Source organism: Festucalex cinctus, chromosome 6, assembly GCF_051991245.1.
Source record: "Festucalex cinctus isolate MCC-2025b chromosome 6, RoL_Fcin_1.0, whole genome shotgun sequence".
Taxonomy (NCBI): Eukaryota; Metazoa; Chordata; class Actinopteri; order Syngnathiformes; family Syngnathidae; genus Festucalex; species Festucalex cinctus.
Genome location: NC_135416.1, coordinates 19,756,173 through 19,900,351, shown reverse-complemented (window position 1 = coordinate 19,900,351; position 144,179 = coordinate 19,756,173). Strand labels below are relative to the sequence as shown.

Below are 144,179 nucleotides of genomic sequence, written 5' to 3'. Positions count from 1 at the left end.
TCTCTCGTTTCATTTCAAAGCAGCACGAAAGTCAAAATTGCAATAGAAGTGTATGAAAATAAGCAATTATTAGACAGAATGCTATTCTCCGGGTGCTCCGGTCTCCTCCCACATTCCAAAGACATGCATGGCAGGTTAATTGGGCGCTCCGAATTGTCCCTAGGTGTGCTTGTGAGTGTGGATAGTTGTTCGTCTCTGTGTGCCCTGCGATTGGCTGGCAACTAGTCCAGGGTGTCCCCCGCCTACTGCCCAGAGCCAGCTGAGATAGGCGCCAGCACCCCCCGCGACCCTTGTGAGGAATAAATAAGCGGTCAAGAAAATGGATGGATGGATAGACAGAACGCATTTTAGCATAGGTGCTAGCTAGGGCCGCATCTTGCGCAACTGCTCAAAAACAACCCGAATTTCCTAGCCTCAAACGTAATTCACAAATAATTAATATAATTGTTGTGAGGATAAGCGGATCTGCTAATGGATGGAGGGATCCAGCAACCACAAAACAAACAAACAAACAAATAAAAATGTTCATTTTCTTCTTGTGACCAAAAGCATTTGATACATCACATCCATGATAAGTTATCAATAAAGTACTTATCACAGGCCACATCAAATGGCAAATAATCTTTTAATTGACGCAAAATTATTAAATCAAATTTCCCACTGTGGTAATATGACCTAATTTTATGCAAGAAAATACCACAAAGAGCAACAATAAAATAACCAAACTTCGGCTGATGCCTCAGAAGATGAATTGTAAGCTGAATGTGATCTTCAAAGTTGAGGCTGGTTTCATCTCTTGAGAGGTCAAACTTCCAAATCATTTAAATGGTTCAAATCTCGGACGGACCTTGCCTGCTATTGGAATTGACTTTCCATTGATATTTTAACAGTTCCTGAAAGTTTCAGGTTCATATCTTTTTCCTATGGTACTAGTTGTTATGGACATTTGAATGATACAAGTACCAAAACTTTAAACCCCTAAACTAGGGATTTCAACCTTCCAACATTAACAGTGCTGTAACTGTCAATTTTTGAGGTATGTCCACATATTATATATCATTTTAAAGGGAATTAAGTGCAGAATTTAAATATGTCAATATCTCAATTTTAAATTTTTTGGCAGATGAGGACCCAGAGTCGGCCACATATAGTATATATTCAGAAAAACAGGCAGGATGGGAAATTATTCAGAAAAAAATAATAATAATAATGATTTAAAAAAAAAAAACGGGAGAAGGAAAAAAATACTCAAACATACACAAAAAATATTCAGAAAAACAGGAAAAAATATATTTAAAAAAAACTGAAAAAATACTTAAAAAAAATAAAAAACAGAAAAAAATATTCAATAAAAATATGTTATATTTTTTTCAAGTGAATGAAATACGCGTCTGTATTCTTAAGAGTTGAAGTTATGTTTGAATGTATAAATGCCCAATTGTGACTTGTATTCAGGCTAAGATTATCACAAAACAAACGCTGCCTGTACAAGCATGGCAGACATCCAGAACACTGTACAAGAAAAGATTACAAGCGTCAGTTCCACAACATGCGTCGTTATCTGAAAGCCTGACAAGAACATTTGCACTCAGTAGGCCCGCATTCTTGATATTATGGTAAAAATAGCATGGACATTTCAGCTTTCCCATTGCTGTTTGGCAAGTAACATTTTCTCTGAAGCATCAAACCACTCTAGTGTTGATGCCGCCACAGCAATTATTTAACCCACTGCTGACCACACTATTCCCACCCCGGGGGATGCAGAGCCATTACGAAGAGGGCAGAGTGCAAGTGCTCTGCCCCTTCAAGCATGGCCTGCTGGTGGAAAAACTAAATTGGACTCATTCAAAATCATACTGTAAACCTTGAAGAAACAATAAAATGCTACTCTGTTAGAAGATTTAATTTGTAGATTGGCTGCTATAGATTTGGAATGGTTGTCCAAGTGGCATTGTTTAGCTTGAAATTCACCAGACACTTCATTAGGTTATATTGCATTTAATTACATCCAATAGAGGGGCTGTGTCAATAAAGTGTCAATAATTCCTATTTTGATATTGAGGGCATTTTGAATGTTTTGAAATTTAGTTGAATGTGTAACAGTGATATATTCCACTAAATGTATATAGAAATCGTAGTTATGACTTATGTTCATTATAAATAGGATGTTAGGTAGACTCCAGGTTTACAGCGGGAATTAATCTATACTTATAAGTGAGATCTAAATACATCAATAGTGAGAAGTAGAATCTTAGCCTGGGGTTGAGGAAGCGGCACAAGTGTTGGAAAAATAAAATAAAATAAAAAAAATCATACAGTGATGCATCTTTAAATGCCAATAGCTGATACAATCGCTGCTAGCTCAATCTTCCTTCACTGCTTGTCCAGTTTCTTGTTCACCTGTGCCACAATCAATTTTGTTTTGTTCTCTATGAATAAATCTTCAATTCTAAGTGTCTTCAAACATCCTATATACATATGTATATACTGTCCAGTTTCTTCCCACATCCCAAAGTCAGTGGCGAAATGGCCGCCCAGTGAGATGGATAAAAACGAGTAGATTTTGCTGCTTTATTCGTGTTCCACTTAGGAGTGTGACGATTTATCGATATTGCAATAAATCGTGATACTTTGTCTCCCAATAGATTATCGATACACCTATGCAAGTATCGCGATATTTGTAGTTCATATACAGCCACTATAACGGCTCCATTGTTCATGACTTATTGAGCAATTACTTGGCGGGCCACTAGGGGGAGCGCCTCGTAAGAGTGGCGGGGAAATGGATGCAAGTCGTCAGGCGAAGAAGACTCAGCAGCTCAGTTATTATTATTATTATTATTATTATTACTACTATTATTATTATACATTATTTATTTTTTATTTATATTTTATTACATTACGTATTTATATTATATTTATATTTTTATTACATTATGTATTTATATTTTTATTATATTATGAATTATAATTGTTTTATTTACATCATCATTATTATTATTATTATTATTATTATTATATTTTATCATTATTATTATTATTATTTTATTTTTTTTATGATTAGTTTTATCGTAGATTATCGTGGATTTATTACCTGGGCAACATATCGATAATCGTGAGATAATCGTTATCATGAGCCTTGTATCGTATGTTGTATGGTATCGTGAAGTAGCCATAGGTTCGCACCCCTAGTTCCACTGATGCAATGTTAATCAGAATACAGTGTTTAGACTAGAGGGGCTGCATATTGCAGTTTCTTCCATTGTTTGTGTGAACAAGGATCATTTTGACGTGAAACAAAAAAAAAAAATCACAAGGGTTCACACTTGTTAACTGTTTGTTAACATTTCTTTTACCATTGAATTTGTGACGCAAACCATCTAATATAGTGCTCCCAATTATTCAGACTATTTTTTTCCACTTGAAAATCTTCTCAACCAAATAAAGACTATTCTCAAAAACCTTGCAAACATCAACAAAGAATGGGCTGCTTCAACATGTTTTTCTTCTAAAATCAGACTTCCAGCTAAATCTCAGATAATCAGCTCAAAGTGAAGTAACTGCACAAGATAAATTGGCATCAACATCAACAATCTTTGACATGTTTGATGTGTTTCTGTTATTCTAATGAGGTTCTGCAAAGCATCCCGCTGTAGCCTTTAAAAGGTCGCCGCTATTTTTGTGCTTTCGAGACAAGTGACCTCTCACTAATCTTTTCTACCAGAGTGCACTAGGATCAGCTGGTCATTTTGGCGTGATCAGGACTGACCAGAGTTGAGTCTGTGCTTCAAACGCTTTGACATGATGGCGCGTTACGTGTCCTTGACATAATGCACATCAGGGAGAGCTAGCCAGTAAACTGCACAGGCCACTTTTTCCCGAGGGCCTCATTGTGTGACATCACTTGCCAAAATAATGCGTAATGTGTTGATAGTCCACATTTCAGAGCAACAAAGTGGAAAAATATTATTACATAATAACTTGAAATGCCATGGTATAAATAGTACACAATTTGGCAAGTTGATTTTGTTGGAAAGTCAAGGCAAACACAAAAATCTAGTACATCTTCAACCTGATGTATTGTTTGGACATGCGAATCATTCTTCTGTTCGAAATTTGATTCCTGCATTTTCGTATCAGTCACTCGGTAGAAGTTAGCCCTGCGTCTTGACATGGCAACATCCGTCCTATAACATCCAACCAGCTTGTTTCCAATGTGATAAGTCAGTGTGTTTTTAGTTACATGGCCTGTTTCCCTCTTGGTCTTCTTGTCACTGTGTGCATTTAGTCTGTGCCCGTTCTCTTTGTCTAGGGGGACCGGGGCTAGTTGTATCACTTTTTATACTTTTAAATTCCTTGGAATCAATAGATTATATAGAAACAAAACGTATACCAGAGGAAAGACTAAAGTCTTGTTTACATTTTTTGTATTCGTGCCATTTTCATACTTTGTGTCAGTGCAGTTATAAGTCATCAAATAGAGGGAGTGAACAGGTGACATGTTGCTCCACCAATGGGTAAGATGTCACATTGGATTTCACAACTAATAAACAAGGACAAAATTATCCTTGTTCTTCTGTTTTGTTTTGTTTTTACAGCCAGAGAAATTGTTTGTCATTATGCTTGACAGTATACAATAATTATTGAGCAAACTTTAACATAACATATTGTGAAATAGATTAAAGTACTTAGGTCATAGCGCTCAGACTCAAATTCCTGATTTGCTTCCCTTAAACTGGAAATTTGAGATTAAATTGAATTTAAAAAAAAAACTAAAGCATTTCGGTTAATGGATGGATGGTTCATCATGAAACTTAAACCAGTCCTGATGTGAGCATACTGTCGTTCCAACAACTGGAAAATCCATTTTTAAACAATGAAATGAAAACTGGCAAACTAATTTCCTCACTCTTCAGACTCGCCATCGGAAGAACAATTCTGGCATATGTAAACAGTTGCCAGAGGTGCATTTTTTCATTGGCCCATGTTTTGCATATGTGACAACAAACCCCAAAATGACTGAGACAAGTTGCCCCAAACGACCATGTTGGCTAAAACTTGCTCTAGTTCAAAGTTAGCTTAAAACAGAGCAGTGACTGAGGCATAACAAGATGCCTGAATCTCTCCTATAACGTGTCAACATGATTTGCTGCTAGAATTTGTCTACGTACGACACCTTTTTCAAAATATATGAGGGTGAAAATTTTTGCTTTGGGTTGTGCAAAACAGATAATGTGCTATTCTCTTCTCAGACAGTACACAACCCCTGACAATTTATATGAAGAAAACTAGTATTCCATTTTTTCGTTGCACCCTCTGATGGAGAAGAAAACTACAATGTGACAACTTACCCGTGACACAACTAGCCCGCTCTCCCTACTGCTTGCTCCAAGTCAAGCTGGCTTGATGTGTTTTCAAACTTTGCTTTTGGATGTTGCATCCATTACTTTTTCCCACTTTACCTGCTTCCTCCACCACATGAACCTCGACATGTGTGGGTAGATAAACGTTAAAAAAAAATAAAAAAAAAACAACGAAAGGGCTTCAGATCGTTCTCCATTATTCAGAATTTACTTGGCGTTTAGAGAAAGAAACTTGAAAATCTCATTGTTTCCACCACCGCAAGCACATAAAGTGATTTACTGGCTTCACTTTTGACTCCTGTGATAAAATTACACACGGCTGACACTTCTTGCCTTGTGCTGCATCAAATGATTGTACATCCATCTCGCAGCTATGGATCCTGAAATACATTCAGATGTTTGTGTGCGGCTTGACTCAAAGCTGGCGCCTGAGGCAGAAGGAGGTGGCAGTGAATCAAAACGGCTCCTATTGCCCATAATTTCAGCCCTCATTTGAAGTGGATATTGATAGGCAATGATGTATGTCAATTTTGGCCCAAGCTAGGTAATGGTATCGCGTGACATGATCGAGAGGCATCCAGAGATCAACGTTGGTTGATGTTGGGGGTGGGGATGGCTGGGAATATTGACATATTAAAGTCAGATATGCAGGAGAAAATGATGGGGTCGACATATTGGAAATAAACAAGAATAAGAGAAGGATGTTGTGGGGAAGAGATAACTGAGGGGAAGGAACGATGGATTAGTGAGTCTCTTCCTGTTTGTGTCAAGGTCAGTCTTAAACCGCCGGGGCCAGGTAAGAGCCGCTAGAGCTTAAGTGTGGCAAACCACTTACTGGTCACCGCACTTATGTTGCTTGCAGTGAGTAGAGATAAAGCCACACAGCTGTTCATTAACGTTCGCACCTATAACGCTCAGCGAGGCTTGCTTCTATAAGCATACTGTTACATTCTGAAGTTGGATCCCAAAAAATGCAGACACAGATAAGATTTTAACTCTTTATTCGCAGAACAACTAGACGCAAAGCTAACTTGGGCTGTGGAGGTTCTCCGGGGAAATGGAGGGATAATCCGACAAACACACACTTCTCGGTTTGGCTTAATTAGACAGGGAATCGATCGGATTGGGTGTGGCTACACGTGGGTAACAGGATTGACATGGAATTATTTGATTGGCTGTTGACCAGGTAAAGAGATTAAAGATTCTTGACATCACATAGCTCCTGACATCACATAGCTTAAAACCAGTTGAAACTAGATCCCGGTTACATCAGTTCAAAACAGACACTTGACCTCACGGTCATGACCCAAACATGAACCTTGCATGACCCAAACTTAACCTTGGCATGACCCAGGTGACGATATGTAATTGCTATGAGTTAGAAGTTCAGCAAGCGCTGGTAGCTTTTTATTTTTTTAACAATACCAAAATGAGTTATTTTTTTCTACCAACGTGTGGCGCCATGGAATCTGTTTTGCATATGAAAATCCTCACGGTATTTAAAAAAAAAAAATCATAAAAAGTATTACTGCTATCAAACGATCACTTTTTAAAAACTAATTAATCGTACAATTTCCCACATTTAATCGCGATTAATCTCAATCAAAATATTTTACTTCTGCTTTTACGGTTTTCTTCACTAACAGATATTTACTTAAAGGTACACTCAGTATTATACAGTGGCATCTAGTGGTGAAATAATAAATCATTCGGAAAAAAAAAACAATTGTTTGTGTTAGTAGTATGTAAAAAGATATGTTGTATCGCATAAACGTACTTTTTTAAAATATAACGGTTAGTCTAGAAATCGCAAATTATCTTACATGTCCGCGCCTCGCCTGCTAGTGTCTGCCATGTTTCGCCGCCATCTTTCTGCTACGGGTGCCGTCAAAGACAAATTTCAGCGCTCCATTTCTTAACGCGTTTTTGGAACGCACTTCCGGTTTGTATGGCGACCGCATGTCCACGAAGAAGAAGAGTTTCCGGTCCCCGAAGAGAGCATTATCAAGCATCACACTTACTTTGGGAATTTATTTTATTTCAGCGCGACAAAACAAGAGTTTATATTGTAGCCGCATTTGCCAGATGGAGAGAAATGAGGAACAGACTAGGTTTGGGACGTGCCGGTGCCTTCGACTGCTTTCTACTTGACCGGTAAGTAAGAGTACATTTGTGTTTACGTTTTGAGAGCGAGAGAAAAAGTATACTCCGTACTAATTAATACGATGTTCGTACCTTTGTTTTACGATCACTGTATCTGTTGATTAGCAACTCCGCACCACTCGAACGATTTCGTTATGTAGCTACTTGCTTTGAAAAAAAAAAAGATTCCCGCTGGCACGTTATATTTAGAGTAAATGCGCGTTATTGTGTAATGTAATGTAACTGTGATTTCGGAGGTATATTTGCCCATAACTTCAATAGAGAATCTAAAGCATACTGTATTAGTGGAGGAGTTGAAAATTATTTTCGTTGTGGTTGGTGAAAATAGGGTTCTCGAAATTAATTTTCGGCAGGGAATAACTTTCTGGACTTAAATGCTGGCTGTACCGTAAGCACTGCTAGAGTCTGAACTCTCTCACTCAAGTGTGTACTGGTCCATTGTGTAATTGGGTGCACAAGAATTTACAGGCTGCCACGTTTTCCACGGAAATTCGACAAGCAAGCAGCCTTTGCATATTCTATGCAGTATGCAGTCAAGTTACTTTTATCTAGCTAATACAATGTTTTGGGCCCAAAAACTAAAGATCTTACCTCTATTTTGGGGGCTTTGTTGGAAAGTTGGTGACATATAGTAGTATCATCAATTATTCTATTTTATTTTATAATTGTGTTTTTGTTTGTGTCACACTAGATCAACAGCCAAACTTGAGGGGTTCCAGAACCATATTCTGATGTATACAAGCATTCATGCACCGTTTAAATACATCACCGACCTGCAAGAAAAAAAAAATATCAAGGGGAGAGTCAGCAGCCATATTGGAATGCCCCAAATGAGGACACTTGAATGGAGGACCCCAGAAGGCTTCGGTGTTGTACCACCAGTATCTCCACCTACCATATCTGAGCTGCAACAAACTGAAGTCAGCCGACGTCTTGGTATGTCATTTACATATGGACGGCATTGCACACTACATGAACTTTTTGTGTGAAGCAATACGGAATGGTCACATGTACAAGCACCACTTGTTTTACACAGGACCTGCTGACCAGGTGTCTGAACCCATGGAGTGACTCCTCCCTCACTTTCCTCAGCAAGCCTTTGAAGAATATGATATCATCGTTGGTGGGAACATGCCCTCACTCCATAACATGTACTTGTGCAGTCAAGGAGCATGTCAAACTTAATAAAACCAGCAAACATTGAAGTGACTTCATTTTTACTGCAGTCTGTTCACACAATCAATGGACAAGCCTTCCTTAATTTTGCCCCAATAACATCATAGAGTAGGCGAAAAGTAGTGTTACAGATCATACTGTGTTCGGGAGAGTTTGAGGAATGTTGCAATGTTAATGGGGGGCAATGTCAGCACACACACACACACACACACACAAAAAAAACCATCATGGTATTGAGTTAATCAGATATTTTAGCTGTGTACAACACATACCTGCTCTGTAACACTACTTTTGGCCCAAACCTGTATGTCTATTTTCCATATTTTGAAATGCACAGCGTATTGGTAAAATTCTGGAACAACTGCAATTCATGTAGCTCATTATATTCTAACAGCATTTTTTTTTTTTTTTAGTTAATATGTTCATTTCATGTAGACTTTTATTTTACTTTATTTTATTCATTCATTTTCATGTACTGTACCTTACATTCATTGGCCAATGAAGAATTCCTTGTCATTGCAAGCATTTATAATAATTCTCCAGGCTTTTGATGTTTTACATTTCTGGTCATGTAAAATAGTGTTAGGTTAGGTGTCGAATGAACACTGCATGTTGACGCCAAAGGAAATAGTATTTTTTTAGTTATTCAAAATGTACAAATTAACACACAACAATATACAAGTTATACAAACTACAACAAGTGTCAGGCATGGACTAATTATATGCCAGGTAAAAAACCTTTGTATTGTCCTCAAGGATCTGGGAAAGTGTCACTTATTTGCTACAAGTCCACCAAGGTGCTGCAGTCTGGGATCCAGGTACAGGAAATCATGGTGGTGCTGATGTGGGATCCAGGTACAGGAAATCATGGTGGTGCTGATGTGGGATCCAGGTACAGGAAATCATGGTGGTGCTGATGTGTCAAAAAGTATTTCTTGGTGTCAGTCTATCAGCTGGACTTGGATATCTTCATGTTCCTCCATGGTCATTTCCTGTACGAGTCTCTGCAAGAAGGTAACAATTGTATGTCAGATGAGGTACCAAACAATGAACTGAAAGTCACTGAGCCAATGAAGTACATTATTACATGAGCAAGACTATTTGTGAAAGCCATGTAAATTCCTGCACATCGAAGTACAAGGAAGCTGTTGTATCTTCAATCAAAACTAATTAAGTTGCTTAGTGATATTTATTAGGTAAAATTGTTCAACATGGTGACAAATCGATATCTGAGTAAAGGGTTTCAAATGTTTTTGTAAGCAGCACTTTTCTGAGTGGTTAGTAGCAACAAGACACGGGGGGGTTACGAGTCTGAGTTGCAGATGTGTCGTTCAGTTAACACCATTATTTTTGCACGATATACTAAACATATCAGCAAACTATGTAATCTAAATACCACATATTCCAAGCAAAGGTATGTTTTGAGCCATTCACATGCATGCTCGAATGGAATTATTTTTCCATGATGACATAATTGTACGTTACGAGGCACCGCGTTCTCTTCCTCGTCGTCTCTCTCGCCCCCTTTGAGATGGTCCACATGTCTATAAAACGTATAACATAACTGTGTGTTCTCTGTTGCATGGTTTAGTTACACTAACAAATATGAACATAGATAGCCATTATCATTAGCTGACGTACAGTATTTCCAAACAATGCCGACAAAAATATTAATTCTGAAATTAAATGACTAAATCACAATTATTAGGGATCTGTACAGTATGTCTAACAAATGCAATTCACTTACGTCATCACTCGAGGGAATACCAGAAGTTGTTTGCGTTCTGTTCCGGTGAAATTGGTGGTAGGCTGTTGAAGTAGGGTCTCTCTGGGACGCCGTAGTTCGTGTGCTTAAAATCATTGCATTATCTTGTTTGACCGATAGATGGCGGTCGTGAGCTACACACTGGGGCTTTAAGTAAAATCTTGGAATGAATGTAAAAATCATTTCTATGTACTAATGTACATATATTTCTTTGATCCTTAAATGGAATACTTCTCCTGTAAAATAAAACTATTTCCAGGGGTGTCAAACGTATGGTCCGTGGGCTGGATTAGGTCCGCAGAAGGGTTTAATCCGGCCCGTGCGACGATCATTTAAAGTAAAACAAAAAAAATAAATTAAAAGAGTAATGTCTGACCAATTAATCAGACGGCCAAAATCAAAACATATAAATTCGTAATTTGTAGCAATTCTCAGATGAGCATTGCAACTTGTGCACAGAATTAACATGGATGTCATTATTTTACACACAACCGAAAGCATAAATCATAAAACAAACATTATCGTGCTGGATATGACACACGTTCAGCTACTGGTACACAAACATAAATGACGTGGTTTAACGTCCTATAACTTCAATAACTCCTCCACACAATGCATTCTGGGAATAATATACCGGTATATGCAAAACAGGTTGATATAACATGCTCAGAATTTATACGGGCAAAGTGTTCCTGCGTTCCATTTGCATTTGTGTTATTGTTTGGAACAATATATTTACAGTTGAGCCCCACTATTTAGGGCTGGCTTGCGAATAGTGAAAATCTGTGTATAACTGACGCCAATTTTTTTTTTAGTTTTCCCATGATTTTACGGGTCCGGCCCACTTGGTAATATATTTTCCTTCATGTGGGCCCTGAGCTAATATGAGTTTGACACTCCTGTTTTAATTAATTAAACAAAACGATCAAAATGGACCCCAAAATTCTCAGAACTTCTTCTGTACTTATCAGAGTGAAGTCCTCTATATTTTGTTTCTCTTCTCGGTTCCAGCATTGTTGTGACATTTCAGTTTTGAAGCTGATGTTGGTCAGTGGTGGGAGGTGCATGCTGAGAGACGAACGGCCCAAGGTAGGATGTCTGTAATTACATATTGATTTCTATGGTGCTGGTGGTATTAAGCCAGCTCCGTAAAAGTGTGAAATAAATCACTCTACATCTATGATGGCCAAGTATTTATTCGTTTTAATTCTATTTATTGGGAACTTGATTCATGCCCGTACAAGCCTGGTCACGCTTCAGTGTGGTTGACCCCTCCATGATGAAGTCAAGGTCTGCATGTGTGTCAAGTCGTGTTTGCTTTTTGTAAGACTGAGAGTGTGCCTACACTTGCTAAAGTATAAAAATAAAAAATAAAAGATTAAAAAAATAAATAAATAACCAACGGAGTGAAACAGATAAAGGTTGATGATGAATTTCTACTTTTGAGTTGTTGAATTTTCTGTCCGCTTGAGACCTTCATCATCAATACTCGCCATCATGCTTTTTGTGGTATTATTTTTGTGTACCTGACAAGTGGGCGCAGAGAGTGACGGATGTTTCTGAATGTGTATTGCTCTGAATGTCATTTATGCATTATTCATAAAACTTTTCTGTATTTCCAATAATACTTTAAATATTGTTATATTCTTCTATTTAAGCGGCTCTTGAAGTGAGCCTAACACCCGTCTCATTGAATTGGCACTTAGAGTAATACACTGCTGACAAATGCGTATGGAGCAACGCACTTGTCATTGCAATTTGCACTTATGATTTTTTATTCACTGACGTCTCAGAGTGCTCTATGGCCAGGGCATTATTTCCCAACGAGAATTCGATCAAGATGAAGGTACAATAAGAGGTTCCATTAATAGGCTATAGTATAGTTTTTGCATCAGCAGTTGCTATGGCAGCCTGACATTCAATATTCTACGTGAATGTTGCTGTTCTTAACCTTTATTGAGTCACGGCACCCATTTTATATTACACAAAAGCACAGCGCTGTCAGGTTCGGTGGGGGGTGTTGGGGACCCAAATGCAGGAAGCTGTGAGGTGAGGCAGGATTAAGGATGTAAGGAACAAAAAGCAGTTCTTATTTCCAAAGACAAAGAGGCAAATAAGGGACAAGGAGTAAATCGTCAGTAACAAAAGACCAAAACTCAGATGCAAAGTAAACAAAACATACTAGAACTTAGACTAACTCGAGATGAATGACAAAGACTCAGTGACACAAACCAATGATGCAACAAAGAGTGGAGGGAAGGAGGGAACTAAATAGGAGCAGACTAATTAGACAATGACAAACACCTGGAAATGACCACCAAACAAAAAAGGCCAAAAAAAAAAAAAAAGACTGAATATTGCTAATCTTGCCTCAATGTATTCACAAAATTACTTCCCAAGTTAGTTTGAAATCTGGCCTTGTTTAATTGAACACAATGCTGACATATTCACGGGAAGCCATAACTAATTGGGTTATTTGCAGCAGGTGAATACACAGGTATACCTTCTGCCATCATTTGGAAGAGCATTTAATTGTTTTGCCTGTCTTGATGACAATATATGTCACTGACATTGTTAAATAAACAAAAATATGCAAAAAATATATGATGATTTATTAATTACAAAGTAAGCGAAATTGGATGACCTCTAATAACACTGGGGAATAGGGGTGTTAAAAAAAATCGATTCGGCGATATATCGCGATACTACATCGCGCGATTCTCGAATCGATTCAGTAATTGGCAGAATCGATTTTTTTTTATTTTTTTTTTTTAGGATTCACACCTTGAGCATGGAAGAATGTTATATGAACGGCACATTAAGCCTTAATATTTTTATTTTAATGCTGTTCAAATGTGAAACAGATTGCAAACTGTTTGTGTACAGTGGCTCACGGTTATAAGCCTCAAGTTTTAGATAAATATATTCATACAAATCTTACAGTGTACATGTACAAATTTACTGATAGTATTTTCTAAATTTGAATGGAAAAAAATCGCAACAATCGACTTATAAATTCGTATCGGGATTAATCGGTATCGAATCATGACCATTCGTATCGGGATTAATCGGTATCGAATCGAATCGTGACCTGTGAATCTTGATACGAATCGAATCGTCAGGTACTAGGCAATTCACACCCCTACTGGGGAACATTTTTTAATCCATAAAGTTGGATTTTTATGTTGATTAAATAACAATAATCATAATAATAATAATAAATGTAAATTGTAATACACTTTACATTTAAAAGAAATCTCAAAGTGCTACAGATGAGAGTTAAATCAAAGTACAGTGAATAAAACAGTTAAAAAATTAAAAGCTAACGTTTTTTTTAAAGAAAAGACTATAGTAGACCTTTTTTTAATTGGTAAAATTTCATGATTGACTTTATACATTATTTTAATGCGGTTAAACTCCATCAATTCATTTAATTTTAAAGTTTTTAGTTATATAAATATTGGATTATAGTGGTCTCTGTATCCACATCCAAACATGACACGAATAACACGTTTCTGTAAAAAAAAAAAAAGGTTACGGCTACCTTAGATTTGATGTGTTCTATATGCGCTTCCATGTTAAATGTTTATCAATAATAATACCTAGAAACTTTGTTTCATTAGTCTTTTCTATTTCTACACGTTGCATTATATATATTTTGCCCGGCATAAAATAAAGTGGTGTCGTCTGCAAACAAAATACATTTTAATTTCGAAACATTTGTAATATCGTTCACATAAAGAGAACAAGTACTGGTCCCAGAATTGATCTCTGGGGCACCCCACCAGTTGCATAACTGTGTTTTGATTGTCGATTATTGAATTCAACATATTGTTTTCTATTTTTTTAAGGAACTGGTAACCCATTAATGTGCTTGTTTACCATATGTAAGCAATTTATGCAATAATATTTCATTGTTTGTTTGTTTATTGAACATATAAACCAGCAACAGAAATACAGATTTTTTTCTCTAATCTCTTTTATTGAATGCCTTCATATGACTAAATTTGTAAATGTTCTCTTTTATTGATTGTATTTGTATTTCCTATTAATTTTGGAACTCCTATGACTCTATATGTAACAATCAACAGTGAGGCACCGCGCCACCGGGTGGTGCTTCTTTATTTTTGTGTAAAAGTAGTTTTCTTTTTCCTTTTGGGGAGGAATATTTTTTGTTTGGTATGTAGTGAACGGCAATTGTAACGCGCGGTGGCGTCGAGCCTGCTTTCTCTTTTTTTGTTGTTTCTTTAAAATAAAAGTTGACTTGTGGACTTGGGTTGCTCTCCCTTTTTATTTTGCTGTCCCGCTGCAAATCAACCTTCGCGCATTACAAGTCACAAGAGTGCCAAAATTAATAGGAATAAATGTTCTTTTTTTATTGAATGTCATTGTATGTCTGCATTAGTAAATATTCTCTTTTATTGCATGTCTTTATAGAGCTGCATTTGTAAATGTTCTTTTTTATTGATTGATTTTCTCTTTTATTATGTTTGTATTTCCTATTCATTTTGGCACTCCTGTGACTCCATGTGAATTAGTCCTTGTTGTAATGCATTTCATTATTATAGTACATATCACATGCCCATCTAACCTTAACCCCTTATCATACGAGCAATTTTGCCGAAAATGCTTTAAAAAAAAGTTGCATTCAAAGTAAGTTTGAAGCTGTTCCTGAACCATTTAGAGTATCGGCATAGTTTTTATATTTTTTTTTAAGAATGTTTGCCGCCACAGACCATCTGAATTTTAGGGGGTTTTAAGCCATCTTTTGCTGGGAGTTTCTTCCCCCCCTACGGGCAGCTGGAGAAACTCTGCTGCAGGATATCCTTTTTTAATTTATAATTTTTTTTTTTTTACATTTTTTGCTTTGGTCACCAGGCATCAGTTTAGCTGGCAGTCGGACCGTAGCGCTGACGGCGTATCCGTCATACAGCACAATGCTGTCTCATCCCTCACTGCGCGTTAGCTCACCCCACCTCACGCCCCCTCGCAGATTACACATTCGATCCACTTCAGATCCCTCTATTCGTCATGTGTGATATGTTGAGCTGCGCCGGGTTGTAGAGACGCAGCTGATAAACACTAATGTCTGCTCTGCCTAATCTCACCTTGGTGAAAAGATAAAGAGCAAGAAAGCAGCCAGACATGACTGGATCCTCACCTTGACTTTGATGGGTCACAGCGGGGGCAGAGGCGCAATGAAAATGAGAGGGAAAAAAAAACAGTAAAAGTGAGAGTTTGAAGGATGACTTGGGCAGATATTGTACTCAATGACAGCTTGGCCCAATTAAATGTTTGTTGTTTTTTCCCCCCAGGCACAAGTCTTTTTGTCCATATAACTACTGAACCGTGGTGGAGCGAGGGAACAAGTAGTGTTTCGGCAGGTTATTGAATTGATGTGCAAATGAAGGCAGTTCATATTTGAGTGCAGTGCTTTTAGCTGCTGTGCGACTGTGTCAAATGAAGTGTGTTACACAAGCACCTCATCCTCGAGAGCACAGTAATGCTTTTCCTGGGATTTTGCATGTGTGTGCGTGCTTTTGGGTATACATCTATGTGTGTTTACATACAGTATATCTAAAGTACACAGCATGCGCATGTATGTTAATATATTCTACATTAGCACAGATTCACAACCAAAGTGGTGAGAGATTACACTATAGGGAACACTTTTTTTTTTTTTTTAAATCTGAATGCTGTTTTTAACTAATTTTTGGACCTAACTGATATATATATATATTTTTTTTCATGTCAAGTTTTTGAGCTACAGTTAATTTTGCTTATCTGGTCGGTAAACTGTGGGAAAAAAAACTTGACATACTAAAAAAAAAAACTGATTGCAATTTTGGAATTAGAAACCTTCAAAACTTTTTTCTTTTAACATGCAAATCAAATAAAATTAAAGAAAAAAGGGGGGGACGTGAGCACAAATGAAGAGGGACAAATGTTTTTTTTTTCCAAACAAAAAGAACGATGTATTTCAACTCGAGGTGTCAGTTTGTGGAACAATCCGGATTATAAAACCAAATCGTCTCAGTCCATTTGTATTTTTATTTTTTATTTTTTTAATGTATAAAAGCTGTTGAATCATTTTGTTTAATTCATTGTTACCATGAAAGCATCTTGACTGCTTACTGTCATTTATTTTGTGTTGATAATGATGATGATGAATTGTTATTATTATTATTATTATTAGTAGTAGTAGTAGTAGTAGTAGTAGTAGTATTTATTATTATTATTATTATTATTATTATTATTATTATTATTTTTATCAGGGTTTCACTTCTTTCTGTCCCGTTTCATTTCTTTTTTAAATAATGAAAAAAACAAAATTTGAATTGAATTGCCTGTGTCAAATTTGAATGAAGCTAGAAAAACATTTTCAGTCCAGAAAATCCTCACATTGGCCAAGTCAAGACGTGGAAGGTAATACATATATAAAGAAACTCATCTGAAGATATGAAACATTAGTGTTTTTTGATTGGGTAATCTGACGTCTCACTCTTGGGTGGCACAATGATACATAATAGCATCGTGTGGCAACTAACCCATGTAATGTTGTTTGAAGTAATGAAACATGATATAAAAGAGATGCTGCATTGATTTACTGATATTCACACCCAGTAATACTGCAAATAATTCAAACATCTGAGGGGCCTGATAATCACACTAAATTGCTATTTCGTCTTGCGTCATTAATTCCAACCCAATATTGTTTTCACGCAAGAATGTCTTGTTGGAAGGAGGGATTCATTTTTTGTTTTGTTTTCTCAAAAACAATCAGGAGTGGGGACATTCCGCATGGTGTCATTTTCAATAGACATGGACACTACACTGATAGGAAAAGTGAACATAGCCTTTTGTTTCCGAGATGTATATTGATTTAAATATTTGCTGTTCATTTGACTTTCACTATTCACTTACAGCCACAACGTGAAGTCCACTTGCAACGTAATCACATCTAATTATATATATATATATATATATATATATATATTAGGGGTGTGAATTGCCTCGTACCTGACGATTCGATTCGTATCACGATTCACAGGTCACGATTCGATTCGATACCGATTAATCCCGATACGAATTTATAAGTCGATTGTTGCGATTTTTTTTCATTCAAATTTAGAAAATACTAATCAGTAAGCTTGTAGAGTGTAAGATTTATATGAAAATGTATTATTTATTTATCTGAAATTTCAGTCTTATAGAGGTTGTAATCTGTTTCATGTTTAAACAGCATTAAAATAAAATATTAAGGCTTAATGTTCCGTTCATATAACATTCTTCCATGCTTAAGGTGTGAATCCTAAAAAAAAAAAAAAAAAAAAAATCGATTTTGCCTATTATTGAATCGATTCGAGAATCGCGCGATGTAGTATCGCGATATATCGCCGAATCGATTTTTTTAACACCCCTAATATATATATATATATATATATATATATATATATATATATATATATATATATATAAATCACTATTGTGGCAGTCACCAAACACAATCACAACAAACAAACCTATTAAATGAATACATCAGACAATTTCAGCAGAAGTGAGCATTGTAAAGGAAAAATATGATGATCTCCATTATTGGATGTCATCAGAATGTGATAATTACTTTATACAGTAATGTTTGCCTCATGAATATTTTTAGGTTGACTTTTTTTTTTCCCCACCAAAAAATGCCCTAAGCCTGACTCAGTTTAGCTTATCACACTTTCACCTTTTCCTCACTCTTCTTCAGTTTCAGCTTGAAAGAAAAAGCCTCCGTTTCGCAGACCATTTCTAATTCAAAATATTCATTTTCCTCCCCTCCACATTCATATGTGAATCCTTATTATCTGGAGAGATGATGTTCCGGACAAATAAAGATTAGTGGGGTGGGAGGAGAAAAAGTTCATTATAATCAGGACAAGACAATAAGGAAGCCATTTCTCATGAGCTTAGATTAAGAAGCATGTGGAAACAGTTGAAGTGTCCGATTAATGTCAAATCGAGCTCAGTTTTATTGAGTTTGGAGGAAAAACCTGACCAAAATGAGCCTGTATGTAGTTCTTATTTTCTGTCTCTGAGGATGTCAAAGTGATGTAACTTGAAAGGGATATTTTTTTTTTCATTGTATTGCAAGGATTACACAGCATAGACAACAGACACTAAACACATCCAGTCAGCTTTATCTGCAGTACATGCCATGAAGAGCATATTGTCTAGCAAGCAGTGCACAGTCAGACAATGATCAACTGTAACTGTTAAGCATCTCTATGCCCTACCACGAAACATTCAAAAACATGGAGGAAATGTGACTAACATGCTGTGTGGTGAAACAGTATAATTTACCCAAAAAGTTGGACAACATCATTTGGGGGCAGAGAAAAGAGAGAGAGAGGCACTTCCTGGTTTCGTCACAGCTTCATGTCGCCTACGCTCATTCAACGTGAGGTGAGATGGGAGGTGATGATTGGTTAGTATGCCCATGGAAATGTTGTCAGTGAATAATTGTAACACTAGTGTCGGCCACTGCTTACCCAGCTGAGGCCTGCAGGTGATCATCGGTGAGTCCCGTGATTCGGCTCCCGTCGCTTGTCAGAGCTTTTTTTTTTTTTTTTAACTAGCTTCTTCCACTAGTCACTGTTAATCGTCAGTCACTCCAGCCTATGGCTCCGATGAACTCCCACTAAACGCTCCTGTTGCTCCGGCTAAATCCAATCATTCAATCATGCATAATAAGAATAGGTGGGTTTCTTGTGATGTCACGACAAGCTCCCAATCTCAGATGGGGGGCAGAAAGTAATTTCCCCATAGGAAAGAGCTGAGAAAATGCCGAAGTTTTGTGCTGTTTATGGCTGAACCAACTGATCTAATTGAAAAAAATAAAATAAAAGCTACTTTCGCGGCCCGAAAGTAGTAACCCATAAAGGTGATTTAAAAAAAATAAAAATACAGAAAGAAGATGGCAGACCTGGATTAAAAACATTCGTCTGAAATCCAGAGACGCAAAAGTTGGACAACACTCGCATATGCAGTGATCACTTCGTAAAAGGTAACGATACAGTAATGAAACTACTTACGTAGCTGAATAAAACTCTCAACAGGCCGGTGTGATATTACCGGAAACATAGCTAACCGTGATAATACTATGTGGAGTTTGTTTCACAGCTTGTGCATCCATGCTAGGTGGCTGTGTCTTTTTTTTTTTTTTTTTAATCAGTGCTATCTACGTTAGCTATCACAATGAGTGGTTCTTAAATTGAGGTCCTTCTTCCAGGAAGGCCACAACATACGTTAGCCAGCTAGCTTGCAGCCTGATGCCAGTGGTATCTTTGTGTACATTTGAGTTGAAAAGAGAATGATCCTGAATTACATTTACTCACCCGAACAAAACAAGACGGCAGTCATTTAATGCTTCTTTTGATCCGAGTTCGCTGACCCAACCACACACGAAGTAGTTTTAAGCCTCCAGGCTTTTATACGCCTTCATTTGGCTAACGGTGTAATACGATGTCTGGAGGACGAGGTAGTTTGCGATGTCGATTGCCTCCACACCAGGCAACTCCGACACGAGTTCATAAAAATCTCTTTTCCTCAGAGTGTTCCCTACTTCCTGACCCCAGTTGAATTTTGCATTCAATCACGTGATTGCAACCCACCTATTGGTGGTAGGCTTGTGTGGTCTCTCTGAGCCACCGTAGTCTGCATGCTTCGAAATGGGTGCATTTCAGCTGCATATAGTGACATCTAGTGGTCAACTAAAACACACTGTCACTTTAAAAAATATGTATTTTCACTGAAGTTGTGTGACAATGGGGTTTGTCGCCCTTTTCTTTAATGCTGTTTTTTTTTTCCCCCCCCAATTAAAATTTTTCCTTGCAAAGCATTTCCTCCTCAGCCAACAACTTTATTTACATCACCTCTTGCTCCCTGAGAATAAAACCCACAGCTCGGCCACACTTTTACGTGCCTGTTTTTATGCATGCTTTTGTTCAGGTAGTTTGAGGTGAATTCCAAATATTCTAAACCAAGTCCCCGGGGGAAGCTTCAGAGGTGCAGCAGTGTCTGTTCTTGATGATGATTTAGCACAAAAAAAAAAAAAAAAGAAAAGAAAAGAAACGGCAGAGTTCTGTGTGTCTTGTCCCTCACCCCCAGCTCAGGGTGAATACGTCCCCAAAGCACTACGAGAGTTTTACAATTAGTTGATCGAACGTGCCTCCAGTGAGCTATCTGCCTGGTCACACGGTGGAACTGATGTCCTCACCTGCCCGAGGCAATTAACTCTAAATACGACTCATGCCTCGCAATCCTCCTCCCAGCTGAGAATAAAAAGACGGAAGTACGCTGAAATTGAAGAGCGGGCGGGAACCCTCGCTCGTGGCCTCCAGACGGCGACGGATAATTACTTCTGTCACGTTTATATTGGCACTCACGCAGAATGCCGGACGACTGCCGCGGACTCTTATTGGCTGAGGGGGCAGATAAAGGCTTGGTTCAACCTGAGAGGAAGGCTGGGATTGAGAAAAAGGGACGTAAAAGCGAAGGTTAGGTAATTAATTCGACGAACAGCTCAGGGTCATCTTCTATTGTTGGGGTGATAGGTCAAATGAGTTTGTCACCTGATGCATACGTGTCCTTGGTTGAAATTCAGAGTGCTGAGGAAAGGAATCGGAATGAAAAAGACAACATTCCCATCTTCGGAGTCTCTGTCTTTGGACTGACATTTCAATTAAATTGTCATAAGCTCCAGCAGCATTGTTGACTTCATATCTCAAATAGGTTTTGTTTTGTGTTTTTCCTTTGGAGGATTTTGTGTTACTTGAGAATGTGTGAGAAATCTCGCTAACACAGCCGAAGTGCCACTGACAGCAAAATGATGTCAGCCATTAAAGATGAATATTTCAACGGGTATAAAAGGCTTGAGGTACATATTGGCTGATTGTCCATTCATAGAAGAATATATACAGTCGTAAAAATGAAAGCCATTCGCCTTTTCCACTCGACATCTCGACATTTGGATCAGTAGCTTTTTATCTGTGGGATGCCGTGAATGTCACTGCGGCTCCATTCTCCGGCTCGGCCATTAAAGTCGCCCCGGAACATGATGGATCTCTCAAGCCGCGCCCCGCAATTCCTAGAAATGTTTTTCCATTTGCAGCCTAATATGACCACAACTTTGCAAAGTTACATTACTGACACTGTCATTCTGCATCTCTCCTCATATGCTGGACAGTATTTCACAAACATCACTCCACTGTGTGCTCAATGAAGGGAAACGGTGGAGGGCCTGATATTGTTTGGCAGATCATTGATAATGGCAGCAAGCTATCACTCTTCGAAAGGGAAGGCCTACTTTACTAGGATGTATTCGAAAGTTTTGTCCTTGACATGAATAACATGCAGAGGTGACCTGTCAAAGTTAAAGCATTAACTAATTAATTAATCACGCATTAATCATGTATTAATCTGATATTAAAAATGTAATCGTTTGACAGCTCTAATTTAAGCATGAAATTTTTCACGTATGCACATGAATCCACTTTCTTCAACATTACTGCTTCACTGTAACATGTGATAATCTTCACTGCTGCAGCTAATTAACACTATTTCTCATTTTCTCCTGCAACTTTTTCACAGCAGCGTGAATAAAATGCTATTCCCTCCTTCTTATCAACACTTCCACGTTGGCGTAAAAGGCACAAGAAAGAGCAGCTATGTCAATCCTCATTAATTCCCCTGTGAATTAAAGCCAAACGTAGATGATAGGAAATTAATGTCGGCAAGGAGATACCTAAATTATTCAACAGTAACAGGGTAATGATGGAGAATCTCTGAGCTGGTTTCCTACTCTCCAATCTTCAGTAGCTTATATTGAGTGCTCACAAAACCCTGCTTGATATGGTGCTACTATAACCACTATAATCCAAGCATGTGAATTTGGCATTCATCTAATATGTTCTGTAAACAATGTATGTTTACATTTCAACTATTTAACGCTATTTAACGCTGTGGTGCATAGTTTTTGCATGACAACAGGGCCATCACTTTGAAATGGCAGAAAGAAATTATGGCTTGACCCGCCTCCCCATTCCACAAGGTTTTTATTCTGTTTTGAAGGAAGGCTGCTGATGTGGGGGGGGGGGGGGGGGGGGGGGGTTACATCAGTTACATCAGTCAGCTTTTCATTAGGGATGTAACGATAATGGGAATATTGTGATATCGCGATATTTAAACTGCCACAATATTTATATAAAAAGTCACACATCTGTTAAAAAAAAAAAAAAAAAAAAAAGTCAGGTTGATTTCCAGTTGTGCAGTTCTAGCACCCTCTGGTGGCTTTTTTTTTTTTTGTACAATTTAATTTTTATAAGGGATGTTTTGGCCCTTCTATGTTTAAAATTCACGCTAATTGTCAGATAAAGGGGAACATAATTTGCTTGTGAACCGAGTCAATATGTGGAGGAACTCAATATGTGCGTGCATTAGCAAGTAAGTGCCTCAATATTAAGAGCTATTAGAGATTGTAGGTTGTTTATATGCATTGCTGTTATGTACAAAACCACAATATTGTCTGTATTTTTATTTTATTTTTTTACCATATCGTGACCTTTATCTAACATCGCCAACCTGCCCACATTATCGTAATACATCTCTATTTTTCATATGAGTAACATGTTTGGAGAACATTGGAGAAGACAACAATTTGGTGTACTAATTCATTGACATCTTAAGATTCATCACTGCAAATGAATTATACTGCGGCAACGGCATCTATGTTACCTTTGTCTTGTGGATGGATAAAATAAATTTTGACTCAACAATAGCAAAACGGTGAGGTTGAATTCTGTAACAAAACAATCAATCCCATGTTGTCACTTTTGTTTTCACTTTCACCTCCTTTGACTTGAGCTTTGAAGAATTGGGGTATGTTGAGGGAATTACCAGAAGCAGACGCCAGTGGTAACGGGCTGCGCTTTCATGGTTCTTCAGGGGAAAACAGTTATTCAGAGTATGAGCACATCCAAAGAAACATGCACTTCAAATAAACAAGTACCTGTATAGCACACCATTTCTGGGTTTAATCAGATTTTTAGTTCATGATGAGAGCTATTTTGATGTGTTGACAAATGGCAGGCCGTTGATCTTTTGTTTATGCTTTTCCATGATTTCACCATAAACAAGAGTATCTGCCAGCTTTTGTAGCTTTCCTAACCAGGTACAAAGAAATGAGATCATTCTGACAAGGATTCACAAGGGAGGTTGTATAACCACTTTGGTCTCACAGGAGACAAGAAGGTGTAGCCTATTTAATATATTAATTATTGTATAATCATTTTATCATGATATTAGTGCTGAGACAATATCGTGTCATTCTCTTTTATTACTGTCCATGCATTGGGTACTAACATTATGAAAGGTCTACTACACACCCCTGTATAAATACCAGGTTTGTGATCATAAAGCAATATGTATATGAGCACTTGCCCTATGCCTATAGCAACACAGTGGACCTTAAACAATTAAGCAATAGCAAAGAATGAAGGAAACAGAGAGGAGCAAACACAAATCTTGCATTGCACAAATAAAAAACAAAAATAGGGAACCTTATTACAGTGATAATGAGTATGAGTATATGACTAATTAAAAAAAACAACATTGCTGTCTTTTCTTTTGAAATTGTGCACCTGATAGCTTTGCCCTTTTTCTCTCCATATTCATCATAGTGTAAGTAAATTTCCTATCATTCCCTAACAGGGTGAAAATTCCACATACAAATGCCAATTATGGAAACGTCATTGATGATGTCATTACACAATAGAAAAACATTTATCGTCTAACAAGCTCCCACACCACCACCACCACAAGAAGCAGTGCCTCTCTGCAAATAAAGTATAGTGGACCCTAGAAGATGGGAATTGTGAAAATCAGTGTATAATTGGCAATTGTATAATTGCATTTGGGGGAAATAAATAAATATATAAATCAATAAATAAATAAATAAATAAATAGGTATAAAAATAAATAAAATAAACAAAAACAATTCAACATTCATATTGTTTAATATACAATATAATTTTTGCTTAAAAATGTGGGTGGGATGAGGTGGACCAAAACAACAACAAAAAATATAGATATATATTTTGGGGGGAATATATAGATTTTTGAATTTTTGAATATTGAATTTTTTTTTTTAATTTTTACATTTTAAAATCTGTGACTATGCAAATCAGTTTGTGAAGGTGGTCCACTCCATTGAACATGCCAGAAAACCACCACTGCAGGAAATGGATGTCACATGTGCAACACATTCTATGCTGAGGGGTGGGGTAGATCAGTGGTATGGTGGTTGTCTCCCAATCCACAGGTTGTGGGTTCGTTCCCATGCCATTGTGACCACGTCGAAGTATCCTTGAGCAAGATACTGAACCCCCAATTGCTCCTGATGCTGTGTCATCAGTAGATGAATGGGTAGTCAAAAATGTAAAGCGTTTTGAGGGCCTTGTGAGGTAGAAAAGCGCTATATAAATGAAGTGCCATTTACCATAAATTCATGGAGCTTCTTTAATGCTAAAGGCTATTTGCAACCCCATGACAAGTTTTCACTTTATCTTTTCATCTATTCTTGAGGGATACAGTATATGTCACTGGGCATTAGGGGTGTTAAAAAAAAAAATCGATTCGGCGATATATCGCGATACTACATCGCGCGATTCTCGAATCGATCCAATAATCGGCAGAATCGATTTTTTTTTTTTTTTTTTTTTTTTTTAGGATTCACACCTTGAGCATGGAAGAATGTTATATGAACGGAACATTAAGCCTTAATATTTTATTTTAATGCTGTTCAAACATGAAACAGATTACAACCTCTATAAGACTGAAATTTCAGATAAATAAATAATACATTTTCATATAAATCTTACACTCTACAAGCTTACTGATTAGTATTTTCTAAATTTGAATGAAAAAAATCGCAACAATCGACTTATAAATTCGTATCGGGATTAATCGGTATCGAATCGAATCGTGACCTGTGAATCGTGATACGAATCGAATCGTCAGGTACTAGGCAATTCACACCCCTACTGGGCATATTGTATTAACTGTTGCCATTTTTAAAATTAATTAATTAATTAATTAATTAAACTTAGGTTCTTAGACTGGGTTGGGCTGAAAATGGATCAACAGTTTATTTATTTAAAAAAACAAAAACAAAAAAAAACTTTTTTCATGAATCCTGCCTCACTGATGATTTAAACAACCAGGCCTTGCCTCATTTCCATATCCACAACATCGGTCCAGCCTGCTGTAGATAACCTTATGTCCTCTCATTAGTAGGACAGCTGTGTCTCCCTTGGCCTCATTGACACAGCAGCACATAGCAACATACGCTTGCCCCCCTGAGACTATGGCCAGCCATCACTGTCATAAATCCACAGGGTGCAAAAGGCTGGCAGCCAGCACCGGGCAACTAATCACCCAGACAAGTAGTGCTGGGCATAGAGGTGACCCAAAACGACTGACTGGGGAAACACAGAGATACGCTCAGAGATAGAGGCAGTGCAATGCAAATATTTGTACTCATACCTAACCAATTTATGATACAAAAGTCGTAAGTTGAATGAATGCCTCCTATCTCTGGTTATATTTGATTACTTTTTTGAAATGTAATGGAGATGAGTCAAGGGGGTCGGGTGCATAGAGACGTTACATTATGCACAAGATGCCACCCAGTCAGCATTGTGTATGTTGCTGCCATATTTAGGTGCATAAAAAGGAAAAATGGACAAATGTAACTTATACATGGAATAAATTGCAAAAAAATAAATGCTGTCCGCTTTACTGTTGATAAGACTAAATGCTGGTGAGGCAAGAAGAAGCTACACCGAAATACAATGACTTGATATGTTTACAACGAAGCAGGTTCCCCCTGTGAACTCAAAGAGAAAATGTAGAGAGAATAAATTGGTTTAAGGTGAACTTTCACCCATTCTTTCTTCAACACTCTCTGGATATTTTAAGATAAAAATGTGTTTGTTTGTGAGCAACTGACTTGATGAGCAGACGGAGTGAGCCAGCAAGCCTCAGCGCACGCCGCACGCACACGCACACACACTGAGACAGTATCAAGGGGAGCCAGGTATGAAACCAAGTAAAATATCCAGAGCCAGCTCAATACTTCCATCCAATTTCTAGAAACATGTCACAAATGCGATATTTACTTACATTCTTCAAACAAGCAGTCCAAAAAGATCAACGGCATGCATCATAGCTAATATTACAGTGTTTACCAACCTTTATTGAGCCAAGGCCCATAATATAAAATACAAAAATGGCACGACACACCATCACCAAAAAAATAAAATAGAGTTGGTTAGGATACGCTCTTATTGTGCATCTGTAGAAGTTATATTGAGCAGTTAAGAGGGAATTACAGTAGTTACGGCAGTTACCCCGGGTTTTCACCGGATGCGGTTGCGGTGCGGTTGCGGTGCGGTCCGGCGACGCAAGCAATTAGATTCCATTCATTCGAATGGTGCAGTTTACACCGCTTGCGGGTGCGTTGCGTGTCGACTGCGTCTCAGCTGCGGCGTGCCGCAGGCCTTCCGCAAGGATAGACCTATTTTCTATTTTTGCCGGACGCCGCAGCGGTAGGCCTCCGGCAAATGGCAAGTTAGCACAAAACACATCGAGCGGGACAGGAAGACCGACGCAGTTTCAAAATAAATTTCCGGTTACCTTTCAGAATAAAACACTCGCCAGCTCCTATTTCGCAAGCTTTTCAGCAAAACGTGACGTGGGCGTCGCCGGGCCATGTGCTCATTCACGGTTTAGACACCAGCGAACATGGACGAGGAGAGGTTTATATTGGAGGTGGAAAACCACAAAATAATATATGACACGGCACATCCTTTTTTAAGGACAACCAAAAAAGGATGCTGCATGGAATCTCATAGCAGAAGAAGAAGAAAAGGTTAAATCAAAAGAAGTCCACCTCTCTTTCTGCTTCTCTGTTGAGCACATGCAGACTTTCTGTATGTTTGTCGTTGTGAAATGCCACATGATCGCGCGCGCGCGGTCCCGCGAGACACGTTGGGAAGTGGGCGGCGACGGAGCTGCCGGACCGCAGCTGTGCGGAGCCGGTGTGGATTGACAAAAAAATTGACCCGTCCGGAGCACGCAGTCAAGACGCACCGCACCGCAACCACACCGCAACCGCATCCGAGGAAAACCCGGGGTTAGGGTTTCAAGGACAATTTGACATGATCACAAGGGCTGAACCCACATTCTTCGGGTTGGGAGATGGGCGCTCTACCACCTGAGCCATGCCGCCCCATCTATCCATACTTATATACTGTACTACTTATCCTCATTGGACTCATTGGTGAGCCAGAGCCTAGGCCAGGTGACATTGCAAAAGGTTAGGTACACCCTGGGCTGGTCGCCAGCCAATCGCAGGGCACAAACATTCACACTCATATTAAAGGGGAATTCAACCCAAAAAATCATTCTTGACAATATGTTCTATGAATCCCCACTAGCTTAAAAAAAAGAAGGTATTTTGGTTAATATTGTGTTAGTGGAATATGAGTTAAGCAGCAAAATCCAGCAGTTTTGTATCAATATCAGAAGGCGGCCATTTAGACATTTGCTGTCGAGTGAAAATGACATCACAGTTGCTCAGGTTATAACCAATCACAGCTCAGCTTCAGGAAACAGGTGAGCTGTGATTGGTTGTCGCCTGAGCCCAGAGCAACTGAGATGGATAAAAACGGCTAGATTTTACTGCATAACTCATATTCCATAAATGTAATATTAATCAGAATGTCATGTTGAGACTAGTGAGGTCACATATGATATATTATTGTCAGGAAATGTTTATGAAGGTTGACTTGTCCTTTAACACTGATGGACAATTTAGTGTATTCATTGTAATGAATGTGCATTTTTTAAGAAAACTGAGGACTGAGGCTATAATCAGTGCATCAAGATCCACTGTGAATAAAGTTATGAAAGAATGCGTGTGTAGTGTTGAATCAATGATGCAGATTCTAATCTGGACAAGGAGTAGAGTCAAGTTAAGTCATATTTCTTTATATAGCTTGAAATCAAGAGTACATTTTCCACAGTCAGGACAGGGGTCACTGATTTTTCTGAAGGCCAAAGTCAGCATATATGTTCACTAGGAAATGCTTAAAAGCACTTAATGCTTTCTTACTGACAAGCTTGATAAATATGCTACTCTCATGTACCAGCAATTTGGTTCTTGTAGGGACATGAAGTGTGTTGTCATCGATACTGCAACCAATCATCTCTTCGGGGTGACAAAAATGGACAGACGCTCGCATGTTGTCCATCTTTGGTTGGTTGATTCAGAGACAAACCATTTCCTTTGAGCCATTGCTAGTATCACATCAATAATTGTCTGTGGAAACTTCCGTCTTGAAAGTGTTGTATAATTGATAGGATTAGACTGCGGGCATTTGTTTACACATTGTTGGCGACATTTTAATGATTCCATTCGAAACCAAAAATATCTATACTTAGTAACACCATCAGAAATGACACTGTTGTTACTTGGCTCCTCCAACGTTTTAGCATATAAATATCATCTAAATTTTAAAGCATCAGGAATGTACAAAAATCGCGAATATAAATTTAATGTTCTGAGGTTGGATCCCAAAAGCGCAGACACAAACAAGAGTTTAACACTTTATTCGCATAACATCGAGAGGCGTGGAACAAACTTGACTAGACAAGAAACAACGAGAATGTATCAAGAATCACGAGACGCTAAGCTAACTTGGGCTGTGGTTGTGCACATAGGAACAGAAGTAATAATCCAACAAAAACACACCGTCCTCAGACAGGCTTATATAGACAGCGAATCAATCTGATTGGTTGTGGCTAGACATGTGGGTAACAGGACTGACATGGAATTATCTGATTGGCTGTTGACCAGATAGAGAGCTTAAAGATTCCTGACATCACAGCGTCTGACATCACATAGCGTCTTACCAGTTGAAACTAGATGCTGGTTACATCAGTTCAAAACAGACAGTTGACCTAACGGTCATGACCCAAATATAACCCTTGCATGACCCTAGTCATGAAAGTAAACATAACCCTTTCATGACCCTAGTCATGACAGTAAACATAACCCTTTCATGACCCTAGACATGACAGGAAGCATAACCCTTACATTACCCTAGTCATGACAGTAAACATAACCCTTGCATGACCCTAGTCATGACAGTAAACATAACCCTTGCATGACCCTAGTCATGACAGTAAACATAACCCTTGCATGACCCTAGTCATGACAGTAAACATAACCCTTGCATGACCCTAGTCATGACAGTAAACATAACCCTTGCATGACCCTAGTCATGACAGTAAACATAACCCTTGCATGACCCTAGTCATGACAGTAAACATAACCCTTGCATGATCCTAGTCATGACAGTAAACATAACCCTTGCACGGCCCTAGTCACAACAGTAAACATAACCCTTACATGACCGTAGTCATGACAATAAAAAATGAATCAGAAAATTCACTGAGTTATTCTTAAACACAATCTGACAGCTCAGGTTGCATTATTCAATGTTATAGTAGACTAGTACGTTTTAGTGCAGGCCGGTGCTTTTATTGAGAGGGATCCAGAACGCAAACTGTTCCTGATTCATTTATAAGCAGGTGAATATATTAAACGACTCCGGTTTCCATTAGCCATGTTGCACCAAATTGTTTATCGACCCATATCTCAGCACTGACACTCCCTGATGAATGATCTTATTAGAGTGGGAGGAGCAGCGTGAGGGGGAAAGATGACAGCCCATTTCAAAAACACCAGTATCCATTAACATGCATTACTTCTTCAAAGAAGTCACAGCTGCCGTCCCAGATCATGCATGCCTACATGCAGTGTGTTTAATCTAGCATATTATAATGCATTGGGAAAGTGGGGATAAGGAAGTGAACATATAAAGATGCAGGAATATTTTATGTCCTACGGTAATTGAAAGGCAAGTCATGCTAGACATGCTGACTGTGAGCAAAAGAAACTGCTAGCTTGGTCCAAGACTTCAAAGCACTGCTAGCATCACAGTCTGTTTGATTCCAATTCCCTTGCTGTCATGTAGTCTCTGACACAAACATAAATCTTCACAAAACCAAAACCGACACTAAACGTGCTTAAGTGTTAATATGGTGAGTGTTCATAACAATAGCAAATTGTAGCTTTTATGCTCTTCTGCCATGATATTGGTGGCCCTATGGTAGTGCCTCTGCCTGCTGTTGTTGCTTGAAAACATTTGCGGTGAAGCCATTGCACACCCTGTAATCAGAGTTGGCCCGCTGGTTGCTTTCCTCAAACACTGACTGTGAGGCCACTGGAGGTCGAGGTGACCTATGTGATGCGACACCTGTCTCATTCTCATCTGCTTGCGACTCGCCCAGCCCAGCCGTTGACTTGAGTATGTGCTCATATGTCAATGTGAGAGAGAGAGAGAGAGAGAGAGAGAGAGAGAGAGAGAGAGAGAGAGAGAGAGAGAGAGAGAGAGAGAGAGAGAGAGAGAGAGAGAGAGAGAGAGAGAGAGAGAGAGAGAGAGAGAGAGAGAGAGAATTCACGCCTCACCACACAAACGACCGATCATTCAGAAGTAGGAGAAAAATTAACTAATCAGCCTCTCCAGTGGTGGACTCTCACCCAATTTATTTTCCAGCTAACAGGCGCTGGTTAATGAGCTGAAGCAAAGCATCTCCCCTCTTCCCTCTCTCTTTTCTCTTCCTGTCCTCCTGTTGTTCCACCGGTGATTCTTCAGTCTAAACCAATTACTTGTGAGCGCATCTGCTCGTGTGCACAAATCATTGTTGTGCGTCCGCTCAGACACGTTCATAGCTCAGCTCACATTGAAACAACCCGAAGAAGAAAAACTTTGCGTAGGCCAGGATACAGCTGGCGATTGATGTGTGCATTTCATTTACTTTTGTACAGTGGTTATGAAAGAATTACAGGGGGTCCCTGGTTTATGATGCAGTTCTGTTTCTACATAACCTGAATTTCTACATTAGTCATAATCGCTAACCTATGCTAACGTTTGTAATAGCCATAATTTTGGTAAATAGTTGTATAAAACTCTCATAGGCTATTAATATAAAACAATAAGCTGATGGTCTGCTGTCCTGTAAAAGTTGCAAGTGGTGCAGGTAAAATTCCAACCATTTTTGTACGAGATGAAAGACACGCAGTGAATCATATTTACCGACAGGGGTGACAGCAGTATTGTCAGGTTTATCTGTTTGACATTTATTAAAAACAACAAAAAAAAGGAGAGAAGACACTCAGTTCAAAGCTCGCGATGAGAGGAACTGACTGATACAATTCACTACTGCACTCTCTGAAAAGATCCCCTCCTCACCCTCTCTTTTTATTTGGTTTCCACGCCCCTAGTTACATAGGTGTTGCATCCATCCATCCATCCATCCTCTTGACCGCTTATTCCTCACAAGGGTCGTGGGGGGTGCTGGAGCCTATCTCAGCTGGCTTTGGGCAGGGGACATCCTGGACTGGTTGCCAGCCAATCACAGGGCACACAGAGACGAACAACCATCCACACTCACAAGCACACCTAGGGACAATTCGGAGCACCCAAATAACCTGCCATGCATGTCTTTGGAATATGGGAGGAGACCGGAGCACCCGGAGAAGACTCACGCAGGCACGGGGAGAACATGCAAACTCCACCCAGGAAGGCCGGAGCTTGGACTCGAACCCGAGTCCTCAGAACTGGGAGGCGGACTTGCTAACCACTCAGCTACCATGCCGCCCTAGTTATATGACATCTTTAAGTAAATTTTGTCAATCATTTATGTACATTTTTGAAAATCCAAATATAGTCACCTTAGCCTAAAGACATTGCTGTAAAACAAATTTTCTTGACCTCTGTTCCTTAAGTGGATTTATAATGTAGGTCAAGTTTAGCAGCTCTATGCCATAAGCTTAACCAGTTCCAATGTTCCCCATATTGACCATCACTAGTATTGAATGCTGTAGGTCCAAACCACAACACATGTAACAATGTTTGGCTAAGGTGACCTTTAGGAGAGATGCTGTTAAAACCTTCTTGTTCAGTTCTCAGAGCAGCAGTGCAGAACATATTGAGAAATGCACATCTTTATCTATGGCTATAAGTAGGGGAAATTGAAAGATAAAGCACAGTATATCGTTTGTGTACCTTATAATATCTCATATTTTCCAGTGCTGCATAGTGTAGAATAATCCTGTTAATATGCCGTGGTCATTTAATTAAAGTGGAATTATTAAATTAGGGAATGTCTGGTCAGCATAGGACTTAAGAAGGGTGACTGAGTGATATTGAATATTAATGCACAAATAAAAATGAAGTATAGTTGGAAAACATTTTTAAATAAAAAATTGTAACTAATTATATGTATATTTCCAAAAGTAATAAAATCTAGTGACAAATACTGCGATTGGCTGAAAACCAGTCCAGGGTGTACCCCGCCTACTGCCCGAAGACAGCTGATAGGCTCCAGCACCCCTCGCGACCCTTGTGAGGAATAAGTGGTCAAGAGGATGGATGGATGGATGGATGGATGGATGGATGGATGGATGGATAGTGACAAATATGCAGCAAACATATGGAGGCAAACATACCATAAGTGCAAAGAAATTGATGTGTTAACTCACATAAATCAGTAGAACATTTGACAGGCTGCTGCTGCTGCAAAAAAAAAAATGCATTTCTATTTTTATGCAAATAAGATGACTTTCAGTAAATTCATCATTGTCTCTCCTCCATTTGCCTCATTTTACTGTATGTCACCAAAGAGTAAACCACTTTAAACGGAATTACATGTTTTCAAATTCATGCTTACTTCCTATTTCTGAACTCTCCATAGCTCAGACACTTCTTATTTGCACATTTGTAACACAATCATGATGGAAAAGGTCACACGCGGAAGCCCAGAGGTAAAAACAACAATCACTCATTTATTCCTGCTTATGTAAGAGACATGTAATGTCTAAATGCTAAATGGTTTGGAAAATGGATGGATGATGGTTTTACTCAACTAAGAAATTATGTGATGAAATATCACAATATTAAATTTAGAAAAGCTTTATTTTTTTTCCTGCATGGGCCTGTGTGCTGTTTGTCCACAAACTTTATCCATGCATTCTTTTCTTAGAGGCAAAATGGAAAAAAAACAGTTTCCCAAAATCCCCCAGTTCTCTGGGAGCTAATGACATGATATTTATGACTTCCAGAGTTTTATAATAATCATTGTCCCAAAGAACCAAATAAGTGTGTATCCTGTCCAGTGTGTCCAGATGAAAAGAAGAGATCATAGCACCCCGTTAACATCAGAGTCAGAATGTAATCCCCGCTGGATTGTTAACTATGACTGAAAACAACAACAGACAAACTTCGCAAGGCAACATTGTGAGATTCTAAATTATATAATAGGGCTTTCAAAATACCACCAGATGAATACAATTCAGATGTTGACCAAATTTGTATTTGTTGTTTGTTAATAAATTGAAACAAACTTCTCGGAATGACAGATGCCATTACAAGCAGACAAAAAAGATAAGATCTTCCTGTGATATTTCTTGAAAGAGGACATTATAAATTGATTTCATCATCTCCGCCACAGTTGATGTTTACAGTACAAGCCGCACACCTCATTCAAAGTGAACAAAACAGACGAGCACACTCAACCGCATCAGGATGGACTCCTATCAATTTGTCTCCCACTTCCAGGCCTTCTCAAGAAATATGATGCAAGGCTACTTGGTGGGAAGCGCCCATTTATTTCCCTGGTGTCTGTCTTGTGGGAGAAATCAATACAAGTGTCCATGCTGGATTCATCTATATTCTACTGTGTGAACAGAATGCCCTCACGGTGGGGGGAGGAAGATGAGTGGGTGGATTGAGGGGAAGGGGTGAGGCAAATTCACAGGCACGGTGGCGTACAGAAGGGGAAAAGTAAGTTAAAAACAGAAAGGTCAAAGAGTTAGGAACTTTCATGTGCACTCACACAAGTTGGAGAAACTATCTGCTTTGAGTGCCTTTCAGGGAGTGACTTTGTGCTGAACTGTTGAATGTTTTCAAAGTAGGCAGTCAGAATTTTCCTTAGAAACAAATAAAGACGACAAACGGTGTCGATTAGATTCATTTCATCGCACGTGAAGTTGCATGCGCTTGGACGCGCACACGCAACATAACAAGCACATTACCTGTCACTGAGAGGCTCATTCATCTGACAGGCGTTGGCCTCTCAGGGCAGGCCTCCACGTCGGTGCCCTCTCGCTCCTGTCATGGCGTGATGGATCTCTCCAACACTGGCCTGCCAAGCTGCCATTCAAGCCGACCTCCCTGTGGGCGTCCGTCAGGAAACACTTGCTAAGCATACTGTTGGTCTTATTTGCAAATAGTCACCATGAAGTTTCCATGTGCACACTTTGGTCTTGAGTGATTTAGCATGTGTGCACCTGTTTGCATGTAACTAGTTTGGTGCCCTTTGGGTGCACCTGCAACTTTCTGGTCATCTTACTTCCTAATTATACGATTGATTATCATACTGTTAGGATCTGGGTTTGGCTTGGGTTTTTTTGGTCATGTTTTCCTTGTTTCTCCTTTTCTGTCTGCCTTGTCAAGTCTTATCAGGTCTTCCTGTGCTCGTTTTCCCGTTCCCTTGTGTTATCCAATTAGCTCCCCAAGCCACTTGTGTCCTGTCCAGGTGTATCTTGTTCTCTCATTATGTGTATTTAGTTCCCTCTTTCGTTCAGTCTTTGTCGTCGTAACATCCTGTTTACTGTGCCTCTTAAGTTCTGCCTGTTTAGGTTGCTACTAGTAAGTTTATTTCCCAGCATTTGTTTTGCACTTTGTATTTTGTGTCGTATTTTGTTTGTTTTGAGTTTGAATTAAAACATGTTTAAGAGCACGCCTGCCACGCCTCCCTCCACTTGGGTCCACAATCCCTCGCCAACCCTGACAGAAAGACTCGACCACCCATGGACCCGGAGGGGGCAATAGCAAGACTCGTTTTCCCGTTTCTTTGGGTCCACAATCCCCCGCAAACCCTGACACATACACTTTTTTTTTTTTTTGTGGCTAGGATCTGGATAAGGACAAAGACTTAATATGTTGTATGTGCCCCCACTAGTTTAAACATGACATTCGGATTCATATTTTGTTTGTGGAATATGAGTTAAGCAGCCAATTCCACACAGTTTCATCCATCCGTCTCAGTGGGCGGCCATTTTGCCACAAGTGTTTGCTATCAACTAAAAATGACATCACAGTTGCTTGGGGCTCACAACCAATCACGGCTCAGCTTTAGAAAACAGGTGAGCTGTGATTCGTTGTTACCTGAGCCCTGAGCTACTATGATGTAATTTTCAGTTGACAGCAAGTGGCAAAATGGCCGCCCCCTGAGATGGATAAAAATGGGCGGATTTTGCTGCTTAATTCATAATCTACAAACGCAATATTAATTCGAATGCCGTGTCTAGAGGAGAACGTAAATAAAATAACCTAAAATGTAACGGATAAAAGCAATAAGTATTGTAAAAAATAAATACTCAGGAAAGTACAAAATACTGGGAAAAAAATACTCATGTACAGTTATGAAGTATCTGTACTCCGTTACTTCCCATCACTGCTTAGCCGAAGGTTAATCTTGGTTACAAACAGCGCACAATTAACTACTTTGTGCCCCTTCCAGTGCCAGCGAACCCCAAAACGTAAAAATTAGTCTTTCATAGATAGATAGATAGATAGATTGCTAGCTAGATTGATTGCTAGGTATCCTAGATAGATAGCTAGCGGAAATCTAGCATGTCCTAGATAAAGCTTTGTTATTTTTGTAGGGTCACTCAGCTTAAGCAGCAGTTAAAAAAACAAACAGTTTGCGTCATCGTGGGCGTGAACACAGTCAACATGATTCACAGCCAATGGAAGCGGCTACTCTCATTTCCTTTGCAATAAACGTGAGAGGCACGCAGTCCTTGACATGGCGGAAGCAGAAATTGATTTGCTGGAGTCTATGCAGAAGGTCAAACACGTAAAGTAGGTTTATGAGGAACTCAAAGCAAACCTACATGGGTAAATGATGTAAAGTTTGGCAGAGAGTCTGTGCTGTGATGGGTGCACTTGGAAGCTGTCTTCCAAAGCAATAGCATGTGTCCATGTGTGACCCTGGACCAACTCCCCGCTCCGCCATGTGCCGTGACAAGGGGTGACAAGGGTTCCCTTAAGTGAAAGCACATCGGCATTGTCACTTTTGGAGGAAACAATCTCAGACACCGGACTCCTCCATTACTTGATCGCTTCACCTAACATCAGCCTGCATCTCTCCTCATGTTGGTATCAACAACCGCCAGCTGGCGGCAGGCTGTGCCATGCATGTCTTTCCAGTGGAGCCATTTTGACAGCCAGTGTAGCTCATACAGCCCCGGCCAGCTTGTACCAATTTAATGGTGCCTGCTCTCATATGTAAGTCGCAGTCATGACCCAGTGACATGGACGCTAGCGAGTAGGCAGCTGTTCATAGCTTGGTGGACATTGGGAATGAGATTATCAATTTGACACTGACTCATTTGTTGCTGTAATGATGTCATTTTTTTCAGGTGGAGCCTCTGCTAAGACAAAGCAAAATAGGAATTACTTGAGAACATGATGAAGAGGAAATTAAAAAGATGAAAAGTCAAGTCATCTTTATTTATAAATATATAGCGCTTTCAAACAGCCTTAGCTGTCACAAAGCGCTTTACAGAAACACAACAAAACAAACATAACATAAATCATGAACAGCAATCACAACAATTTAACATTTTGTCAAAGTGAAAGAAACTTTTAGCGGCGTGACGTACCTCACAGTGAGACACTCGTGATTAGCTCACCTCCAAGCCAGAGGAGGGAAATCAGCACAATCACCTGCTGTTATGTTGGAACAAAATGCTGCATAAACATGATTTTAGCGGCTTGCCGACTGCTGAGGTGAACAATACTGTATTTTGTTTGATTGCCTCAAATTTTGGCAACCAAGCACTTCAGAACATCAAAAATACCAATTGAAAAACAAAGACTTACAGTATAGGTTGAAGGTTGGCCAAACCTGTTATGAAAATCCACTCTTTTAGTTTTTGTTTTGTTTTTTCGGAAAATGGATGATTGACATTCCTTGATATGTTTCTTCACCAAAGTACACATTAACTGCATCGCTACGTCATCTATTCACATTACATACCGATAGGTCTTCATTGACATATCCCTAATAACCAAAAGATATTCAAAATGTTTTTTTTTGTTTTTTTGGTGACTATTGATTCACTAAGCCTGAATTGATAAAGACAGTTGAATGTTAACATTCAAATCTCACCTTCTACTTGGAAGCTTTTTCTCAAGAGTCCCAGCTTTGGTCCTCCATGGGAATGACTTTGCTCAAAGACTTTCACAACTCCAAATAATTGATTTTCCCAGTATTTCCAGACCCTTTTTTTGGTCTGCTCACCACGTCTTACTCCTCCCCGCACTTTTTGTCAGGCTCCATTGACCATACAGATGATAGTGTAGACTCCGGCTTCAGTGTATCGGAACTAAGAGCTGAGGTGAGCAGCAGGCGCAGTGACAGGAGCTGTAAGATAATACCAGACGGATATGTACAAAGTGGGTCTAAGGCCTGTCAGCATTTTTATCACCAGGATGTCAAAACAAAAATCTTTTAAAGCCAAAAGGTCACCGGATGCGGAGACCTTGCTGAATGGCAAGTAGGCATATGCCAGCTTCCGCAATCAAACAAGTCAGGTTTTAGGTTTAAAGGCTGAGAAAGATGGATTGAGGAGATATATCCTTGTGGAGTCTTTATGGTATAGGGAGGGCAAGCGGTGGACAAATTGGGGCAGACTCTAGTTGAGGGGATCAGACACACTTGGAAAGAGGAGCTTATACTGTATTAGTAACAGTAGTTCTTATCCTGGGTTCGATCAAACGCCAGGGGATTGGTGAGTTTGCTTACATTGCTTGGCCGAGCTGTGCTGCAGGGAATTTGTTGCGCTCAGTAGTCGACCTGTGGCTGTTGTGATGGTACGTCGTGTGATTTCTTTATTGTGATTCCTTCATACTAACTAGACTAAGTGCAATGTCTAAGAAATTGCGTGGGAATGCTGAAAGCTGAATACTAATAGCTGAATGCTCATGAAGTAAATTGAAGGATAACTTCAGTGAAAATTACAAAGTAATTAACTAGTAATTACTAATAGTAGTAGTAGTAGTACTAATAGTAGTATTACTAGTAACTAGTAATTCTTCTTATTATTATTATTAGTAGTAGCTGCTGTAGTAGTACTACTAGTAGCTAGTTATTACTAATAATAGTAGTGAATGTGTCATTGAAGATTGAACATTGGAAAAGTTGATCTTTAACGTTAAATTATGCGAGTACTGTAAGTTATATGGAATCAGACGATATATTCCCTTTTTTTTTTTTTTTTTTTTAAAGAAAAAAAAAAAAAAAAAAGACGATATATTCCCAAGAAGGCGTGAATTTTTTTAACAAGTTGAAATTTGAACGGTGTAAATCGGAACTATATGTGGGAGTAGTCTGATGCCAAAAATGTAAGGAGAATAAAATGCAATAATAATAATAAGACTAAGTCCAATTTCTGGAGAAATTGTGTGGGAATGCTGAAAGCAAATTGAGAGATAAATTATGAAATTATAACCTCCTGGTTACTGGACAATGCGCTTTACCAACCGTGCCACAGAGCAGTATCAAACACCTGGTAATGATGATAAGTTATATATATGGAAGTGGGCGTGGAAAGTGATACTTGGAAAAAGTTCAATGACTGTCCCATTGAAAATGAATGGGGAAAAGTTGATATTGAATGTTAAATTGTTCAAATACTGTAAGTAATGTGGAATCAGAGGATATATGCCCCGGGAAGGGTGAATTTTTGAAGCTAGTTGAAATGTGAACAATGTAAATTGGAAGTATTATGTGGGAGTTGTTAGGTGGCAAAAAAGTGTGGAGAATAAAAATCACAATAACATATGTGGGAAGGCTTCAGCATTCCAACAATAATAAAGGTTAGAATCAACATAAGCATTCCCACAATAACTATGTCGTGCAAAAAAAAAGAAAAAAAAAAAGAAAGTGGTCATACAAATATGTGCAATACAAATTCACATGAATAACAGAACATATGGTGTCCCTCAGGGTTCAATTCTGGGGCCTCTGCTGTTTTTCAATGTATCTGAGAGTTAAGTCTGTTTCAAAAGCATATCGCTAGCCATGACGTCTGCTAGCCAGATGCTGAGGTGCAATGTGTTTGTTTGCAAAGCAGTATACTTCCTGACCATTACCCATTGTATCCTATGTGGGTACTGAATGTTCCTGACTGAAAATCAGAATCTGAATACCTGCTCCATTACACTTCCATCCCATTTGACGGGGCACAGCCACCTCAGCTATAATCACATATGGCATACAGTAAGTGGGCATTAGGTTTCACAAAGGGGTGACATGACACTCCTTGGACTGATATGAACTGGCAATGAGAGTCTGCCTGGGTCATGTCTCCGCACACTTGGATTTGAGTGGCCACAAAAGCTGCCAGTAGATTGTGTTACACATCAGCCTTACCACTACCCATCTTGTCATCATCCCTCATGAATATTTCATCCCGCTACCCTTTTTTTGGCCTTCTCATCATAATTTGCTGCACAATATACACCGCTGTGTTCAAACTTGACTTGAGCTTTTATTTATTTATTTATTTCAACACGTCATCACGATAGAAGAGTGTAGGTCGATGTGGACGTTAGCATTGCAATAATGTAAATGCATTAAATTTATTCATGTTGAAAAACAACAACAAAAATAATAATACAGACTAGGTTTATTTAAGATATACCTTTAAAAACAACAAACAAAGCACAATAAAACTTCTCATGTACTTATCCGTTTATCTAAAATAAAAATAAACATTTTAATAGACAGTACTTTTATTTTTTTTAAGAATTTATTTTTGCAACGCAAGATTCGTGGTCCAGTGGATTTTCACAGTGTTTACAAATGCAGTTGTGCAGATTGGACAGGTTATTATTTTGTCCTGTGACTGAGGCAATAAAAATTTGAAACAAATGTTGACGCTATTAGACACAGCCAGGTGTGGACAGTGAATGGATACTGTGTGTATTAATCTGATATTGTCCTCCAGAGTAATATCCTCAGCAGCTAACCTTGCAATATTAAGACTTATTTTTGAGGCCATCATCCAGTGTCCTCCAAACTTCTCCACTATATTCATACTTACTCATTACACTCTTGGCTGTGTGACATTTAAACTATGCAGTGGCGATACAGTACAAAAAAAAAAAGAAAAAAAAAAAAGTCCAGTCCAGTCAAAGTCCTTGAGACATGTCGTGCAGATAATTTGCTTTTCATATTTACACTTCCCCTTCACATAGGACAATGACTCAACAAAGTATGATTATAGCCTTCTACGAGTATATTCATGTCCTAGTTGAACCGAAAAGCCAATCATCTTTTAAAAAGGAGTGTTCAAAGTAAACCTGGTTATGGCCATGTTTTATCACCCACATGGGGAGAACTATGTAGGATTACATTGCCCCCTGGAGGCCACAACATACGACAGCCAAGTCAATTTTCGGCCAGTTCAATTTAATATAAAAACAAAGACTGGATGACAATTTCGCCTCATCTATCATATTTCAACCTTCAGCCCAACCAAATCATCAGAAATGTAATTATTCACAATTGGTATAATTTCAAGTGGTTTTGTCTGGTAGCGAATATCAACAGAAGGGTGACTTTTCACAGGTAAAATAAACATCAAATTCAGTCTTTTTTTTATTCAACTTTATCACCAGCTCTCTGAATAATTTACTGTTGAGGGTTCTCAACCTCCCATTTCTAATCAAGTAGCTTACACACACACACACACACAAGCATAGAACACACACATTTAATCAGTCATGTTAATAAATTAAAATCTGTGCCACTTAATTACCAGCACACTCACCACCCAAAAAAAGTAACACTAACAAAACAAAACAAAAAATCCAGAGAGAATCAAAATCAAAATGTACATTGAAAACTGAATTTTCATTATCAAAAAAAAAAAAAAAAAAAAAAAAAAAAAATCTTTAAATCACCTGACAGTCAAACAGAATCAACACAAGAATGTTTCTGTGAAGCTGTAACGTCTATTAGTGATGAACCGGAGGCACTGGACAAGTTTCATCAACATATTAATTTTCCAATTGCCACTCAGTAGGCTTGCAAATTTCCAGGAAGTTTCAAAGTTGGAAACTTTCCATGTGAATAAATGGTAACTTGATACTTTACAGAACTAACCTGAACAGATGCAGCATTATCTACATTACTGTGGTATATGTAGTTAATCAATTGCATTAAAATTTAACACGGGTGGGGAATCAGTAGTATTTCAATGCAGTGAGCGTATGAATACACAAAATTGTCATTACCGGTATTCTGTTTCTATATTGTCACTGGCGGGTGGAACCATACATCCAAATTTAACATTTTGTTTCACAAATCAAAACTTTAGGCTAGTCCCCATGTGGGTTAGTTATTTTTTATTTTACAAATTAATGACCAATCTCATGTGTTGAAAATCGCTCGCCCTGATTGACATTGTAGTGGTAATGTTTTTGAAGAGTGTCCAACAGCAGCTATATGCTAGTTTTGAGGAAGGCAGGACACATATTTCCATGATTTAAAAAAAAAAAAAAACAACAACAAAAACATACACATTTCAATTTTGCTTTCACGAAAAGTGTAGACTTAAATTTCTCACGGAAAGTTTTCTAAAAATTCCTTTTTGGAAGCCTACCACTTGCTGAAGAGTTACAGTATTTTATGGCTTGTATTAAGAATTAGAGTAACAAAATCTCACATACACCCCATGTTAATATAACTTTTTTTTTTTTTAAATAAATGTTGTGGCCTAAGATTTCACATGACATGCTGAAGTTCTCAAGAAACTTACTGACCCCAATTCAGACAATACCTTAATCAAGTGTTTTTAAATGGCAACAAATAGATTTAAGTTGACCTACATTAATAATACGTACATCACCAATGCTGTGAAAAAATAATAATAATTCCAGTGAATTTAAGAAACTGAACTTTTTTTTTCTTTTGGCGCAAAACATTACGCTAGATAATTCGCTAACCTATCGTAAAGTTGCATGCATTGATGACAACTTGCGATTGATGCAACGGTGAAGTGGCCATGAGAACTAGTGAACTATTCAAAGGTGCTGGGGGTTCTGTCTCATGTCCGTCGGGCCTTCTGCCTCTTGGCCTGACGTTTGGCTTCGTCCAAGGCGGCCGTCTCGCTACTAGTCTGGGCCATGTTCCTGACACCTTGAATACGATTCATCAGCTGCAGGAGGAAGGGGATGACCTAAAAGACAAGCCGGGATAACAGTAAACTGGTGCAGTTGAACATGTGGTTGCTCACATGGCGCTTAGATACCTTTTCATGGTTGTATGCTGCTAACAGAAGTAGCAGAGTAAGGGGTAGAGCAACGTAGGAGCCCTGGGCAACATCTTGGTCAGGCACTTTGCGCTGTAGGAAAACGCACAGATTAAGACAAAAAACAAAAAAGGCATCACAATTATTGGAGGGGAAAAAAAGTCCTGTCACATATCGCTTACAGTTGGGTTGAAGGTGAGGGTGATATGCTTGTGGTAACCAGTGGAAGTAAAGGAGACCTGAGGTAGAGTGAAGTCATACTGTGTGCGGGACAGTGTGGAGTACAGCATCAGAATGTAGCCCTGAACAGAACAATAGAACATCACATCATCATCGTCACATCAGGAATTACAGTCAAGGGGTTCAAGCTGGCAAAAGTACAGCACAATCTGACCCACCAGAAAGCATGTGGGGAAAAAAAATGTAGATGGGAGATTTTTTGGCTCATAAGATCTCCTTTTTACTGGTATATAAACACAGTGTGAACGTGCTCCAAATAAAACTGTGGTTGCTGTATAAATGTCCAATCAGTTCCTATACTTACTGCTTAACCTCATCAGGGTCACTGGTGAGCTGCAGCCGATTCCAGACAATTTTGGAGGAGAAAAGGCTAGACGTGGGTGTCATTTTAACAAATGACTAACCGATCTCAAATGTTGAAAATGGCTTTGTGCTCTGATGATGCAACGTTAATGGCCGAACAAACATGCCCTTTTTAGGCTCTCCTGAATAGTGACGATTTTGAAAGTACAAGGTTTTGGCCCGATGCCATCGATATGTTAAAACTGTTCTGATAGAAGCCAAAAATGTATTGTAATTGGGCCGGATGGCAGAGAATGAATCGTAATGCTGCTCTGGACAAGTCTCTATCATTCATATTTGAGCATCCCAATACACTTGGGGACAGAAATGAAAGATGATACCTCTCCATCTCGGTCCAGTGGGGGGAAATGGAAGAAGAAGGATTGGCCCAGTGAAACACTGTGGAGCGGGTTGTCCAAGTTGTCACTCCTGTATAGCTTTACCTAAGCAGAGGTGAGTGGGAGGAAAAAAATAAAAAATTGTTACACCTCGATGATCTCATACTTTTTTTTTTCCACATTAATAACATCAGACATTTAGATAACATTAATTTAAAAATCAGTTTACCGATAAAGTGGCCAGATGTTCTGGAGACGTAATGACGTTCCCACTCAGGTCAAACTGATTGATTTGTCGGAAGGCGATTATGTTGACTCCCTCGATGTCATTGCTGCCGACCTGAATAGGAGAGAAGATGGTGCAGAAGGTGCAGATGCAGCTTGGACTCCAACGACAGATAAAGCTACAAGCGAGTCACACGGTGTGAGAGAATAACAGACTTAACAAGAATTAAGGCCCTTTCAGCCTGGCAAAAGAGATTAGGAGGGCTGCACTTCTCAAAAGAGGACAAATTAGAACGTGAAAGGTTTCCAACTTGCAATGGGATTATCCATGCTTTTGTTTCGGTGTTCAGAAAGGAGCCATGAGATACGTCACACTCCATGTTCCCACACTAACGATTCCAATAATTTCTTTGTCAGAAATGTTGCAGTGAATAGCACCCAGAAAACCTTTCTATGATAATATGAAAATTATTTTCTTATATAAGAACTCAAACTTGACTGTGAGTGGCATCTTTGGTAGAAACCACAGTAATTTCATATGTACATTTACGGTAGATGAAATAAGTGAACCTTGAGGTCACAAAAATTTGGGAGCCATTCACACGTAGCCTGATCAATTCATGTGAATGGGTCCATTCAGTTGAATGAAAGCGAATCCCATCTTTCAATAATTCCATTTTTTTTTTTTTTTTTACTTTATTATATTCCGCACGTCGTCTTTCTGTAGCAACCCGTGTTGTCCTTGACTGACAGCGTGCAGGGTGCAGAGGCCCTAAAGAGGAACGTTGATATACTGAAAGACTCATTCACATTTGGCGACATGTACACAGCTCGCGGAAAAAAAATTACCACCAACTTCACATACTTTTTTCTTGTGAAAAACCCGCCCAGCAAAAATAAGCCCCATAAAAATTAATCATACCATCCACAGTATTACCGGTGTATTATTTTTTTGGGGTGGGGGTGGGGGGTGATAAAAATTTGAACTATATACTGCATTTATATGATATATCTATATTGGCAGTGGTCAGCTCAGTCTCACTCACTTAGAACCACAAAATGGTTGTGTGCGATGGAGTTTCATGCCATATCACACCTACATCTGTCAGCCAATCAGATGGCAGTGACGTCACCGCTCGATTTGACCTGCTTCGTAGAACCAGGTTAGAAGAGGTTCTGAGGAATGGTTCCGCTGTACCAGCACAACCGTGGAAAAGTGGAAAATATTTGGAACAGATTTGGCAATGGCAAAAAGTACCATAACTAGGTTAAGTAGACCTGTAGCGAATCCAGTGGGGACTTTCCAGTGATAATGGTGGGAAAAAAAGAAACAAGTAAGAAGCACATACTGATTTTGCCACCCACCTCTATGGCTTTTTGTTGTGGTAAGGCTCTCTCTATGTGGTCGTTGCCTTCAGCTCGTAGCTGAATCAGGTACTTGCAATCAGGCTGCACAATAATAGTAAATAGTTGAGTTAAAAGCTGAACAGCCAACAACTGATATTCGATCCAAAATAACAATTACTAACCAAAATACAAAATATTGAAGTGACTCATTCAGATGAAGCATGATAGAAACAACCGCTTGTGACTGCACAGGACAACTCTCACTGTTTATCTTACAAACTACAAAAAACAAACAAACTACCATGTCTTGTGCAGTGTCTGTCTAAAAAATCTCGAAATGTAACCTACAAGAACTTCAAACTTGTGTTTCACATTGGTAAGCAAAGAAAGTTAATTTCAGGCTATCGTGGCCGAATTTGCATTCAATTTGAAAAATTTATAAAAAATATTTAATTTATTGTTTTATTGTAACTTATATGCTCTGGTTTAAAAAGTATTAAATCCGAAGTTACTGACCAGTTACTACATAAATGCTGGAGTAGTTTTATTTTCATTGAATCCTTATAGTAAGTATGACAACATTTTACTTTATACGTTAGACTGTTCTGAGTCTAACTTTTGGCTACTGTGCCCACCTCTGGATGTATCCCAAGAGAAGCACAGTGGTACAATGACTTGTGAGTTTAATTCTATGACCAAACTGGTAACTCAGTTTACTTGCTTATTATCGAAGCTGAAACACTCATAAGCTAAGTTACTGCAGTAATAATAGTGTCCATATCGAATCAGCTTATTGGCATCCTTACCAGCAGACCTCGAAGTCTGAAGCGACCTTCCTCATCAGTGACAGTGTCCTCACTGTAGATGCTACAGTCTTCTTGACCCACCGCTTCCACGGCAACGTCCCTCTCCGCGTCGCCACTCAACGACTGCACTGCTCCGTAACAGCTGGGCACAAAAGTACAGGAACAAGAAAAGAATTGGACGGTTATCTTTTTTGGATCCGCTTCATGGTGCTTGTTATAGTCGAGATGAAGAGAACTGGCAGTACCTATACGCAGTCTTAATCCCAGTTATATCGATACTGAGGATTTGACCCTCTTCCACAGTAATCATCTGGGATGCCGGCTCAAAGCGGAATTCTTTCATCATGGGCTTGAAATAATATTTACCTGGACTCTACAGAGGATGAAAAGCAGACCACATTATGAAACAATTATTGAGTTATAGCGAGTGATTAAATGTTGCGCCAACCACTATACAAAAAAACTATTGGTAAAGTGGACGTGCAAAAATCTGACTGATTTATTAATACGATTTGGTAGTTCCCTACCAGGTTATTGAATGTGAGGAGGCCGGTATCCTGAGTTAACAGGTTGGAACGAAATTGTCCGCCACTTAGAGACAGAAGGACTCCCGACAATGGATTACCGCCTTCTGATTTGATCTACAATACAGATGCACAAAAGGAAGATCATGTTAATATATTAAAAACGTCATACTTGTTTGAGAATTGCAGCTAAAACGAATATATTAAAATAAAAGTATAGCATGACAATTAGCAGAGATACAGTAAAACATCTAAAAGTAAGGCTTGGATAAGAGATTTTAAACAAAGGGTGCAATATAACAATATATATTGTTGATAGATACAATATAAAATGCCTATCATATGACATAATCCTCTAACCTTGCTGCTACTAAGGGAATCCCATCTCTTTTCCTATGTTTAGTAATATTTGTAATGGATAAATGGTAGGCACACTTGAATATTAAATCTCTTTACAATAGCCTTTTAATTTGACAATTTATCACTAACAAACATCTTCTCATTAGCAGATAAACACCTTAGCTGTTTACAATGTGTACTCCTGAAAGCCTTCGGCCAATAGTTTTCAGACTGGATTTGGGTTCGAATTTCCCGCCCTCTGTCTGTGGATGTGATGTCATGTGTGCATTTTGTACATGAAGAAAGGTGTGTGCAGTTTCAGGCTCCAGGTGGAGGAGTGGAACCGTCACTTGCCTTCGGTGCCGGTTGGCGTGGGTCCCCACCTGCGTGGTTGTATGAGTGTGTGAAAACAAACAAACAATTTTTTTTATAAAAAATAAATAAATAAATAAATAAATAAATAAATAAATAAATAAATAAAATAAAATAAAATAAAATAAAATAAAATAAAATAAAATAAAATAAAATAAAATAAAATAAAATAAAAACTGTGTGCTGTTCCATTTTTCGGCCACATGCGGCAGTAGTAATTCGTAATTCAACTTCCTGCATTGAGCAGTTTTAAGCACTCTGTTGTGTTTACTTTTAATTCTTTGCAGTTTATTGCATTCCTTGAAATCGGTTGCACTAGCTGATATTAAGAATTATATTTATTAAATTAATTGTGTGGTCTAAATTAGAAATCCAGAGAAGATCAGAGAAAATTAGAATCAATTTCATGTAATTTTAAGCCAAAATATATCAGGATATAAATCGTTATCAGGATTTAAAATGACCTACATCAGGGATATAAAATTTTGTCCATATTGCACAGCTCTAACGGTGACAGCAGAAATCTAAGGTGAGTGCTGATTCATTTTGAATTAGTGCACAAAAATCCAACAGAAAGAGTGTAATATAATGACAATTCACATGAACAAAATCATACTCCAGAATTCTAAGGGAATATGTGTGCTGGTGTAAAAAGGGCTGAATTATGGAGACATAAAACATCTAATCCAAGTCTACCTTGAAGGTGATTCCAGCCAGAGCAAAAGCCTTGAAATCGCCCTGGGTTCCCTCCACTTGACTAAGGACAAAGCCCTCTTTACTGGCACTGATGTCATACTGCCTGTCGCTGTGGAGTGGACCCACACTGCCAAGACGTGAAGAAGGAATGTGGTCATGAGAACGAAGAACATTACAGAGATACGGCATTTGTTAAGGCAGTGAACAATTGTTCCCAGTGAAATAGATTTGTTATCAAAGCTGAGCTCCTATAAATGTCAAGGTTACTTCGGAAAAGCATCCTGGATAAACAACTTTGCCATACTGACACCTGATGGCGAACAATCAAAAGTCAACAACTACCGGTAATATCAAAACCTGGAATATTCTCTGTAATTGTCAGATACGATAAAGTTCAGTTGTCTTCTGAGGAAGTCAAATTGTACATTTATTGAGCTTTAAATATGGACAGAGTGTAAAAGTTGACAGATCAACTCAGTCACGATAGCTTATCAGAGGAGACAGTGCAACAAATCTAATGAGGACCCTTTCAAACAAATGTCAACTTGACTAACAACGGTTAGGAAAGATTGTTGGAAGGCACACAAACGTCTACAGGGAATGAATGTGCTGTCAATTAATCACACAGATGACAAGGCCAGAGCATTGACCTTATACAGTGATTACCAAATAGTAAAAGGCATGGGAAAGTATCCTAAGTAAGTACGTATAGTATCGTCTCGGTCACAGGTGTCTTAAAGTCTAGGAGAAGATGTAGTCTGCCACATAATTGTGAATCAAATTTGAGCAGATCTTACAACATGAAACCTGCCTTAATATGGGCAGGCCAAAAATCTGCTGAAAATCATCAGAAAACAAGCTTACAATGACCACTGAGTCTATTTTGAGTTTTTCTGCAGACATCATTTTTATGACCAGAATTATAAAGTGTCAATGTTCACAGCAATAGAAATTAACTTTAATTGGTTTTCTGCAACACAGCCACTGACACAAGTCTTTCCTCATATATAGATTTATTTATAAAGAACTTGGCCTTAAACCTGTTCCATATGAAAAGCGCCTTGTGCTTAGTGCAAGCCGTCGACGGTCTTGTACCTGTATGCGCCATTCTCATTGGTGGCCACAGTGATGAGTGGTGCAGCAGCTCCGCTTTCACTGATGGAGACCTCCACACCTTGCAGTTCCGGTGACACTTTGCCCTCCAGGAAGAGCCCTGCCCGGCCCATAATGTCCACCATGCGACCAGGACATGACTCTGCGGTAGGCGATAAATAAACGGGGAGTTTGAAATTTATTTGGCAATAAATAAATAAATAAATACATAAATCATGTTTTGCAATTATGACTTAACCGTAGCACATGATCTGTTGGTAAGGGGGGAATCAGCCCTCTCTGGCTAAGCTTGCACCGCAAATTACACATTTTACAAACCACCAGGCCCGAGGAAAAACAACCAACCAGAGACAGAACACCCTCACAACCCTCTCGCAGACCCATTTGGGCTTCAGGAGCTTTTCTGAAAATATGGTGTATACCCACTTCCAGAAAAAGTCTCTAAAAGTCATGCTACCAACGCAGAAGACAAGGATAACGTCAGATTGTTTACAGTGCTAATGCTAGCTTACTATTCCTACCAAGTGCTCCTGTTTTGCAGAAGCTGTTCATAATCTAATGATTTAGCATATCTCCGCACTTCCGTGATTGTAGGTCATAATGAATGCCAATTTTGGAGAATTGCCCTCTTGCATGTTTGTGAGATTTGGTCAGCGACTCTGGGGGTGGTGGGCGGTTGAGGTTTAATAGTGAAGAGAGGTTAAATTCAAATAATGCTAGCAATTTTAACAGTACAAACTCCCCTTTTAATGTTTACTGTATCATTATTTTATATTAAATTTATAGCATTTAAAAAAAAACACACACACTCACAGAACCTCAACTTCAAAAAGCTTCATACCTGATAACATTTGTGGGAGGAAATTTATTTGCCGACAAAAGAATCATACCTCCTGTGATTGTGGCCTCCACTTCAGGGGGGTAGAAGAGCAATTCCTTGGAGGAAGGAGTCACCGTAATTTTCTCTCCAGCCCTGCCAAGTACCATAAATATTATTCATAGGTCCAAGGGTTAACACTGATCTGTTACCTAATCTAGACAGATGTCCTAAATTATTTTAAGTAAAATAAAAAAAATAAAATACAAAATAAAAAAATAAAAAAAAACTCATCATTTTCTGAATAAACAAAAAAAAAAAATGCAACAACATTTAAGAATGTGGAAATGCAATAAAGTACCGGTAATAGATTGTTTTAAAAAAAATGTGAAATTAGTTATTTTGATAGACAGATCTAATAACGGAGGGAAAAAAAACTGTTACGGATTAGGAGCAGGCAAGCAGTGGAATAGCAATTTACCGGCAATTTAATGAGACAAGTGAGTTAATGAGACAACTATGGACATGAATGTTGAATGCAAAAGACCTAGCCCAGTAGGAGAACTCATAGTGGAAGGGGCCCGTCAGCTCATCAGCCTTTTCTTGGATGGGAGGACTATCATCCTTGGCGGCACCTTCATCTTCAGCAGCTCGCCGTTCTCGTTCTTGGCGTCGTAACTGTATCTCCTGCAGCTGCTGCTCCTGCCACTGCTCCTCGAGACTCCGCAGGGGGCCAAGAACCAACGCTGGCTCACTCTCAATGGATGATCTGACAGACAATGGAGAGACAATCAAACAGTTTACGATTGGTATTGAAATACTAGCAAAGATTACTTCATTCAATCATGTTAACCAAATGTGTAAAATAGTGTGACAGAGTTTTTATGGTACTTACAACGTATGTAATTTTAATTCTAATATTATGATTATGTTTTATTATTGTACCTAGCCTAGTGCAGTAGTTCATAAAGTGTGGTACGAGTACTACTAGTGGTAAGCAAAAGAATGAGTTAAAACGTCCAAACTGCATAATAATAATTAGCATAAACTCGTCCCAACAATTCTTACTTGATGGTGACTGTGACATCTAGGATCTTGTCAGTGGTGATGAGCCCCGTCATGTGATGGCGCACTGCAGTCAGAGTCAGGATGCTGGGTGCTGAGCTGTTAAGACAAGGTACCATACCACCTGAAGAAATAGGAAGCAGCTAGACGGAATTTTGGTAGTTGTACTTACGTATCATAGATGTAAAAATCTTGCTCAAACTGGTGGCAGGAGCGAGGGGTGACTTTGTACACGCCTGGATGAGACATTTGACAATTTAAGTAACCCTCAAACTGGTACATCACAATCTTGAGGACTTGATTTATTTATTTATTTTTTTAGGATAATTAAGCTAACCAGGCTTGGAGAGGCAAAAACGGTTGACTCCCTTGGAGAGATTGTAGATGCCCACATTCTCAGGTTTGCTGCCATCCTGAAAGAACTCCTGCACAGAAACAAACAGTGACGCTAACACTGTCGTCACATAGACTCACCATCTAAGCGTTAGTAGCTACTGACCAAAGTGATGGCGTGGGAGAGGGAGCAGCGTAGGATGTAGCCAATCTGTCGGAACTCAACCCCCACGATGTCAGCATCGACAACTTCGACTTCCATGGATTTATGTTTCCAACACCACTCCTCGTGAGAGATGCTTACTATTGCATGTAAAATAAAAATGGAAATAAGTGTCATAAAACAGAAAATACAGGACTTAGAATATTGTGATAAAGTCAATTATTTTCTGTAATGCAATTAAATAAGCAAAAATACCATACATTATGGATTCACTGCAAATCAACTGAAATATTGCAAGCCTTTTATTGTTTTAATATAGCTGATTATGGCATATTTTAAATTTGGTCTGAGGAAATATTCTAATATTTTAAGATAGGATATTTGAGTTTTCTTAAGCTGTACGCCAAAATCAGCAATATTAAAATAATAAAAGGCTTGCAATATTTCAGTAGACTTGTAATGAATCCAGAATGTATGGCATTTTTGCTTATTTAATTACATTACAGAAAATAATGGAATTTATCACAGTATGCTAATTTTCTGACACAGTCCTGTACTACAATTACAAGTGCATGGGGGTCGCACAAGCCGAAAACAAGGATATCTAAGCAAGTGTGAGAGCAATTTAGCTCTATTTGCATTAAGCAGGGTAGCTCAGTTAAACCTGTTACATTTCTCTATTGTTTAAATGAAAGATTACACTGAGTCATGATATTTACTTAGCAACCGCATCTATTGTCATACCACCGACTTGCAACTTGTTGCTCGGTTTTAAACCAACATAAAATGCATCCAGCTTTAGGACTAAGGATACTGCTTAATGCTTATGGTTCCTGACCTTTATATTTCCCAGGTAGAACATTGTCAAAGGAGAAGCTGAGGGTGTCACTGCTGCCTGTCAAAGGCAGAGACCTTCTCTCTCCTTGGCGGCTTACTGGTTGGAGTGTCACTGACAGGTCATCACAAGATGCTACAGTTCAACAAGAAAGTATGATTAAAAAAAATAAATCCACATTTATATAGTAATAGCAAAACTTTTCAAGAGGCAGACTTTACCCAAACAGTAGACCTTTCCAGAGACAGAGGCCATGAATTGAGTAAAAAGCAGATCTGTGAGGGGCTGGTCCACAACTGAGAACTCCAGAGCCTGAGGCTGCACAGCCAGGCCTGCTTTCACATCAACTTCAGGGAGGGACACCTACACACACACACATAAACAATAGGCTTGTTAGCACATGGAAGTTTTTTTTCCCCCCATAATCAAAAGAAAATGGATTCAGAATTCAGTGCAAAAGCTCCTACTGTCATACATGGACACTGTAGTCTCCAGGTTTCGCCTGAAAGCAGAAGGCTCCCTGGGTGTCTGAGTCAGTGATCCGGCCTGAGGTCTTATCTTGGCCCTGGTGTGTCAAGGTGACCTTGTAGCGACCTTGCTTCATGCCCTCGGGCAGGCGGCTGATAGAGATCTGTCCACATACGCTGAATCTGCAAGACAACAACATGGATCAATTATGGTTAGTGATGTGCTTCTCGGGTCGAATCCCTGAAGCGTGTGCCGAGTAATGTCAATGAGTGGTTCATGAACGGCGTGTCAATGTGTGTGTTTATGACGTACGTGGTGACGTTTGAAGCCCCACGAAGCAGGTGTACCACGTGACTGATTCAGGAAATGATTCACTATGTTTGAGTGTAGTTCGAAATAAAAGCGGCAAAGAAACGCTATGGATTCCCCTTCACTTTTTGTGTTTTCGGGTCCCTTATTGCGCTACTTTTTTTTTGCTTTTGGCATTCGATTTGACGAGCTTCTTTTTCCCTTGTTTGGGAGCACTTTGAGCAGATATCACCTCAGAAAGTAATGCACTGCAATTACGGTACTATTTTAACAGATTCCAATAATAAAATAAAATAAAATGTGACAACACATAAAATTCACATTTTTCTGTTCACAGTTGAAAGTCCCCTTCAGTACTGGGAATCACAGAAATATACGCGTCCAATTCTATACAAACTTGCTATCTCATATCGATGCACCCCTGCTTCATCAGTACCATGTGAAAGAGTTTTTTTCCAAAGCAGGTGAAATTCTCTACAAAAAAAAGAAACCGCCTGAGTCCAAAAACTTCGTAAAAAAATATTTTTAAATAAAAATGAATAAGCACTTTATTTTACCTCATTTCACATTTTCACTTGTTGCATAAGCGCAAACATAGACAAAGTAACACAGAACAATTCATGTTAAAACACTTCAAATATATATTCTTTTGTATTTAGAGCATGATTTACACCCCACCATTTTATTGCATGCACCAAGCATGTTATACATTTTTCTGTCCACATGATGGCGTAGTCGAGGAAATGAATCATCTTGAAGCCCCTACGTGTGTGAAGCATTTCACTGCAGGGCTTCACTGCTTTACGGGGCTTCATTTTGCCATCACTAATATGGTCTCATTATCAATATGTTGTATACTCACCAGTCACCACCATCAACACCAACAAACCAACACTTACACAATATAGTAAGATATAAAAATATACATTATATAGAAAGTAGCCTGCTATCACAAATATGCTATTAAAATATTGTCACTGCTATGTGGAAAACACTTATGTCATTGTTTGTCCTGTTTTTATTTTTAGGTTTTTGGGTTGTCTGCATTCAGTGTCATACCAAAAAAATAATAATAAAAATGGACAAGTGTTTTTCACACAGCAGCGACGATATGTTTTTACAAAATAGATTTTCTGAATCTTTCAGTAAAGGCTCTCACTGGATTTAAAAAAATGAGCAGGTATACCTAATAAAATGGTCCGAAAGGCTATAAACGTCTTTTTTCCCCCCTCTCCATTCACCCACAAATATAAAGTGAAAATCAATATATGCTGTTAAGCGTGTAAAAGTCTGCAGAGGCCAGTTTGTTAAATCAACCAAACATACCCGGCTGTGATGATGTCAGGAAGTTGTGGAGTGTTGGGGGCAATTTTCACTGTTACTGGCTCAAAGAACATAAGATCCTTGTGAACACGGATGGTGTAAGTACCAGCTGTCATGTTCTCCAGCCTGTACGAACCATCCTCTTTGCTGACAACTATGAGAAGGCAAAACCAATAGAAAGCCATACCATAACATAGTGACATATAAACACAATGAAGAGAAATAAAGCATGGCCTCATCTGACAGACTTACCTTTAATTTGATTGTTGATAGAGACTGCAGCATTAACGACACCTTCCCCATCAACACTATTTAGGACCCGACCAGTCACAGAAAAACCCATGACGCGAAAGATGGGCTACACATGACAAATGGAGGGGGCAAAAAGACCAAAATGAATGCAATATATTTGAATGTTAACTTGAAATTGAAAGAATATATGTCTATGTACCTCGAGCCTCAAACTGTTGTGCTCCACCTTGAAATTCATTTTGGAAGGTGCAACGTCAAAAGTGATCCTTTCTCCTCTGTAAAAGGGCACCTGAAGAAGATCATCAGTTATAAGTATGTTTTCAAATTAAAATGTTTTAATTAGGATTGGTTTTCAGTGAAGTCTTACCACGGTGTACTCCCCACTAGATAGTGAGGGGAAGGTAAAAGTCCCATCCTCTCTGGAGAGGGCACTGCACAGGTAGATGAGGGAACTTTCCCCGGAGTCTGCCCCCTCCACTGGAGAAAAGCTGCAGCCTTTCACATTCTGGGAATCATGACAAAAATGCAGTTTGAATGAATTTTGTGACTGATATACTTATTATGTGACCAATCATCGCTCGCTTTACCTCTCTTTTCACTATTGCTGAATAAAGCAGGAATGTGACCTCTTTCATGGGCTCTCCGTCACTGCGGACTTCACCTGACACGTCGTAGCCTCCGACCACCAGATGGTCAGCGGCCGGTGCATTGGCAGTGGAAATGTGCACTGTTGTGGTGCTCTGCAGGAAAAGTTGCAATGAAGGTCAGAATTTTTAATAAGGCTACATGGGACTTAGTTTTCGACACTCAGTTCAAGTAGAATGAAGCCTTGCATACTTCTCATTGATTGATAATTATTTCATTGACAGTAGGTTTAAACTCAAGATTATGTACTTCAAACAAATCTGATTTTCCGTGTTTATATAACAATGACATTATTTTCTATAGCTGCCAACCTTCTCCAGAATCCAGGAAGGATGTGATGCAATGATGTCATATGTTCCAGGGAGCACTTTGTGAAAGTTATACCTGTGTTACAAAAATTGCAGAGGAAAGAGAACTCAAATTTTATCAGTTCAGGATCACAACTGTATGAACTAGGCATGGGCTGATTACCGGTTAGACAGTTATCACAGTTTCAAATAGTCAAGGATTCAATAGTCGCTAAAAACTTTCTGTTACCGGTTAAACATTTTTTTTTTAGGGCTCCTCAAACCAGAGAACACAATTTTTTGGCTGCTTACAAAATAGAGTAAATGAACCGCCTATTTGAAGTTAATGTGAGGCCAGCACCTTTTTCTTTCTTGGCTGAGCAGAGAGAGGAAGGACGAACAGTTGAGCACAGATAAGGGAGGGAGGAGATGAAAGAGATTTAGATACTGAACAAACTCCAACACGGATGCCTTTTGTGCTGTTGATCAGTGAGTATTCTCCTATTTTATTTTTTATTTTTAGAAAGCACATTGTGCCAGCGGGTACTAGTTAGTCCCATGGGCAACATGAGAAGCCCACAGGTTTGTTCTAAAAATAGCACACCAGTGATGGGACACTGTAACTTACAAATAAAACATTAGACTTAAGTTAAATGTATTTAAACTTAACATGGTACACATTTCTTAATGTTCCAAATGTCCTATATTTTGTTTAAAAATAAAATAGATTGTGTTGAATGGAAATAAAAGTTTTTATTTAACAAATATTAAATAAAATAAATAAATAAATACATAAAAGATTTAATCCTGTGATACCGCAATATTTTTTGCTTACAGTTAACATATCAGAATCTAATATCGGTCCATGTCTAGTGTGAACTTGTGACTACCGGTAATCAGAAATACTGAAGCCACATACGCTCCTCCAGGCTGTGTAATGACAGATTGGAGTTTCTCGTCTGTTCCGGCTCTGATCAGTTTAACTTCTACTCCAGATGGACCAAGGAGATGGCCTTTACTCAAAACCTGTTTAATGAAAAAATAATAAAACATTTAAATGGCATCACGAAAATGTGTGAAAGTACCACCAGCTAATTTAAAGTTATTCCTTCCATATAAACACTTTAGTGAACAATTGTTTATTTTTCCAATAAAAAACAGATACAATTATTGAAGAACAAATTGGTAAACAAATACAAACAAAACCCCTCACCATTCCTGATATTGAAAAACCAGTAAAGACAAAGTTGATGTCCTCTTCTTTTTTACATATGTCAGTGACGCCATCCACATGGAGGTCCACACTGGTGGGCTCTGGTCAATGTAGAGGAAAACGTAAAAAAATAAAATGAGAAATAAATGACTATGTATTGAAGATATCTGTCCAATGACATAAATGCATAACTTACCAAAGCTCCACCCAAGTGGCGGTTCAATCTTCAAAACAAAATCTCCCTTTGCAGAACAAAAACGTGTGCATAAATAATCAACAAATAAAATAGGTGAATACCAAAGTGTGCATTTCCTACCTTGTCATAAAGAGGAATCGTAAAGTAGCCATTATTTGGAGCGCAGTCAGTGTGGTATTTCAAGGAGCCTTGTTTGGTGTAGAGTTTTATCTGTAAAAATGATAACATAAAATATGCAAATGCAGTGATTGTGAAGTGCTGACGTAAACGTAGGCGTCAGTTAGGAACAGTTAATGTAACTAATTGAGCCAACAGCTTATCGCATATAGAGGCTGTGAATGAGACGGTCGGGATTAGCTCATGTGCCTTGTGCTCCGCGTTCTCCTCTACGCTGATACATTTGAGTGTTAATAAAAAAATAAAAAGTTAGATCTACGAATCGATGTACCCCATTACATTAGTACAAAATGTAAGACAACGCCAACAAGCGACTAAAAAAATTAAGAGATAATTTCACTCACCTCAATCAATGAGTAATTGATTTCAACGTCGGACTTCACAAAGCCACCACATGCTACCACAATTTCATCAGAGGACGCGGCCAAAAACTGAGAATATGTTATCCAGAACAAGACCCAAAGGGTATTAATATCAGCACGAATTATAATTCTCAACATTTTTGCCAGACTGATCCACCGTCTAACCGTGAAACTGCACGCTGCTTCCGGTTCCGTACCAGCTGACTCGCTGTCAACGATCCACACAAACGCTAACACAGCAGCGCCTTCTGCTGGCGTGGAGGCCGTGCGTAGAGGTGATTTAAAAGGTTTATTTTCCCTTTACAGTCACAACAAAACAAAATAACATTTTAAAATAATACATAAAAAAAAAGAAACAGGGAATAACAATATTTAACAGTACAGACAACTTTGCTCTGAGTTATAAATGTATCAGTTTTTGTAAATGCATAAGTGTAAAAAATAAGGTTATCCAAATACACGTTACATTAATCAATATTTAGCTTTAAAACATATAAAGTGCACAATACAGTACAAAGAGTAGGCTAAAAAAATAAAAATAAAAAATGTTTGTAGTGAAGTCCTTCTCAGAAGGAAGAGATAGTATTCAAATGGAAAAAAATGTTTTTGCTAACATAAGTAAAAAGAAAAGTTAAGAGAAGTTATATCAATAAAAAATAAAATAAAATAAAAAAAAAACAGTTTGGCTCCATCCAACTGCAGCCTGCTTGTCCAGTGTAGTGTTGTTGTTTTCCTCCCCAATTTCTTCACACATGCGTTGAAGTGTCTGGAGGTGAATGTGCCAGGAACAGCCCTTCTGGAAAATTGTTGGAGAAGCTAGTGTGGTAACTGGGGCTGCTTCTGCTGGACTGCCGCTGACTTCTCGACCCAGGCGATGTGATAGCGGAGAGTTTTTGGGCCTGGCACAGTTTCTGGATCAGAAAATGCTTGTCTCGACCCTCCTGAACAACACGGTTACACACAAAGTGTATTCCAGTTAAAACCACGCTAAATTCGGTCAATCTTCACAATCCAAGAATTGACATGAGCGCCCACTTAAAAAACTGCATCAAAAACTAAATTCACACAGATGATATTCAGTTACCGGTAAATTCTTGACTGTAACAGCAGATGTTGCTTTAATAGTTTAAGCATAATAACTGTGCTGTAAAAGTGACCCAGAATGGTCTAACTGCACCAAAGATTCAATATACCCACCATGGCTAGCTGCTCCCTAAGTTGTTTGATCACCCTCTTGTGTGCTCCAGCTAGTGCGATGACGTAAAACATGGCCAAACTACAGCAGAGGAAATAAATGAACTAAAGTCACCACAGTTATATAAATTCTGACACATTTTTATCAATTAGTTAGAAGTTCTACACACCATGTAACAACAAAGAAGGATACAGCAAAAGCCTCAGAAGAGATGGTGAAGAGGAGAGTTTGGGCCCCACTGGGTAGCTCGGATATGGCAGTTGGCAGCACCTCCCAGGAGGTGGTGTAATTCACAAATGGGCCGCACGCCTGGGAACAGTTTATTCTATATGTACAAACATGGTTAGAATGATTTACTGTGTTTTCATATATTATATCTTTAACATTATTTTTGCCATTTTTTTCTTACCAAGAAAGTGACATTTGTGGGACAATCAAGCTACTATATACAGCTGCATATGAGACAAAATGTGCAAACATTACTTACTGTGCTACACTAACAATAACAGGCACGCAGGCCAAAATCAAGCCGATCAGTAGCACACCCAGGAAGAAAAAGTTGGAACTCGAGGCCCTGAATGGACGCGTGGCTGGACGGCAGTTTTTCATCAGTGACACCTGATAAACAATGTTATATAGTTAATGACATAAAACATGACATAAAAACAGGCTAATGAAGAAGTTCTTATCTGGTTTGGTTAAAAACAAAACAAAACAAAAAAAAAGTTCTTATCTGGCTTGGTTAAAAAAAAACAAAAAAACAAAAAACAAAAAATTACCTTTTTGATGTAAAAGATAAAAAAGTACTTGATGGTGCAAATGGCAGGCAACACTGGGGAGTAGAATGCACCGATCCAGCAGATGGTCTGACCATAAACAATCTCAAGAACATTCTGAGGGATTGCAAACTCCTGCTGACCCAACCACTTAGCAAGGCCACAGTCACAATACTTTACTATCAGCCTGAGCAAAGGAAAGACAGAACATTATGAGATTGAAAAGACAAACGTAGAACATAAACATCACTACCTAATACAGAATGACACAAATTGAGGTTGTCCAATATAAAAATGATTTGGACCTACTTTCGGGGAAACTCCACAAAAATGGTGACTGCCACAATGATTATGAAGTCAAAGACGGTGAGTTTGTACATTTCCTGGCCAACACGTGTCTCCCAACACTGTATAAGAAGGCACCATATTACATTTTGGCCACAGTGACAACATTTTCGACACGCCATGTCTTCGGAATGAAGTGACTTACTGAGTAGACCAAATGGTTGTAGCCGCAGACGCATGGCCCCTCTTTACATTTAGTGATCTGAGACCAGAGAGAGAAGAGCAAAACTCCAATGCTCGTCAGTCGCATGAATACACACCTGGGTGTTTTAAAAACAAAGACAATTTAGAAATGAAACCACTTTGTTTCACAGGCATTTTATATGTCTTGAACATTGGGGTACTGACACATAGGACAAGAACCCTCTAAAATATGTATTTGGCAGGACTTGTGTCTGCAAAATCTCTTCCCCTAGGTTTAGATCATCAAAATCAGCATTTTTTGTATACAAATGGTGCATCACTCGCCATGGCAACAGCCTGCGACGAAATGAAAAGCTTTCATCACCTTTACATCTCAAACCTCTTTAGATGAAACACCAAAAAGTTTGAAGATGATCTGCTAAATTCATTGGGAGGAGTTGGGGAGTTGATATGATCTCTATAAAAGGCCAACAATGCTGCACAATTCCAAAATAAATTTAAAATGGTGGACTTCCTCTTAGGTTTAGCATATGGCTACTGAAAAGGTTTTTGTAGGTCTACATTTGCCACCCAATTTTCATAGATATAGTATAGGTCAAACTTCAACAAGGGCTGCTTTGTTAAAAATTTATAGGGGGCACTAATGGGCATTTTTTTAAGGAACTGCACAATATTTCTGTAAAATATATCTATATTTTTTTGCCAGACCTGAGGTGTGTGCAAAATATTGCGATTTTTCACCCAGGTTTAGACCCTCAAAATCAACATTATTTTCCGTTGCAAATGGCACATTGTCACAGCAACAGTGCGCGACAAAATAACAGTGGTGGCAGCTTAGGCCCTAATAATAGCTTTGATTTGTATAGCACCTTTCAAGGCCCCCCAAGAACACTCAGGCTAAGTGGGTGTGGCTATAATTTACCTAAGTTCTAATTGCCATGGTTATATTCAGAGATGGGAAAACCAGGTCAAGAAAGTAGTGTTAATTTCGTCAACGAAAACGAATAAAAAATATTTTCGTCAACACACATTTTTCACCAGACTAAAACTAGACTAGACTAAAACCTAAACTAAAATAAAAACTAAAATGCTCGAGTTATAGTCGACTAAAAATGGACAATAAAAATGGGATGAGGTTGACTTACTATGATAAAAACTAACAAGCGTGATTGAAACTGAGACTAGGTTTAAAAATGGCGGCTAAAATTAACACTACAAGAAAGTAAAAACACTGACAGAGTTTGTCTTTAGCCACAGGTGCTTCTCGTAATGACCTTGTTTATCTGCTGGTTGAGTACAAGCACATGTAGCTAAAGCCAAAGTGTGGCAGGGTTTTTACTTTCTAAACCTGGATTTCCCATCTCTGGTTATTTTATTGCAATAAAATGAATGTAGTTCCATGTACCTCATAAGAGTAAAACGGATCTCGAAAGCAGGCGAATAGTCCTCAAAGTTGATTATGACTGAGAAGAGGAGGGGAGTGATGAAGTTGGCCAAAGTGATAACAATTGATGGCAGATACTCGTGGATGAGATCCACAATAAAATTTTCCTGCAAATCAGAAAAACTGATTCAGGATGGCATTACATTTTTTTTATGTTAATTGTGAAGAAGCCTGTTTACCTTGACCTCTTTCCTCTGTGCTTCCTGAGAGAAAATGGTGGCAATGTAAATGCTGTAGAAGCAACCAGCTAAGACAGCAATGACAAACAGGTTGAGGATGAAGCGTATCAGATATATGCGACATTTCTCTTTACGGGTCCGATCTGCTATTTTCTGTTTGATCCTTTCTTCCTCCAAATCTGTCTAAAGGTAAAATAGGAGAATTGATTCAGAATAAAATTCAGAATTTCTGTCTCAACAAAAGAATACAGTATGTCTGGGAAAATTACACATGGTAACTACTAAATCAAAATGAAAAATTAGAACCAAATTAATATTACCCTAAGTTCATAAAGCAGGCTGCTCCTTTTTAGCTTTGCTGCATTCCCATTGGTGATGCAGAAATCCCAACCAGCAAAGATCTTATTACAAAAACTCTGGAAACGGTCTTCATCCTGAATCAGGTTGCGTTTGAAACCAGTGGCAGACCTGGGAAAATAAGGCCTTATAGTCAGAAACACTTTAAAGGGATACTTGACTATTGAGCCATTTTCAGCAGTAAAAAGTTCATATTTTGTCCAGAATGAATTTGATAACGTCATTGATTTTCATGTCAAATTCAAAAGTAATTTTTCTACTTGCTGTTGACTGATGATGACATCACCTGTACTGAGGAAGTAGGTAATGGCAATCATGGCTCACCGGTTTTCTGCGTTTGGTCAGTAAACTGAGTCATGATTGGTTGTTACTAGGGGTGTTAAAAAAAAAAAATCGATTCGGCGATATATCGCGATACTACATCGCGCGATTCGCGAATCGATTCAATAATCGGCAGAATCGATTTTTTTTTTTTTTTTTTTTTTTTTTTTTTTTTTTTTTTTTTTAGGATTCACACCTTGAGCATGGAAGAATGTTATTTGAACGGCACATTAAGCCTTAATATTTTTATTTTAATGCTGTTCAAATGTGAAACAGATTGCAAACTGTTTGTGTACAGTGGCTCACGGTTATAAGCCTCAAGTTTTAGATAAATATATTCATACAAATCTTACAGTGTACATGTACAAATTTACTGATAGTATTTTCTAAATTTGAATGGGAAAAAATCGCAACAATCGACTTATAAATTCGTATCGGGATTAATCGGTATCGAATCGTGACCATTCGTATCGGGATTAATCGGTATCGAATCGAATCGTGACCTGTGAATCGTGATACAAATCGAATCGTCAGGTACTAGGCAATTCACACCCCTAGTTGTTACCTATATCCCCAGCACAGGTAATTGATGTCATCATGAGTCGACAGCAAGTAGAAAATTTTGTTTTTAAAGATATTAATTGTTGATGAAAAATAATGAGGTTATCAAATTAATTCTGGACAAAATATGAACTTTTTCCTGATGAAAATGGCTCAATGAGTCAAGGGATACTTGACTCAATTTTCATGTACAATTAACACCATCAAAAAGCAATTTTTCTACTTGCTGTCGACTGATGATGACATCACATGTGCTGAGGAAGGTAACGGCCAATCATGGCTCACCTGTTTTCTGGGTTTAGTCAGCAAACTGAGCCATGATTGGTCGTTACCGACTTCCTCAGCACAGGTGATGTCATCTTCAGTCGACAGCAAGTAGAAAAAAATAATTTTTAAAGGCATTAATTGTCCATAAAAAATAATGAAGTTATCAAATTAATTCTGGACAAAATATGAACTTTTTACTGCTAAAAATAGCTTAAAGGGATACTTGACTCAATTTTCATGTACAACTAATACCTTTAAAAAGTAATTTTTCCACTTGCTGTCGACTGAAGATGACATCACCTGTGCTTGAGGAAGTAGCTTGCGACCAAACGCGACTCACCTGTTTTCTGGGTTTGGTCAGCAAACTGAGCCATGATTGGTCGTTACCTACATCCTCAGCACAGGTGATGTCATCTTCAGTCGACAGCAAGTGGAAAATGTTTTTAAAGTTAATTGTTGATGAAAAATAATGACGTTAACAATTAATTCTGGGCAAAATTTTAACTTTTTACTGTTGAAAATGGCTCAATGAGTCAAGTATCCCTTTAAGCATGTCAAAACAACACTTTAAAGAACTTTCCAGCACCTTTTAACAATCCAGATCAGACTGAGGAAGAGGTATGCTATAGTGACCAGCAAGTAGGCTAGAGGCAAATTATAGGTGATCCTGGGGAAGTGGATTTTATCTGCTCTGTAGTAGCCATAAAACAGATAGGTCTGTTCAAGAAAGCCCTACAGAAAAAGCACACAAGTTGAGCGGCAAAACCACAAGACATTGATATTGATTGCTGAAGATAAAAAGACTTACTCCGCCAGACAAGAGATCTGTGATGTGCTCGTGAAAAATGACTAGACCTCGGCGAGTGCTGCTTGGATAATCACTGCAAACACCCCCTGTTGTCAGACAAGATGAGATGTAAGCTGAACACCGTATATCATGCACATACAGCAAGCGTTCTCTTACCATCATTCTGGTTGTAGGTGATGTTCGCTGAGGCGTGCGGGGCAACGATGATGGGCAACAGGACGAAGCTGAACATGAGTGTGAAGATGATCAAGTTGAGCATGACAAGGAAGCGCAGGAAAGAAAAGTAGGACAGAATCCCTGTGCCAAACATTCCTAGAAAAACAATAATATTTAATTCATTTCATTACTTTGTAAATACACTACAAAATTACCAACATTGCTGTCAATTTCTTTCCATATATCTGGCTATGAGATGCATTGTAACACCTCCCTCACCCTCTATCAGATGGATGTCGCCCCTCCAGAGTTGCAAGGCAGTCAGCCATTCGTGTACATCATCTTGCAGTCTACGGAGATACCTGTGGGTGCTTTGCCTCCACTGTCTCCAGCTGCTGAGTTCTGCATCCTCTTGTAGGCGGAACGCTCTAACACCAAGCACGGTCAGACACGTTAGGATAGGATCACTGTGCCATCAACAATATGTGATACAAGTGTTGAGTTAATTGTATAACTAGAAGGGTGAGGATGAACGTTTATTACCGTTTCTGAGCCATGGTCTGGGGAAGTGCTCTAGTTGGTCTCTGCTCCACTTGGCTCTTCTGTTTCTCATCATGTTTACTTATAGTACTCCATTTCCCACTGCCAGAGGAGCCAAAACGGGCTCGAGAGCTGCTCCTTCTTTTGGTGCCGGAATTGGACGCCTTCCTGCGGTACAGCAGGGACTGGTAGCTGGGTAGCTGGTCAAGCAGCGGATTACTGGTGACTTTTCCACTTCGATCAGTGTAGAACACTGCAGAAAGGTTGAAAATAAAAATGGCGATGGTGAATGATGAGCTGAAAAAAGTGGTAGACTACAGTACATAGATAATACAGTAGTTGATTACATAGAGCAATAGTGGAAAATGGTAACTGAAACAAAGTACTATACAAAACCAAATATACAGCATTAAACAAAAAAAAACAATCCTGTAGGTACAAGTAATTCACTAAAACACTTATAACGAACGCAAATATGCAACTTATGTAACTAACTCATGTATGGTAAGGTTATAAACTACAAAAATTAAGAAAGTTCCGACACTACACTCACACACTCTGTCTGACGCGCTAAACTGTGTGCTGCATCTCAGTACTTATTTGTAGTCGTAAAACATGAAACCCTGTTCGTCTTTCTCAAGACAAATAACCCTTCATCTCACTACAACTTACATAGCATTAGCTGGTTAGCTGAAGAGTTAACTAAACTAAACTGGGATGACGACTGCGACAGGTAAGGGCGAACACAAAAAAGAAAAGAAGTTTCACCTGAATCGGTATCCATCCCGTCCTTTTCTGGTGTTGTAAAATCGATATATATAGAACAGTGTTATGTTGGGCAACCATAAAGCTGTTAGCCTCAGCTAATGTTAGTGGTTGTTGACGCTACTGTTGTCAGGTTTAAAACTTCCAGTGGCAGCGACAACTTCCTGAACTCCAGAACACTCCCACGGTGTGTTTATTTTGTGTAGTTCCTTTTCACTTTAGCATTTTTTTTATGACTTCATCCAACAGATTAAGAATATATGATAATAAAATAATGATAAATAAATCAATAAATAAATATATGCACATACACAAGCTGCAAGTCAAAACTTCGGTCAGATATTTTAGTGCACTACATTTCCCACAATTCCGGGCTATCGTTGCACAAAAAGGCTGCGTTCACAACTTCAAAAAACATTAAGCGGATCCCAACAGTTGTTGCGAACACAACGCGCCCTTAAAAAGCGCTGACAATATTTTCACTTTCAGATATAATTTACATTTAACCAGTGTATTAAGTTTGTACAGTTTCATTTCTGTTAATATTGGCAATATCGCTCAGTATAACGCATATTAATTACAGTACACAGTTTATGGAGTTTAATTTTCGGATGATTTTCACAAGTGACAGCCAAACAGAAATAATGTAAGATTTTGCAAACTGTGTGAGTTAATGGGTATTATTGTTATCATTTTTCCCCCGTGTTGTCAATCAAATCACATCTCATAGAAGTGGTCGACAGTGTGATGCGCCTCTGAAATCCAAGCAAGATAATTGATTCAAATTTGACCCTGATCAATTACAGTAGCTCTCGCCATTTTATATTATTGACATAATGTTCAAACCGGATATAACACAAGTAGCTACTGTTGCTACTGTATATATCATTTCTTTATTTTTGTTTGAGTATGAAGAGTAGCAAAGTGTACAGGTCTGTATATCCACTTGGACACCTGCCTGAATGTCCTAATAAGGATGTTAAATAAATTATGGAATTCATTATATGTTCACAATAGACACTGTACACCTGAGACCCAGCTGGTCTATTGATAGGCAGTGGACTTTTACCTTTGTGACTTCAGGACACACTTCCTGGTTACTCACTTTTTGTGATAGTTGTTATTGGACACACAGGGTTTTGTTTTTTGGTCTGATTATCATGGACTCATAGGTTGTTTTTTTTGTTTGCTTGTTTTACCAGGCTTCACTTCTAGTGGATTTCTTTCATTTTCTTCACAATCACCAGGTAAGCCGATCTTGCAATGTATGTATCTCTTTGACAGATTATATTTGTTTACTAGGTTAAATAGTATAACTTGATGACTACACTCCTGTTGATCTCCCATGATAAACTGGGGTGCCGCAGCACCCTTGTTAGGAATCACTCTAACTTATTTCATAAATTAATGATAAACCAATGGGGATGGGGCAGGCAGATTAAATGACAAGCTTCTTTCTCTCAAAAAGTGACCACCACTTCAAACTTACAACTTAGCCTTGGACTTAGCTTCATAAGCAACAACCCAAGATACAATATTTTAATCACACACTGTACTGTTTACTTGAACAGGACCGGAACTCTATCATACAGTGAAAATATCAATAGTTTGAAGACCCTAATGTCAAGTTACAGCAACGGAGGACTTCTCAACCCTGCCTACCATGACAGCGAGACTCTGGAAATTGATAGGTGTGTGGTAATCACTCATTTATCTCTCAAAATTCACTTTTTTACTTTGGGCCGCCATTTGTGACGTATTGATGTCATATTTACATATGACATGAGTATATACAGTAACTGGGTGTGCTCAAAGATTCTTGAAGAGGAGGTTGAAATTTACATTGGTTCATTGAAGTACTTTTCTTGGAAATCTTTAACTCTCGGGATTCTGGATAATTTCTCTAACTCTAACACAGTAAGTCTGAAAATAGATTATTATACGCCATTACTGAACCTTTTAGCCTGATGGCAGTTGTATTTAAGTGATATGATTCCAGATAATAGTAACATTATAAACTTTAAATGTAATTGTCATATTTCAATTGTTAGCTAAAGTCTTATAAATTGTATATCACAACTTGTTGAATATATTATATTTCCCATTGTTTATTCTGTGTCGTATTCAGGTCTTCCAGAAAACCAAAGCACACTAACCCCTATGTTCAGGAAGAACATGACTGGTGGAAGGACAGGGAGGAATCTTATGACTACGAGATTGGTCAAACCAATGATAAAGATGATATAGTGAGAGTACCGGTACCCTGGGGGGGTTGGCAAGAGGAGGACTGGAGGGGAAGAGAAAATATTCCTATGGGACTGCAGTCAAGACACTCAGAAAGCTCTGTATTCCAGCATGACTTCAGTGAGTGGGGCTCAATCTAGGGCCAATACACAGAATATTAAAATTGTATCATGGCATCTAATGTACCAACTCACTCATTGTTGTGCAGATCACAGTCCAAATCAAATCGACCATGACTCTCAGTATGATCAATTGCCACCTATCCGACTTCCTTCTGCATCATCAGGTAATGGTTCACACCCCCATAGTGGTTTAAGTGTGGTATCTATTTCTACAGTATAAGATCGTTTACGGTTTAAATACTGTTTATTCTCTATTATCGTTCTTATTTATTTATATTAGGGGTATCAAAATTAATTCTGAGTTAATTTAAAGTTCCTTTAACACCACTAATTCTTTTAACGTGCGATTCATGACCGGCCCTTACTTGGAAAGACTGTACTGGGGGAGTTCCAGTTGCAACACAGCAGACACGTCCAGGTCAAAGTTTAGCAGTAATAAATGTAATAATGTCTATATTTGTATTTTACAATTTTGAAAGTGTGCAGAATTTCACAAGTTACTTCATGTTAAAGATTAGATAGCTCTTAATATGAAAAGAAAAATGCACTGAGCTGTCACCAATGTCTTACAAATGCAGTTATGTCATCTAGTGGCAGAAAAATGACCAACATAAATCAATATCACACTTTTTTTTTGCTGAAACTTGCAATTAATCATGAGTTAACTATTGAAGTCATGTGATAAAAAAATTTTTTAATCACTTGACACCTCTAATGTATTTATTGCATTTACTCCTGTATAGTCATTGGTTTCCCTCAATGGTAAATTCAGCTCACACTGTTGTAAACATACATTTGTGTTCCACACCACACAGAATTGAGGTTCCTCCATGTTTCATTACAGTGTAGCATTATTGTAACATTAAATTCTATATATTAAGGAACAAGTTGAACATCTTTACAACCATTGCGTAACTAATTTCTGCTTCCTTCAATTTCTCAGGCACAATGGCTAAGAGACGGAGGAGTGTCGGATTATTAAGGATGAACAGGTTTCCTAGCCAGGATCCTGATCATCTAGCATTCACAGAGGAGGCCATCATGAATGAGATGGAAAAGGGTAAGACTCAGGGGGCTCTATGGTAGATGTTGAATTAGTTCAGATCTCTGTAGATTTATCAATGACATTTGATAGTTTCTTTTCAGACTAGTGACTTCAAGAGTAACAAAAAAAGTGATTGTGTGTCCTTTCCTGTGTAACAGAAGAGAAGAGTCTGGTCAAAGAACTCGTTGCCTTATCAACACGAGACAGAATCAAGGCCATACTTGACCTTCCGATGAGCTTTGCGGAGAAAAAACATATAAGGTGACTACAAGGCTCATACTCGCTCCGTATACAGTACGTTGTAGTTCATTGAGAGGTAGCTCACTCTGAAAGCACTTTGATTTTTTGGATTTGATTACTGACCTCCTGGCACTACTGCGGTGCAAGCAGAGCCGCATTTTCTTAGGCCGCTCATTGGTGTGCAACCCCCTTTATTCGCAAGGCCTCAACCTCCTGCATGGACTCCAGCAAATCAGCGTCTTCTTTTGCCAAGTCAAGAACTGAGTGACAAGGATGCAAAGGGGTATATGCCACGGAAGAGGCGGGACTGTTTTTTGAATAACAGTGCCCGGTTGTTCAAAACTCGGTTATAGCTTTAACCATTGGTTAAGTAAATTTAACCGACCGTTAACTTTAACGGCACTATTATCTTGTTCAAAACTCTGTTAACTTTAACCGGCTGTTACCTTTCCGTTAAAGTTAACACACCTAAGAACTACCGCTAACAGTTTTTAACAGTGTGGTTAACTCTGTTTCGTGGATAATGCTGCCTTCATGATGCCCACTGAGCGCAAGAAGAAGAAGAAGAAGAAGAAAGAAAAAAAAAAAAAAAAAAAAAAAAAAAAAAAAAAAAGTCTATCAAGGGCTTGCCTGTGACGGAGATTATTCTGATGAAGAGTTACACACGTTACCTCTTAGCAGTAATAAAATTCTAACTTTCATGCTGAGTCAAAAGAAAAAGAATAAAAATGTTTTTTAAGGCAAGTTCTAAAAATGGACAGAAAAAAATAAATTATGAATAAAAAAAAATGTTAGGAAAACTCCTAAATTACTTCATCTATTGATTGTTTAAGGTTTTCTTCGTCAGCGGATAACTTCCGGCTTTTTTTTTTTCTCCGTTGAGTGCCAGCGGTCATTTGGATAGTATCTATTGCTTTCGCCGACCCGGAAGTAAACAAAAAGAGGAATTGTGGGATATATCGGTGCTAACCAGTGACAAACGACACTTAACTTTGACGGTGCCGTTAACAGCATGACTAACCATGTTTTGAACAACGCATATTTAACGGCCGGCTAGTTAACGGCGGGTTAAGAATTTAACCGGCGGTTAGGGGTTAAAATAACCGAGAATTGAACAACTGGGCCCAGTTTGTTTCCGGTTCGGTTTGCGACGTGTGGGCTGCTTCAAAAATACTTGCGCTTCCGACTTTGTGCCCCAGGGTTGCGCGTTCGCAACCCGGACTGGAAATAAACTGATGTGCGAAATCACGTCCCGCCTCTTCCGTGGCATATACTCCACACAGGACCCAAAAGCTCGATTCACAAGTCACAAAACGACTGATTTATTCAATAGTGGTTTTAAAGTATCAACAAAAATTCACAGCATGGCTGGAATCCAAAAAAACAAAGCAAGAAAAGTAACAGCTTAGGAACTCAGCAAGTCTGGTCATAACTGGGAACAAAAGTAGCAACTATTATTCACAGGAAAAGGCTGGAGGCAAAAACTGACTTTAGCAATATTAACAAAAAGCACAGATATTTGGACACAAAAACAAGGCACCGCTTACTATAATGGTCTAGCTCAGGACGTGGCAGGAAACAAGACAAACTGACAACAAACAGGGCTAAACTCAGACTATTTATACACAGGGGTGGTCACAGGTGGAGACAATCAGGCTAATGAGGGAACAAGGGCAGGAAGTAAAGATACTGACACTAGGACACTAGAACCACAAAATAAAAGCCGGAACAACTTACAAGAAAAACAAGACTAAATAACTCAGAACTTAACATAAGCGACGAGACACAACACTGAGCATCTCATGTGTGAGATTTTAAAGGGAATGCATGTAAAAGCGTAAAATGCCTTTCTTTCTTTCTATTTTGTTTTTGTTTTTGTTCTTCTAGTACTGTTAATCATTTTGGTGGGTGGAAAACCATAAATGGTATCTACATGTTAAGACCTTGGCACATACATTGGGGTTTTTAAAGTATGTTTGCAAATGATGCTTAATGTAGTCTATAGGTTCATAAGCAGGTGGTGTGTTGAAACCTAGAATTTGGCCATTTTCATGTTTTTTTTTTCACTTCATCTTCAAACTACAAATTAATACTGTTAGTAAAGCCGAAAATGTTGATGCAGCACCTCTATTTGACCTCAGACATTGGACAGGTAAGCTCATTCAAGCGCTTAGTTGTAGATGTTGCCTTTGTTTCAAGGTCTATCCTGAAACTAATTAGCAGGAAGTCCAAAGTATTTTCTCCCGCCGCTTACAGAATTACAGGAGATTGTGCAAGCTGTCCAGGAATAATGTTTTTATTTTATTGAAGGCAAGCAAATTAACAATCACATCAAATAATGCTGTGAATGACCTTTACAGGAGTGAAGTGCTGGCATTTGAGTCCCGGTCTCGTCGTTTCACTTGTTTTGCAGACTGTTCAGAGAGAACATCACTGGTGAGTTTCGGTATAACATCGCAATACCGTACTGCATCAAATCATTTGTCATCTTGAAGCACGCCCGTGTCAAAATCTGTGTTCTTGTAGTTTCTTCGCAGGTGCGGCTACAGTATCCGGTCGGCTAGGCAGACCTTGGAACTGTGGCAAGGCATCATGAAGGAGATAGGTGGCAAGTTCGGCACCAGTGTCCTCACCTACTTTCTATTTCTTAAGTGGTTGCTCATTTTCAACATATTCTCCTTCCTGGTTAACTTTGGCTTCATTACCATCCCGCTGCTGGTTTATGATATTTCCCCCAATTTACCTCCAAATGTCAGCTTCAGAGGACTTGAGATTCTAACTGGAGCTGTAAGTATAGTCTTAAATTCAGTCAGAGCACCATCATGGTTGACACATTTTATTTCGAATAGACTCGTTAAAATATAATAACGTAATATTGAAATAATAATTTGCATTGTGATGTGTTTCAACTCCATCAGGGTTACTTCAACTTCACTGTCATGTACTACGGTGGTTACAGCAATGAAACCCTTGTGGGTCTGGTGGAATACAACATGCAGCTAGCCTACTTTTTCACAATTGCCATTTATATGGTGCTGTGCGGCATTGCACTAATTGCAAGGTTAGTCTAAAGTAGTTTGTGTGATTCTTTCTTTTATTGTAAACAGTGGGTTTACAGTATACACCCCTATGGAAACATTTCCTTTGTCTACTACAGCATGGCAAACTCCTTCAAGACACATTACATGCTTGCGGATCAAGTTTCAAACAGCGCATGGCAGCTTTTGTGCAGCTGGGATTTTAGCATCATCAGTGAGAGAGCAGTGAGACAACGCAAGAACAACCTCAGAGTACAGCTAAAGGTGAATGCTGTCTTTCAAACCCCTCTCAATATGAGAACATACTTTTACACTAAGACATCAATACAATACTGGGCTATGTACAGTATTTAACTCTGCAGTCAACAAGGATATGTTGAACGTATTAAACGCTACAAGATGTTGCTCCTGAATCAACTGGGAAGTGGCATAACTCATTCAGTGCCATTGACGGCTATAGACGTCAATAATCATTTTTAATTCAGTGCCATTGACGGCTTTAGATGTCAATAATCCTTTTTAACTGGGCTGGCAGTGAATGAGTTAAATCAATCTGGAAATCTGATTGGTCAATCAATCGGTCACTAAATCAATTAATGCCTTACTATCTTTTGGGACCATAATAACCTCATGTATCCTTGCAGGAGTCAATGTCAGAGAAAGCCCAAAGAGATCTGCTAACCCTCACTGAAAAGCTCAAGCACATTGGGATTCATCTGGGCTCGTGGCTTCTCTCCACCGGTCTGGCTGTTGGATGTGCCGCCAGTATCTATTTTCTCTGCCAGTACGAACAGCAGGTACTCAAGTCAAATGATGATGGCATGACTAACAATAGAATAGCACTCAGTGGAGGGTGGTTAATCGAAGGTGATCTATCTATCTATCTATCTATCTATCTATCTATCTATCTATCTATCTATCTATCTATCTATCTATCTATCTATCTATCTATCTATCTATCTATCTATCTATCTATCTATCTATCTCTCTCTGTGTGTGTAATAAATAACTAAATTTATATACATGTTTAATATCAATTTTATATTTAAATTTAAATTCTTAATATATAATTTATTACATTATTATTATTATTATTATTATTATTATTATTATTATTATTATTATTATTATTATTATATTGATTTGTTTTATTTGATTTGATTTATTGAGCAAAAAAAATATACAAACAAACAGCAGAGGAACAAAAATTAAAAAAGAAAAGAAGAAAAGAAAAGAAAAAACAGAATTATTATTATTATTATTATCATCATTATTATTCTTATTATTATTCTTATTATAAAATGACTAATTTAATAAAGCTGTATCTGTAGACTGCAGAATTAAAAAAATTAAATAAAATTCTTCCTAATGCACACCCATTTTTATGTAGCAGTGACATTCCTGTTTCGTGCAGTAAAGTCCTATCACTATACCGTTCAAGATAAAGAGTGACTCATGATGCAAAGAATTCTTTTTAATTACACACACACTCTATTGTCTCTGCAGAACACAACAGATGCTTCAACCTGGTCGCCGCTTCAAGAGGCCGAGACTCTCCTTGTCCCGTTTGTGGTCTCCTTGATGAACCTGGTGGTCCCACTCTTCTATTCTCTCTTCAATAAGTTTGAGCAATATTCCAGTCAACGCAGGCAGATCTACGCTCTGTTGCTCAGGTCTGATAGCTGGCTTTCTGTTTCTCAACATGCATAGTATGCTTAATGTTTGCAAATTTCCATTGTGTGGGACTGATAGAGGTTATTGTATCGGTTGTTTTATATCTATCTATCTATCTATCCATTTTTATACCATTTAACCCGTTGATGGTGGGGGTGAGCTGGAGCCTACTCGATTTTGGGCGAGAGCAAGGCAGTCACAGGGCTTATACAACCAAACATTACCACCTATGGCCAATTTATTTCCATTGTAACCCATGCATGCATGTTTCTAGAAATCCCCCGCAATCACAAGGAGAACATACAAACTCCTGACTGGATTTATGTACTGCACATATGTAATTGTGTTACTTATGTTTAAATACTTGTTTTTCCTGTTTCCAGGAATGTTTTACTCAAGATGCTTATTCTGGGTGTTTTATGCTACTACTGGATGAATGTGGTGGCTCAGAAGTTTTCAGTATGTTGAGTAAAAACCCTTTAAGACATTAATCTAATCAGTTGCGCAAAGTCTTCCTTTACCTTTGTGATGTTTTTCCCACAGTGTTGGGAGTCCATGGTCGGACAGGCATTGTACCGCTTGGTCATCTTTGACTTTTTCTTTCTCATGTTGGGATCCTTCTTTGGAGAATTTCTCAGCAAGTGAGTTGTGCAGTTTCAACACTGTTTAAATTTCACCTCACATGGGACTTATATTTTTTATTTTTTGTGATCTGTTACAGTTTGATTGGAACAAAATTCCTACCACGTCTTGGTATTCCAGAGTTTGACGTTGCCAGAAATGTCCTTGAGCTCATCTATGCACAGACTCTTGTCTGGTGAAACAGTTTATTGCAATTCATTCGAAATCAATGGCTGCAAATCTTACTATTAGATCTATTAAACTCCTATGATAACGTGTTTGTTATTCTTCTCACTGTAGGATCGGAATCTACTTCTCTCCACTGTTGCCTGCCATTCAGATAGTCAAGTTTTTTGTCCTATTTTTCATAAAAAAGGTAAATATATGCCCATTTTTTTTCAATGTTTTCCAGACACAAGCCCATTCATGTTTCTGTCAACTCCTTTGTCTCTCATCTTATTACTTATGCATAGCTTCCATTTTGTTGTGAGGTCAACTAATGGCATACAATAAACACACTGAGGAGGATCAGTAATTGGATCCTGGTTGACTGCGGCATTGTTGAATCTTTCATGCACATTGTGAATGACCTTTGAAATAACACTATTCAAGCCTTTGAATGTTAAAGCCCCCTCATGTTTTCCATTACAGTGTGAAAATGAAATGAGATTGATGACATTATGATAGTAGTACAATGTTCTTGTCCCCAGGTCAGCCTGACTCACAACTGCCAGCCTCCACGGCGGACAGGCAGAGCAGCTCAGATGCAAACCATCTTCGTTGCCCTCCTCTTCTTCCCCTTCTTTATGGGTGCACTGTCAATGGTTGGATACACTGCATGGCGGTATGGCCCATTTACAGTAGACCCTTTAAAAGTGGAAGTTGAAAATAGTCTCAGCAACAGTCCAGATTTCTCAAATCAACTCCTTTAATTTAAAGTTTTGCATTCTGTGTAGACTTACTCCCTCGGAGCAGTGTGGCCCATTTCGGGGCCTAAACAACACCTTCAGTGTGGTTGGAATCTGGATTGATAGCATGGAAGGCGTCCCTGGTTCCTCAGTGGCCATCTGGATCTATGTCAATGTCATCAAAAGTGAAATTGTTTACTTCCTCGGCACTCTCATAATCTTGTAAGTGCACAGGAATTTCTCAAGTGTTACTCTTGCTGTATTGTATGTTTCAAAACCCCTAATTTAAAAAAAAAAAAAAAAAAAAAAAAAAAAAAAAAAAAAGACAGCTTTGCAATGTATTCACCTAGCGAACAATAGTAACTCATCTTAAGTTTCCTTGGGGTATAGATTTTCAAGTAATGCGGTTTAACTTTAATGTGGTGGAGTGTAACATTTCACAGTTGATTTGACAAATAATGGATTTGTTTGTTTTTTCTCTTCTACTTGACTGCTATGTTTTTCTTGTCAGAATCATCATATACATGTTCTGGCAAGTCTCTCAGGGCCGCAAGCTCCTGATTGGTCGACTGAAACAACAAATTGCTAATGTGAGTGTGACTCGAACGTTCGTCTGAGTGATTTATTTGTGCACCAAGGCAGGAAATAATTTATTTTCTAAATCCAAAAAAGGAAAAGATTAATGAAGATTATTAACTCAGCAAAAGTCCAAAATGTTCAAAAGGTTCAAAGTACCAAACAAACACTAGGAAAATGACTCAACTTTATTTTAATTTACTTGGTAATGGACAGAAACACAAACACAATGAACCAATAATGATTGAAAGAAGGCAGGGAACCAATCATACAAGTAAATTGACGAGACAAGAACACTAGCACAAAACACAGGTGGCTCAAGGAGCTGATTGGTAGGAATGAGGACAGGTGCAAACGAAAAAAACCCGAATGATCAAGACAGGACACAAATCACAAGAAAAACAAAACCAAATGTATTCAAAACAAATAGAAGTCCAAAAACAGATCACAACACCTTTTTGGTTGAAACTTTATCTTTAACCTCTTTATATTTGTTTTTCTTACCAGGAAGGTAAAGACAAGTCCTTGTTGGAAAAACTACAGAGCCTCCAGAAAGCTCATCAGAAGCACAAAAAGAAGAATCAAAAGAAGGTACATTTTCTACGTCTAATAGGGATGTAATGATAGCCAAACATCACGATATGAATATCACGATACGATAATTAGCACAATATTGTGGGGAGATTGGCGATAAAAAAAAAAATATATATATTGTGCTTTTGTACATTACAGCAATGAAAAGTCTAAAATGTAAATACTATATATGAAAAAATATAACTAATGCAAGCACACATTGAGTTCCTACACATATTATTAGGGTTTGTGGGAGGTTGTGGACCCAAGTGGAGGGAGGCAAGGAGATGCGTAGTGGGTGTGCTCTTAAATAAGTTTTAATTTAACTCAAAACAAAGTGCAACACAAAATACAAAACAAGGCTGGAAATAAACTTACTAAGTGAAAACTAAACAGGCGGGAGAGACAGGCGCAGGGAACAAGGTGCGACCAGGACAAAAACAAATACTTGACAAGGACTGAAGGAAAGCAGGGAACTAAATACACATACTAACGAGATAACAAGAGGCACCTGGACAGTACACAAGTGGCTTGGGGAGCTGATTGGATAAACACAAGGGAACAGGAAAACGAGCACAGGAGGACCTGATAAGACTTGACAAGAGAGACAGAAAAGGAGAAACAAGGAAAACATGACCAAAAAGCCTAAATCAAAAGCCAGATCCTAACACATATTGACTTGGTTCACAAGCAAATTACGTTCCCCTTCATCTGACCATTAGCGTGGATTTTAAACATAGAAGGGCCAAAACATGCCTTGTGAAAATTAAACTGCACTAAGAAACTAGCCACCAGAGGGTGCTAGGACTGCACTAATCTACGACTCGGGGACCATTTCTGGCCCACCGTACTTTTTTTTTTTTTTTTTTGGGTGGCCTACAGCAAGCACTAGAAATAACTTGTGACATCATCGCCCGCAATTCTATAAAAAAAAAAGTGGATGTATGTGAGTAATGGGGACTACCATGGCTGCTAATGATAAATATTTCTTAATATACAGAAATACAAATACATTTACAGCTGAAATAGTAACAAAATTCATCTTCATAAGCTTCATTCAGCTTCAAAAACGTAACAATAGTTTCCCTCACTTTCTTCTTAGTGTCAATGCCAGATTTATGAACATATAACACTAATGGTTATGAAGTCTGGTCATCTTATTTCAGATTGCGCTTGTTTTGGTTCTAACTTTGGAGATGAGATCCAGCTGCTACACAATGGGGTATATGCCCCGGAAGAGGCGGGACATGATTTTGCACATCAGTTTGTTTACGGTCCGGGTTGCGAGCGCGTAACCTAGGGACACAAAGTCAGAAGCACAATTATTTTTGACGCAGCCCACATGTCGCAAACTGAACCGGAAACAAACTGATGTGCAAAAACAGTCACGCCTCTTCCATGGCATATACCCCATAGAGGGGCCAACCCAAAATAGCAAAAGTCCTACACCATTTGCCTATTACAGTAGCAGTGCTTTCTCACTTGGTTTTAGAAACTGTCTATTTTTCCATTTCAGCACCCCAAACGTCGCCTAGACGACAGTTCAACAGGTGGCCACTTGAACTCCACGGTTCATGCTTTACTTATTCACCAAGCACATGAGCAAGAGGGGAGGCGCTTCCCCAGCGGTATGCCGCGTCCCTCAGATATCTCCACTTCTGAGGCTGTAACCATGATGGCCCCTCAGAAAACTGAAGAGGAAATGGAAGAACCAATCTACCAGTCATTGACACCAAGGATGCCCGGCAGGCACGTGGGTGAAGATAATGAAAGAGATACATACTACAGTACAGTCAAAGATCCTGAAACCCCTCGTGACAGATCCATGGCTGTAAATGAGGCGAGGCAAGCAAGGCAAAAACATGAAGATGATGCAGCACTAGAGGTCGATGGCATACCATCTTCATTTTCAAATGCTATGATACAAGTCATGCGAGCAAGGCAGAGAGCAGAAAGAGATGAAGGTCTTCATTGGGACCCTGCTCCCCCTCAAAATCTACCTCCTGCAAGTTCCAATGCTCTCATACAAGCTATGTTAGCCCGTCAACAAGCCCAGAATGAGTATGACGATGGCTACTAAATTAAAGGTTTGAACGTACTCAACGCTGAAAAGCAAATATGAGGTTGTTATTCAGATAAACTATATCAGGAATTTGTCATCTAAATAATTTCATTTTCAACAAAACCTACACATTAATTTATTCAAACTATCATGTTGGGCAATGTATGTGAGAGTGTAGTGAATAAGTGTTTGTCCACTTCCTGATTTTTTTCCCCTACATTTGTCACACTTGAATGTTTCCCATCATCAAATAAACTGCTGTCATTTTTGCCCAGTCTCTTCCTCATTGTTGAGTCATAAACACAGATTAATTGAGGTGAGTGAGGCCAGCAGTTCTTTAAACATTATCCTGGATTCCTTTGTGACTTCCTGGATGAGTCGTCACTGGGCTCTTGGGGTCATTTGGCCACTCCTCCATACTTTCTTAATTTATCAATAAAAGCTCTCATCGTGATTTGCAATAGTCTTAAAGTTTTAGGGATGACTTTGTAACATGGCATTTTGTTGCAGCTTTTGGAGATCTTTTGGCTGGCCTAATGTTTGTCAGCCAGGTTCTATTTAGATGATTTTCTTCTTTTTTTTTATTTATAATTTTCATTACGACACTTATAGGCACTTATTCCAATCAGGCTATTATTCTTTTTTTCTTTCAAATATTCTCTAAAACCATGAGGATACTTGCACATTTCCATGATCTACAAAGATTGCAGCTTCCTTCACCATTGACAGTAATTCTAAGAAGTCCTTCAGCCATATAGTTTGCATGTCTTTCAGTTCACATATATCGTCCCTTTCACAGTCAGAGAAGCAAAAGCAATGATCTGATGATTAATGAATATTTTCCTGTTCCCATTGTAACTTTGTGCGACTGTGTTGTCAGGCAGGGATAGGCTTTGCAACTTTTAGATAACAGATGCTGATCCTTAACAAATAGCCTACTTGCTGCTCTTAGTTTTTATTGTCATTCATTTGTGTGCTTTATTTAAAATTACACATTAAAAATCATTAAGTGCAGTATTTATTTTTGCATTATATGTATATAATTGTTTATATAATTTATTATATTATATAGGGTAATGTCTTGGATTGGCTGGCAACCAGTTCAGTGTATACCCCCCTACTGCCCGAAGCCGGCTGGGATAGGCTCCAGCACCCCGTGACCCTAGTGAGGAAAAGCGGTTAAGAAAATGGATGGATGGATGTAGGGTAATATCATATAAATGATAAAGAATTAGATTTATGATGTTTAGATATCACCCTGTCTTTCAACCATTCCAAGCTATCCTCAATATACTGACTTGTATATGACCATATGGAAACCTTACATAATAAGCAAAATAATGAAGATACATAGTAAGTATGCACAGGCCTCAGCATGAGCAGATTTTTATGACTGATATTTTATTTGTATTTTTTTTTATTATGTTGAGACCATTCACGTTGAATATTTTACTAATTGATTATATATGTCTGCTGAGATATTTCATACACTCAACAAAAATGTCACAGATGCTGATTAGACACCATGATTATGATTAGTGCACAGGTGTACCTTAGACCGCCCACAATTAAAGGACACCATAAAAGGTGCAGTTTAGTTTTATGGGGCGGGGGGTTGGAATCTGTGTTTTCTGGGTCCCCACACGCCCCCCTCAACATCTTGATATGGCACACCTGTGAGGTGGGATGAATTATCTCGGCAAAGGAGAATTGCCCACTATCACAAATTTAGACTGGTTTGTGAACAATGTTGAGAGAAACGATGATATTGTGTATGTAGAAAAGTTTTAGATCTTTGAGTTCATCTCACAAAAAACAGAGCAAAAACATAAGTGCTGCGTTTATATTTTTGTTTATATTTTGAGGACAGCATGGTGGAATAGTCTGCCTCACAATTATAATTGGAACATCTCCATGTGGATTTTGCTTTTTTTTTTTTCCTGCGCTTGCGTGCGTTTTCTCTGAGTACTTCAGCTTCCTCCCACATTCCAGAAACATGAATGTCATCTGGGATATGGCTCCAGTAACTCATGAACCTAATGAGGCTGAGCCGTACTTGGGAAATTCGTTGACAGGCATATACTGTAAATACTTTTTCCAGTTGCAAACAACATGGTTTAAAAGTGTTTTCTCAAAATTGTCAAGGATATGACACCCAAGTCCAAATGTATCCACAGCCTGGAAGATTTGGCTGAAACTTTCATTGACATAAAGTTGGATTGTATCTATTGTCAGAAGAAAAAAAAACCCACACATCTTTTTTTTTTTTTTTTTTTTTTTTTTTTTAAAGAGCTCAGAATTGTTCATTCGGTAGTCTTACCGATTCAACGTCTTGTCATCATTGCTCTTTTTTTTTATTTTTTATTTTATTTTATTTTTTTTGTGTGTATGTGTGCGTGCGTTTGCGTGCGTGCGTGCGTTTGCGTGTGTGCGTTTGCGTGCGTGCGCGTGCGTGCGTGCGTGTGCGTGCGTGCAAATACGTATAAATTTATACTCATTCATTCACCTAAAACCTTATAAATATCCTTATAAAACCCACACATCTTTGAACAAATTCATTTTCATCCATTCATAAGAAGACTACTGACATATTTCTGCTAATTTAGTCTGATAATTAACAGAATTGTTTGTTCAAACCAATTTTTTTAAACACATTTTTTCCAACTTTGAATTTATTTTCTTCAAATTGAAGCAGAATACATTTAACAGAAATAATACAAAGAAACGTCAATCCTTCACAAATGTATGACACCACAGGCTTTTTTGTCCTCTATAATGTTTCAGTGAAAGTGGTCGCCCATCTGGACCCTTATGAGATTTGCCATTGTAAACACCCAGAATAGAACCACATCATGCCCTCCAAAGGAAAATACCACCCACATGATTTACAACAGCACAATTTTATGTAGGCACGAGATTAGTTGCAAGCAATTTGTGGCTGTAATTCAAAATCGAAAAGCTTTTATGGTTAGACAGTCATTTACATTGATACATATTTTTTTTAATACAAGAAACATGTTCAGTAAGGCTCGAAGCATCTGTAACCTTCACTGTAATCATGGGACTATACTATACAACACTTTCTACATTTTACATAACAATGTCAGTCTTTTTGTTCTCTGCTGGTTTGAATATTTCAAAATCTCCCACTTTCACGGACTCCATTCAATTAAGGCAGTGTTTAAATATCTGGCTCGAAGTCCTCATTGGTGTTCGAATCTAAAAAAAAAACACCGTCAAACTTGATCCATCCACCGAGCATCCTCAAATCAAGCTGTCCTGTCAATTTCAGCACTGCTCTTCCCCCAGTGAGGCCCGAATGTCACTCAGGTCCAAGGAGTCCACCGGTATGGGTGTTTTCCTGCCGCTTTTAAGGGTCTGGCTGGAGTAGACCTCGACAGACTTGGAAATGGAGTGCACAGATGGCTCTCGGAAATATTCGAAAGCCTCTCTTGCGTGTTCCTCACGAATGCTCTGCTCAAAAGTCTTGCGTTTGTGCCTGAACTCGATAACAGTCTTCGTGTAGGAGTTGAGTGTGGTGACCGATGCACCCATGCAGCAGGTGAAGGACGCCCAGGCCATGCTATTCGAATATGACACAAACACACAAAAGAGTTAGTTACCTGCGACTCACTTTCGGTTTTAACCTCTGGAGAAAAAGTGGCGGGTGCTCAATCCAAATCACATTTTGATATTCCCCTCCTAATATCGTCACAGTATGTTTGCCTAGATTAGTGTCAATCCCTTTAAGTCCCTCTGCTCTCCTCAAGTAAAGCGGGTCATGTGTGAGGTCAGAAATTCAAATCATCATCTCATGTACTGATCGCTCAGGTTGGTCTGATGCTCCTAAAAGGTCAAGAATTGTTGAGGCTCACAGATTAATTTTTCACACACCGCACATATTGTAGAGGCGTGAAATATCATCCCCTTATGCAATCCCAATCGCGCCTGTATGGCGGCTTTGGCGCCAAAGCCTAATCCTGCATAACATGAGAGCTTTGGGTTTTTTTTCATTAGTGACAGTGATGCTGGGGAGAGGTGAGAGTGGAGCTAAGAGACTATTTGAAGTGGCTGTTTGGAATTTTTAGAATCTATCTTTGTTAAATTAAAGGGGAAGTCAACACAAACAAACAAATTTATTTACAATAATTATGTTGTCTGTGCCCCCATCAATCTAAAACAGCATTCATGTTATTTGTTCCAAAAATTCATGTCAACCGGGATCTCATGTTTGTCTTTCCACTTACAGACAGTTTGTGCACAATTTAATGTTTAATATCAAATGTCCCCCATTTATTTTCAATGGGACAGATATTCAACTTTTCTCAGTTCAACTTTCCACACCCGCTCCCTGACAACTTACCATCATTCCCATGTTTGATACTGCTCGGTGACAAGGTTAAATATACATTAATTGTCACGTAACCAGGAGGTCGTGGGTTTGAATCCCACCTCCAACTGTAAATTGTAAATGTATCCATGGACAGTCCGCTAAGTGATATACATGTTTACCAACTGACTATCATATGGGAAAATGCATTATGATTATGTATCTCCATTTAGCTTCAATGATAGCTTTCAGTATTGTACAACACTATTCAATATAAATACGCAGTGTGGCATAGATTCAGGTCAGAGGTTAAGCACATGCCTGGGACTGCGGGGGCATCTCAGAATGTGGTATCAAATCCTGGTTGGAACACATTTGAATACAATTTCAATTTCAGAAAGTCATTGTCTAATTATTTAACATCCGTTGTATTAAATGTCATTTAACATTATTGAGTTTTTCCCTATATTATTCCATATTTTCAGCTGTATTATATTGCATTATTCAATACAATTACATAAAATGTCACAGTTACTTCCAGCTCCGCAATAGCTTAGTGGTGAAAGCACGTGCTTAGCTTGTAGAAGATTGGTGCTCAATTTCCACTTTTATATTTTAGTACACCTTCAATTTCATATTATAATCATTGTCCAGTTAAGATACATTATATTCAATGTCAGCTGACAACATTGTCATAATATAACATTCCACATGCATTCAAAAATTAGCGTTCAGCTTTCAGCATTCAAGCGCAATTTCTCCAGAAATTGCACGTCAAGTTAATATTGTGTTTGTAGAATATACATTAAGCAGCAAAATCCACCTGTTTTTATACATCTCTGGGGGCAGACATTTTGCCACTTGTTGTCGAGTGAAAATGATGTCACAGTTGCTCAGGGCTCAGGTAATGACCAATCACAGATCTGCTTGCAAACATCACATGAAAATCAGAAAACAGGTGAGCTGTGATTGGTCGTTACCTGAGCCCTAAGCAACTCCGATGCCATTTTCATTCGACAGCAAGTGTCAAAACGGCTCCCCCCAGAGATGGATAAAAACAGGTGGATTTTGCTGCATAATTTATATTCGACAAACACAATATTAACTTGACGTGCAATTTCGAGAGAAATTGCGTTTGAATGCTGAAAGCTGAATGCTAATATTTGAATGCATGTGGAATGCTATATTATGAGATTGACACAATATTCATCCAAACGCCGTTTAATGAAGGCGCATAGAACATTTTAACAAACGTTTTGATGCAGAATCATACCAGAAAGACCAGCCATAGTCCCAGTTATAAGGCCTCCAATCCGGAGGTCCCAGACTGACTGTGACCTGGAAGACCTGCGTGTACATCACATGAGCCACCATGCCCAGAAGACCTGCAATCAAATAGAGATTAGAAACATCCATCATGAACGCGACTGTCTCAGCTATGTCAAAATGTTCCGTAATGAAACCTTTAATAAGCTTTTCAATTTGGTGCAGCATGTTACCGCACGAGACACATTGTAACAAGTAGGGGTGTGAATTGCCTAGTACCTGACGATTCGATTCGTATCACGATTCACAGGTCACGATTCGATTCGATACCGATTAATCCCGATACGAATTTATAAGTCGATTGTTGCGATTTTTTTCATTCAAATTTAGAAAATACTAATCAGTAAGCTTGTAGAGTGTAAGATTTATATGAAAATGTATTATTTATTTATCTGAAATTTCAGTCTTATAGAGGTTGTAATCTGTTTCATGATTGAACAGCATTAAAATAAAATATTAAGGCTTAATGTTCCGTTCATATAACATTCTTCCATGCTCAAGGTGTGAATCCTAACCCGAAGTCAGACGTTTTGTTGAATATTTTTCCATTAAAAATGGAAGTTTAAAAATCGATTCACAAAAAAAAAAAAAAAAAAAAAGAAGGCAATGATGATAAGACGTTGAATCGGTAAGACTACCGAATGAACAATTCTGAGCCCTTTAAAAAAAAAAATAAAAAATAGATTCAGCCGCCTATTGAATCGATTCAAGAATTGCGCGATGTAGTATCGCGATATATCGCCGAATCGATTTTTTTTTAACACCCCTAGTAACGAGGTTGTAGTTTGGTTAGTTGTACACCTTAGCAAACAACAATAATATATTGTAGGCTACATATTGTTAAATGAGGTGTTTTAGCAACTAATTAAAGCTTTGTAAAGCCAATATAAATGCATGGTGATAACCTGAGAGCACGGTGAAAACAGCAGCAAACGCATTGAGCTTGAGTCCGTCAATGACGTTGCTGGAATGGACGAGTTCCAAACACATGAGGCTGAAGCCCACCACCAGCAGAACTATGTACAGCATCTCCGACACCAGCGACAGCCAAAGCATCCCTGACAAGCAAGATATAATCATGACACAACATGATTGATTTTCTCAGTCAGAAATATCATTATGCAAATCATGGTTGACAATCCTCTGTTTTTGAAACACAATTGCAAAAATATATGTTCTGCTTGGGTATTTCATGATTGTATTTAGTGTTGTTCCAATACCGATACTGGTATCGGCAGAGGCGCAGATACTGCATTAAAACAGTGGTATCGGTATCGGTGACTACTCACAAGTAACATGCCGATACCATTAATTCCAAACCTAATATAGGATTTTGGATGCAGCATCTTGTGTCTTGCTCGTGCACAACATTCACTGATATGTGACATGTTCACTGCATGCTGATCTAAGATATCCTATTGGCCCTTGAATGCTCTGAACCAATGGCAGGGCAGCTTTTACATGTTGAGGAAAAAAAATCCTTAGGTATGGTATGGTATCGGTATCGGCCGATACTGCAAAGCTGGGTATCGGAATCGGTATTGGGTGCCAAAAAATGGTATCGGAACAACACTAATTGTATTGTACTTATATATCATAACTAAACTCAACCAAGGTTAAGACTTTCACTTCAAATTAAGTTAAAGGGATACTTCACTTATTTAGCCCATTTTAGCAATAAAAACTCAATATTTTGTCTATAATTAATTTGATACTTTCATTATTTTTCACGTACAAATAGTACCTTTAAAAACACATTTTGCAACTTGCTGTTGACTGAAAATGACATCACAGGGCTCAGGCAACCAATCACAGCTCACCTGTTTTCTAGGTTTGGTCATGTGACATCCACAAGCTGAGCTGTGATTGGTTACCTGAGCCCTTGTGATGACATTTTAGGTCGACAGCAAGTTGCAAAATGTGTTTTTAAAGGTACTAATTATACATGAAACATAATGAAAATATCAAATTTATTATAGGAAAAATATTAATGTTTGACTGCCAAAAATGAAATGCAGTATCACTTATAATTGTTGTCTCATGCTTTATTTAATCATTCTGACAATGAACGGATGCCCACTGGGGGGGAAAGTAATTTCTCATAATTGAGCCATATGCATGCTTTGTTGTGTTTTGTTTTGTTCATAAACTAGCATACAGCATATTGGATTCATCAGGAATAAAAGACACAATGTGCCTCAAGCGTAACAGAGACATTTACTCAATGCTTAGCAAGACTCAATTTTGTATCTTGTTTAAATTCAAGCTTAGCTGTCAGTGATTCAATATTAGACAATCAATGGCCTTCCCTTTTATTAGATAAATATTTATATAGTTAGTCATGAATACTGCAACCACTTCGCTGAAACATAATGTGAAAAGTCAAGAAAAAAAACACACATCTGCCCTTAGAGAGACATTTGCAAGCAAAATTGTATTCCTATCATTTTCGAAAAGGATAGACTAAAACATTTTAGCTTGTAATATGTCAAACCCATCATAACACTCACCTTTCTCGGATGCAGGAGCCAAATCAATGAAGCTGCGGCATCGCTCACCTACAACCACGGAGAATAAAAACGATTAACTTTTGTTGTTGATGTGATGACACATATAGGAAGAAGTTGCCTTCTAAAACAAACCAAAAAATGAAAGGGTACATTATATAAGCTGGTTCTTCTTTTGTTATGTGACAATCATTTTACAAAGAACTAGAAACCCTGATACTGAAATACAATTTTAGAAAGTAAAAAAAAAAAAGGACCCAAGAATTGGACGAGGCAAAAAAAAAATAAAATATCAACAGCGATGCCTCATCTTTTAAGTAGAATTTGCTGTTGGAGTTGTTGTAAAGGAACACTTTAATCAGGTAGACGGAGGCTGGCAACAGCTGTTTTGAGGAAAAACTCATCAAGGCCGCTGTTACATAATCCTTATTAACTCAAGCTGTCTCAGCTCCCCCTCCATCGTACAGCCACTTGATGAGATAGACATGTCCTAGCAATGCCCTCAGGAATCATTTCAATTAATGTCTTGTTTTTGTTGCCGAGTGACATAAAGTGACTTGAAGTGCGGCACAGGTCTCAAATGTTCCAGGGGTTGTCAACAAGAACAGAAAATGCACTCCACTTGTTATTCCAGATTTAGAAACTGTGTGCCAGCTCCAGAGGAGTAATCTGGCCAGGGAGCAGCTTTGACCTTGCTTGTCATGACCTCTAAATGCGCACATTAACTTCACATTCATCTTCGCTATTGTTCCTAATCACTAGCTCTGAGGTTATGTGTTGTTTCAACTATATTTCATACTCCATCTCTGGGTGACAAAAAATGAGAACCCATACTCACTGTACTGTAATGCTCTGGAAATATTACTTTATGTTTTCTAGTGGGCCTGCAGAGTAACTTTTAAACTTCTCCAAACTGTTCAATTGGTCCATGGAGCACCCAAAAAGTATGCCGATGAAATGGCTGCCAATCCAATGTATCTTTTAGTAAATGAGAAGCGCCAAACTTGCAGATTGAGGCGATCGAAACAAATACGACTTACTTGAAACAGCCTGTATCACCAATCCTGACATTACAAAGACAATCATGTTCAGTTTTGATTTGAGCATAGTGTTTCCCTAAAAAAAATAAAAAAAATGAAAAAGTTGCAATCTACTCCACTACTCCACTACAAAAACAATAAAACCAACTACAACAGTAATTGCCAACCAGGGGTGTGCCTTAAGTTGAACCTATTTCACCTAATTTGTCTGAAAATGATTATTTAATAAATTACAAATGTATCTTTGTTCATCTATGCCAGTGGCAGACAGAACAATTAAATGCTCCATCATTCTCCACCTGTTGCATTCATACAACAGAATATGTCACGGCTTCCTGTGCCTATATCAGCTTTGTGTTCAAATACAAATGCAAACATTTCCATCCATCCATCCATTTTCTTGACCGCTTATTCCTCACAAGGGTCGCGGGGGCTGCTGGCGCCTATCTCAGCTGGCTCTGGGCAGTAGGCAGGGGACACCCTGGACTGGTTGCCAACCAATCGCAGGGCACACAGAGACGAACAACCATCCACACTCACACGCACACCTCGGGACAATTCGGAGCGCCCAATTAACCTGCCATGCATGTCTTTGGAATGTGGGAGGAGACCGGAGTACCCGGAGAAGACCCACGCGGGCACGGGGAGAACATGCAAACTCCACCCAGGAAGGTCCGAGCCTGGACTCGAACCGGAGACCTCAGAACTGGGAAGCGGACGTGCTAACCACTCGACTACCGTGCCGCCCGCAAACATTTCACATGGGCTTAATAAAAAGTGGGAAGCTCAGAACTACAATATTAAATAAATGAATATTTTTCTGGCAGTGACATTTAGAAGTCAGCATTACTATTATAAAGGCAGAATTTAGGAAACGGTTCTTGTTTCTTTTAAGTTCCACTGTGTGCCTACTGTTGTGTCCAGTCTATAGTGAGATATTAGTGCCTATAATAAGCAGTGATGTGAAGTAACAATGCACAAATACTGTTGACCGACTACCCGACTGTTCACCATGAATAGTGAAAATCTGTGAAAATAACTGACGGCCATTGAAAAGCATTGTTGTTGTTTTAATAGACCAAAACAAATCTTCCAGAAGTTAGAACCTTGAGGCTCAGATTTACGCTAATAAACATTAAATACAGGTTTAAAAAAAAAAAAATGGAGGGAAAATTAGGGTAAAAAGAAGTTTACATTGAAAAAAAAATCCACAAATATATGCAAAACCATGAGTGCTGAGTGCAGTATGTGCGGGTCGAACACTTTTTTGCTGTACTTAAGTAGATTATTCAGGTATCTCTAGTTTACGTAGAGTACGACACTTCTTTCGCTTCTGCAACACAGCCGATATATGACCAGATCATCAGCAAACTCTGCATAAGCCTGATAACAATCCTGTTGATTAGAATCAGCTTGTGTTGGAAGAGGGAAACTTCCAAAACCTGCAGGACTTCAGCCCTCGAGGGCCGCCCCTGTTTTACATACACGCCATACATATGAAGATGTATGGTGTGTATCTTCACCTGTAATTTCTACTCCTTACTTTGTCAAAAATATGCTTGTTATTTGCGCTGCATGTAATTAAGACATAGAGAAACACAATAAAGAAACAATAGTTGAAATTAAGATTGATTGATTGATCAATCACTCGATCGATTGATTACTTGTAGAGCAGAAAAAAACAGCAACATGGTAAAACAATGAAACACCCTCCATGTCCTTATTTAAGATTTTTTTTTTTTTTTTTAAGTCGTTGGCTTCACAAATTATTCATCCCCTTTGCTGTGTCTTGTGTCGTCCTAAAATACACCAGCTTCTGGCATTCAAAAATTCTTTGTCTATTGTGAAAAAAAACATCATACAAGTATGGGAGGTGTATTTTTTCAGTTGTTATCATTTGACAATTTCACATTTTTGTTAATCAGTTTAAGGACTGAACGATTTAGAAAAATTGCATTTGCATTTTTTTTTCTCTCAATATTACAAAAACAAAGGCATTTTTTTTTCAAAATCCTCTTCCCATGTATTTATTTATTTATCACAAATACAAGCAATAAATAATTACAATAAGCAATATCAGATTCATTATATGTAAATGTTTTGGTCTTATAGTTTTATGCTAAATTAAGGAAAATGAACCAAGCATGAATTAATATGAAAGAAAATGAAAGAAAGTTTATTTGTCGACTACTTCAATTAGAGTTGTTAGCTAAGTTAGATAAGTCTGACGACGTCAATAATGAAAACAAATCTGTGGCTTTATCACTTCAACTTTTCATGTTGCATGAAAGAATGATATGTAAACATGTGGACTGTACTTTTTCAGCACTGAACTTATCTAGACACTAGGGGTGTGAATTGCCTAGTACCTGACGATTCGATTCGTATCACGATTCACAGGTCACGATTCGATTCGATACTGATTAATCCCGATACGAATTTATAAGTCGATTGTTGAGATTTTTTTTCATTCAAATTTAGAAAATACTAATCAGTAAGCTTGTAGAGTGTAAGATTTATATGAAAATGTATTATTTATTTATCTGAAATTTCAGTCTTATAGAGGTTGTAATCTGTTTCATGTTTGAACAGCATTAAAATAAAATATTAAGGCTTAATGTTCCGTTCATATAACATTCTTCCATGCTCAAGGTGTGAATCCTAAAAAAAAAAAAAAAAAAAAAAAAAAACGATTCTGCCGATTATTGAATCGATTCGAGAATCGCGCGATGTAGTATCGCGATATATCGCCGAATCGATTTTTTTTTTTTTACACCCCTACTAGACACTATATAAATAAATAAAATATACAAAAATAAAGTCTCCCAAGTCAGACAGACCAACCGAAATGAAGCATTACTTTGCATTGTACTACATTGTAAGCACTCGTCAGTTCATGTTATCAAAAACTACAGGAACATTCTATAGCTATAATGACGACTAATAATTTACTGTATTACAGGGTCACTTTTTTTTTTTTAACTTGAATTTATTTACTTTAATTGTATTTTATTTTTAAAGCTTTACATCTGCAAAGTGTTTTTTTTTTTTTTCCCACAAGTATCTCTACCTCTATACCCAGTGGTGAATGGTGATGGATATTGGAGGGGGGTGGGGACGCATGCCATTGCATCGGTAAGTCCCTACAACTTTGACACACACGCACGCACACACCTGATGATCTTACTTTCATCGTGGATGTTCTCCTCACACGAGAACCAGATTCCAGTGTGGAACTGGCGGAAGAGGAAGCGGTCATCTCCGGTCTCCCAGCTGTAGACCACCTTGTTTGGGTCGGTCTCATTGACGCCGTAGTCGATGCACTGGTGGGTCCGCAGTTTGCTGCACTTGGGCTTGGGGACCCTCTGCGTGCCCACGCACCAGTAGGTGGTGATGAAAGCCGTGATGGAGAAGAGCAAGGCAAAGAAGTTTAAGCCCACCGACAGAAGAGTCCTGCATCTGCGAGTTGTCTTCATTGTCTGCGAGGAGTTGGCGGCCAGTTCATGGGTACAAGTGGAAGAAGAGAGCCTCAATCCCAAAGGCATCAAACGTTCCACTGTTTCCAAAAGTATCCATTTAAGTGCATGGAACACGCAGCCAAGTCCGGTCGCCAAGAGTCACTCTTGCAGCATCAGGTCCCAGCTGCGATTTGACACTCGCGGTCGCTGGCCAATGAGTGTCTCATAGGAAGTCACGTTGTCAAAGGATTTGACTCCTGCTTTGCATCCAGTGTAGGATTTTCTTATCAGCCACACGCGTTTGCGTCATGAGGGTGTCTGCCCTCCTCCCTACTCGATATGACGACACAAATCGTCACAGTGAACTTACACCAAAAGTTCATTGCGTTGCGCCATTGTGTGCGCCTGCGCATGTGTGTGGGACGTATTGGCTTAATTATCAGTTTATTTACATTCTCTTTTATTGTTTCATTTTCATCTTTTATGGCAAAATGCAATTTCTTTAAACTTATATCCAACATGTTTTTTGTTGTTTTTTTTTTTTTTAGAGTGAAACAGCATAACATGTGAAATATAAGAAACAGAAAACAAAACAGGACAAGTAATAATAATAATAATAATAATAATAATAATAAATTGTATTTGGAATGCACTTTACATTTCAAGAGAAATCTCAAAGTGTGACAGTGGAAAGTTTAAAAAAAAAAAAAAAGGTGCAGGTTTGAAATCACCATGTCACCGTCAACAAAATAGGAATCATACAAAGTTTTAGAAGGCTATTAATCACAAGAGACTCGAAATTATTCACAAGCCTACAGTTGACAAATATTAATGACATACCCTGATCTTAACCCTAGGAGGGCAAGGAAAAAACGCAAAGTTCAGTGCAGGAAGCCTTGACACAGATGCGAGGTCTGCCCCTGCAAAAACAAGTATGCACTGTACCAGCAAAACACACTTTAACTGCTATTTTCCTCAAGTGGAGGCATTCTTAAGGTCCCATTTTAAACATATTGTGTTATTGTTACGGATAAGTAAAATCGGTGAATGTTTTTTCCACAATACAATGCAACTGTCAGGTTTTGGTAGCCATTGGGTTGTGATAGGAATGAGGACCCCCATGCAGGGAAGCAGGTAAAGACATTATCTCCAAAAAAAGTGTGATGACATTAAATAATGGTCCAAGTTCACGATTTTCTATGGAAGAATCGTTTGGTCCACTGTGCACAAGCAGCATTTTCAACTGCACAGAAAATGAGGCCAGAGAGATCTGACATCTCAGCAGCGTGCCTTCATCTTCTACCCCCAGGGGCTAAGCTGTCCTCAAACACGACTCTCAGGCGAGAGCGCACCACCAATGTGTCCCAAATTCCGTTAAATAAGATGCGACGGATATGGTACCTGCTTGGGATTGGCTTTACACCAAATAGCCATGTGGAAAAACGTACATCTGAGGGTCCAATCATGCTCTTGCTGATTAGCTACAACACAATCTAAAAAATGATCACTTGATACGAGTTTGCATGATCTCCGCGTGCTTGTGTGGGGTTCTCTGCGCACTCGGGTTTCCCCACACATTACAAAAATCTATTCTGAACAAATTTTGTTAAATGAGGAGTTAGTTATTTAAAACACACCTATATTGTGTTCTATTTGTTGAAACTTTCATTATGATGAGTAGTACACCATAAATATGATCTTGAAAATTAATCCGTCTCTATGGGCCTCTAATCCAGTGGTTCACAAGCTTTTATTTTTTATTTTTTTTGCTTTTTTGCCCCTAAACCTTTTTGTCACCCATGATTAATACCGCTCATTAACGCATGTTGATGATTCGCCAAAAACATTACCACAAAAACTGGAGCTCTTTTGAATTCCTGTAAAATGGGAATTTAAATCTAGAACAACAAACTTAAAAGATTTTAGGTATACTGTAATACGGCTCTAAAATGGGTAACTAAAATGGAATTGTTTCCACGTTGAACACAATCTATTTCATTCATTCATTCATTCATTCATTCATTCATTCATTCATTTTCTGAACGACTTTTTAAACAAATTTGGTAAACACGAAACCTGTACCATGATACGTTCTTCTTCTGTTATAAATATTCCTAATATGGCACACCCCATCACTGCATAAAGCGCTATTTTTAGAACAGAACCTTGGGCTACTCATGTTGTCGTTGGCACCATTTTCTCTTTTTTTTTTTTCTTTTTTTTTTCTCTTTAACACAGAGCAAAAATGGGTTTTCCGGTTTTGGAGAAGGCAACACAACTCATACCTCCTTGCCCACCATGTAAATTAGTTGCATAATTGGAGGCAACTTCAAAGAGCTTACCTACTTGTGTCCCCTACAAACAAACAAACAAACAAACAAACAAACAAACAAACCTCTGGTTGTGAAACACTGCTCTAACCACAAGAAATCACCACACTTGAGAAAGAACAATCAATCAGAGACAGAAGGCATGACTTATGATGTGTCAGTGATTTGTCATAACTCGTGGGCATACTCATCATGGGCCACCCAAAAAACAAAAAAGAAAACATATACCATTTGTAAACGCCTCACTCGTACTTTTCTGTGTTACAAAGGTCAGCACAAGGCCGCAGGAGTGTGCTACAAATGTTTGACACCTTGTAATTCACTTGGATGGTTAATAGGACCCTCACAGCGGAAGCCAGAGCTATTTTACGTTGCCACTTTTAACTGACAATTTGTTTTTCTCTGAAAAATACCGTTATCAGCGCATGTTTTATGCTAGGATACCAGTATGGAGTAGCTAATGAGAGACTCACAAAGAGCAAACTTCACTGTTTACATCAATCATTCGTGAATTGTGACTCACAAAAGTAAAGTTTACATTTCCCAGTGGATTTTTCCCTGATTTACTTTCACTTGATTGTTGATGGCTCTGACTTGATGCTGACAAATCTTCGAGTAGCACCAGCAAGTATTTTCCTTTGCAATGAAATGTAGCCTACATGTAGCGTATCTCCCGGACTTATTGCTACAACTGTATGTCATACATGGTGGACTTTTTTTTGTCGTAGAGGCAGAAAATAACTTGAAAACTGCGGCGAAATCAGTTAGTTAGGCAGCCTTCGTGAGTGGCAACGTAAGATGGCTGCGTTGACAGTCCATTCATATAGTGTGTATTCACTGTGATGGGTCACAAGAACGGACTTAGTGGTACCCACTGGAGTAGTGGGGTGTTGCTTCAGCACCTGGGGAGTAGTATTAGGTGTCTTGCTCAAGGACATTGAGTCCGGGGATGGTCTCGAACCGGAGTGCCCCCCCCCCAGTGGTAAGTGACAATCCTGACCACTTGGCCACTCTTACATTGAATCTATAGCTTACGAAACACAAATGTGGTTTCTTTGCATCCACTGAAACCAACAGACCATCATTGTTAATCTCTATGATGGGTCACTTTCCATATAGAATTCTTACATAATTCATCATGCAGACGTACGAGAACTGATCTGTTAGGATTTGATCGGAAATAGTAAAACACATATTTCCTCACAGCTTTGCCTAAGCCTGCGGGTCACGTGGACATGTGCATCATGAATGATCACTAAAGAAAAAAAAAAAAAAAGTGGTCAGAAAGACATTGTAATGCTCTTTTGTTACACTCATGTCAGCACAGCTGCTGTCTTTGCTTGCATGAATGTCTCAGCAGCAACAAACAGATTAAAAATACTGGACAAGACCGGGGATGTGATTATTGTCTCTTGAGAGGATCATTTCATGTTGACGTACATGGTCCCAAATTCCATATGGTTGTGGGCAGGAAAATGGATGGCAATAAAAGGAGCTTTTGGATTTTTCATAAGTATCCATGTCAAAAGAGATTAAGCGCGGGCAGCACTGCAACTTTTTATTTGGCTTTGAACACCGTATGAGCATATGTGGATAGAGTGAAACATTTGAGACCTAAGCTTTTGATAGACAGACTTCATTTGTATTTCAGTGGCAACTCACCCTCAAAGCTACTAAGAGTAGAATTTTCCACTAAACAGATAGCCCTTGAGGATTAGTCTTCATAATCTGTGGTTCACTGATCCTCGAAATCATACTGTCTGGGTGCTCGGAAATCAGCTTACAGTGACAGTAGATGGTGTGCGAGTGGTTTTTATGATTGCAGCTGTGTGCTCACGTACAGTAGCAACAAATGAGAACATGACAATCATTTAACAGGAGCAGAGACGTGTCACCATTGGCAGCTCTCCCCCTACATCTTGGGGAAGATTTTGATCAACTTGATTCTCATCTGCAGAGCATTAGTTCCACTTTGCTGTTGTTTCTACACGGTCACATGACACTGCGGCACTTGGATGCTGTGCCTGTGTCCAAATTGACAAGGCTCGGTCCTCCGAAGGCCGAATTTGTCGGCTGCATGACGTCACTCCTTGACATCACGCATGGATTTACACATGAATGGACTGCCGGTCAATGCGGTACCAATGAGCAGCATTGACAATCCATTCAGAGAGTGACGTCATGCAGCCCGTTATTGTATGCAGGAGATTGTGATGTGGACCCAAATTGAGGAGACAGATCAGACGACGGGAATGGGCAACTTTGGGTGATTTATTTACAACAGGGCAAGAAAACCACAAATAGACTTGACGTGAACGAACAGGACTGGACTTGACGTGAACGAACTGGACTGGACTGGACTGGACTGGACTGGACTGGACTGGACTGGACTGGACTGGACTGGACTGGACTGGACTGGACTGGACTGGACTGGACTGGACTTGGCAGACAATACACCCAGCATGACCCAACAGCATCAATGCACCCACACCGACTGGACAAACACAACAGGCTAAATACACCAACACTAATGAGCTAAGGAGACACACCTGGGGGAAAACACAAGGGGCTGAGGGCAGTGATTGGTCACACACTGGTAAGGGAAGACACACTCAGGTGGACATGGTTTGACATAATGAGACAAGGGAAGAAACGAGGAACACATGACAAAAACACCAATCACAGACAAACGCACCCAAAAACACCAAAAGAAAACAAAATCCCAACCCCACAGAACCAAAACATGACACAGCCGACAAATTCGACCTTTGGAGGACCCACCCTTGTCAAGAAATAAGAAACAAAGTGAAACCCAGCACCAACCAGACAGCACACACAGTTACAAAACCACAATATTTCACCAATCCCAGAAACATCTAAATTCCAACAAATTAAAGAGACCTCAAGAGACCAGAAAAAAGACTAAAGAAAGGAAGGAAGGATAGACGAAGCAGAGTTAGTGCGCACTCACACTAGGGCCTTTTCTTCGTTACTGTACTGAAGCCTGATTGACCCCCCTCCTCTGTCCCCCTCCATCCCGCACTCACGTTACTCAAACCGTACCCGGGTCAAGTTGCCTTCGAAATATACGTCATCACATTGATTCACGCAAGAAGAAGACGTCATTATAGTTGACTGTTAAGCAGCGCTATGGAGAGCGAACTCGACAACACGGTTGCACTTCATCATCAGACCAAAGTGAGCCCTTCGCTGCTGCCATCTCTTTGCTAGGGATGCTTTGGTTGTATGGTGAACAGTTCTGGTTGCTCGCTATATACTTCGCATGTACGTATGTAACGTCACGGTTACGTTTCAGTGTTGCTTAGCACTATGGTCTGCCCCAACTGATGGCTCCCCACCCCGACTCACCCGCACCTCCTAGTTGGTAAGTACATTTAAATTGCAGGGAGTTGCAGGGCGAAGACGATGTCTACACCCTACCACACCTCTGGCTGGAAACCCTCCCGCCTACAGCCCTAGTTGGGCTGCACACAGAACATGAAAGAGAGAGAGAGAAAAAAAGTCAGCAAGGCAGGTATGTGGTAAAAAAAAAAAAAAAAAAACTAATTTAATTGAAAAGCAAAAAGTCAAACAACATACTCGAGTAACCTAAAAACACAAAATCAACAAAGTCCAAAAACAAGACACAAATAAATACTATAGGAAGAAGAGACTTGACAAAGGATAAAGAAACAGCAACAAAATGCAACAAGAACAATAAACTGACAAGAACTGAAAGAAAACGGGAAACTAAATACAAACTGGTGAGACACCTGGACAAGAGCGGGTTGACAAGCACTGGTGGACACAATAAACTTAACGAGTAAATACAAATAAATGAACAAAACACAGATCATAACAATAATTAGATCCTGTGAGGTTCATTCATGTAATCTATGATTAATTTGTGGTTAATACTATGGTATGAAATAAATCCAATAGGACATGTTCAAATAGTTGTGCTTAAAAAAAGATGGGACATTTGATGGTCAATGAGTGGTTAGCGCCTCACAATTCTGAGGACTCGGGTTCGAGTCCAGTCTCTGGCCTTCCTGGGTGGAGTTTGCATGTTCTCCCTGTGCCTGCGTGGGTCTTCTCCGGGTACTCCGGTTTCCTCCCACATTCCAAAGACATGCATGGCAGGTTAATTGGGTGCTCCGAATTGTCCCTAGGTGTGCTTCTGAGTGTGGATGGTTGTTCGTCTCTGTGTGCCCTGCGATTGGCTGGCAACCAGTCCAGATGTACCCCGCCTACTGCCCAGAGCCAGCTGAAATAGGCGCCAGCACTCCCCGCGACGCTTGTGAGGAATAAGCAGTCAAGAAAATGGATGGATGGATTTGATTATACGTTTATGAGTACTTTTTTTTTTTTTTTTTTTAAATAAACAATATTTCTTTCCTGTATGGGCTTGGATATATGTACCTCTGAAAGATATGCCTGACTGAAAGAGGTTATCAATTATTTTTTAAATGTTCTTTTGACTTACAACACTCAGAAATTAATATTGTTGAGTGCCAATATTGTGTTCTCTGAGGAGTTGCTTCACTTCTAAATCAAAGTAGTTTATTACCCGAGAAGAAAAAAAAATATTTAAAAAGGTTAGAACCCCAAACCCGTTTAAGAACAACAAAAACTCAAGTTATTAACATATGCAACATATTTCATAGCATCCAGCCATACACATGATCTCTTATTTGGAGATTCACTCATCTTATCCTATGTGGGAATTTTTTTTTTTTTAAGTGGACTTCACGAACAACCCATTGGCCAAGCACCAGCAGGATATCCACCGCAAAATTTCCACCAATCCATTATGCTCGTTTCCTCGTCGATTCATTAATTAATCGCACCGACACGTGAACCACTTTTTAAAAACAGCAAGATTCAGTTCCCGGGTTGTGCCACATGCTTCAGAGCCTCGGACCAATTCCACTCATCACTATGTGCGCTGCATCGCCAAGGCCAGGGATGGACTTACACACCTGACCTGGCCCAACTCTGCCACTGATGTTGATTGGTTCAGTTTGCTATCTATATTAATAATACATTAACGGGTTGGCCAGTCTGTTGGGGCTAAATTGAGGGAAAAGATCATTAAATAGCACCGCATTGACACCAAAAGACATTGGCCCACTGGGTAGCTGTCCTGTATGCCAGGTGGCCAGTCCAGCCCGGGCCAATGCATGCCTCACAACCTTTGAGCTAAGGTTGCAGGCACGTGTACAATTGATCATTACAATAATAGTACTGTATAGATTTTTATTTTTTTTTAAACATTATTTTATGTCTGAACTAATCCTTCACACCACTGAAATGGATGGCAACTTACGTGTGACATAGCTATCAAATTAAATTAAAGTTTGTTTGAGGACAGGCAGGCAACATGGACGGGACAAGCTTTTATATGGGTCACATTAAGGCTCCAGACATCCTAAATCAAACGGTCTCATCTAGCTAAATTGGAGTTTGATTACAAAGATATCTGCGAACCAATTGGCTGCAAAATACCAGATGGTAACCAAGGCAGGATGAATGGACGACTGTCAACAAAGTTCCAAATGAACCCAAATGTTGATCATCCAAACCACGACGTAATAAACTTCAATTCTTTACAACAATAATCTGTTCGGATAGAATTTTCTTAGAAAGCGCTCAAGGGCAATCCACTCTGCACTTTTCACCCTTTTAAATACCAAATAAGTGCAACCAGTCTGGTCAAAGTTTCAGAGGCGGAGTTAAATGTACATACATTACAGTTTATTTTAGGGCAGTAATTACATTTTCTACGTTTCATTTCTTTAGTTCCAGACCAAACAAACAAACAAACAAACATGTATTTGCATTAAGCAGCACTTTGTGGGCTGCAACGGAAACACTTTCGGTAAAAAGAAAAAAATAATAATAATAATAATAAGATTATTTGAATATGTGAGGAATACGTGCTCCAGAAAGCAGACAGGATGGATGGATGGATATTTGAATCACTTTGCATGTCAAAGGTCATATCAAATATGAAATAGAAAGGGATCATTTGCTGTTTGAACAATGGAAAGGTCACACTTGAGTTAAGACGAGAGAAAAATGAAAGAAATGTGGAGGCAGACACTTTATGGATGCCGACAGCTGAACTGGAATGTCAAGTCAATATTTTGTGTTCGCCCCAAAGGGAAGGTGAGATGTTGGACACGTCTACGCAGAGCTGGACACAGCCAGTTTCTTCAAGTGGTCCATGAAGACCTGCAGGCTGACGTCGTCGGTAAGGATCGGCGCTCCCGTTTCCTGTAGTTGCACACCAAACACACCAACAACAAGATGATGAAAACAGTGATACGCATGCAACACCCTCCGACAACTCATTCAGACTATCCAATCTCCTTTATGACTAATTCCTGAATCACTTTAATGAACTAAGTGCATTGGTCACAGATTGGTTTCTGCAAGTGCTCTTGACAATCTAAATCTCAGGCTGCCATTGGTCATGGAGACTGCAATTCTACACTTCATTTAAGATAAGAGGTTGGGGTAATCTATGATCCAAAGCACAGATATGCACAATTTGACAGTATTAAAGTCAAAAAGGTTACCTGTCCCCAGGCGTAGAGGTTGTTGTGGGTCTGGGAAGGGTTGACCTTTGAGAGCAGGAAGCGGGCCTGCGAACCTCCATGCTCTGTATCGACGTAGCGTGGCATGGGAAAGCGCGTCTGTAGGATCTCCTGCGCGTCATCCAAAGGTGCCTGGAGCAGCTGTTTGAAATTTTCATACTCGGCCATTTCCTGGTATCCTGCTTTTCGCCACTGGGCTATGGTCTGGGGACAGAAAGACAGGCTAATGTCATTAACCCAGTGGTGCAACGGATCATCATTGATCCGTGGTCGGTTCGGATCGCCTACGATCCACTGATTGGTTTTTTGGGGACAACAAAAGTGAGCATTCACAGTGGACACCATTCATACATGTCAAGGAAACTCAAACGTACTCAACGTAACACGCCGCCCAAGGCCAACTTCAAAATAAAGGTGGCCAAATACAGTAATACATTGGCGGCAATGCATTGTATGATACGCCAGAAGTCTCTAACGTAAGTTGCTAGCAGCTAGTTGTTAGCATTACCTACGAGTGCCTGGCTTGAATTCTTTATCAATATTCTGGACCAAGGCTACTTTTTAATTGACTCTCCATGTTTAAAAATAGAACTTTGTAGGGCTGGGCGATTAACCGAAAAATCACCATTACTGAAATTTACTACACTAACCAACGTCATTTTGTCCATGTTAGTAAATTTGGTGTTTTAATAATAATAATTTAAAAAAACAACAACAACAAAAAAGAATCGTATTTTCGTCTGTTTTGACTGTATAATCTTGGTAGGCTATGTTCATTCCCTTTTAAGTGTTATAAATTAATAAATCAACAAAAAAGCAGTTAATTTGCATTCCTGCAGTTATTTTCAGGTGGCATATTTAGTGGTCCGAATCTTTTTTTTTTTTTTGGGTGGAATTTATCATGCATTTATCGTTATCGAGGTAAAACTGCCCAATTTATCGTGATATTGATTTTAGGTCATCTTATCCAGCCCTAGAACTTGGTCTTCGTTTACTTTATAAAACACTTTTGTCCATTAAAAAAAGAAAAACATTAAACTCAAAATGTCAAACTTAGCCGCATAGACTTTAGGAACACAACTTTAAGCCATTAATACTTGGTTATTTTACAAATGGACCATGTATAAAATAAGAATGCTTCTGCCTCATATTGCACTTAAAGTTGTATTCCTAAATCCCAAAGGTCTCTATTAGACATTTTGAATGTACGTATTTATTTATTTTAATGGGGAAAAAGGTGTTTTACAATCAAATGAAGATAAAAAATATATATATTTATTTATTTTTTTGCTGATCCGAAGAACGATCCGTGAGTCAAATCCGTGATCCGATCCGAACCGTGACTTTTGTGATCAATTACACCACTACATTAACCCCATACAAACACCTGACAAATGCTCTCAAGCAGCACCCATATAATTAAACTCATTCACTGCCAGTCATTATAGAATATTTTTACATTTCCAATACTCACGTGATATTACATTCAATAATTATATATAAACCGAATCTACCAAATAACAGAATAGACTCCCTACTTTTTGTCCCGTCCCGTTCTTTTATAATTGACAGCAGAAAAATGTAGGTTTGCCAAAATACAGCCATTTCTCCCATGGACTCTGAAACTGTGTTTATTTCCTATAAAATGGGGCAATGATGTCATCTACCGGTGGTTGGGCATCAGTAAAGTTGTTTCCAAGTTTGATATTTACAGTGGAGCATGCTCAGATTCGCCCCCATTTAGCACCGCTCTAAAAAATACAATTGACAAGTATACTTGTCAAAGGCAGTGAATGAGTTAATGTGTCTATTAGAATAAATTCAAGCATTCATCTGCATACCTCGCCATGGTAGATAACAAGCTGGAAGAAAGTGTCCATCAGCAAGATTCGATCTGGAAGGATGCTGCTGCTGTCCAGGAGTACAGGCTGAGGGGGAGAACAATCACTGGTTGGAAGCTTTTTTTTTTTTTTTTTTTAAATAACATTTACGTGGAGCAACACCAAAGAATCAATAGTGTAAAATGTGCAAGGCTGACCTCTGGTGGGCCATAAAAGGAGTATGAGTAAAGGATGGGCTGGATCATGATGAGCGACTGTGTCAGGTCCTGCCTGACAAAGTGGTGCCTGTAATAGGAGGACTCGTCTGGGCTGTTGTTGAATACCTGTAGGAAGGGCGATCGCCGCAGGTGGAACATAAACTGCAAGGGACAAACAAGACCTTGTTAAAACGTCATTTCTAAATTTAAGAGTAGTGTCACGTTCATGCCCATGTAACCGTCTTTTTATAATGTTAAGAAATCACATTGTAGATGCGAGTAATGCACCTGAGGGTAAAGTGACAGCGACTCTGACAGCCTGAAGGATGTCGGATCATCTTTATTGAACTGACCAAACTTTTGGCACTGCAAAAGACAGCAGACATGTAAAAAAAAAAGAAAAAAAAAGCATATTTCTAATATATGAACAGTGCCGTGTCCTTCACGTCGTGCGGCGAGTCACTCACCAGGCGAATGAGCTGCCTGTCGAGCCAGCGCAAGACATCAGGCCCCTCCTCCGACTCTGCTCGGAAGACTCCCAGACGAGCCATGAGCACGGCGGCTGCTTCTTGATCAAATGATGTCTCAATGTGCTGGATTTGGGACTGTGCATCTGCCCAGCTTGGGTGGGGGACACAAATTACAATGTGGGACGATGTGGGTGCAGGTCAGGTTTATCCTTTTTCAGAGCAGCTAACTTAAATCTCATTACATCAATATTCAACTGCTGACAGACTAGCATAATCTGTTGCATGCACCCAATAATAAAAAGCATTCTTACTTCCTGGCAATGGTGGTGACACGTATCCTCCTCTGAGTGTTGGAGTGCTGGTACTGGGTTACAAACTGGACTGCCCCTCGGCCACCCTGCGGCACTGGTGCATTGTGCTGCATATACAGATCATGCGAGACAAGTCAAACTACAGCTCATTTCATGGACTCTGCTGCCTATTCTGAAGAACGAGAAAGCACAATAACTATAACCTAACATTGTTTACTCAATCAAAACAACTTAACATTCCTGAGCTGGAGGATGAAGCAAATATGTCTACCTGATTCACCACTTCAAAATAAAGGCCCAAAGTGGTGGACGGACTGAGACTGCACACTTTCCACTGGCTTGTGCCACCAATGCCCATCTCCTATACAAAACAATGGATTGTTAAGAATAACAACGAGCGCCCAAATGAACAGGACTCGAATACAATGACTTACATTCTCTGATACACAGGAGCCCTTTGAGTTGAGCGATACGCAAGGTCCAATGGCCCCACAGACCTTCAGTTCACGGGAAGTCTGCGCGGACACAAAAGACACGTTTGTTGAACTTTGGAATACACGATCATTGAAATGTAGCCCCAACTAAGACATTATTATGATTCACTTCAACACTGCTGTCATTAATAGGATAATTCGTGAACTGTGAGCACAAATCACTTATTTACCTTGACCTCCATGATACCTCCAAATGCCATGCGGAAGTCACCATTGTAGTCTTTGTTGAAAACTCTCTGGAAGGTTTGCTTGAACAACGAAGTATTGAAGGAGTCTCCCATCACTATGTGTCCCCTGAGAATAGAGCAGAGACAATTCACATGTTTGATACTTTGAGGATGGGAGTTCCCTTCCCCTGATCTAAGAAAATGAGGTAGATTATTCCAGCCTGATGTTATAACCCATGTCCGCCATCAGTAAAGTACAAGAATACTTTGTTGATACATCAGCATCCCACTTCATTTCAAACAGCAATCCAGTAAATACGACTGCTAAATCTACAAGTTCAAGTCATTTTTAACCCGTTTCAAATGAAGTATTTAGTTATTTTTTGTATTGCATGTTTAGAAAGCAGTTACATTGTTATAGAAAAAAAATAAAATAAAAACACTTTCTGCTCAATTGTCAACAAATAAACATTTTATATTGTTTTTGTTTTCATCCTTTACTTCCTTGGGTCATTGTAAGAATTGTTAAACATTGGCAAAAAATCTTGGGAATACTAGTGTTGATGCAAAGTAAACAGTGCACAAGTATATACAGCAATTAAATAAGTTATTTCAATAGAAATATGGCTGCATCTTCTGACTGGATCAGTAATCGGTTTATTTAAACTCACTGATCAGTGATCGTTAATCAGCCCCAAAATACCTCATTGTGTAAAGCATACTAAGAGACCCGTACACTATATGTCTCAGCATTCAGGTTACTTATTGTATCATCTTTATAAACTGTAAGTCCTCTTACTCGTCCGTGGCTGTTGGGTGGGAGGAATGTGTTTGTGTCTTTTATCATTTTTTTTTTTTTAAGCATTTTGTGCTTCTTTTTAATTATGAAAACTGCTGTATAAATAAACGTTTAATTGATTGATATGAATAAAATGGAAATGACAAAAAAAATAAAAAATTCTGTCTTACACACAAGTCGAATATTTGACCATAATGAAGAAAGAAATGTGTGAAATTGAGCTCAGCATTTTGAAGTAGAGACACTAAAATTAAAAATCTAAAGCCCAAAGTGAATTTTCCAAATTCAGCTCAAATATGTATATGTATAAAAGAAATACATTGCTAAACAAGAAGAGATTGCAAAAGGATGGACGGATGGAATTCCTGTAAGTTTTGCACAATGTTGCGTACGTAATACTTAAATAAACATTCCCACACCCGCAAGTGTTTGGCTGTCAGGTGCTGACGTACCCAGTGAGATTAGATAAACACTTCATTTCCAGCAGCCCAGTCTGGTCCAAAGCACAGGCGTAGATATCAATACTGTGGCCGTTTACAGCTGACCGGTTGGCTAAGGCTTCATAGTACTGCATGTTAAAAAGAACATGAAAACAGTGAGGATGTAATTTACTGTATAATGATTAGTCCAAAGAGATTATCACTAAACACCATTAGCCATGTATTTGCTCACCTTTGTAGCCTTTTTCAAGTGGCGAGCGTTATCTTTCTGGATGTCATGCCAGGAGCGGATGGGGATTTTCAGCTCATCTCCCACCACCATTCCGGGGCCCTGAGTCGGGGGGCCTCCGATGAACAGCATCACACGAGCACCCGTATTGGGGAATGTGCCCTAAGAGATTGTTACAACTTAACTTAAATACTATAATCACATTTAATTAGGCAGTAAATATGAGCAGTTAACACTGTACAACAGTACATTTTGTCAGATTTCTGTGGTCCTTCATGAAAGCAGACATCGTGATTATATTTGTGTTGACTCAAAAAAATACTTTGGAAAACAATGGCTAATATTTTTTGCTTATATTCTGACATGTTACAAGTCCAAAACAATACTGATTGCATCATTATCAAGATGTATATTTTCTACTGTCATGTTTCTTTATACAATGCAGTGCAATATACACACACACAGGTTTTCTAGTTCACCATTGGAATTGCCATGTTGAGGAAAGGGATATTTCTCGATGCCAATATGAATGAATGTTGATAGCAAGATCTTTCAGGAAACCAGTTTAAAACAGCCCCCAGGAATATGTTTAGATGCAGAAGCATGCACTTCCATGTTTAATTCAGGTTACATCAGAATGAATAAAAGAAGAACACGGAACAACAATATTTGCCTCGCTGCCTCCCGAGTGTAAGGCAAACATGCCTCTGGACAAACAATCCAGTCTGAAGTCACTGACAAAACCTAATTTAATCTTATCAGGCCTCAATGCTCAGCTAAAGTAGAGTGGTTGGTTGCACTTGCATTACATAATCAAACAGATTAGGGGATAATGACGGTTAAGGGGAAAAGACAGAATGCAAACAGAACTGACCTTTGAGCTAGAGAATTACATGTACTGTTTCTACACAAGATAACGATTTTGCAGAGTGCATCATTGTGAACAGTAGCAACATGTGGAGGAATCATCACAAAGGCTAAAGTTCAGGTTACATGGCTGACTAGTCCTTAAAAATGACAGCTAATATAGTGATATCCAAATAAACAAAAATACATTCATGTTGCACATTAAATAAGATTCTACAATTAGACAAGAATATGACACTTTATCATCTGGTAAAGGTTTGTGCACTTTCTTATTCTGACTTGATCAAGTGGCAACGACCATCAATATTCCCTTGTACTCTATTTACATAGCAGATAAGCACACTGACAAATATGTATATTTAAAACTTTCCCAAATGTTTGTCGTCTTATTTTTCCAAAATATTTTAATAAATTTGGTATGCCCTGTAAATGCATTATGAAGCTTTTCTCTTATATAATGGGTCAATTTCTTATTGATCATTGACATGGTAATCAAATTGTAGCTTATTTGTGGCGTAGTGTGTTATACCTCCAGTAGACCAACAGCAACAGACAACGCAACACCCGTAGATCGGAGAGGCCTTTTACCCTGAGGAACAGGCCAGGGGTCTCTCTGAAGCTCCCCCAGTAAATCCGTCAAATTCATATCAACTTTGTTTACAGGCTGAAGGAACCTGAATATGAAACATTAGACATGACACATTTTAAAAGTGACACTTTTTAAAACAAAGCAGCCATTCGCTAACAACAAGCAGCACAGTTAAGTGTTGCTACTTCTTCATACCTGCAAGTGGCCGCGGCATCTTGAGGTGCAGGAGGGCGTCCTGGCTGTCCTGATATAGAAGGTTTTGTTAAACCCAACATCTCCTGAAAATAAAATAAAAACATATACATTAAAAAAATGTTTGCATTACTCAAATATGAGTATCGTCATATACAACTAATGATGGCATCAAGTGGTGTGTGAGCTCAGGGCTCAGTTTCCATCGACTTAAGTTTCATGGGAGTACACCTCAACAGTCAAACAAAATTTCAGTTTGGTAGAGGCAGAATGGTTCATAAAATCCATGGTTTGGTTTGTACCTCGGATTTATGCTCACGGTTTTCGTCTCGGTGTGCGTTAATTATGTCTTGTATTGTTAGGTTAAAAGTGAAATCAATATGTATAGTTTTTAATTTTTTTTTTGGATGATTTACAATGCAGGTGGCCATATGTAGAATAGGTGCTCTATTTAAAATTGGCTCTACAGATTTGAAAACACTGACCTAATCATTACTCTCCTTAATAAAAGTTCAAATTCTTAAATAAGTCTTGATGTAAATAAACCGAGATGTCATAATTCAGATTCAATAGAGCAGTGGGGTCCAAACTCAGGCCTCGAGGACCAGGGTTCTACAGGTTTTGGATGTTTTCCTGCTCCAAAGCACCTGTTCCAATGAACAGGATCCTTATCCGGCTTATGCAGAGCTTACTGATGAGCAAGAGAAACATCCAAAACCTGCAGAACTCCACCCCTCGAGGACAGAGTTTGGACACCACTGCAATAGAGATGGAGGCATGATTGTTATATCTGAAGATGATCACACATAATTGAGCTAATAAGCTCATGTATTACATAACGTCTTCATCTTGTTATTCTTGCACCTAAACACAGCAACGATGGCTCTGAAAACAAAGCCATCATGTTGTGCTTCAACAGCAGACTTTCATCTTCAACTTGAAGGTATTTACATCAAATCACGTAAACACTTTAGGAATTTGAACACTTTGTGTACATGCCTCCCAGTTTTTCATGACGAGGGCCAGCAAGCTGCAGGCGAGCATTGCATATCCTCTGGATTTCTATGTTAAGCAAAACACCTCAGTCGTGAACATAGCGATTTCTAGCGTCTCGTCATTCATTCCATGTACCGGAGATCTCTTGGCAGCGACATCTTTGATAGTGACACACTAGCGTTATTATGAATCCAACTGGAGATGCCTCAGGAGATGCCTCAGAGACACTTAACCCACCTGAATCTGTTTGGAGGTGAGATCCTTGGTGCCCCTGAACACGTAGCTCTTGGAGATCAACTCACAACTGAGCTCATGAACCTGAACCATGCGCCCAAAAGTGATGAGGCCCACTAACGCATTGGGAGGCAGAAGACTGAGGGACATCTGAAGGGACTCCTTCAAAGCCTGAAGGTCCTCTTCCTCCAAGCACGTGTCGACTACATAGAGGAAAATCAGTGGAGCTGGGGGTCCACGCTGTAAAGCGACGCAAATTGTGTTCATCAGTGTTGTTTCACCGTATGTGGTATGCTAATGTACAAAATAGCATTTCCATGGTACACTGTACTATCCTTAGGTCCATGCCTGAGGTCGGAGTACGAACGTGTTGTATGTACCTGTACTATGTATTCAATGGTGGAAAACTGGGGCATGAGTTCAGCTGGTTGGTTAACTTCTGATATTCCGGCATAAGAGGGAGGGAACTGCAAACGGACAGAGGTGTACAGCAACAAAACTAGTAAGACTAAGATACTTATGCTTATTAAAACATCCTGTGATTAGAAATACTGTACTTACTGGGTTTCTCTGGAAGCAGAAGTTACAGGCCCAAATCTTTGCTCTGAAGTCCACTTGACTGTAAAAGATGGATTAAAAACAAACATGTTTGGTGGCTTACAGGTGGCACAAAGTAACACACTTTCTTTGGCCATTTAGGATGTTGACCACCATTGCAGCCGGTTCATGATGAATAAATAGATTACATATTAACAATCTATGAAAACTAGATGTCTTATCTGCTGTGCCCCAAAGAGCACATTGTACCTTAAAATATCCTGCTTATTAACAAAAGCAATAATTACAAACAGCAACCACAAAAGAGTTCAGCATTCCACAACTATGCGGAAAAATGCAATACACCCATTGTCATTTGTCACCATGTACAATGGAAGCACTGAAGTCAAATTCTAATTGTATAATTCTGAATGCAACAATGAATGCAAATGTATGAAGAACCTCGACTTTCACCGCGTGCGTATTTTCTAGTTATGACCAAATGAAGCTTCTGTGAAGCAGTGAACAAATTGCTTCGAAAATGAATTTAGTTCTTGAAGATTCATAGATGGTGCCCTCTTTGGGTGCAAAGCATGACTGCATTAGATTTTAAACATCCTGGCTTTGAAATCTAAATACTTTTTTGGAAATAAATATGATGAATGTGTGTGTATTGTTTTAGTGCTTAACAGTTCTGGGGAATTATGTCATAGGTTGGGTGTGCCTGCATAATTGGCCATTACGTGGGATCCCAGCTGGGTCCGGACAGTAGGCGGGGTACACCCTGAACTGGTTGCCAGTCAACCCAGGACTCACACAGACAAACAACCATTCACACCCACAATCACACCTAGGAACAATTTAGAGCGTTCAATTAATCTGCCATGCATGTCTTTGGAATGTGGGAGGAACCCGGACTATATAAATAAATGTAAATACATAACAAACGGGGGGGAAAAAAACAAACAAACAAAAAAAAACCACCTAAATTGGGTATTGTACCCAGAACCCGACCTTAGTCAGCCAAAATTGTTAGCTCCACTGTCAAATGACACATTATCATCCGATTGGACCGTGAACCGGTCAGATGGTTCGTTCAGGGAATGTCACATGATTTGAAGCAATCTTCAAAGCAGTACTTCATTGGAAATCTACGACAGTGCTTTGAAGCTTCATTGTCACACTTTACTGCTATCACAAGACTATTTTCAGATTTCTAAGGCTTTTTTTTTAACACTCAAAAAATAAACAGCTGTCATGCATGATGTCAATTTACCACTCAACATATCTCAGGAATGCGTGATGTGCTTTTTATTCATTTTGTGACACTTACTCCAAACGAAGAACCTACCTCAAGCAGAGTTTAACATATAGACATGATATACAGTACACCTGATTTAACATGAAAGAAACTCACTCATGTTCAAAGCGGTATGAGAAACATTAGTGTTGTAAGGCATTTAAAAAAAAAAAAAAAAACAGTTAGCAGGTGTAACTCACCACAGTGGGTTGAGCACTGCCTTGCAGTTAGTTCGGCTGCACAAGACAGGCTCATATTGGACCGGGGGCAGGTCAGGCCTCTCCTTGAGCGGTGTGAAGAGGCACGAGACTGGCACAACAAGCCTGGTCGCTTCCAGTCGGCTGGAGGGCCAAAGGTTCCAACTGAATCTCACCCCGTCCCTGTCCTCATTCTGTTGGATGAATTCCTGGTAGGTGGCCATCAGCAAGCTTCAGCAGAGAAAAGGGCCAACAGATGACAAGTCACGCTCACACCAAATGTGCTTCTGGTTTTATCCAGTCTTAAATCAACAGTAAAAGAGTGTTTGATTTACATTTGAATGTCTATTTGAAAACGTGACGCACAAACACATCCCCAAGAAACCTGATCAACGAGTTATAATGAGTGTGTGGAACGTTTTACTCCACCCGTGCTTGGATGTGTGAGTTTAATATTTTTTAATACACGCCTTTTGGAAACAAATGAGTACCTTTCTGTTGTAGCCGGAAACTATCAGAGGACATACTGTTGTTTACTCGCCAAAATGGGGAGAGGGAAAGAAAAAAATAAAAAAAAATAAAAAAAATAAAAAGTACTTATTTGTTGCCTCAAGGGTCAACGGTATTCTATGCAGTACCAGGATGTTTGTTTAGTTTTTTTTGTTTGTTTTTATCTAAATTGCATCTAATTTTAAATTGTGTTGAAACTTAACTTTTTTCTGCATTGTGACCTGGGCTACCTTGAAAAAGAGCTTTTTAATCTCACATTACTGGTTAAATAAAAGATTTAAAAAAATGAATTTTATAGGCTTGACACATTTGAACAAACCAATGTCATTTTAAAAAAAATCATTGAATATGCTCGCTTAAGAAAAAAAAAAAAAAAAAAAAAAAAAAAAAAAAAAAGACTCACAATGTCCTCACAAAATTAGCCGACTGATTTATTTGAATTCATTGCATAATTTACACTGACATGGACATTGCCGAGATGTTTTAAATAAGAAGATATGCAATATCGATATTAACACTTAACATACACTTAGACAATAGTAGGTCTTTAAAGTAGTCACTGAAAACAGTCTGAAAAGATCAAAATACCCTCAACGGTCAGAGAGTGTATTACAAGTTCATAAACGTAAAATTCGTCCAGACGAGAAGCCTTGACACGTACAAAAGTACTGTACAAGGAAATACGACCCGTTTCTATAGCAAGGTAACGGTCTTTACATAAAAGAGCAAAGGGTGTTTTATTTCCCAAAAGTGCTGTAAGTAATGTACTATACTCAACATACGAGACCACGTACGTAGAAGTCATCGGCGTCCCCAACAGTTTATTATACCCATCGCTACATCAAACACAAAAGGTAATGCGAAAATAAAAGCCTATTCGGTAACGGTATAAAATGTTTCATATTGGTGTTTTGCAAACACGACCTGTCAACTAAATGGGTAGCCCAGTATGCTACATAGCTAACGGAATCTTAGCATTAATCTACATTCTGACAATTCCTCCCAACTGCGATACGTTTTCTCACCGTACAAACACATACACTTGCTTACCTTTAAGATCCGAGTGTTGTCCGTATCAATGGTTCAGCGTTAATTTTAATAAAACAAATACAACATTTGGAGCGAAAAAAATGTTAGACAAGCAACAGGATAGAGAGACAACTAGGGATGTTCACTCGCTCTCAACCGGCTGGTGCTCGCTGTAAAGTGACGTGTTACTCCAAGAATCTAGGGTTCGGATTGGTTCTGATACCAATGACGTAAAAAAGGGGCGTACCCGCAGGCATTCGGAACAGGAAGTTGCCGTCGTTCAACGCAAACGACGGTGCTTTCCAGTTCATGTTTGAAGTCGGAATTTCTAGAATTAAGCCAGTCAGCAATATTTAAAACGACTCTAGATTTAGGGATACAAGGTACATCGAGTAAAACTCTTCTTCTTATTATTATTATTATTTTTTGCATGTTTTGTTAACCTTTATAGGATAAAAACCATATAAAGTCTCTCACACACAATGTCAGTGTCTTTTACAATAATATGTACTTCTTCGTGTTACCTTTAAGAATACTTCGTATCTACAGCTTTATCTCTGAGTCAGGATATCTTATACCAATGACATGCTGTGAGGTTCATGACTGGTGGTGAGGCACTGACTCCTCTGGAGTTGGTTATAAAACTGAGTGTGAAAGTAGAAGATTAGCCTAGATTTAAATTTTGACCTTAAAGTAGCACCAAGGAACTTTCCAATCTTAACCAAATATTTTCATAACTCTTCTGATGAAACATCGACTTAAAACTAGTTGAATTGTACCTTTGTCATGGCCTGATGTGCTGACTGCTTTATGGGATGTTACTTCCTTCCCTTTCCCAATTCGTTACAAAGACAGAAATCAATTTGAATGTTGATTTGAATGAAGAAAAACAAAATAATTTTTAAGTTAAGGTCAAGTTCGTTGTTATTGCTGCTTTTCCCCCCCTCTGATTTCTCTTTTCTAAAATTAAAATCCATTTGCATTTGGCCATGCCTTTATATTTAATATTTTATGATAGGCCAATTATAAAATTACCGATATATCTTGTATTATAACTGCATATCTGATGCTCTAGCAAACCAATCAATGTCAAAATCTGTGATATGAATAATTTATTGTAGCCAAACACATACAAGTGAATGGTTGAGACGGCCAGGGACTATTAAACATGTTCAAGTACCGATACCAATAGTACTTTTCTTACATAAAATTTTCCCCCAAAAAGACAATGACAAATATTTTAAAGCAAGACCTTTACCTTATATTTCCCAATACTGTATAGCATTTTCCTTAAAATTGCAGGAAATTAATTATTATTAATTAAATCTCTCGGTGTAATAACCTTATTTATTGATTGATTGAGTTTTTATTTTTCATTATTATTATTATTATTATTATTATTATTATTATTATTAATTCAATCTCTGGTGTAATAACCTTATTTATTGATTGATTTTATCATCTGTTCTTATTGCTGCTGGACATGTAAATTTCCCAGAGGGAGCCATCCCAAAGGGATCAATAAAGTCAAGTCTAAGTCTATGTCTATTCTTGTAATTTGTATTTCCTGATCATTATCGGTACTTGCCTAACCCTGACACATCTTTATATATAATATACAGTATATAAATAGAAATGTTTGCGCATTGCTGTTGCAGGTTTTGGGAATGGTAATAAACCAGATGTCACTTGTACTGCAATGCATATAGGCTACCCAGGTTAATTTGGTTACTTTTATAGGCCTAGTTATTCAATACCTCACTATGGGCAGAAATAGAAAGTGGTAAATTACTACGCTCAGGCCCCATTGAGGCCTAAAAATCCAGTAGCTATAAACACTAGATGGCGCTGCAACTACTCTTTTTTTTTTCCACGATAGTCAACCAACCCTGGAGAGAGAGAGAGAGAGAGAGAGAGAGAGAGAGAGAGAGAGAGAGAGAGAGAGAGAGAGAGAGAGAGAGAGAGAGAGAGAGAGAGAGAGAGAGAGAGAGAGAGAGAGAGAGAGAGAGAGAGAGAGAATATATGACGTTGTTGCCCACAGACTCTCCTCCCTGGCTTTCATTGTGTGAGCGAACGTGACGCTAAAGGCTCGCCTACTATTTCTCACGTTCTCAGGAGCTGTAGCTGGGGTAAAGGGGGAAAAAAGCAACAGGAAGAGAAGGTTCCGTTAGCACATAGTACTACTACACCTTTACCGTGGTGATGTTGCAGTGACGGCAGAGTCAGAGCGTCCTCCCAGCACTCAGCCGGCATCGTCAGCTGTTGCGCCTGCAGAGAGTGTTGAGCAGCAGACGTGTCGAGAGCAAAGGCGGCGAAAAAAAAAAAACTATGCCTCGGACATCTACACGATAACCTTTAACCAGGAGTCAGTCGGAGAGCGGATGCGAGCAGAGACTACCAGCAAGCCTCTGAATATTTTCCGCCCTTTGTCGGTACCGGAGGAGCTTTACCAATGGAGAAAGCGACTCCACCGCCCCAGCCTCAGGTGCAGCTGTCAATAGCCAAGACCGACAGTCCGGCGGACGACGTCTCCGGCTTGTCGGATGAGGACCTGCTTAAGTGGACCAAGGAGGACCTGGTGAGGCGCCTGAGACGCTCGGAGGCCGACAAGATGAGCGTGATTCTGGACCACGGAAATCTCATCCGAGAGGTCAATCGCAGCTTACAGTTGCATTTGAACGAGATCAGGGGGCTGAAGGTGAGGGGGCGAGCATTTCGTGAGGGATGAGATCATATAGCATTGGAGCGCATGCACCTGAGTGCTTGTACAGTAGTGGGCGTGATGAACAGCAAATGTGGTGCCAGACTCGAGGTTATCCTGAAGTTCATTGTGCCATTATGTGGGCCTGTATATAGTCCAAGTGCACATCATATTTAGCTCTACTCACCCTCTTGTCAGTAAAGTTGCATCTTATCATGTCTTTGTTGGTGGTGGAGGTGGCCGAGTGGTTATTACAGCCTCAATTCTGAGGTCAGGGTTAGAATTTGGGCTTTGCCCTTCATACTGAGGTTGCATGTTCTTCCCATGCTTGCGTGGGTTGTCACTGCACTCCCACATGCACATTAGGTTCATTAATACTCTAAATTTTCTTTAATGTGTGTGAATGGTGAGTGTGAATGGGATAGAATCCAGCTCGCCCATGACTCTAATGGGGATAAATGTAGATTAGAATGTTATTTGATTTATAGATTAGATGCTGTGTACAGTGTAACGCAATCTACAGCCAAATGCCAATTGTTTTGATTATAACAAAAGTCTCCCCAAAATATTGTGGATCTTTTATACTTACTGTGACAAAAGTGCACAATGTTCACATTGTTTACAGTTGAAGCAGAAAGCCAGCCTGGTGTAGCATCACATGAAAATCATTTGCTTTTCTTGGAGTCCCTGTCACCTCCCCACCAATCCAAGCTACCTAATTACAATGGAAAGAACTGGAGGCTATAGGAAGGCAAGAGAACGAAAGGGCGGGAGAGGACAGATTGAGGAAAGTAAAATTGTTACACAAAGAGGAATGAAGGGGAATCTTTGCCAGAGGTGATAAGGTGAAGTTGAAGGGGATACCACTGAAGTCATAAGTTTCCCCATCCTATAGTTTTACCTCAGGGTGAAGCTCCTGCAGAGCTTTCTGATGTGCTGTATTATGAATGCCACACAGTGAGTCAGTACATTGCCAGCTAGACCCAAATAATTTGCACTAGGTCAATATGATTGCATGCGGTGGTTAATTTATAATCATTGTTATGAAATTGGAAATGACACTGTACTTTGACACTGAAAAATAATTTAACATTTTATCAAAACACAAACACGTTCTGGCTCTGATTAGCATTAACAATGCTGCCAGTCCTTGGGCCGAAAGGTCGCGCCAATGAATCTGCCTTCCGCTCATGTTTCTATTTCTCCCTGTCAGGACATCAATCAGAAGCTGCAGGAAGACAACCGTGAACTGCGAGACTTGTGCTGCTTCCTGGATGATGACCGCCAAAAAGGAAAGCGTGTGTCCAGGGAGTGGCAGCGTCTGGGCCGTTACAGCTCAAGCATCATGCGCAAAGAGGTGACCCTTTATCTGCAAAAACTCAAGGAATTAGAGCTTCGACAGGAGGAGGTCATCCGCGAGAACCTGGAGCTGAAAGAGCTCTGCCTCCTCCTGGATGAGGACAAAGGATTAGTAGGTGGAGGGGGAGGAACTGGTGGGAGTGTCGGAATGGGCGTGGGGTCCCGAAACTCCATAGACAGCCAGAACAGTTTGCTGCTAGTCCCTGGGCAGGGGCTCCTAATGAGGGATGTTGGAGATGGGAGTAGCACCTCGAGTGCAGGGAGCGCTGACAGCTCAGATCACCATCAGCATAAGCAAACCCACCTGGCTGTTGGAGTGGGCGGTCTCGGAAATTCCGGGGAAAAGGGGAGTCCTGAGCTGGCGCATAAACCTCGATGTAGCAGTATCAGTGCCATAGGAGGAGGAATGTCAGACAGGGAAGTGTCTAGCCCTGAACACCCGGCCGGGCGTCACCGGAGTACAAGTCTGGAGTACCCGTACACTTTGCCCCAACTCTGTCGACCACGTTGCGGCTCCATATCAGTGCCTGACCACAGCCGGGTCATGCGAGGCTTGAGCCCAGAGAAATATGGAAGGAACGTGGGACGGAGTAGTCCAGAGCAGCACCCAAAGCACTACAGCTCTGACCTTCTTTTAGGCCAGAGGCAGCACTACCTGGGCCAGGGTGGCAGCGGTGACCTCTATCAGAGGCACCACAGGAGCAGCGTTAGCAGTACCGGCTGTGAGAGCCCTGAGCCTCGCCATGCACATTTAGGGACTAGTGAGCATGTTGACAAAAGTTGTATAGTCCAAGGGGGCAGTCCAGAGACTCATAGGCACCAATACAGTCTGAGTCCTGACCAAGGGAAGTTTGGCAGCCCAATTAGAGACGCGCAGAGGAGGTCAGCTGGAGAGGAGTTGTCACCACATCATCGGAGCATCTATAACGGAATGAATGGTACGTTTATATGCATGTGACAGAATCATTTAAAGGGGAAGTCAACCCCCCCAAAAATTGTTGACAATAATATGTTCTATGCAGTCTAGTCTAAATACGGTATTCTGTGTAATATTGCATTAGTGGAATATGAGTTATGCAGTAAAATCCAGCAATTTTTATATCAGAAGGCGGCCATTTTGCCACTTGCTGTCGCATGAAATTGACATCACAGTTGCTCAGGTCTCAGGTATCAACCAATCACAGCTCAGCTTCAGAAAACAAGTGAGCTGTGATTAGTCGTTGCCTGAGCTCTGAGCAACTGTGATGTCATCTTCAGTTGAGAAGTAGTAAAATGGCCGACCCTTGAAACCCTTGATATGGATTAAAATGGCTGGATTTTGCTTCATAACTCGTATTCCACCAATGCAATGTTAATCGGAATTTTATGCTAGTGAGGTCACATATAACATATTATTGTCAATAAATGTTTAAGGTTGACTTCCTCTTTAAAGATAATGAAATATTGTAATTTTATTTTAGAACCTCACAACCGCACTATCAGACAGATTAAGCTGATGGTAGCTTTAGTTCAGAAAGCAATGATATTTGACAGAGACAGTGTGCAGGATTTTTTGAGTTTTCAATATTTCACTCATTAAAAAAACAAAAACAAAACCCGATTCATTTCAGTAACATGCAAAATAATATGTTCTATCACATCAACGTACATTTATAAAATCGTATGTCTAGCAATTGCTAATTATTTTACATTGGTTGCACTGCACCTTACAGGAGGCTGACACGTTTTGTTGCCTTCATTCTGATACGGATATTCAAAGGAGACAAACTTAACAAACGTAGTAATTCATGGTAGGCTTGTGAAACGTGGTCTCTCTGAGGCACCATAATGTGTACACTTTGAAATGCACACGCTTTGAATTTAGGACGTTGCATTCTATTAGTTCACCAATCGATAGCAAAAAAAAAAAAAAATCTACAAACCGTCTCTTTAAGAAATAAAATCCAAGTGGAATTCCTGAACTTAATTTGATAATGAACATATGAACGCATAGTTTGACACTTGAAACCTGGTGCCCAAGTGTGACGAGGAGCAGATTTATTCTTTGTTTTTTGAATGAGGCCCAATGTTACAACTAAGCAGTGAAACCACAAACATGCAATGTTATTATCCATGGTGCAATTTGAGGATATCAGATTGTGGGATGAATATCAAAAATAGCATACCAAGTTGGCCGCTGTTAACATACCCCACAGTGACTGATAATCATTTCTAGAGTCCGGGGGAAAAAAGGTGCTGAGTGGCACAGAGCTGGCAGACACGAAAGGTTGTCTCAAGGTGAAATGTGTGCTTGTCTTTGCAATAAAAAAAAAAAAAAAAAAAAAAAGTGCAGATAAAAGATAAACTGTCCGTCCGAAACAAAACACAATGTCATATTTCATGTTGTATGCTAAATATAAACAATGTCATGGAGGACAATTTGTTAATTTCCACAAGGGAAATGTAGATGGGTCTTAAATCCACATTTTCAATTGTTATCATTATCTTTACCTTATTTGCGTGCCCTGATTTTCTACCGTTAAAACCTTAAATTGCTCTGTATCCATTATGAACTATTTTGCTTCATAGATTATTGTCTAGTACAGTTGGAAACATTTCTCCTCTTGCCATTTTGCAATCTCTTTGGATTGCAGCGGATTATTGTAAAGACACACACAACTTTTCATTTGGTTCGGCGTTCTGTTTCTTGTTTTGGTTGCGGCAGAAGTGCACTCCCTAATGCTATATTATACAGTAGCCTATGTCCTTCTTTAACAGACATGTTTGCAAAGAGCGCTGCTATATTACTTCTTAATTGTTCAACTTAAGTGCACGGGGCACTCACTGGCTTTCAGGTCTGGTGATTCGCCAACTGGCAAAGCAGTTGTGAATGTAGCTCTGAGAGAAACATGCGCAGCAAATAGTGTTTATCCAGGTCCATATGGACGTCATTAAGCCTGCTAGCATGAGTTAGTCATTACAGTGGATGAGTTGTGATAAAGTCATATTGTATTATGGCTATTTGTCAGTCACTATGGTGGCTTATCCTCCAAGAGCATGACCCCTGTGAGACTGCTCTGTCGCCATTGGCCTGACAAGACACAGTAGCAGACCAGAATATTTTCACAGAGATCATGACATACGGCCCTGACCCCCAAAAAATCTGTGAATAAATGATCAATTCCATATATTCACTTAACTATTGCTGTTTTTTAGTTGAAACATAAAACCCACAGTTCAAGAGAAAATAAATACTTTAACAAGAAGTTTTACATTTGAAAAGGTCTTCAGTCTGGCCCATCTATCAAATATGTGTGTCATCCCCTGACCCATCCTTGCATGTTCTTTTTTTGGACGAAGAAGGAATTTAATTCCTATGACGTTGTAGTACATTCCACTTTCTGGGATTATCCCGTAAGCTCTTTGCACAGTATTATTTCAATTTTTATGAACTTGTGTGTGCGTGCTCGTGTTTGTGAGATGGCTGTCTCTGTAGCTGTGTTGTTGTTGACAAATGAAAGTCTCATGTTCATGTGGCACTCGACAGTGCACAAGTTTAAGCCTTTTAAATTCCGGACAAAAACAACACTCTGAGTCTGACCTCCGCTCTACGGTTGCATCTTCTGTGAGGCTTATCACACATAATATTATTATTGTTGTTGTTTTTTTTGCAGCAAAAATAATGGAATTTCGCCCAAATCACTAAAAGGACTACTTTTGCTTCGTAAACATGAAGGATAATCCTACTCTCTCATCTGAACACAAGCGATGCTCTATTAATAAGGCTTTTGAGGATTTGAGAATTACTAAAGAAGTATGTATTAATAAAACAAGTGCAACTAGACAACAAAGTGTGCATTAAATAACGTGAAAAATAAAATGTGATATTAGAATATGAGTAGCACACCACATTATAAGATTTTACGTTGTAAATTATTACTTTTAAATTATTAAACTCCTTAACATAAATAATCATCCAAAAATTGGCCGAAAAGGTTAAATCTTGTAGCATATATGCACCGCAGAGGGTTTGTTTCATAAGCGAAGAGACTTCATCAAGAGACTATCATGTTTCCTGCTTCAGCAATCACAGGTTCCGCATATTAACTTAAACTGTTGATATGATCAGCGCCATTTGTGGAGAAAAATAGTAAAACGGCTGTCTTTTGTGAGGCTAGGAAATGATGATTGGATGTCAGCTGGACCAAATAATGTCAATTGACGGCGGAATTTTAGTTGTCTACATTTAGCAGGGTATTATTTTTGTTCTTATCATTTAATTGATCATTTAAATTGCCATGATGGAGCACTATCTAAAGTAGATGGCTATCTCTTCAAAAGATGTATCTAAGCTTTGAGTGAGCTCAGTTATGACAGCCCAGGAAATGCAGGAATGATAAGGAAGGAAGTCGGCTTCCTACAGCTTGTTTATTTAAAAAAAAAAAAAAAAAAAAAAAAAAAAAAAAGAGAGAGAGAGATAAAATAAAATAATCTGGTCTTTTTCTAAAATTATGCTTCTGTCATGCTTTATAGAAAATTCAATTTCATTAAAAGGTCTTTCAAGCATTAAAGTATGACTATTTCTGGTAATTAAGACAATTAAGTCAATCTTGGTATGTTAGAGAACAGGATTATGCAGCAGTATGTAGGGGTGTCAAACACATTTTGTAATTTTTGTTATTGTTTCCTAAAGGGTCAGTATGACTGTCAACCTTAAAATATGCATGATCGTCTCACATTACTTAAACATAAACAACAGTAGTGGATAACTAGTTTTGAAATCAGTGGCCATTAAAACCTGTGTGTTCAAATATTATTACATTTATTTTAAAAGGGGGATTGACACCTGTGGTATAGAGCAATAAACCAGGATTTCAAGATTGTTTCTTCTTTACATTCATGTTAAATTAGCAAAATCTTAAGACATTCATTTAAAATCTTAATGATAGGCATTAGGAATTTAGAGGTTGTGGTGATGGATGCTAATTTACAGTAGCGATCTACTCTGAGTAGTTTGGTTTTGATCCATTTTTTTCTTTTTGATTTAATGATTTTATTGTGTTTAAACTGCGGTAACACTCGAATTGCCCTTCTGGGCATCAATAATGGATATATTTTCTTATCCAAATAAAGAATAGTGTACATTGATGTAGTAATATTGTTGTTGCAGTATTAGTTTTAACTTGTTATCACTAATATGTGCTGTCAAATGAAGTCATTACTTTTCGTTTGAGTTTAAGTTCAAACTTTTGCAGGACTTGAGGTTTTATCTCCCTGTTCTTTATTTGTTCCTTCCATCGTAATTGGTTTGCAGTGTTAAAAACAGCTGTTAGTTTGAGAGAAGAAAAAAAATACAAAGCACTTTTTCTAGAGGATGCACTGATTGGCAGGCTGAGCCAGGGAAAGAGGATTGAATATGTATTTGAGTGGATTACTGGCTACCCCTTCTCCCCTACCCATCCCATCCCATGCATCTTTCCGCCTTCTTCGCTTATTTCTTTCTCTTTCACACTCCACTCTGTCCACTTCCTCTCTACTTGTTGGATGGAAAGCATCCCTGTAAATTGTGGTGTCACATCCTGAGCGACTCATGAAGAAACCCAAATGTTTGTCACAGCTGCTCGTATGAAAGGATTTAGGGAAGCATTTGGCGGCTGTAACTCAAATGGATTAGTATTATTAGCAGAAAGTGTCATCTGGACAGCTATTATGTCAGCCTTGCTGTTCACAATGGTGTGAATTTGCAACAATAGCGTGATATCGTCTAGATTGCCTTTTTCGGGAACATAAAGTTGTCCTTTATTGCCTATCCCTCCATTTAAAGCATATCCACAGTCTGCTGCAGCTCATTTTCACTTTAAAAAAAAAAGTAAATTGAGACCTTCGCTTCTCAAGGTGGATGTCTATCTAAAAATGTGACTTTTAACTGCTATCTTGGCATTTGAATTTGTAATCTCACCTGAGATGAATTATCCCCAACAACCTTGTCCGTAAGCCATTAAAGCAGACATTATCCAAGGAGTGCATGATTAGGCGTTTTGTTCACTACTTCATATGCAGATCATTGTCATTTTAAATCAAGATGCAGCTAGCTTCGTCCCCTTCGTCCCCTTGCGCTTCCTGGATGGTACAACCAGTGGTGACACTGCTTCTTCGGCTGTGTGGTAAATACTGATTCTAGATGGCAGCAGTGGCGAAATGGCAACTGCAGGAGTCAAAGTGTTAAAGATCCGAAGCATGCAATAAATAGGATTTTGTAAAGCTGTCTGATAGCAGATAGTGGAAAAATTAAGTTTTGCGGATATGGTCAATAATTTCAAAATAAATATTGACACCATGGGCCCTATTTTGGTAGACAGGAGCTGGTACATCTTCATATTCATCCAGGGGCAAGTCTAGATTATCGTGTTTGGGTGTTGCTGGGCGTTCCGGTGTACTAGACAATTTAGTGACAAAAAGTTGACTGTAATTTAGACCAGCTTAAAGCAGGTCTAAGTTGTGGAACATGTGGTGTAAGCAAGCAAACAGATTCTGATCTCTGTGGATGTGTGTGGTGAATGTCATCATATTTCATTCATAAATATGACAAAAGTGTGGGACAATCCCTCTGAATCATTGAAAGAAACAATTAGTTGTTTCTTCCACAGTGCCAGTCTAGGACAATATCAAAAGAAAGAATACTCCACCAATGCACACTGTTAGACTGCATCTGACGCTAGATAGACTTGTGCTGGGCACTGTGTGTAGCACAGTGTTTAAGCATCCCATTGAACTGTCAAGATTTGATGGGTGTCGAGAATAAAATTGAAAACAAGCAATCCATTCATAATTCATGAACTCATTAAGAATGTAAGGATGCTTCCAAATATTCTGACTGTAGTAGCTGTGAGTTAGCAAGTAGGCAGCTTTCTGTGTACTAGCATCACTCCAGCACAAACCCCTGAGGTATGTGACAACTGTTTCACAGTAACCCCAGTCATCCGGTAGACACGCAAAGCCAGTGGACTGGAGAAGGGTCTTTGTCCTTTTTAGACAGTGCCACTGGGGAATGGCTCAGTGAGCTGAAAGGAAATGAGCTTGCGAGGGCAGGTAATTAACTGGAAGTTTAGACATAGATGTCATTTAGCAGGGGCACGATTGGGCCGGAGGGGAACTGTCTGTCCGTCCCAAAGTCACCAGCAGGAACCGTATTTGTGTGTGTGTCACGTTTAGTTGAAGTGAAGTTGAGTGCCGTCCTGAGAGCTGTCAGTCTGGAGGTATCAGATGATGAGTGAAGGAGAAATGGAACTGTAGAGTGGGGGCTGATTTGATTATGCACAATATGCTGTCATTTCAGCATCTTCATTTTCTTGAGACACAAACATAAACATCCATCTGTCCATCCAGCTATATGAGTTGTCTTCAGTAATGTCATAGCATAAACAAATGTTCGTAACCTCCAATTCCTCAGGAAGCATTGTATTAAATACTGGCATTATTGTGTCAAAGGCATTGCCGCGTGGCCTGAGTAACAATTGAGAAAACGCTTGTCAGTTAACACAGTTCGTCACTACATTTACAAATGCAAGTTAGGCTACCATATAAACATGCTATATAAAAAATGCAGATGCAAATGCTTCTTTGGGCGCGAGCTAATCCGACATCGACTGGTGCAAAGTGGAAAAGTATGCTGTGGTCCACATTTCAATTGTTTTTTGAAAATCGTGGATGTCCTTCGGGCCAAAGAGACCATCCAGACTTTATCAGTGAAAAGTTCAAAAGCCAGCATCTGTGATGGTATGTGTTAGTGCCCATGAGATCGGTAAATTGCACATCTTTGAAGGCACCACTAATGCTGAAAGCTACATACAGGTTTTGGAGAAACATATGCCACCGCCAAAGCAATATTTCTGCTTATTTCAGCAAGCTATTGCCAAGCAACATCCGCACATGATACAACAGCAAGTCGTAGGCTGACCTGCCAGCAGTCCAGACCTGTCTCCCATTGAAAATGTGTGGTGCATTATGAAATGCTAAATACAACAGCAACACAATAGTTGATCTCTTTGGACATTAAATATCTTTCTTTTTTTTTTGTAGTGTATTTAAATCGAATATAGCATTAAAAGGATTTCCAAATCATTGCATTCAGTTTTGATTTACGTTTTCACTGGAATTGAGGCTTGTAAATTTCATTTTTGCCCACACCCAATGTACTGTATCTCTGAAGATCATTTTGTGGTTGTGTGTGATGGAGTGGTCCTTACATTTGTTAAATTTAAATTCATTGTTCTGTAGCCAAGAGCATTTAAACATAAAACAGTAAACAATGCAGTAGACGAACACACTTTTCAGCTTCCCCTGGCATGCCCTGTATCATGTTTTATTCATTAGCATCAAGTTGCTCACATATTAAAATCGAAAAAACAGTACTTTATCTTGCAAACGTTTGCTTAAATATTTCATTTCTGCCAATGTAACCAACAACATAGACCTGTGTAGAAGTTTGTGGTCAATGCAGATCTTAAAAACACAATTTGCAGGCTTTAGTGATGCTTCTCACAATAAATCTCACAAAGTATTTACTTTAATGTACAGCTTTCTTCATATGTCTTGCTAAAGAATAAATGTTAGATCATATTGGACACACATATTACACACACATTCCGATCTTATTCACTAAGGTACCTTTACACTAATACGAACAGTATATAACATTAAAGGGACACTTTACTTATTGATCCATTTTTAGCAGCAAAAAGTTGCTACTTTTTCAATAATTAATTTGGTGACGTGATTATTTTTTTTATGTACATTTAATAACTTTTAAACCGATGTTAAAATGAATCGAACGCCGGCATGTTTGTTACACGTGACTAAATAACCCGGATGTTTACGTCAGTGTGTAAACGCTACACGATGGAAGCGCTATGCAACGCAGCCGTGCATCTAGCGTCAAACCCGGAAGGATTAAACCTTATCGCTTCGAGCCAACACGACAAAATAACCCTACCGAAGGAAAGTCTGCCTTGGATGTGAAAGTTGTGGCGCCAGATGGTCTTTTCGGGCACAAAATAAACTTTAATGAACGAGTGAATCAGGCGGTGGGTGAGTGGTGCTCGTGCGGGAGCTGCAGGAATGGACAATCCGCTAATGAATGTGTGCTGTCTGGAAATAAAAGAAATCGAGGATCGGTTCCTTGCGGACAATCTCAACTGCATCCTGGAACATCAGACATTCAACATGGCAATACTAAATAGACATTCTCAGGATAGCTTTGGTTGCGATGAAAGATGTGAAGAAGAAAAGACTTGGAGGAGCCAATATCCAACAGGTAAAGTGACACACAGCACGAGCAATGCAAAACGTGTGGAACTGACAAACTATTTCAGGAAAAAGAAAAAAATAGTAAAATTATATGTATCGTCGTTACAGCGCCCAACCTCCCCTAGCTGTTTTTTTTTCTTTTTTTGCATAGCGTCCCGATGATGTAAACGAAAGCTTGCAAGAAGGTTGTGTATTAACCGTGTTTATTTATAGACAAAATGAAGTAAGGAAATGCGAGACGCCGTTACCTAGGCTGGTTATCAATGGTTGGGATCCGAACAAAATTAATAGAAATGCAAATGAAACTGGAATGCACCACAGGAAGAACAGCGGGACAGAACACAAATGTAGTACGTCGCACATGCCGATGATAATGACACTAATCCACATTCAATAAATTTTTTGTTAAAATAAGATTATGAACATGGTCAATTTGTGAACTATAAACAACTTACGAGCTAATAAAACATAACGTCCGCGCCTGCTTGTCCTTGCCGGGAGGTCGACAGCACTTAGCAAGCCATTTTCTACGCAAATAGTCTTTTTTTGGGGGGGGATAACATACCAGTGTGCTCCTCGCGGGTTTTTCCTTGACGACACCTTGCAAAATTTTTCAATACAGTAAGGCATAAGTGACGTTTGTGTCTTCCTCGTCGTTCTGTCTGCGTGAACTACTGTTCGCCAAGCGAGTATACACACTTGTTACGTCACCACTTGAGGGCGTTCCAACACGGAAGTACTTCTATGTTGAAAAAAGTTAAATAAATCAATATTGGGGTGTATTCTTCAGCTCTTATGCATGTTTCGTAGCTAAACTAACTATTTACTGCCAATCAAGCCATACATGTAAAATTAAAGGTGCCTTCCTTTAAAATGCTTTGAACATGTTGTGGAATATGAATATAATAAGAGTAAATATGGTCGCAAGAGAACGGATTGTCTTAAAATGTGGGTATGTTTGCATGCTTCCATAAAAACACAAAGGCAAAAGAACTGCACGGTGCACAGGCAAAACATACACAGCGTTCTCAGGCTTGATCAGCCAAGGGGGCTCCAATTATCCATCTCTACTTCAGTGAGCTTCATGTCTCTCTGCAGTCTACATTTTCCTCACAGTGAGACAACACAAAAAACAAAACACTGTGAGAACAGGGTAATGTTCTTTTAATTTTCTGGGACATATATTTTTCATCAACTTACTGAATACTAGAACATGTAAAAACAAAACATCTAATTAATCTCATTTAATCTTTATTGCCCATGTTACCATTTCCTGAATATCATTCGTGAGAGTTTCTGATATCAGAGCGGTCTGATTGGGCACTTAGTAAGAGTTGTGAATTTCAATGATATGATATTAATGCACACTAATGCGGCCTATTCGCCGTAGTGAGAAGTGAAGCCAGCGGCGGCCATTTTGTGTTGCTCCTCGCAAAGTGTAACTGCACTTATTTCTCTATGGCGCTTGAGCATTACTTTCTATCAGTAGGGCGAACATGTCAAGTTTGTAACATGCGGTTGTACCAGTAGGCCTGGGAGAAGCGCTACATGCACATTTCATCATGATTATAAAATGTCTCTTATACGGTATATCTATAAATAATACACAATATGCTTCCATAATTGTAACAGGGAATTATGTTCAAATGCATTTAAATTGTGAATACAATCAAATCAACATCTGATTCTCTCAGACATTAACAGCTACGTATTGTAACAGTGACTTTAACATTAACTCATTCACTCCCAAAAACGTATTTATACATTTTTTTAGGTTTTTGTTTGCTAGAGTTTATGTAATGAAGGCTTTGATGCAGTTTCTGACCTAAAGTGGTCGCTTAAAGCGATGGTAGTTATTACAAGAAGAAAAAAAATCGGCTAGCAGGTGGCAGAGTAGTATAAGAGATCAACCAGGTCCATGTTGCAACAAGCTCTTTTTCCCAGTATTTTCAACAGGTTTGTTAATAATGATGAAACTTAGCTAATTCTAATGCTAATTACTACAAAACGTAAAAACAGATAAAAAAAAAAAATGCCGTATGTTTTTGGGTTTTTTTTTCCCCTGATGAAAGAAGAGACACATTTTTCTTTTGGTAGATTCCATGTTTTTATAGCAATAGAACATGAAAATGTCTGGGAGTGAATGAGTTAATGAATAGCTTGCATGGTTTCACTTTGGGGCGGCACGGAAACTAAATAACTTTCTTCATTCGTAAATATTTGACATAACTCCATGTAAGACAATGTATGTGACAGTATACCGCTATCTCTGCCTGAAATCATAGCTACTGAACTGTATGAAATACTTATTAAATAAGATGAAAACAATAAATGAAGCAAAATTGTGAGAAGGCAAGTTTGCTACAGGTCAAAATGAGTTTTGAGGACCAAAATAAAAAAACAATTTATCACTATCCGCCATTTTGGTTGTTTACTTTCGCCTCAAGCACTTTCAGGTTGGAACTGAAAAAAGCCAGCTGGGCTTCTCAGCCCATTCTACTTCTGACAATCCTCGAATGCAGCATAAGGATGCTAAGCTAAGTAGCTCTTCTACCGGCCAGGCATTACACCTGACTGACTGACTGACTTCTAGCTTAACGGAAGGTCACTGATCTATCCCACATCTCCATGGGCTTTCCTGTCCGGCCTGCCTGAATAATTTATGTGGCACTTTTTCAGAGATCTGAGAAGAGCGGTCATGTGAAATTACCTTGCATTGATCCTGTAAATTGAGAGAAGAGCAGCGAGGACGGGTGACTGATAAAAGAGGATTGAGAGATGAGCGGCACCGAGGAGACCTGCTTCATGTGTTTACTTCCTTGATGTAGACATCAATAACAACTTGATTACCCAGTTTGACAAATGCTTCTCATACATCAGTCATCAAGTCATTCGTCACCCTTTAAGTCAACTCATTTTATTTACTTTCAACAATATATTGGGTTTAAATCTCCTCCCAAATTGTTTTTGAATGTCTTCAATTAGGTTGGGGTATATGCCAATATACTATATTGTAGATAAATGATCCTTGACTACAAAGTAGACAATGACTCCTTCAGTGAGACATCATCACCTTCCAAATTAATCCCATGTATCTTTTTGTAGAGGAATTTATATGGCTATCCTGAGAGGGAGCTTAAGGTCCATATTATTCTGGGGTAATCATGTTATCTATACACTTGGGCTCTGGCCGACACTGAAACCCTTTCCCTTGACTCATCTGTCACATCCCATTAAATCTCATTTTGTCATTGACACCCTGCCCATAACTAAATCTACTAAAACTCTCCAAGGGTGTTTAAAATAATAATAATAATAAAATAAAAAAATCGCTTTGTAACTGTCCTTGATAAGGCACAATGTTGGAAGATAAAGGACACGGGTCATTATAAACTGAATTTTGGTTGAAAGGGATTCTAAACGTGTTGATAGTATCAAAAGTCACAAGTATCTGTCACAAGATAGCAATTTTCAATCTTGTGATGTGTGACTGGTGACAGCAACATCAATTTTTTTCAATTTTAAAGAAAAGCACACCACATTCACATTGATTGTTTGAGTCCTGTGCTGCTCATCACCTGCTGCTGCGACCCGGTGACAACACACGCTGCGGCAAGCAAACTCTTAGTGTGATCAACACCCCCAGCTGTGTACTTTTGATCTTGAGGCCTATCAGAACCATAACAGAGTTTGTAAAAGTAGCACACATCAGCAATATAGGAACTCTCTCACCCAAACTCTCTTGTTGTATTTTCTAAAGACCCGACAAATGAAAATACTGAAAATGTGCAAAAAACTGAGAACACCGTAGAACTGAATTATTTAACTATAGCGTTAAACAGTTTTTCCTTATTTCAGGTTTACGGATTTTTTGGATGTGGCTAAAAGTGTGCCCAGTTAAGCACTCGGGCGTCCGGCATGAATGACCCTTCCCCTACTATATAAGAACTTGAGCTGCCCAGTCAGGTCGAGTGCCAGTAGTTGGAAGACTGGCATGTGTCCCACCAGGGCTGGACTGGCCATCTGGCATATAGGGCAGATGCCCGGTGGGCCGGCATCTTTTGGGGTTGATTCGTTGTTATTGAATTATTTTCCTCCCCTATACCCCAAGAGACCGGCCAACAATTTAGAGTGAGCAGCCCATTAATCAATTTAAGTGCCAGAGCTACGTGGTAGTCAGAGGTTCTCAGGAATCGGGCTGGGCCGGGCCATTGGGCCTATGTCAAAATGCCAGTGTCCATTTTTTGTGCCAGTCCTGTGTCCCACTACCCCCAGTGTGAACACAGCTTCGCGGCTAATGGAAGCGGGTCCTCTCATTCGCTTTAAAATCAGTGCGTGAGTGTGCGTGCGTGGATGATGTAACGTTGGCCAAGGTGATTATGCACACAACCACCACCCCACAACCCCGATAACAAGAAGGGTGATTTTAAAAATATAGTAAAGATGATACCAATAATAATCTGTTCAATGAATTAATTTCTACAATGATGCAGAGGGTTTGTTGCACACTTTTGTCATATTTATGAATGAAATACAAATGGCTTCCTCCCCCCATATATCTGTGGAGCTCAGAATCTGCATTTCAATCATATTCAACAAAATCGCATTATACCACCTGCGCTACAACTTGGACCTCCTTCCAGCGGCTTAAAATTTAGTCTACTTTTCAGCTGCCAAATTGTCAGATGTGATGGGGGCAGGTGAAAGAAAACATAATAGAAAATGTCCTCCGTCTGCCGGAACGGCCAGCATGGCGCAGTGTGGTCTGCCAAATTGCCAAAAACACTAGAGAAGGCTTTCACCCACACAGAAATCAAGATGTGGGAGTTTTTACACCTGAACACACATAAGAGACTACGTTTACATGCAGTCAATAGCCCATTTCAAAATCAGAATATTGGCAATACAGTATTCAGGTTTTTAAAGGGCATGTAAACACGGGTACGAAAAAATAAATAAATACAAAAATAATGCTCATATTTGTTTGTTTCTTTTTTATTTTTAACCTGACTCAGGGTCAGCGTCAAGTCTGCTTGTTAAATATATGCAGACCTTGCCGCCATTTTGAACCAGGAGTCCCCGATGATCTCTTCCATTCACTTGTAGTTGTATTGCAGTAACAGCAACAACAACAAACTTGACCATTACATTAATATTCTTTTGTTTTTCTTTGTTGAACTGTGGGGAATTGATTGAAGCATAAGTAAAAACGTTGACAACAAATGTCAAAATTGATTTATAGGCTAATCATCTATTTTGGGTTCATATTTTAATATCCAACTCCAGAGGAGTCATGATTGCCTCACCAGTCATGAACCTCATCCCCCGTGCACATGCACTGTCTACAAAAATAGAGCCCTTCGTCTTGACCAATTTCCATAAAGTCATGATGAGATGGGCTAAAATCTAATTACATTTTGGCATGATTCTGACTGAAGGTGCAGATTTGACCAATACATTATCTTGTCACTTCCTAACGAGCACAAGCACAAATCATTTCCTATTTTATTAAAAACCTTTTGTTACCAGTATGATCTATGACGTGATTACTTCATTTTTGTTTTGTTTTTGTTTTATCGACGGGCATCCTTCCTGTAACATGTCTTTCACTGAACTTTTTTTTTTGTCCAACACTACATTAGCATAGAAATTAACACTGCAAATGTACTTATTTGAAAATTTTGCAACAGTGATTTACTCATTTATTTTTAAATGTACCACCTGCTTTGAGCATGCAAATCTGGAACATGTATATTTCTTAATCTTTTATGTAATGATTCCATAACTCAAATAGGGAAAAATACAAGCATTGATGTCTACCATCATTCATAAGCTTCAGTCATTCATAGTAAATGCACTGATGTCATTGTTGGGATTGCCTTATTGATCCACAGGCCACATAGTTCTACTCGACAATATGCATCATACTAAAACAGACCACACCCATTTTATTTAAAATAGATTTTGCCTGCATTTGAGCCTGTGCTTGGATGAAGCGTGTTGATCTATGCTCACACTTTTCTAACCAGCTTTGGATTTATTGCATCAATGTAGCCCGTAGGCAGTATTGTGACCCATTTTGGGCTTTTTGATGGTTCTGACCAAGCCATTTCAAAATAAGATACTGCCCATGGGTTTTAAACATATATTTTTGGTCTTATTATGTCTGTCTGTACTTATTTTTTAAGTTGTTACTTTGAACAATGGTGCGTAATGTACGCCAAAACCACATTGTCTAGTCCTAAAATCACCCCTCATTTATGCTCACTGAACTCCAAATGCAAATACCCGTAAGTCCCTGACCTTATAAAGGAGTTGAAATATCTATCGGTGCAGTCTTGCGGTATTTCTCCGCCCCCTGCGAAGATAAACAGATGGGTGGAAAGGTGCAGACAGCAGTACTGAAGGTGGCTTGAGGAATCTTTAGCAAACTATGCGGTCACAAGAGTGCTATGAATCTTTAATGGGAGATGTTAGTGAACCAAGGAAAGGAAGTGTGCTGAAAACATGATTAAAGACTCACAGGGAGGAAACCATTGTAGGTCAGCGGGAGAGCGAGCGAGCGAGAGTCTAACATATATTTTTCTGAAGGGCAACCCATGGCAAAGAGGAAATTTTATTTATTTTTTTAAGCTTGGGCTTAATGGCCCAAGGTGAGACCAGTGATAATTTTGAAGTGATACATATTACTTAATGTATGAAATAGGCAACTAAAGGAATAATTTAGGAACCTACAATATACGCTATGACATTTTTTAAAATTCAGACAGTAGTGGAATTATTAAATACACATTCAGTGTATCACTTGCTTGTACACACGACAATATTCCTATTCTGAAAGTACATGTTTGTTCAGCAACATAATTTAGTTTCCAATGAAATATCAGTGATTTAAAAAAAAAAAAAAAGGAAGCCATTTAATCATTAATTCTGTAGCTCATACGCTCACTGAAATTGTAATATATTGAACCTTTGCAACATTGCCAATTATAGTATATTACAACTGCTGTATTTTGTGATCATTGTGGTCGGTACAAAAGAAATTCAACTTAACTAAATGCAGAGACTGCTCGTTATCACCGCTCTGCATATTTTTGGTACTGTAAACAACCTTATTACACTGTATAAAATGACACAATAAGGCTACAGTATTTTCACACTGCGGGGTGTGATGCCCAATTCATATTTGTTGTTAAAATCGAATCTTTTTATGCCATTGTCCACATTACACAAACAAATGTGACTTATAATGTCTCTTCTAAGGTGACATGCGTGAACATATAGAACATCACATGACGCAGTGTGTTTACGGAAGTAAATGTGGTCCGTCGTGTAGGTCTAATTCCTGTCACATTTATGGCAATTTCAAGGATTTTGTCCTTGACATTACCGATCCGGCCGATCATTCCCCTGCCCATATATCAGTTCTTAAGCATCATCCTTTCACCACTGACTATTTTCCTCTTCTTCGTCTGCCATTGCTTTTCACGCCAGTTAGCTTTGTTAAACAGTTGTGATGTTTGTTGCCTTTTGATGCCGTTTATGTCGGATGAGTGCGACCTGAGTCTTCAGACTGTAGTTTCATGGACTGTGAATGTTATTCATTACTATTATACATGCGGGCTTAATAAAGCCCAATTCACACTGACTGCGGAAAGGACGCGGTGCGTTTTCCGTACGGCCTCCGCAAGGACTGCAATTCACACCGCGTGTGTTGCGTATCCGGAAATCTTCTCTCGACAGACCACAAGATCACGTGGGGTTCACGCTGGAGAGTTGAGTTCACCCAAAAACGACCGTGTATATAGACTCCCATTTGTAAACAATAGCCACGCTTGCCTGTTGTCACAACGATATGCTTTTTGGGCATGATTTCTGGGACTTCTACCATGGGTAAGTATGTTTTGTGTTCAAATAGTGTTATTTTGTTATGTTTAATTTATTCTGAGCTCATTTTTTGTCTTAAATCTCCGACTCAAGTCATGCTAGCATGTTAGCTAACTACCCTTCCAAAAAAACGAGTTTGCAAACGGTTTTATTTTGAAATATACCGGATTTACCTTGATGCCCGACTTCCTGTCCGGCTGATGTAATTTCTTCAGCTTCATGAAAATCTGCAAGCGGCGTCCGTAAAAAAAATAATAACGCTTGCGGAAACCTTCCGCATCGCCGCAGTTGTTCCACACCGCAGATGCACCGCACCGCAGCTGGTGTGAATTGACATGTAGACTTGAATGCGTTCTATTCTTGCGGCGTCCGTACAGAGAATACACCGTGTCCGTTCCGCAGCCAGTGTGAATTGGGCTTTAATAATAATAATAATAATAAGAAGAAGAATAAGAATAAAAAAACACATTATTTAGTATATACTATAGGACCTATACGCAGTACCTTGAGGTTGAATAAAATAGAATCAATGGTTTATGGCACACAGTACAACTCACTTCACTTCACATGCTGTAGTTAAAAGGACAACATTTAAAATCATTCACTCTAATTATAAAGAATACCAGCAAATTAGGGGATGGTATTATTAAGTACAGAGAGAGATACAGAGAAAAAAATGCTTTTTATGGTTGAATTTGCGGGGGCGGTGACTTGGCGTTGTATGTACACCACATGCGTATTTTTCACAGGATTTTATGATATCTTATTCATATCCACATACAAAAGAGGCTTGGGTCAGATTTAGAAAAAATAGAATTGTACTGTTTACATTGACATGAAAAAAAAAAAAAGAAAACGAGTAGTTGATCAATTCCAGTCTGTAGTAATGCTGCCCAGCAAAAGCATTGGATCTTGCGCCGTACGTGTTTGTGTGCCCGTAAAGAAGTCTTCCGTGGTGTCTTGCGGCTCTCAAATAATGACTGATTAGTGGTTATGTGCCGGTTCTGAAAGTGCATAACCACACCAACACAATACTACACGATATCGGTAAAATGATCAAATATGAATTGCCAAGTGAGGGCGGACACAGTAAATAATGTGCCAAGCTTATATTAGCTGCACCCAATGACTTATTTTTATTGCAATTTCTTTAGCCCATTTCCTGCATAGAGTGCAGCCAAGTACATTCCAGACTTCCTGTTCCACATGGATACATTATTACTAACAGGATATCGGATTGCAACTTCAAACTCAGATGGTATTCGTGTGCGTGCATGTACATGCTCATCGATTTTTGAGGATGCACTTCGGTATTTGCTCCCTGAAATGATGGTATGACTTAACTGGGAATCCCATACTGCAACCTTAAGTCTTTTAACTGTCATTTTAGCATTTCAGTTTGTGCACACAATAAATAATATCTGATGTGTTGGTAAACAGAATTAGTTGCTTTGAATCATCTCCCAGTTTGAGCTGACATGAAAGCGTATCATTTGTTGGTGTCATAACAGCAAATAAAGCTATTCCCCAAAATGATGCACCAGTTGGTTCAATCAGGTTACATGCTGTAATTGTATTTGTCATGTTCTATAACACACCACATCAAAAGTATATAAGTATATCCCTTTACACATTGTGCAGTCCTCTGATGAAAACTAGTGGCACGACATCTTTGTTTTATTTATGAGGCATTTTGCTTTGTGTGGCACTCCAAGCACACGTCATATCTAAATCATTAGATTCATGAGGCGCTAATCCCATGTCAAAGCAACATTCATAAACCATTTTTTTTTTCTTCTGTCACTTCTCCCCCCCCCCGCCCCTGGTTCCGTTCGCTGTCTCCTTTCCCCTTTCTATTGTCGCAGCTTTGATATCAGCCGGCTGCTGCACTAACAACTGCAGAAATGTCAAGCTATGGGACAGGTAAGAACTTTCCTCTTTGTTCCCTTCTTTAAAATGTCCTTCGCATTAATCAGAGAAGAGCAAGAATGGCAAATGAAGGTCACTGTCTGTTCTTTTCCACAAGGGTCCATAATCCTGTAATTAGGTGTCATTATGCAGCCTTCTTTCAGCTGCTTTCTTCAAAACTATTGAACTTACAAGACTGGCACTACTTTGTATTAAAACTGACTTTGTCAACTAGAAGTGGATTAAATGTCACATTATTTTTTGATTTTTTTTTTCTCGTTAATCATGATGTGATCTCTTATAATCTTTATGATTGTGTGGTTAAGTTAATGAAGTTTGTTGTGGGAATGCTGAAGCGTTCCCAAATATGTTATTTTTATTCTCCACACTTTTTTGCCGCCTAACAACTCTCACATAATACATCCAATTTACACTGTTCAAATTTCAACTAGCTTCAGAAAGTCAGGCTTTTCGGGGTATTGTCTGATTCCACATTACTTACAGTATTTGCACAATTTAATGTTAAATATCAACTTTTCCACATTCATTTTCAATGGGACAGACAGTGAACAGTATCACTTTCCACGCCCACTTCCATACATATAACTTATCATCATTACCAGGTGTCTGATACTGCTCGGTGGCACAGATGGTAAAGTGTATTGCCCAGTAACCAGGAGGTCATAATTTCGTAATTTATCTCTCCATTTACTTCATAAGCATCCCACATGCATTCAAATCTTAGCATTCAGCTTCCAGCATTCTCGTACAATTTCTCCAGAAATTGCACTTAGTCTAGTTTACTACAATAGTGTGTTAACAAGGAATAATCACACCAGGGGACACAATTTGAAGTGACCCTATATGTAATATTCTACATTTTCAATCAGACCCCAGTTAGATGGTTGTGTTAATATTTAACACAACAAGACAATATATAGCCTCCCTCAAAGGCTTAAAGGCCCCTCCTATTTCAGGAAAGCAACCATGCATGACCATATGTAATTACAGATATGTTTCACAGATTCTTTTCCTCTCACTTTACATATTTGAACAAGCACATGATCATGCTTCCTTTGCATGCTGAAAAAATATCAGGTACTCAGGTGTGGAAAAGAATAACGATGATTTGTGAACTCACAAAACCATCAACAGTCAAGCTGAAAGTTGTGCAGGTAGGAGCAGGAGGATCAGACTGACAAAAATAAATAGCATTTTTTTTTTGTCATGCTATATATGTCATTTGTTTCTCTTGATTTCTGTTTTTCCATGTATTTTTACTAACCTATCATTTATCAATCCTCTCATAGGGCAAGTCTTATAGCATTGCTTATAGCATTGCCTAAAATAATATTACTCATGTCACCAATATGCTTCCAGAAAAATCACAAAAGTACTTTTTCCATCTTATCTTTATGAATAAGAAGATGATTGGTTTAAAAAAATATAGCCATGAAATCATTTCACGTTGTTGCCTTTGCCTCCGACTCCTGGTGTTGTGCATTCTGCTCTTCTGATACAGTGCCAGGGGCTTCCTCAAATATTTGAGCCACCACGATTGCGATTTCAACAGATATCATTTGAAATCAGTTGTAACATTTCTTATAAATGACAATGGCCTGGCGTTTACACCACAACATTCAGGGACATATTCACTAAAGGTTTGTGTCGCCTTTGCATGGTAACTGATAAAAATGGAGCAACCCGGGAGCGCCTAATTCACTAAACACGCGCAGATGGGGAAATCCGTCACTAAGGGGCATATTCACTAAGAATGCGCTGCGTCGGGTAATAGCGTGAAATATTGCACCACAACTGCACATGCAGTCTGCGCCCAGTTACCCACCTATTCACTAAGGATATTGCTCTAATCATATACCGGTGCAAACACACCCACAAAACTGACAGCTTGGAGCAAATTTGCACCTGATTTACCACACATGGCAATGGATTTGCGCCAACAACATGGTTATTATAGTAACAGTTGCGAGAAAGATGACATTATCAGAAAGCGAGGTTGGACCGAGAGTAAGCGTTTAGAGCGCCATTAAGCTGTACAGAGCAGAGAGGACGACAACGACGTCATTCATTCATAAAGTACTAATTATTGTTGCGATCGTATTTTGGGGTTGGGGGGGCTTGTTTTTTTTTGGGGGGGGGGGTATGGGTGGGTGGGGGGTTGGGTGTTGGTGGTCGGGGTGTGTTCGGGGGTTTGGGGGCCGGAGGTGGCGGGGCCTGGGTCGTCTCGGGTGGCGGGTTTGGGTGGGGTGCGGGGGGTCGTGGGGGGATGGAGGCTGGGGACCGGTGGGGCGCTGTGGGGGCCCGCTGGGCCTCGTTCTGCGGCCTTGGGTGGTCCTTATGCATGCCAGATCCATCGCACCAGCATCTACTGAAACTCAAACAGAATTTGCCTCTCCCTCCCACAGCCCCTTGAATCAGTGGGTGCTGGTGTCTGTGGATCTCACTTTGCTTTATCTATCCTTCCCTCCTTCCTCTCTTTAGTTTTTCCTCTGGTCACTTGAGATCTCAATTTATTGGAAGTTTGAGGTTTCTGGGGTTGGCATAAGACTCTGGTTTTGTAACCACGCAGGAGGGGTTTGGTTGGTGCTGGATTTCACTTTGATGGATTGGATGTACTGGCTTCTATGGCTCTCACTCTGCCTCATCGATCCTTCCATCCTTCCTCTCTTTAGTTTTTCCTCTGGTCTCTTGAGATCTCGCTAATTTGTTGGAATTTAGAGGCTTCCGGGGTTGGTGTAAGACTTTGATTTTGTAACCATGGGGAAGGCAGGAAGTGTTTGGTCGGTGCTGGATTTCACTTTGATTTATCTTTCTTTTCTCTTTATTTTTTCTGACCTTTTCTCTGGTCTCCTGACCATTTGAACCTCACGACTCTGGCAAGATTCTGAAGTACCTGGTTAAGGCGAAGGGTAATGGGATATTTATAAGGTTTTATGTGAATTAATGAGTATAAATTTATACGTATTTGCACGCACGCGCACGCGCACGCACGCACGCAAACGCACACGCAAACGCACGCAAACGCACGCACACATACACACAAAAAAAAAAAAAAAAAAAAAGAGCAATGATGATAAGACGTTGAATCGGTAAGACTACCGAATGAACAATTCTGAGCTCTTTTTTAAAAAGAAAAAAAAAAAAAGGAAATAGTTCCCCCTCTTTCTCTCTTTCTCTCCTCTCTGCTTGATCAGCCGCACATGTTGTGCGGCAAATGGCATGCACTGCCGGAGATCGAGGTGCGTCAGGTTAATACATGCTTTCCAAAAACGTTATTTGCGTCACGCAAACGAGGTGTTGCTATTTGCGCTGGCGTTAGTGAATTAGGCACTGTATATCAATGAGTCTCATTTGCATTGAGGTGGGCATATTTTCCGTCAAATGTATGCAAATTACCTATAATTACATACGCGCAAATAACACCGGCGCACCGTGACACAATCTGTTCGGCAGAGCACTTAGTGACGGATTTCCCCATCTGCGCGTGTTTAGTGAATTAGATGCTCCCAGATTGCTTCATTTTTGCCGGTTAGCGCGGTGCAAAGGCGACGCAAACCTTTAGTGAATAGGCCCCTCAGTGCGCTGCCAACCAGATTTCGCCATTGTGCGCTGGTGCTATTTTATAAATATGCCCACCCTAATGCAAATGAGACTCATTGATATACAGCGTCTAATTCACTAACGCCAGCGCAAATAGCCGCACCGCGTTTGCGTGACGCAAATAACGTTCATGGAAAGCATGTATTAACCTGACGTAACCTCAATCCCGGGATCATGACAGCAGTGCATGCGGCACGGTGCGCCTCCTTTTCTGGCTGATCACCCAGAGAGAGAGAGAGAGAGAGAGAGAGAGAGAGCGAGGGAAATTTTCTATGTTGGTTTAGGACACATATCATAACCCGGGCTGATCGGCAATGGCGGGCAGGCATTTTACGATAATTTTTACGTGCCAGATACATACTGTACACCCACGCCAACCTCTGAGAATATATTTTTAAAAAACAGTCGCACCAATAATTTGTACTTTATGAATGAATGACGTCGTCGTCGTCCTCTCTGCTCTGTACAGTTTAATGGTGCTATAAACGCTTACTCTCGGTCCAACCTCGCTTTCTGATAATGTCATCTTTCGCGCAACTGTTTCTATAACAACCATGTTCTTGGCGCAAATCCATTGCCATGTGTGGTAAATCAGGTGCAAATTTGCTCCCAGCTGTCAGAATTTGTGGGGTTGTCTGCGCTGGAATATGTAGGTGGGTAACTGGGTGCAGACTGCGGATGCAGTTGTGGTGCAATATTTCGCGCTATTAGCGGATGCAGTGCATTCTTAGTGAATAGACCCCTCAGTGTTTACTCAATAATATACCATGCAAGTGATGTATTTCATACAGTAGCTCTAGTTGAAAATAACTTGGATATTGCTATGAGGAGTTTAGCAATGCACTGTAATGCATTATTTTTTTTTTAAATTTAGACCCTATTGTATTTTTGACAACTTGCTTCTGAGTAGCTAGTAAATGGCGAAAGAATATCTACATATATCTGTACTTTTGTATTAAAATATTAGGTTTCACAAAAGTACTGTGCAGTCCACACTTCTCTAGCTTGTTTAACTCTTTGAAGCCATTATTTCTAAAAATAAATAAATACATAAATAATTAAAAGAAAAAAAGAACCTCTGAGCGCCAGCCAATTTCGAGCATTCTGACTGATCTTTCAAGGAGAATATTTCACAATAACACAGAATACTGTTTCACGAGGATGAGAAAGTACCAAATGAAAGATTTGACTCTCTCCTTTCATCACAAAAAACAAGTTTGTTTCTACCTTATTCCATTTTTATCAGCAGCACGTGTTGGTTTCATCAAAATCACCTATTTTTTTGGGCCAAAGATTGCTGAAAATAAGCTTTTTGTGAAAAGCTATATATGACCGGCTCTGGCAAAAGAGTCCTCTTGGGTCAAAAAATAAAACGGAGCTATTCATATATTCTAATTCTACACTTAAAAAGGACATACAAAATAAAATAAATAAATAAATAAATAAATAAATAAATAATCTTACATTTTTGGGGTGCTGGGATTCAATTGACCAAAAAATGGGATAGGAATGCCCATATCTAATATCTTTCCTTTCATTCTGAGTCAAATAATACATCTTTCTTTCATTCTTCTTCAATGATTGTTCAGCTTTGATGCCTCATCTTGACCTCACTGTCGTCAGCCCGGCTCCTCGGAAGAAAACGGATCACAGCGGTAGAGCCTTCTTGCGTCCATGGTCTTGATGAGAGCTGCAAAGATTCTGTGGCACCGTGGTCCAAGGCACCAGATGGTCTGCTGTCCATCCATGGCCTCATTCATGTCTACAGCGCCCGAAAACAACCTGCCTTCATGTTTTCATCTCTACTACTCTATTGAGCACTTTGGGGAGGGTCTGATTTATGCGTTTATAAAACTATGCTGCAGATGAAATGATTAGAATGGAGATCTCTCCCTGCCAATTGTGATGAGAGAATTCAGAGAGATGGATGCATGCTGGGAGATTTGAATGACTTTGCTGTATTATTTTTAATGTGTAATGAATGAGTATTTAGGAGGAAATTGTACAAAACGTTTAACTCTATATGATCAAAATGCAACAACTGTGCCTGCGCAGCCTCCGTGTGGTTGAGTAAACAACGCAGTGACATGTTAAAAAAAAAAAAATCAACAGAAAGCTAGCCCGATACTACATGCAATGCTCTTTTGCAATATTTCATTTTTCCTCAATTCATGGGTTTTATTTTCATTAAATATAAGCTAAGAGAAAAATATAACACAAACTTGGTCAAGTCACCGCCAAAATATGCCAGCTTCAATCTTATTTTTATAATTACAAAGCATAACTTGATGTGCAAAATCGCACTAGATTCTCACAAGGACAGGCTTGTGTGCGTGTTGCCTTCCATCTGTTTACAGTTACAATTATTGGTGGAGAAGCACATCACTGACCATCCCACATTCTTCCCTCCACTCCTTCAACTGCATTTATTTTCCAAGTGTGGAATAAAGAGTTGTGCAATCTGATGTTCAGTCTACCAACGTCACTTCCAGCCCTTCCATCAGTATACCTTTCTTGTTAACGTTGTCTTTTTCAACTGACCTTTAAACCTAACATGTAAAAAAAACAAAACAAAAAAAAAAATCTCAATAATCTAGCAAAGTCAAAATATTTTCCTGTGTCTTAAACCAAGAGATCCTATAGCTGCTGAAAATGTTGTAGTTGTATAAAACGCAATGTCCAGGTCTCATTTCATTTTGTATTCACATCTCCGATAAAGCGCCTAGATTGAAGCTAAGATGTTTTATGTTTTTTCTCTTTTTTACAAGAAAACAAAGTCCAAGTAAACGTATATTGGATTAGTTTTCTATATATATCAATATATATGACTATATTATGACCATTATTTTTGACTTCCAGGTATTAGAACTAATATATCAAAATGTATAGGATATATATATCAAATAAACAGATTTCTGTATTTAAAAGTGCTTTTGTGCATTTCTTGCAATATGCAGAATTCATGTGCCTGAGTGTGAATACGAGCATGTTTTTAACAAAAGCCCTGGTCAGTAAATATGATCTCATCATGTAAGCCATTATGATCCTTCCAGGTGGGAAACAACAGCGTCAAACTGGGCAGGATTTCCCGTTAAATAATGGAACTAGAAGAACAAGCTCCCCTTCCTGTGCGGCTATCACCTTCCATTACATCCTGTCCAAACAATTCTGGCTTAACATCTGTATCCTGGGATATCTGATGCAATCTACACATACTGGCCAGTTCATTAGGAACACTGATAGAATGTAACACAATCCAATATAAAAACACTAATGCAATTTGATATATTTTTTTACAAGTATAATTATTGTAGGCACGGGGAGCAACACACTCCTCAAACACAAGCTGGGGATTATTTACTTATATTCAGAACCAGGCGATTCTTTTGAGCGGAAGTGGTTTTGGATTTAAGAGGAATGTGCAACCCAAAATGAAATCGAGGCACAGCTTTAAAAGGTACACTGCATGTTATTTGCAGGGGTGGAGAAATTACTGTACGATTGTCGTTTTGCATGTATTAAGATGTGGACATTTTTCAACATCATATAGCTTGGTTCAACATCATCGTTAACAGCTAACAGACAGTTAGTTTAAGGTGAACCAGACATTTGTTTTTTCCAAATGCGGAAGTACAACATAATTTAATCTTGATGAAAATTTGGGGAAATGTGGAAGTTAAAATGTAATATTTATCATAGTAGTTAAACCATGAAATTGATCACATTAATACCTGACATGTATCACAATATAATGTAACATTTATTTATTTTTCCTGGTGTGGCAGCCATACGCTTCCATATCCGTCAATAGTATGAGGAAGTGTCTACATTTTTTTTTTTTTTTTTTTTTTTACTGGTACTGTCTGTATATGAGCTGTGTCTGAAAAGTTCCAGGACTGGAGTCACAGCCGATCAACCAGCACATCTACAATGAGGCGAGAGATATGCTTCATTCAGTGTGTGAGAAGAGACGGACGGGAGTTGTGGCAAGACAAGCTTCACCATAACAATGCAGACGTTCACACCGGACCACTACCATTCACTAATACTGGGTATATCACTATTATGTTATGCTAATACATTGACTTTGAAGGGTATGCAGTTGACTATATCTTGAAAAGTCATTGTAAATTATTTTGTTTTTAGTTAGAGTTTCCACATCCCAGCTTCATTGTAATTGGGGTTTATAAGAGTGCTTCTGAGAATGTAGAAACATACCAACACATTAACAACTTCTCTGGCCTTTTATACAACAGTATGCAATTTGCTTTTGTGGTTTTGCTTATTAGCAAAAACGTGACAAGCCCATCAGTGGATGTCCGTTTTTAAGATGGGTGCCAATATACAGCACTGTATATAATTTTCTGCAGAAGCTGTTTTGAAGCAGATTATCTAATTGGGTTTTGGAGCTGGAGGGTCATAGGTTCAAATCCCACTACAGGCGAAAATGTAAAAATGGCAACTAGTTGTTAGAGAGATTCTCGTCTTCTCGTTGGCTGCAGTTGAAGTGTCCTTGAGCAATACACTGTCCCAAGCTATGTGTGCTCCTCTTTTGCTTTGAATCTCTATGCGGTAACACAAAATATACACTGTAGTGAGTGGAAGTTGAATTTCCTCATTAGGGATTATAATGTGTATATATGTATTTAAAAAAAAATAAATAGTCGCAATAAAATGTAAGGTAGATGACATGACTGAGTCACGCCAGGGTTAAGTTTGGGTCATGACCGTGAGGTCAAGTGTCTGTTTTGAACTGATGTTTTGAACTCATGTAATCGGCATCTAGTTTCAACTGGTTTTAAGATATGTGATGTCAGGAGCTATGTGATGTCAAGAATCTTTAATCTCTTTATCTGGTCAACAGCCATTCAGATAATTCCATGTTCATTCAATTCAGTCGTGTTACCCACATGTCTAGCCACAACCAATCAGATCGATTCACTGTCTATATAAGCTGCCTGAGAAATGTGTGTTTTGTCGGATTATTACCTCTGTTCCCCTGTGCATCTCCACAGCCCAAGGGGACTTGGCGTCCCGTGATTATTGATGCATTCTCATTGTTTCCCGTCTAGTCAAGTTGTTCTACACCTCTTGATGTTATGTGAATAAATAGTTAAAATCTTATTTGTGTCTGTGTTTTGGGATCCAACCTCAGATCGTAACAGTAGACTGGTGGTCCATTGGCTTCATGTTGTCATTTCTGTGAAGGCAAACTAAAGCTTAATTGTTTTGATCTCTTTGCTCAGTGTGATTAGAGTTTACGCATTTGGCTTAGGAAATCTCTTCTTTGTGCTTAACTGCTGTTTAATCATAGCTGTTGCGCCAGTCCTGCTCTATATTCTGAGTCTGTGGGATATCTGACTGGGATGTAAGTATGTGTCGATCCTACTGGTTGATGTCCCAGTAAAACAGAAAAAGAATTGATTCGAAAAAAAGATCGTTTATGGTGCTTTCTAGGTTTCCGTCCATCAATGTGTTCGTGTGGCTACATTCATTCTTGCCTATTTACTGGTAAGTATGCAAGTATTTTGATCTATTTTGACTATCCATAGCACTGCAGGTATGTTTGTTTTGTGTATTCGCCTAGTTAAATGCGTGCAAGTGAGCAGCAGGAAGTGTGTTTGTTTTTGGGTGTGTCTGCGCATGCATCGCCA

General features: G+C 39.0%; 6 protein-coding genes and 3 long non-coding RNA genes across 10 annotated transcripts; 3 read left to right on the top strand and 6 right to left on the bottom strand.

Moving 5' to 3' along the window:
- The first annotated feature begins 7,018 nt into the window (after positions 1-7,018).
- Positions 7,019-8,731, top strand: LOC144021334 (uncharacterized). The gene is made up of 3 exons (XR_013284107.1): positions 7,019-7,517; positions 8,218-8,462; positions 8,563-8,731. It is a non-coding gene; the product is annotated as an uncharacterized LOC144021334 (long non-coding RNA).
- A 25,549-nt stretch (positions 8,732-34,280) lies between these two features.
- On the bottom strand, positions 34,281-35,038 carry LOC144021333 (uncharacterized). The gene is made up of 2 exons (XR_013284106.1): positions 34,730-35,038; positions 34,281-34,624 (listed from the first exon to the last, which is right to left on the bottom strand). It is a non-coding gene; the product is annotated as an uncharacterized LOC144021333 (long non-coding RNA).
- A 6,126-nt stretch (positions 35,039-41,164) lies between these two features.
- nomo (nodal modulator) lies at positions 41,165-58,048 on the bottom strand. Its single transcript, XM_077524058.1, has 31 exons — positions 57,794-58,048; positions 57,393-57,482; positions 57,273-57,318; positions 57,077-57,177; positions 56,783-56,889; positions 55,888-55,960; positions 55,519-55,671; positions 55,299-55,436; positions 55,131-55,220; positions 54,932-55,037; positions 54,683-54,833; positions 53,055-53,229; positions 52,801-52,942; positions 52,583-52,714; positions 51,748-51,884; positions 51,586-51,673; positions 51,421-51,484; positions 51,252-51,347; positions 50,731-50,952; positions 50,257-50,339; positions 49,349-49,508; positions 48,254-48,380; positions 46,850-46,963; positions 46,568-46,695; positions 46,323-46,464; positions 45,535-45,618; positions 44,174-44,284; positions 43,948-44,049; positions 43,207-43,326; positions 43,025-43,117; positions 41,165-42,952 (listed from the first exon to the last, which is right to left on the bottom strand). The coding sequence occupies exons 1-31, from the start codon at positions 57,947-57,949 to the stop codon at positions 42,821-42,823; spliced, it is 3,663 nt and encodes a 1,220-aa protein (XP_077380184.1). The 5' UTR covers positions 57,950-58,048; the 3' UTR covers positions 41,165-42,820.
- Positions 58,049-58,081: 33 nt separating this feature from the next.
- On the bottom strand, positions 58,082-65,903 carry tmc7 (transmembrane channel like 7). The gene is made up of 16 exons (XM_077524059.1): positions 65,673-65,903; positions 64,908-65,157; positions 64,644-64,792; positions 64,365-64,520; positions 64,209-64,294; positions 63,987-64,132; positions 62,215-62,362; positions 61,895-62,077; positions 61,677-61,822; positions 60,273-60,387; positions 60,092-60,189; positions 59,786-59,969; positions 59,494-59,624; positions 59,176-59,331; positions 59,009-59,087; positions 58,082-58,752 (listed from the first exon to the last, which is right to left on the bottom strand). Exons 1-16 carry the CDS (start codon positions 65,686-65,688, stop codon positions 58,558-58,560), a joined length of 2,238 nt encoding a protein of 745 aa, XP_077380185.1. The 5' UTR covers positions 65,689-65,903; the 3' UTR covers positions 58,082-58,557.
- A 908-nt stretch (positions 65,904-66,811) lies between these two features.
- On the top strand, positions 66,812-78,890 carry tmc5 (transmembrane channel like 5). Its single transcript, XM_077524540.1, has 21 exons — positions 66,812-66,916; positions 67,241-67,360; positions 67,798-68,033; positions 68,122-68,199; positions 68,979-69,095; positions 69,239-69,341; positions 71,681-71,756; positions 71,847-72,107; positions 72,239-72,381; positions 72,478-72,622; positions 73,003-73,155; positions 73,865-74,031; positions 74,416-74,491; positions 74,576-74,673; positions 74,754-74,849; positions 74,954-75,029; positions 75,364-75,497; positions 75,610-75,783; positions 76,073-76,151; positions 76,645-76,728; positions 78,227-78,890. The coding sequence occupies exons 2-21, from the start codon at positions 67,290-67,292 to the stop codon at positions 78,788-78,790; spliced, it is 2,931 nt and encodes a 976-aa protein (XP_077380666.1). The 5' UTR covers positions 66,812-66,916; positions 67,241-67,289; the 3' UTR covers positions 78,791-78,890.
- On the bottom strand, positions 75,287-77,144 carry LOC144020765 (uncharacterized). Its single transcript, XR_013283964.1, has 3 exons — positions 77,089-77,144; positions 75,616-75,726; positions 75,287-75,520 (listed from the first exon to the last, which is right to left on the bottom strand). It is a non-coding gene; the product is annotated as an uncharacterized LOC144020765 (long non-coding RNA).
- Positions 78,891-81,514: 2,624 nt separating the features above from the next.
- LOC144020620 (germ cell-specific gene 1-like protein) lies at positions 81,515-91,708 on the bottom strand. The gene is made up of 5 exons (XM_077524264.1): positions 91,163-91,708; positions 86,939-86,986; positions 85,334-85,486; positions 84,376-84,487; positions 81,515-82,355 (listed from the first exon to the last, which is right to left on the bottom strand). Exons 1-5 carry the CDS (start codon positions 91,518-91,520, stop codon positions 82,061-82,063), a joined length of 966 nt encoding a protein of 321 aa, XP_077380390.1. The 5' UTR covers positions 91,521-91,708; the 3' UTR covers positions 81,515-82,060.
- A 7,790-nt stretch (positions 91,709-99,498) lies between these two features.
- On the bottom strand, positions 99,499-114,374 carry sec23b (SEC23 homolog B, coat complex II component). 2 transcript variants are annotated; one of them, XM_077523973.1, is made up of 19 exons: positions 113,960-114,374; positions 110,229-110,456; positions 108,753-108,810; positions 108,572-108,658; positions 108,195-108,431; positions 106,965-107,047; positions 106,710-106,854; positions 105,317-105,475; positions 105,097-105,212; positions 103,849-103,972; positions 103,619-103,699; positions 103,456-103,545; positions 103,185-103,291; positions 102,871-103,024; positions 102,692-102,769; positions 102,404-102,565; positions 102,207-102,293; positions 100,348-100,569; positions 99,499-100,042 (listed from the first exon to the last, which is right to left on the bottom strand). In XM_077523973.1, exons 2-19 carry the CDS (start codon positions 110,447-110,449, stop codon positions 99,953-99,955), a joined length of 2,301 nt encoding a protein of 766 aa, XP_077380099.1. In that variant the 5' UTR covers positions 110,450-110,456; positions 113,960-114,374; the 3' UTR covers positions 99,499-99,952. The 2 variants fall into 2 exon arrangements, with proteins under 2 accessions (XP_077380099.1, XP_077380098.1); XM_077523972.1 differs by lacking the exon at positions 113,960-114,374 and adding an exon at positions 111,786-111,962.
- Positions 113,798-140,629, top strand: ccdc85al (coiled-coil domain containing 85A, like). Its single transcript, XM_077523974.1, has 4 exons — positions 113,798-114,462; positions 115,679-116,762; positions 134,862-134,919; positions 140,115-140,629. Exons 1-4 carry the CDS (start codon positions 114,217-114,219, stop codon positions 140,131-140,133), a joined length of 1,407 nt encoding a protein of 468 aa, XP_077380100.1. The 5' UTR covers positions 113,798-114,216; the 3' UTR covers positions 140,134-140,629.
- Positions 140,630-144,179: the final 3,550 nt, after the last annotated feature.

Bases quoted from the DNA above. Each gene is read 5' to 3' on its own strand.
- nomo (XM_077524058.1), bottom strand. From the start codon at position 57,949: ATGTTGAGAATTATAATTCGTGCTGATATTAATACCCTTTGGGTCTTG. The intron at 55,437-55,518 runs GTAAAGCGAGCG...CATGATTCCCAG, and splicing joins CAGCAATAGTGAAAAGAGAG to AATGTGAAAGGCTGCAGCTT. The intron at 50,340-50,730 runs GTCTTTTGCATT...GGTACTTGGCAG, and splicing joins GAGTTCTCCTACTGGGCTAG to GGCTGGAGAGAAAATTACGG.
- tmc7 (XM_077524059.1), bottom strand. The intron at 64,295-64,364 runs GTAAGAGAACGC...GTCTGACAACAG, and splicing joins CACCTACAACCAGAATGATG to GGGGTGTTTGCAGTGATTAT. The intron at 58,753-59,008 runs GTGGGTATATTG...CGTGTTGTTCAG, and splicing joins TTAGGGAGCAGCTAGCCATG to GAGGGTCGAGACAAGCATTT.
- tmc5 (XM_077524540.1), top strand. From the start codon at position 67,290: ATGTCAAGTTACAGCAACGGAGGACTTCTCAACCCTGCCTACCATGAC. The intron at 67,361-67,797 runs GTGTGTGGTAAT...TGTCGTATTCAG, and splicing joins GAGACTCTGGAAATTGATAG to GTCTTCCAGAAAACCAAAGC. The intron at 76,152-76,644 runs GTGAGTGTGACT...TTTTCTTACCAG, and splicing joins TGAAACAACAAATTGCTAAT to GAAGGTAAAGACAAGTCCTT.
- LOC144020620 (XM_077524264.1), bottom strand. From the start codon at position 91,520: ATGCCTTTGGGATTGAGGCTCTCTTCTTCCACTTGTACCCATGAACTG. The intron at 86,987-91,162 runs GTAAGATCATCA...CCGTGGTTGTAG, and splicing joins GGAGAACATCCACGATGAAA to GTGAGCGATGCCGCAGCTTC. The intron at 84,488-85,333 runs GTTATCACCATG...ATTTGATTGCAG, and splicing joins TGTTTTCACCGTGCTCTCAG to GTCTTCTGGGCATGGTGGCT.
- sec23b (XM_077523973.1), bottom strand. From the start codon at position 110,449: ATGGCCACCTACCAGGAATTCATCCAACAGAATGAGGACAGGGACGGG. The intron at 107,048-108,194 runs GTGGGTTAAGTG...TTTTATTTTCAG, and splicing joins TCACCTCCAAACAGATTCAG to GAGATGTTGGGTTTAACAAA. The intron at 106,855-106,964 runs GTATGAAGAAGT...TTTCATATTCAG, and splicing joins GATGCCGCGGCCACTTGCAG to GTTCCTTCAGCCTGTAAACA.
- ccdc85al (XM_077523974.1), top strand. From the start codon at position 114,217: ATGGAGAAAGCGACTCCACCGCCCCAGCCTCAGGTGCAGCTGTCAATA. The intron at 114,463-115,678 runs GTGAGGGGGCGA...TCTCCCTGTCAG, and splicing joins ACGAGATCAGGGGGCTGAAG to GACATCAATCAGAAGCTGCA. The intron at 116,763-134,861 runs GTACGTTTATAT...CTATTGTCGCAG, and splicing joins CATCTATAACGGAATGAATG to CTTTGATATCAGCCGGCTGC.